This window comes from Hemiscyllium ocellatum, chromosome 24, assembly GCF_020745735.1.
Source record: "Hemiscyllium ocellatum isolate sHemOce1 chromosome 24, sHemOce1.pat.X.cur, whole genome shotgun sequence".
In the NCBI taxonomy this organism is placed as follows: Eukaryota; Metazoa; Chordata; class Chondrichthyes; order Orectolobiformes; family Hemiscylliidae; genus Hemiscyllium; species Hemiscyllium ocellatum.
The window spans coordinates 56806717-56917505 of NC_083424.1; the positions used below are offsets into that span (position 1 = coordinate 56806717).

A 110789-nucleotide genomic window follows, 5' to 3' on the forward strand; every position below is an offset into this window, starting at 1 on the left:
TTTGGCTATTTTCCCTGAAGCATTGGATGCTGAGGGGTGACCTTATAGAAGTTTATAAAACTATGAGAGGCATGGACAGGGTGAATAGGGAAGAAGGTGGGGGAGTCTAAAAGTAGAGGGCATTGGTTTAAGGTGAGAGGGGAAAGTTCTAAAAGGAACCTAATGGGTAACTTTTTCATGCAGAATGTGGAGCATTTATGGAATGAGCTGCCAGAGAAAGTGGTGGGGTGTGGCACAATTACAACATTTAAAAAGCATCTGGTTGGGTATATGTATCGGAGAGTTTAGAGGGATATGGGCCAAGTGCTGACAAATGGGACTATATTTATTTAGAAAATCTGGTCGGTGTGGACGAGTTGGATCAAAGGGTATGTTTCCATGTGCGTAACTCTATGACTCTATTAGCCCGAGAGAAAAATAATCTCTTGATGCCTTTTCCATCAAATTGTTGCAACATTTTAAACATCTCCATCAGATCATCCCTCAGTCTTTTGTGTACAAGGAAATATAATGTCCGTTCATGCATCATTTCTTCATCAATTAACCTATAGGACCAAGAGTCATATTGGAATAAGGTAAAGCATGGACTCTCAATCTGCATCAGTTGTCTGCCTAAGCTCACCAGCAACAGAGAACCTCAAAATTTAAAGCCCACTTTAGGAACCTGATTAGAAGTAATTCTGGGTTTACTGACCATCATCGTGTCACAAATAATGTATGACTTTGTAGACCAATGGCATGATAATCTCTTCTGTAAGGATTTGACCTAACTCTTCTCTCCTTGATCAGGTGCACAGAAGATGTATGAATTTCCCATACTGTGAACCTGGCCTCTAAAATATTGCTACCTCGAAATCAAATTTTCTGTCTGGGGGATGTGGGTTGGATTATAAATCAAGGCAAGCAACTGTTGAACACCTTAAAGGTTACCAAGTGTAAAGCTGGGCCTTAACGATCTGGCATTGAGTCCAAAATCTGAAAATAAATACAAAAATATGTGATATTCCTTCAAGTTTCATCCCTCTGCTCCCTATACTGCATCAATGCCAACCCATGTCACATCTTTCCTTGTCTCCACTCACACACCCTTCATATCAGCCTATGTCTCCCTTCTCACTATTCAACCCCCCTCCCCCATAGTCCTTTATTGCTCTTGTGTAAACTTAGTGCTAATTCATGAAATTCCAGCCTCTCCATCCCAAGTCCTTTGCCCTGATTTATCCGGGAGTCACCAAGGGCAGATCTCTGAACCCAGATCTAAGCTGTATTAAATATTCTAAGTGCCTATTAAAAAAAAACTCCTTCATAAAAATGCATTTACCACAATTACATTCCTTCAAATAAACAAAGCTGTATAAAAATAAACATTTAATTTCAGTGTGGAATCCCTTATATCAACATGTGATGCATTTATAGTCCCATATCAAGAATCTATAACCACTTGTAGTTGTCAATCATACTGTGCAATATGGCATCTGTCTATGATAACGATACGGTTGTAGAATCAGTCATGCAGCAGTAATTTTATAATGGAACTCCTGAAACCTATGTCAACAGACATAATGAAAGAGCAAACAATTTTAATTGCAAAATAGCAGAAAGGTTTTTAATACTTTAGGCATTTTCTACATAGATTTTAAAAGCAAAAATTTTAAATGCCTTGACAGCTTAACAACATCCTCTGTTAGTTCCTCTTGAAAGACTTCCAGTTTAATTTTGACATATCTATTGGCAATTCCAATTGACTTGATAGTAATATGTTTATGTACTTCATATGCACACATTTATGCCCGCTATTACAAAAATGCAATGAGTACAGCTCTTACAAAACTCAAGAAGCCCCACACCTTCCAGAAAAAAGCAACTAATTCAACTGGCACCCAATCCATAATCTTAAACATTCATTCCCTCAATCAGTAGCATATAGTGCCAAAGGTGTGTTCTATCAACAAGATACAACAGAGCAACTTAGATTCTTTCAGCAGTAACGTTGAAATCTAGACACTTTAACGTCTTGAAGGAAAAGGACAAGGACAGAAGACTCGTGGGAACATCATCAGCTACACATTCCCCTTAGGTCCCTCACCATCCTGTCTTCAAAACATCACTTTCAGTGAGTCTAAAATCTGGAATTTATAACCTAATCACATTGTAGGAGTAGCTGTACCAGATTAATTCAAGATGGAAATCCTGAGAGAAGACTTAGCAAAGAAAGACTTTAATAAGGTGTAAAAAGAAATATTCTGATTGCCATTAAAATAGACAGAGGCATCTTTAAGGGAAATTTGATAAATATTTTAAACAGAGGAAGACAAAGAACTTATGGACATTGTGTTGTTAGTTTATATTTGCTATGATTGCAAAAAACTGGGAGAGAAATGATGCACTGAATGACCATATTTCCAGTATGATTGAAAGGTTCTACCTCAATATCTGTGCAAGATTCTTGAGACGAGGAGCCACATTGATTGCTTCTTTCGGCTGTAACCATTCTATGTTCCATTTCTGTGAAACATGAGATGGTTGGGTTTGGATGTGCAGGTGAACTGGGGGAGAGAGGTGAGTAATGGAAAAACATAACAGATGCTATGAAAAACTAATCTTTTCAGGTATACATGCATAAAACACTTACAACAACTTCCTCTATCGCTTCCTCCACATGAGTCAGACTGGGGAAGAGTTGATTGTGAAACCTCGGTTCAGTGACAGCTCTCTTAACATTATAATTAAACCACAACACATTCATTATCGCCTAGAAATAAAGAACAGCAAATTAACCAAATAATAAAGATATGCTTCTGAAACATGTGAGTGGGAATGGTCCCATAATTCCCCAGTGTGTGACTGGGAACGGTCCCATAACTCACCAGTGTGTGACTGGGAACAGCCCCATAACCCCCCAGCATGTGACTGGGAATGGCCCCAGCATGTGACTGGGAACGGTCCCATAACTCACCAGTGTGTGTGACTGGGAATGGACCCATAATTCCCCAGGGTGTGACTGGGAATGGCCCCATAATTCCCCAGCATGTGACTGGGAACAACCCCATGACTCTCCATCTTGTGACTGGGCACGGTCCCATAACTCCCCAGGGTGTGACTGGGAATGACCCCATAACCCCCCAGCGTGTGACTGAGAATGGTCCCATAACCCCCCCCCCCCCCAGTGTGTGACTGGGAATGGCCCCATAACGCCCCAGAGTGTGACTGGGAATGGTCCCATAACCCCCCAGAGTGTGACTGGGAACGGTCCCATAACTCTCCCAGCATGCGACTGGGAATAGCCCCATAACTACCCAGCGTGAGACTGGGAATGGTCCCATAACCCTTCCAGCGTGTGACTGGGAACGGTCCCATAACTCCCCCAGCGTGTGACTGGGAATGGTCCCATAACTCCCCCAGCGTGTGACTGGGAACGGTCCCATAACTCCCCCAGTGTGTGACTGGAAATGATCCCACTGCACCCCAGTGTGAAACTAGGAATGGCCCCACAATTCCCCAGCATGTGACTGGGAAGGAAGGTCATTGATGGAACAGCTAAAGATGGTTGGGCCAAGGACACTACACTGAGGAACCCCTGCAGAGATACCATGGAGCTGAGATGACTGATCTCCCAACAACCATCTTCCTATGTGTCAGGTATGACTCCACCCACAGAGAATTTACCCCTGATACCCACTGATTCCAGTTTTGCTAGGGCTATTGATGCCACACTCAATTGATGAAGTGTTATGTCAAGGACTATCACTCTCACCTCATCTCTAGAATTCAGCTTTTTTATCCATGTTTGAACTAAGGCTGTAATGAGATTAGGAGCTGAGTGGCCCTTGCAGAAACCAAACTGGACATCACTGAGCAGGTTATTGCTAAGCAGATGCTGCTTGATAGCACTGTTGATGACATCTTCCATTCCTTTATCAATTATTGAGTGTAGACTGAGTGGGCAACAAATGGCTGAGTTGGATTTCTCCTGCTTTTTATCTACAGGACATACTGGACAATTTTCCACATTGCTGTGTAGATGCCAGTGTTATAACTCTACTGAAAGAGCTTTGCTTGGGGAGCAGCAATTTGTGGCACACAAGTCTTCAGTACTATTGCCAGAATGTTGTCAGGGTCTGTAGACTTTGCAGTACCCAGCATCTCCAACTGTTTATTGGAGTGAAATGAATGGCTAAAGAATGGTACCTGAAACACTGGGGACCACTGGAGGGGTCCAGTTCTATACACGCACCACACTCTGTGAAAATGTTGCTCCTCAGTCCTTTTGAAATATTTCCCCTCTCAACTTAAAACTTAATCTTCTAGTTTTGGATTTCCCCCATCCTTGACTATGCATCCCATCCATGTCCCTCAAGATTTTATGAACCTCTATAAGGTCACCATTCAGCTTCCAATGCTCCAGGAAAAAAAGCACCAACCTATTCAATCTCAAATCCTCCAGTCCCAGCAACATCCTTATAAATCTTTTCTGCATACTTGGAGGTTTAACAACATTCTACCCTATAGAAGGACAACCAGAATTGTACACAGTATTCTAAAAGTGACTTCACTAATGTCCTCTACAGCCACAACATGGCATCCCAACTCCTACACTTAATGTTCTGACAAATGAAGGCAAGTGCACCAAACACCTTCACCACCCTGTCGACCTGCAACTCCACTTTCAAGGAACTAAGCACCTGCACCTTTCGGTTTCTTTGTTTAGCAACACTCTCCAGGGCCCTGCCATTAACTGTCTAATCCTTGCCCTTGTTCGTCTTACCAAAATGCAACACCTTACATTTATCCAAATTGAACTCCATATGTCAGTTCTCTGCCCATTGGCATATCTGTTCAATGTTCCGTTGTACTTTGTGATAACCTTCTTCAATGTCCACTATGCACTTATTTTGGTGTCATCTGCATACTTACTAACCATATATCTTATATTCACTTTCAAATCATTTATATAAATGAGAAAACCAGCACTGATCCTTGTGGCACTCTGCTGGTCATAGGCCATCAGACTGAAAAACAATCCTCTACCACCATCCTCTGTCTCCAACCTTCAAACCAATTTGGTATCCAATTGGCTTGCTCCTCCTGGATTCCATGTGATCTAAGCTTGATAAACCATGCAGAATCTTGTCAAATGCTTTGCTGATGTCCATATACACAACGTCTACCACTCTGTCTTCAACAATCTTTTTTGTTACACCTTCAAAAAATTCAGAAAATGCATGATTTCTCAAGCAGAAAGCCATGTTGACTATCTCTAATAAATCCACGCCTTTCCAAATGCTTGTAAATCCTGTTCCTCAGGATCTCCTACAAGAACTTTTGGAGGCCAGTTGTGTCTGCCCCTGGGTAACAATGCAGGTATCTTCCAGGTAACTATCCTGGATCCAACTGCTTTCTCAATGATAAGCTGCTTCATCAATGAAATTGAATAATTGAACATTGTTTCACACAATCTACATCTCCTCAGATACTGAAACAGTGGTTGCCTTTATTCAGCAAGACCAAGACACAATTCAGCTGAATCTACTATCATCAACATTCTGGGAGTTACCACTGACCAGAAACTGACCAGTAATAAAAATAGTGTATCAACAAAAGCCATTCAGCAGCTAGGAATACTGTGAAAAATAACTCACCTTCTAGCTCCCCAATTTCTGTTTACTCTCTACAAAAGGCAAAAGTCAGGAGTGTGATGGCATACTCCTCACTTACCTGGAATTCTGCAGTGAATTAAGCACCTCGGATGTAACTACACTGGGGGAGTCCTGGTTGAAGGATGAGTATGGATCCAGCACAGGACTTGGCATCAGCAACTTGTCAGCAAGGTGGGCCCAGTGACAGAAAATGTCACTGGAAAAGTGATGACTCCAACATTGGTGGGTCTGGTGCAGGTGGCAGAGAGGTGGTGGCACAGATGTCATTAGTGATCTTGTTCAGGTCTCATGGCGAAGGTAGAAGAATGAAGGGGACTCTCTTTTAGCCAAAACTTTTTAGTCTTAAACTATTCAATATTGTGCCAGATTGTGGCAATAGTTGAAGCTTTTCACTGTATTTTACACATTCCTGATGAATGTCAATTCTCCTGCTCCTCAAATCTGCCTGACTTGCTGTGCTTTTCCAACACCACACATTTTGATAATCTAGTTTACTGTGTTGTTCATTGCAGAGTGTAAGTGACAATAAATCATCAGTCATTTATTCACCTTGTGGATTACACCTCGTGGTTCATTAAAACAACTCACCACCATCTCCTCAAGGACTGTTGGAGATAAACAATAAGCATTGGCCTTACAACAAAGTGCACACCCCATGGACAAATATTTTTAACACACTTTCAGATAATTAGTACATACCAGAGTAGTTGCCGTGGTGATCATTGTTCCTCCTGAGGCTTCCACCACCATTCTCACTGACTTGTTTTTATCAAGTATAATGACAGGGCACATAGAGGATAGGGGTGTTTTACCTATTGAGAAAAGAATATTTTTTAAATGACTCATATTCTGACAGTATAAGAATTCGTTCATCAAGTGTGGTATAAAACACTGGAACATTTGTTAGATCGATCTCAGTTGAATTACAATGAGGGTTTTATTTTCGAGAAATTACTTCATGGCATATAAGACCATAAGACGGCATGGGGGCACAGTGGTTAGCACTGTTGCCTCACAGCGCCAGAGACCCAGGTTCAATTCCCGACTCAGGCTGTGTGGAGTTTGCACATTCTCCCCGTGTCTGCGTGGGTTTCCTCTTGGTGCTCCGGTTTCCTCCCAAAGTCCAAAAATGTGCAGGTTAGGTGAATTGGCCATGCTAAATTGCCCATAGTGTTAGGTGAAGGGGTAAAGGTAGGGGTATGGGTGGGTTGCACTTCGGCGGGTTGGTGTGGACTTGTTGGGCCGAAGGGCCTGTTTTCACACTGTAAGTAATCTAATCTAATCTAAAAAGGACAAAGAAATAGAAATTAGACCATTCAGCCTATCGAGTCTGCTCTGCCATTCAATCGTGGCTGATAAGTTTCTCAACACCATTCTCCTGTTTTCTCCCCTTCACCCTTGATACTCAAGTTTTATCTATCTCAGTCTTAAATATACTCAAAGATCTGGGCTCCACAGCCTTCTATGGCAATGAATTCAATAAATTCATCATTCTCTGGCTGAAGAAGTTTTTCCTTATCTCTATTTTAAAAGATCTTGCCTTCACTCTAAGGCAGTGCCCTCAGGTCCTAGTCGCTCCTACCAATGGAAAACATCTTTCCAACATCCACTCTGTCTCGGCCGTTCAGTATTTTGTAAGTTTCAACAACCTAGTTTATAAACTCCATCAAGTATAAACTCAGAGTCCTCAAGTTCCTCATATGTTCAGCTTTTCATTCCTGGGACCATTGTAGTGAATATTCTCTAAACACGCACCAGGGCCAATACACCCTTCCAGGGATATGGGGCCCAAAACTATGCACAACACTCCAAATGTGGTCTGACCAGAACCTTACAGAGCCTCAGAAGTACATCCCTGTTTTTATATTCAAGTTATCTCAAAATAAATGCCATAATTCCATTTGCCTTCCTAACTACTGACTCAACCTGCAAGTTTACCTTGACAGAGGTAAACTCCCAAGTCCCTTTGCACTTCTGACTTCTGAAATTTCTTTGCCCACTCTCTTAATCTGTCCAAATCAATCTGCAGCCTTCCTATCTCATCTTGGTATAATTTGCAAACTTAACCAGAAAGCCCTTAGCTCCTTCATCTAGATCGATAATGTATAAACTGAAACGTTGTGGTCTGAACACTAAACCTTATGGAACACCATATGGCTGTCATCCTGAGAAGGACCCTTTTATCCCAACTTTCTGCTTTCTGTCAGACAGCCAGGCTTCTATCCATGCCAAAACCTTGCCTCTAACACCATAGACCCTTATCTAACTTAATAGCCACCTGAGTGGCAAAGACATTCTTGATGGCTAGGAAGGTAACATCCATGGGCTCTCCTTGGTCTAACCTTTTTACTTAGAATGTAGAACATTTCAGCACAGTACAGGCTCTTCAGCCTTCATGTTGCGCTGGCTTTCTATCCTACTCTAAGATCAGACTAACCTACATACCCTTCATTGTACTAACTTCCATGTGCCTATCCAAGAGTCGCTTAATTAAATGTTCTGAATGCACCTGACTCTACTACCACTGATGGCAATGCATTCCATGCACCCAGCACTCTCTGAGTAAAATACCTCCCTCTGACATCTCCCCTGAACTTTCTTCCAATTACCTTAAAATTATGCTCCCTCGTGATTTCCACCCTGGGAAAAAGTCTCTGGATATCCACTCTATCAATGCCTCTATCTTGTACATCTCTATCAAGTTACCTCTCATCCTTCTTCACTCCAATGAGAAAAGCCCTAGGTCCCTCAACCTTTCTTCATAAGACATGTCCTCCAGTCCAGGCAACATCCTGGTAGATCACCTATGCACCCTCTCTAAAGCATCCACATCTTTCCAATAATGAAGCAACCAGAACTTAACACAATATTCCAAGTGTGGTCTAACCAGGACTCTATGGAGCTGCAGCATAACTTCACAGCTCTTAAACTCAATCCCCTGCTAATGAAGCCAATACAGCTTACGCCTTCTTAACAACTCTATTAATCTGAGTAGCAACTTGGAAGGATCTATGGACATGAACTCCAAGATCCCCCTGTTCCTCCACACTGCCAAGAATTCTGTCTTTAACCCTGTATTCTGCATTCAAATTCATCCTTCCAAAGAAAATCACTTCACACTTTTCCAGGTTGAACTCCACCTGCCACTTCTCAGCCCAGCTCTGCATCCTGTCAATGTCCTGTTGCAACCTCTACAACTGCCCTCCACGCTTTCCACAGCTCCAAACTTTGTGTCATCAGCAAACTTACTAAACCCATCCTTTCACTTCCTCATCCAAGTCATTTATAAAAATCACAAAGAGCAGAGGTCCCAGAACCAATGTTTGCAGAACAAAGAATCTTCGCAGATTTGCCAGGTATGACTTTCCCTTGATGGAACCATGCTGACCTTGCCCTATTTTGTCATACACTTCCAAGTATTCAGAAATCTCATCCTTCACAAGGGATTACAGGATCTTACCCACAACCAAGGTTAGAGTAATCAGTCTACTTGCCTCACCAGCAAGACTAACATTTAATACCTATCCCCAATTGTGATTGAGAAGATGCTTGTGGGAAACATTCATAAACAGCCACATCCTGTCCAATGCTGTTCGGAAAACAATTAGAAGACTTTAATCCAGTGACAGGGAAGAAACAATAACACATTTCCAAGACGTAGGAACGTCCATTCCTGATTAGGTGTCTCATAGGATTGGGTATGTGAATTAAGAGGGAGGAATATAGTGACCATGTTGTATGTGATTGTTAACAGAAAGTGTATAAAAATACTGTTTTTTATTGTAAATTCAGAATGTGTCATGGATTTCCCTTCCAAGGCTGGCCTCAGGGGAGGATCCTTTGGCCATCTCCGTGAATTAACCAGTTTCTGCATGAATAAACCTCAGCTTGCCTGAGTTCTGTCTGCCTCCTGAGTCTTCATTTCCTGTCAGGGAGAAAAAAAACACACATACACTCGGCATCCTCAGGATGGAGCAGGTCATTTGATTGGCACCCCATCCAACACATGAGCTTCCATTCCCTTCACCAGTGACACACAGTAGCAGCTCTATTAGGTCTCCAAGGTTTTTTGACAGCACCTTCTCATCTACAAACTTGACCATCCAGAAGAAGAAGAGCAAAGTCTGGGTTGCAATGTCACCACTTGCAAATTGCCTATCAAGACTTTCACCATTCTGGCTTGGAACTATATCACTATTCATTCACTGATCCTTAGTTGAAGTCTTAGAATTCCACACAACATGGACTGCAATGGTTGAAGAAGATGGCTCTCCATCGCTTCCTCAATGCAAATACAATAAATGCTAAGCCAGCTAGTGACATTCACATTCTATGAGTGAATTAAAAATAATTTTAAAAGTGGATTCTTTGTCTTTTGTTTTATATCATGTAGATACACATTAGAAAAAAAATTATTACCAGGATAAAGAGCAAGTGAGTCAAACTAATTAGGTAGCTCTATCAAAAGCTGGCACAAGCATGAATGGTCACAGAGCCTTCTTCTATGCATTAAGAGTAAAAAATGAGGTCTGCAGATGCTGGAGATCACAGCTGCAAATGTGTTGCTGGTCAAAGCACAGCAGGTTAGGCAGCATCTCAGGAATAGAGAATTCGACGTTTCGAGCATAAGCCCTTCATCAGGAATAGGAATCTAGTTTTCTAAAAAGGCACCATCCCCATAGTTTGAAGTATGCATGTCACAATCTCCATTAAAGTGGGATCATAGTTTAGTAGTACTAACTTTAATTTCTATTGGTTGAGTCTACTCATTGTGACAGCATAAACCTCACAACTTTAATTTCGTGATTGAAAGAATCAGCAATAACATTTTTTGGAATAAACTGTTTATTGAGATGAAAGGTTAATGAGAAACTGTTATAAAAGGAGTTAAAACATGCAAGCCAACCATCCTGGGAAGAAAGCATACAAATAAATTATTTCCTGGGAGAGAAGAGATAACAATTGTTTGATAATCTACTACAAATGAACAATTAAGATCTGCCTGCCAGAAGTAATGCCTGAAGTAAAGGATTTAATCGCAGGAAAAGCTGCGTTTTAAAAACAGACAGCTAATCCCATATGTAACAAGGAACAAAGGAGGTACTTCTATAAGAGGGCAAGCTACAGACTTGAAGTCTCGCAAAGTGTAATCAATGTTGGAGATGAAAGAATCTATTAAATTAAGAATAATGTCAAACTACAAACTTGATAAAGAGAAAATTGAGAATCTAACACTAGAAGAACTCAACAGCAGAATTTTGAAGAACAACACTGAACAAGGATTAAAACCTGGACGCTTCCAGAGACAGACCATTACTGTCAGTTCTGCTATAAAACTGAAGTTCCATTCTCAACGCAATCCCACATTATAAGAAAATCATGTAATAGCAGCACCATTTAAACTAATGGGACCAGAATCACTTTATAACCAATACACACTTTAAAAGTTTGCGCTTTAGAAATAGTGTCCTCAATTTGCCAATCGCATTATAGCAAACTCGCATTATAGAAACATGTGTTATAGCAGAACGATCTGTATTGGTTGAAATCCTGGCCAGATTCCGCCATTAATTGGGTAATAGCTAAGATGGGTGGTGAGGCTTATATGACTTGCTTGAGAGGTTTTATTTTGGTTGCTACATGCAATAAAAATTGAATTACTATCATAGAATCCCTACATTGTGGAAACAGGCCATTTGGCCCAACAAGTCCACATCACTCCTCTGCAGACTATCCCACCCAGACCCATTTCCATTACTTTACATTTCCCCTGATTAATGCTCCTAACCTACACATCCCTAAACACGATGGGCAATTTAGCATGGCCAATTCACCTAACCTACATAACTTTGTGACTGTGGGAGGAAACCGGAGCGCATGGAGGAAACCCACACAAACAAAGAGAGAATATGCAAACTCCATACAGACAGTGTCCCGAGGTTGGAATCGAACTGGGTTCCTGGCACTGTGAGGCAGCAGTACTAACCACTGAGCCACCATGCTACCCAATACAGGGTGGCAATGATCTAGTGGTATCGCTAGACTGTTAATCCAGAATTATTGTTCAGCATTTGACTATGAGATTCCTTAATTAGTAGCCAACACTACAACACCATTAAAACAGAGCCAGACCTGGAAGTATGAAGTTGGCTGGGGAAGGTGGACTATCAAACCCATTCAGAATGCCTGGTGAAGAAAAGTCATCCATTTCATTATTGAAAATGATTCCACTTGTCCTGGACCTCATCTTCGACCCAAAGCTGCAAAACAACAAAATGCATACTTATATCATACTTCACCAATACATGCTTCATTTCACCCAGCCTTTAATAGGGAAGGACTGGCCTTTTTAAACTTGAAGGTGTTTGAGACTCACATGGTGACAGATTGGTACTAAAGATGACTCATAACTTTCAAACATTTGAAACTTTTCAAATCCACAAACTATCCCAAATTCTGATCAATTGTGCACAGTTCAAAAGCTGATTTTATTTTTGACATTTTTTTCTATTGACAGAATTTTAATGGACAGCTGTACTTACTAAGTAATCCATTGGAGAAAGTGAGGACTGCAGATGCTGGAGAGTCAGAGTTGAAATGTGTGGTACCAGAAAAGCACAGCCAGTCAGGCAGCATCTAAGGAGCAGAAGTGTCAATGTTTTGAGCATAAGCTCTTCATCAGAAAGAGCTTATGCTTGAAACGTTGACTCTCCTGCTCCTCAGATGCTGCCTGACCAGCTGTGCTTTTCCAGCACCACACTTTTCAACTAAGTAATCCATTGGGCAGGCATGGAAATTGTGCATCCACAAGTGCTACTGGCTAACAAGGCATAAGTCCCAGGGTGGATTCTTCAAAACTGGTACTTTATAGACTTACTGCAATAATGACAGTTCAGCCAAAACATTCTCAATGATATACTAGGTAGAAAGTAACAGCTTAGAATCAGGCCATGTGGCCCAGTTGGTCCATTATAGTTAACATCCTCCTCTGATCTCTACTTCATTCTGGACATATGTCCCTCCATTCTCTCACATGTACTTGACCAACTTTCCTTTTCACATTTCATCCAATTCATGTGGAATAAGTTCTACATTCCAACAATTTTCTGGGTAAAATAGTATCTCCTGATTTCTTTATGATATTTCTCAGTAACTGTCTTCTATTTATGGAATTTACTTTCCAAATCCATCTACAATTGGAGTTCTCTGCATTTTCTGATTAAACCTTTTCAGAATTGTGAAGGCTTTTATTAAGATGAACTTTCTCATTCCTGGAGAAAAAAAGGTGCTACCTGTTCAGCTTTTCCTGACAATTCTAATCTTCACAGCAGTGGCATTTTTCTTGGCAAATTTTCTCTGCGTTTTCTGCAATACCTATATTTTCTTTCTAGCCCATTACCTTTGATTTACAGTCACTGTTATAGTAAAGGCAATGATAAAAGTAAAGTTATGATTACTGACAAGTGTAGGGAATCATCATTCTCTTTCCTTCATTCTTATGTGGGATTATTTCTCTATTTTCCCTTATTACAGCTCCTGTTGTGGCTAAAAAGAGCTATGGAAAAGCTCATATACCAAATTGTTCACCCCATTACTCTTTCATGCCCAACTTTAGCAGGACCAAGAAGAAACATCAAGGGGAAAGACGCAAATAGAGATGTTATTACCGTGAATGAATATCTTAAGACCAGTAATCTCTTACTATAAATTAATGATTTGGAGATGCCAGTGTTGGACTGGGGTGTACAAAGTTAAAAATTACACAACACCAGGTTATAATCCAACAGGTTTAATTTGAAGCACACTAGCTTTCCAGTTGTGTGATTTTTAACTGTATAAATTAATGGTGCTGGTTACTGACACAGCGCTGCCATCCTCTGCTACAAGGGACAAATGGGATGTCCCATGATCATCGGTGGTGTAGAACTCAGGCTCATAGTATCCTATAGGATGTGTTGTATTGTCTGTGATTTTACTCCACAGCTTTGTCGTGAAATATTCTGAAGTCATATTGGAAATAAGCTGTTAGTGAAAAGAATTCACAGAATAAAATTATTAGTATAGAAAAGTGGATCTCTCGCTTCAGAGATCAGGCTTTAAATGCCGTCTAGGCTGAATGGATAAAAGTCTCTCTATCTTCCAAATGTACAAAAGTGCAAAAACACAAGCCAATTTCAAATGGTCAGTCTCATTCATAGAGGACATAGGACAGTTGATGTTAGAAATGTGGTTTCACACAGGATAGTCAGATATGCTTCTCTGACAGTAACCTGAGACATGTCATTAAGGCAGTGTTCAGTTTGTCAGCAAGTTCCAGCAACTGGCACACATCATTTCAGAAACTCAGCTGCTTCTTCAGAGAATCATAATGATTCTATGATTGTTTCTAAACAAAGACACAGGCTAATGCCTTTTGGTCCATCATATTCATGTTAGATTATTGAATGGTCTGTCCAATTAGTCCAACTCCCCACTCTTTTGACAGTATCCTTGCACATTTTCCTTTTTGTAGAATTAATCTAATTCCGCTTTGGTTATTATTGAATGTGCTTCCACAGTCAGGCAGCGTATTTCAGATCCTAGCAAATCTTGTGGTGGGATGAGAGTGACTACTGTTGAAGGTCAGGCTGAATTTTACAATTCTGGTCCCCAAACCACTAGAAGGGAAGTTGGTAACTACCTTATTGATGTCATGACTCACTAGGTTAATGTGCTAAAAATCAAGACTCACCATTGTGACAAGATTTTGTTAAGCAATCCAAATTCCCCCAATTTAACTGACTGATGAGTTCAGGTTTAAAGAAAGCAGTACCCAAGTTTCTATACTTACCATGATAATTGTCTTGTTTTTAACTTGTGGCAATATGAATTGTTCACGTACAACTGTACAAGAGGATTTGAGTATAGGAGTAGAGATGTTTTGCTGCAGTTATGTGAGGCCTTGATGAAGCCATTCCTTGAGTATTATGTGTAGTTTTGGTCTCCTAGTCTGAGAAAAGACATTCTTGCTATTGAGGGAATCCAGAGATGGCAGGACTGGCAATATAATGAAAGAATGGATTGACTAGGCTTTTGCTTACTGACATTTAAAAGAATGAGGTGTATCTCATAGAAACATATAATAACCTGATGGGACTGGACAAGCTAACAAGTGAGAAGAATATTCCCGATGTTAGAGAATTCCAGAAGGAGGGGTCACGGTCTAACAATAAGGGGTAAGCCATTCATGACTGAAATGAAGAAATATTTCTTCACTCAGATGTGAACCTGTGCAATTCCTTCCCACAGAAAGATATATTCAAGGGGGAGCTGGATGTGGCTCTTCTGGATAAATGGATCAAGGGGTATGGAGAGAAAGTAGGAGAGGATACTGAAATTGCATGATTAGCCATGATCATATTGAATGGTAGTGCAGTTTTGAAGGGCTGGACGACCTTTAAAACTTCTGTAAAGTCCTCCTTCTCAAACAGATGACAGATAAAGACAGACATTAAGAGTAGAAAGGGGAAAACATGTTAGAGAAGCCAGCTTGAAAGCACTCGTCTGGGTCACAGAATTCAATGAGCTGCTTTCTTTCTCTTCCTTTCAATTCTTTTGTTGTTCTTTGCTGTTGACACAAGGTTGCTTGCACACCAATGGTGTCTTTCATTCACTATCACACAGTCACAGGGCTGTACAGCATAAAAACAGAGATTTCAGTCCAACTCATCGATGCCATCCAGATATCGTAAATAAGTCTAGTCCCCTTTGCCTGCTATTGGCCCATTTCCCTCTAAATCCTTCCTTTTAATATAGCCATGCACATGCCTTTTAAATGTTGTAATTGTACCAGCCTCTACTACTAATTCCTTTTCAGCTCATTTCATACATGCACTACCATCTGCATGAAAACATTGCCCCCTTAGGTCCCTTTTAAATCTTTGCCCTCTCACCTTAAACCTATGCCCTCCCCACCTTGGAGAAAAGACCTTGTCTATTTACCCTATCTATGCTCATGATTTTATAAATCTCTATAAGGTCACCCCTCAGCCTCCAATGCTGCAGGAAAATAGTTCCAGCCTGTTTCAGCCTCTCCCTATAACTCGAACCCTTCAACCTTGGCAACATCCTTATCTGAATCCTTTGAAGTTTCATAAAATTCTTCCTATGTAGCAGGGAGACTAGATTTGCACACAATATTCCAAAAGTGGCTTAACTAATGTCCTGTACAGCTGCAATACGACCTCCCAACTCCTCTACACAATGCAAGAAAGATAAGCATACCAAATGCCTTCTTCACTATTCTGTCAACCTTGGACTTCACTTATGAACTTGCACTCCAAGGTGTCTTTATTCAGCAACACTCTCCAGGACCCCACCAGTAAGCGTATAAGTCCTGCCCTGATTTGCCTTTCCAGAATCACTATCTCACATTTATCTAAATTGTTGAAAAGTGATCATTTTACTGAGTTTAAAGGGATTTGATTCCTGCTTCAGTTGGGGACTTGCGGAGAATGGTGTCTGTTACTGGAGACTTTCTGATGCCTACATACAAGAGAAAGGCAGACAGAGATGCCGGTGTTGGATGGGGTGTACAAAGTTAAAAGTCACAGACCACTAGGTTATAGTCCAACAGGTTTAATTGGAAGCACTAGCGTTTGGAGCATCGCTCCTTCATCAGGTGGTTGTGAAGGACACAATTGTAAGACACAGGATTTATAGTAAAAGTTTACAGTGTGATGTAACTGAAATTATACATTGAAAAATACCTCAATTGTCTGTTGAGTCTCTCTGGGTACTGATCCTTTTGCCTGTGGAAACAGTTTCTCCTTCCTAAAGAAGATAATACTTCCTACTGTTACAACACCCATATTAACTGCCTATAACAATATGCTGTTCCAATAAGACACTTATTAAAATTACATCAGCTTAATTTCAAAACCACACAGCAGCTGTCATCTTCAGTGTCAATCTTCTTCTGGCTGAAGATCTCCCTGGGTCATCTTCTTTCTTTTTACTGCGAGTATGTTTCATATGAAAAGGTACCTTTGATGAGAGTGTTCCTAATTTCTTGGATCTGTTTCAATGGCAGTTGCTCTCTCTTTCTCTTTAGTTTTTAAAATGTCTGCATTTTTATATACTCAATATCAGATCATCTCATTGAATTTATTATTTTGCCAACATTGAACTGTTCTGGGGAAAATCATCAGCCTCAGAGTCAGAGTTGGGGTTCAACGACAGAGTTTATTGTACAAGGAAATACTGGAATTCCAGGGAGGGAAAGACACCAACAGCACAGTGGTCAGCTGCAAGTCTTCTCTCCACCCAGAGCGCATGTCAAGATGCTTTTATGCATTTTATAATACAATAGGTCAGCGTTGCTAGTTTCGATGGTAATTATCAGTTCCAGTGCAGACTTGTCCAAGACATTGGTTTGGCCACATTTAGAATACTATGTACAGTTCTGGTCACTGCCTTACCAAAAGGATGTGGAGAGGGTGCAGAGAAGGTTTGCAAGGATGTTGCCTGGTTTGGAAGGTGCTAGCTATGAAGAGAGGGTGAGCATTGTTTTCATTAGAAAAAAGGAGATTGAGGGGGAACCTGATTGAGGTCTACAAAATCATGAAGGTATAGACAGGGTGGATAGGGATAAGCTTTTTCCCAGGGTGAAGGATTCAATAATGAGAGGTCACACTTTCAAGGTGAGAGGTGAAAAGAGGCTACATGTGGCAAGTACTTTACACAGAGTGTGGTAGGTGCCTGGAACATGTTGCCAGCAGAGGTAGTAGAGGCAGGCACAGTAGATTCATTTAAGATGCGTCTGGACAAATGCATGAGCAGGTGGGGAGCAGAGGGATACAGATGCTTAGGAATTGTGTGACAGGTTTAGACAGTGGATTTGGATCGACTCAGATTTGAAGGGCCAAAGGGCCTCTTCCTGGGCTATAAATTTTTTTGTTCTTTGTTAATTTCAGCGCGGTCATTGTCAATTTCAATACCGACATTGTCAAATTCAACGTCTGCGCAGAAGTCCATTGCTGTAGTAATGGTTGCTAATCACTCTTCCTTGCAAGGACAATTACTGCGGCCCTGGCTATTAGCTCTTTGTATGGAATCCGAATCAGACTGTTAGCATTTCTATTAAAGGTATTGTCTGGACCAGTGGGCAGTATAAGCTACTCATGTGTATTCTGTTCTTCATCTGCCATGAACTAATCAACTAGATTGTGAATGTATTGTGCTGGCATCCAGGTGGCCCCAGGCAGTATCTGTGTTTGCTCTGCTGTCTCTGTTCATGTTGTGGTACAGCAGCCATCTTGTTTGTCAAGTGGCCAATTTATGGCTCAGCAGCCATCTTGTGCGTACACGTGCCTAGTGTCACCTTGCCCCGTGCCATCTCTCACTGCAGAACCAAATTTGATTGGGTTTTATTATCCTGGAGCATATTTGAAACTGATTGGTTAAATTTGAATTGTTGTCAAAACAGCAACCAAAATCAAGTATCCATTTCATAGCTAAATGTTACATATTTTCAATTTTCCAATACATTGTGGCACTGCCATCTAGTCATATAAACAGGTGCTTGCAAGCTCTCAGTTCAGAATAGCATTCTCGCTCTCAAAGGTAAAGCACCCACCTTCAACTTCATAACACTACATTTGAATACATTTACTAATCTTTCCTTTATAAAGGAGCAATCCCAGTTCGTCTTTCCTCTGCACATGACTGAGGTCCATCATTTGCATTGTACCTCATTTCATATGTCAGCAGTTTTATCATTTTGAAACTTCATGTCTCAAACTTGAGATTTATTCCAAGCCCTACTGCCTCACTTCTGGGTAGATCCAAAACCTAAACTACAAGATCTATGAAAACAGCATTCCAATAAATGGGAGCAATCATTACAATGGTTGAGGGACCTGGCATTGTTACGCAGCAACGTGAAGACAAATTTCCAATCAACAATACATTCAATATTTTCTGATAGAACTTTATTCCTTTTCATGAAAGATTTAATATCGCAGGTGGAGATCTGACTGTGGTCATTTTGCTGTGAAATTGGGGAGAGTAATTGTAAATTGGGAGACAGGAAGTTTGAATTTGGTATTTGTAAAATGCTCATGGGGAAAAGCATTGTGTGTTCCTTGAAAATATGGTGCCTTTTCTGTGCTTAGAGATTAAAATGGATATCTATGAACAGCAACTTGAGATTGCAATCAAAAAGCCCAAACTGAAACATTTGTATTGAAAGCTGTACAGTTAGTAGGTCAAGCAGCAGTTTTTGCCAAGACAATAGACTTCTGCATTTAGCCAAATTGAACTAGATATCTAGATGTCAAAAACCTATTAACTTTAAATATGATGGCTTTGACAACATAGGACAAATCCATTTTATGAAATATTGAAATGTCATCATGGGTGTAAAAGAAGGGGACAAGAGCTTGCTGCCATCTGCCATAGCTAACAGCTCTCAGCTCTCGAGAGAGAATCACTGCCTCTCATGACCTCGTCTATGTCTTATAGAAAGCACCATCTAAATAACAATGGTACCAACAACGGTGAAGGCTTCCTGTCAGAAAAATCAATGAAGAAGGCGTTCCTGACAGAAGAATCAACACAGATGGCACAGAACATTCCAAAACACATAACTTGGCTATGATTTCAAGAGTCTAAATTCTGCTTTTCTTTCTTTATGAGTGGGATTTATATTAAAAGTATACCATTAGAATCTTGTTTTATTTGGAAACAATTAGTAGTTAGAAGGGATTTATTCGGTTTGTTAATTGTTTAGTTAATTTGCTCAGTGTTAGAGTCAAAAAGTGTGGTGCTGGAAAAGCACCGCAGGTCAGGCAATGTCTGAGGAACAGGAGAGTTGACGTTTCAGGCATAAGCCCTTCATCAGTTCACTGTTAGAGTTAGATAAATTGTTACTTGCTGAGTGCCAGGAATTTATTTAACCACAAGAAGTTACTGGGAAGCAGGTTACACCACTTTTCACACTCTTTTTACAGATTATAGGGTGGAGGTGCTCCTGTTTGGGTATTTCAGTTTTAGTTCCCAGAGGGGCGTCAACCTCTGTTTCCCCTGTGGCTTCCCATGTGGCTGAATCATAAAAACATTCGCAGTCTCAGTAAACAGCTTATTATCAATGAACTTGGTTTGCCAATCAATCTTCCAAACCCATAACATCGCTCCAGAAAATTACAGAAGGAACCTCTGCACTTTTCCAGTGTCACATGCATACAAATACCTAGACGGCCTAACTCTCACTCATGGACAATAAAAGTAGAACAAGAACTAATGACAAGAGGTTTATAAAATCATGAGGGGTATGGATAAGGTGAATGGCAGATGTCTTTTCCCTAGGATGGAAGATTCTAAGACTAGGGATCATAATTTTAAGGTGAGGAGAAAGATTTAAAAAAGATATTTTACGTGTGGAATCAACTTCTAGAGAAAGTGGTGGATACAGGTACAGACACAATGTTTAAAAGATATTTGGATAGTTACTGCAATATGAAATGTTGCTAAGTGTAGGCAGGTGAGACTAGTTTGTTTTGGGATTATGGTCAGTATTCACTGGTTAGAATGAAAGGTAAATTTCCATGCTGTATGACTCGATGACAGTTCACTCGACATGCAGTGTGACTGGACAAGGTGAAGTCATTTCAATTACCTGAACAACATTGGACTTATAATTTACCTCAGTCATATTGACAAATAATGGGTCTTCCATCATATTTCTCTTTTCATATGCAAACTTCAAGGCTTCAACTATTCGATGATACGTCAAGGCCCTCTGTTCTGGGGAGGAAATGCTATCTGAAGTAAAACTTTAACCTGGAAATAAAAAGGAAACTAAGAGAAAACATGGCAATTAAATGATCTAATTAATTCACAATTAATCTATGGTATTTATGATATGTTTCATTCCTCAGAGAGTGGTTAGTATCTGGACATTGTTATTGAAAGGTGTGGCTGGTAAGAATAGCACTGATGCATTTAAGGAGAAGTTAGCTCAGTATACGTAGGTTAAATGAATAGAAGATCCCAAAGACGGTTTGAAGGACCAATGGATACCCATTGGGCAGAACGTCCTGTTCCTGTGTTGTAAATTCTACATTGTAATTTTATATATCTATTGGATCCAATGGTTTAGAGTACCATTAGTATTAATCATTGCTCTAACATATGTGATTCCAGACCCAGAATAATGTAGTTCATTATCAATGTCTGGTCAAAGATCAGCCCTAGTTTGATGAAGAATGTAGGAGAACATATCAGATACAGAAGAGGTGCCGACCTGATAACACCAAAAGATATGATGACATTTGTGTTAAATTGTGAAAGAAAAAGGTTATAGATACGACTAACCAATATGAATGGCGGTGTAAATTAATTATTAACAGCAGAAGGAAGCTCCTTGGTTGTCCATCCCCAGTGATGCCAAAACCATATATCATCTTGATGGAATCTTGAGTCAGTGAATATTGTTTTGTAAAGTTACTGACAGTAATTATAGATTGGGAAGCAGGAAGTTAGAACTTCGTGTGTGTAAAATGTAAATGGGAAAGCATTGTGTGGTCCCTTTAAAATATGGTGTTTCTCAGTTCTTAAGAGTTAAAACGGATGTTTGCGAGCAACTTGAATATTTGTTCATACACCATGAGCCCGAGCTAAAACATTTGTATTGAAAGGCCATACAGTAAGCAGGACAAGCAGTAATTTTTATGAAGCCAATAGGCTTTTGAATTTATCCAATCAAAAGGGTTCAGAAAAGATTTACAAGGATGTTGCCAGGGTTGGAGGGTTTGAGCTAAAGGGAGAGGCTGAACAGGCTGGGGCTGTTTTCCCTGGACCGTCGGAGGCTGAGGGGTGACCTTATAGAAGTTTATAAAATCATGAGAGGCATGGATAGGGTAAATAGACAAGGCCTTTTCCCTGGAGTGGGGGAGTCCAGAACTAGAGGGCATAGGTTTAGGGTGAGAGGAGAAAGATATAAATCGCACCTAAGGGGCAACTTTTTCACGCAGAGGGTGGTACATGTATGGAATGAGGTGGTACAATTGGAACATTTAAAAGTCATCTGGATGGGTATATGAATAGGAAGGGTTTAGAGGGATATGGGCCAAGTGCTGGCAAATGGGACTAGATTAGGTTGGGATATCTGGTTGGCATGGAGAAGTTGGACAGAAGCATCTGTTTGCGTGCTGTACATCTCTATGACTCTAAGTTGAACCAGGCACTGAGATACCAAAAATCTATTAAATTTAAATGTGATGTTTTTGACAATGAGAGACCAATGCTATTGTAAGAAATATTGATATGTCATCATGGGTATAAAAGAAGGGGCAGTTGAACAAAGACTCCAGAGCTAACAGCCTTCATACCTATCTATCTCTCCCGAGAGAGAGAGAGACACACATAGACAGACAGAAATTGTACCATTAGAATCTTGCTTTATTCAGGAGTAGTTAGCAGTTAGAAAAAATTTATTTGATTTGTTAATAGTTTAATTAATTTGTTCATTGTTAGAGTTGAATAAATGAATAGTTACTTGTTGATTTTAAAGTGTGTCAGGGATTTATTTTGTTTAATCACTAAAAGTTTCTAAAGAAACAGGTTACATCACTTTTCACACCCTTTTTATAGATTATCGGGCAAAGTGCTCCTCTTTGGGTGTTTCAGTTTTAGTTCTCAGAGGTCAACTTCCGCGTTATACCAATTGGATATTTTTTCAACAGAAATAATGTGCAAGGGTATGGAGAAAAAGCAAGAGATTGCCATTTGATGATGGTGCTGTTTTGAAAAGCCAGTATATACTCAATGGGCCAAATGGCCCCCTTCTACACTGTAACAATTCTATGATCAAGGTTTGTGCGAAGATTTGTAGCTCAGGTGCTCGTTGTTGTGGTTCTGTTCGCCGAGCTGGAAGTTTTTGTTGCAAACGTTTCGTCCCCTGGCTAGGCAACATCATCAGTGCTCTGGAGCCTCCTGCGAAGCGCTTCTTTGATGTTTCTTCCGGTATTTATAGTGGTCTGTCCTTGCCGCTTCCGGGTGTCAGTTTCAGCTGTCCGCTGTAGTGGTAGGTATATTGGGTCCAGGTCGATGTGTTTGTTGATGGAGTTTGTGGATGAATGCCATGTCTCTAGGAATTCCCTGGCTGTTCTCTGTCTGGCTTGCCCTATGATAGTAGTGTTTTCCCAGTCGAATTCATGTTGCTTGTTGTCTGAGTGTGTGGCTACTAGGGATAGCTGATCGTGTCGTTTCGTGGCTAGTTGATGTTCATGTATGCGGATTGTTAGCTGTCTTCCTGGTTGTCCTATATAGTGTTTTGTGCAGTCCTTGCATGGTATTTTGTAAACTACATTAGTTTTGCTCGTGTTGGGTATCGGGTCCTTTGTTCTAGTAAGTTGTTGTCTGAGCGTGGCTGTTGATTTGTGTGCCGTTATGAGTCCTAAGGGTCGCAGTAGTCTGGCTGTCAGTTCTGAAACGCTCCTGATGTATGGTAGTGTGGCTAGTCCTTTTTGGTTGTGGCATGTCCTCGTTCCATGGTCTGTCTCTTAGACATCTGTTGCTAAAGTTGTGCGGGTATCCGTTTTTGGCGAATACCTTGTATAGGTGTTCCTCTTCCTCTTTTGGCAGTTCTGGTGTACTGCAGTGTGTTGTGGCTCTTTTGAATAGTGTCCTGATGCAGCTTCGTTTGTGTGTGTTGGGGTGGTTACTTTCATAGTTTAGGACTTGGTCTGTGTGTGTTGTTTTCCTGTGTACCCTTGTGGTGAATTCTCCGTTCGGTGTTCTCTGTACTATCACGTCTAGGAATGGAAGTTGGCTATCCTTTTCTTCTTCTCTCGTGAATCGGATTCCTGTGAGTGTGGCGTTGATGATCTGGTGTGTTTTTTACTATTTCTGTGTTTTTGATGATTACAAACGTGTCATCAACATATCTGACCCAGAGTTTGGGTTGAATTTGTGGTAGGGCTGTTTGTTCTAACCTTTGCATAACTGCCTCTGCTATGAGTCCTGAGATTGGTGATCCCATGGGTGTTCCGTTGATTTGTTCGTATATCTAATTGTTGAATGTAAAGTGTGTAGTGAGGCACAAGTCCAGTAGTTTAAGTATGCCGTCTTTGTTGATAGGTTCCGCCTCCTGTTTTCTGTTCTGTATGTCCAGTAGGTTGGCTATTGTTTCTCTGGCTAGGGTTATGTCAATTGAAGTGAACAGTGCCGTCACGTCGAATGAGATCATGGTTTCTTCTTTGTCTATGTGTGTATTCCTGATGACGTCCAAGAATTCCTGTGTTGATTGTATGGAGTGTTTGGATTCGCTGACCAGGTGTTTCAGTTTCTGTTGTAGTTCTTTGGCCAGTTTGTATGCTGGTGTCCCTGGTAGTGATACTATGGGTCTGAGTAGGATGTCTGGTTTGTGTACTTTGGGTAGTCCATAGAATCTGGGGGTGTTGTTGCTTTCCGGTTTCATTCTTTGCAGGTCAGCTTTGGTTATCTGTTCATTTTTTTCTAGATTCCTTAGTGTGTTATCTATTGGTGAGTTGTGTTGGTATCTGCAAGTAGTTGTTGTGCTTTTATGATGTAATCTGATTTATCTAGGATGACCGTCATTCTGCTTTTATCTGCTGGTAGTATGATTATGTTCTTATCGTTTCTTAGTGCTTTCAGTGCTTCCCTCTCCTTGGTGTTGAGGTTATGTGTTTGTCTTACGGAACACCCATGGGATCACCAATCTCGGGACTCATAGCAGAGGCAGTTATGCAAAGGTTAGAACAAACAGCCCTACCACAAATTCAACCCAAACTCTGGGTCAGATATGTTGATGACACGTTTGTAATCATCAAAAACACGGAAATAGAAAAAACACACCGGATCATCAACGCCACACTCACAGGAATCCGATTCACGAGAGAAGAAGAAAAGGATAGCCAACTCCCATTCCTAGACGTGATAGTACAGAGAACACTGAATGGAGAATTCACCACAAGGGTACACAGGAAAACAACACACACAGACCAAGTCCTAAACTATGAAAGTAACCACCCCAACACACACAGACGAAGCTGCATCAGGACACTATTCAAAAGAGCCACAACACACTGCAGTACACCAGAACTGCCAAAAGAGGAAGAGGAACACCTATACAAGGTATTCGCCAAAAACGGATACCCGTGCAACTTTATCAACAGATGCCTAAGAGACAGACCATGGAACGAGGACATGCCACAACCAAAAAGGACTAGCCACACTACCATACATCAGGAGCGTTTCAGAACTGACAGCCAGACTACTGCGACCCTTAGGACTCATAATGGCACACAAATCAACAGCCACGCTCAGACAACAACTTACTAGAACAAAGGACCCGATACCCAACACGAGCAAAACTAATGTAGTTTACAAAATACCATGCAAGGACTGCACAAAACACTATATAGGACAAACAGGAAGACAGCTAACAATCCGCATACATGAACATCAACTAGCTACGAAACGACACGACCAGCTATCCCGAGTAGTCACACACTCAGACAACAAGCAACATGAATTCGACTGGGAAAACATTACTATCATAGGGCAAGCCAGACAGAGAACAGCCAGGGAATTCCTAGAGACATGGCATTCATCCACAAACTCCATCAACAAACACATTGACCTGGACCCAATATACCAACCACTACAGCGGACAGCTGAAACTGACACCCGGAAGCGGCAGGGACAGGCCACTATAAATACCGGAAGAAACATCAAAGAAGCGCTTCACAGGAGGCTCCAGAGCACTGATGATGTCGCCTAGCCAGGGGACGAAACGTTTGCAACAAAAACTTCCAGCTCGGCGAACAGAACCACAACAACAATTCTATGATTCCAAGGTGACCATGAGTTGGTAGAAAAGGATGGGAGTCTAAATTAGATGGGAAATCAAAACTCAAATTGCCAACAGTGGATTAAAGTTTTGGTTTCTTGTTAGAAGGCAGCTTTGGAAGAAATAGCCTTCTTAACAGGAGTTCCTGATGAAGGGCTTATGCCCGAAACGTCAAATTTCCTGTTCCTTGGATGCTGCCTGACCTGCTGCGCTTTTCCAGCAACACATTTTCAGCATTTCCCCTGACTAACCTACATATCTCTGAACACTATGGGCAATGTAACTTTGGCTAATTCACCTGACCTACACATCTTTGGACTGTCGGAGGAAACCAGAACACCTGGAGGAAACCCACATAAACACAGGGAGAATGTGCAAAGTTTACAGTCACCAGAGGCTGGAATCGACCCCAGGTCCTTGGCGCTGAGTCACTGTGCCACCCACAATCCTGTTAGAATTTTCCATGAGATCTCCGTCATTCATTAAACTCCAGTCAATACATTCCTAACCAATCCAGGTTCTCATCATACAGCAGTCCTGCCATCCCAGGAATTAGTCTGGTAAATATTTGTTGCACTGCCTCCACTGCCAGGACATTTTACCTCAGATGAGGAGACGAAAACTGCACACAATACTTCAGGTATGGTCTCACCAAGGCCCTGTACGTCTGCAGCAAGACATGCCTGCTCCTGAATTTGGAAGAAAGACGTATGGATACCTTTGGAGAAAGTGAGGACTGCAGATGCTGGAGATCAGAGCTTAAAAATGTGTTGCTGGAAAAGCGCAGCAGGTCAGACAGCATCAAAGGAACAGGAGAATCGACATTTCGGGCATAAGCCCTTCTTCAGGAAAGCAAAACAAAATACAAAAAACACATTAAAGCATTAACTACGTGCTTGTGAAATACAAATTACTTTAGATGAACAATTGACGACACTCAGTGCGAAGACGAACTGTGGCTAAGAGGCATTCTCATGCTGTAGGGAGTCTTTCATTCTAACATTTAGAGTTGAGGCTTCTTTGTTTGGCATTCAATTAAAGATTTTTAGAGACATAGATCCAATGACCTCTAACACTCAGTTTCTGGCTCAGACCATTAGTCAGGAATTATGGGAGTGTATTCCTCAAACCATACATTTCTGGTGCAAGGTGGTAGCAGAGTTACAGGATTGTGGCAGCCCATCTGCTCCCGTTTGCTTTGCTGTTTGGTTTTACTTTTGCTCCTGCTCTTTTCTTTCACTTTATTTTCCTTTTCATTGGCTGTTTCCTTCTTTTCTGTGGCATTTATTGGCAGCAACGCTGCGGTAGTGTGATGCAGGCGAACTAGCAGGTGTGGCCTCTCTTGGCAATAGGAGGTGGCAGCAGTGAGGACGTTCTCCCCATGTTCAGAGCCAGAGGCATCAATAGCAAGGTAAGGGTGACAGCAAAGCTTCTTCAGCGAGCAGGTGTGGCAATGCCAGCAGCAGTGTTCTCTTCAAAATAGCAGCACCGGCAAGGTAACATCTGAGGCTGAAATGGGACTCGTGGCCTGGCGACAGCCTGGCCTTGTAGCAGAGACAAGGGACTCTTGGTTGCGGGATAGTGTGGGTTCAGTGATAAAGACATGGTGCTTAAAATGGGGTGACTTCTGCATCGATGGTTCTAGTGTAGACAGAGACGAGGCAGTGGAGGTGTCTCTTGTGGCTAGAGGCCTGCATGGACTAGTTTGGAAAGACCTTTATTCTGAACTTTTTACTTCCTTATTTTTCTAATTTATTCCTATGACCTATAATGCTGGACAATTTATTTCTTTACTTTTCTAATTCGTTTTGTTTCCTAAGAGTATCTGTACTTCGATACCTTTGTATCAAAGATGGCGCTATAATGTGGTGACAGTAAACTTTTCACCAAACTGATTTGAGTACATGACAATAAAGCTAATTCATTCAAATTCAATGTGCAAAGGGCAATCATCTATTGAATAAACTTGAGGAGGTACACAATTCAGTACGCAGTGACACCACACAGATCACACATGCTGTTGAAGTTAATGCAGTTTTTCCACAAGGTCATGTTCCTTACAGGGAGGGCACACCAGAGCTTGGTAGTGAATATTCTTGCAGCCAGGTTCTCTTATACCATTTATAGTTACTGACCTCTGCAGCTATTTCAGTCCAGTCTGGCTTTAGTTAAAAAATTACACAACACCAGGTTATAGTCCAACAGGTTTATTTGGAAGCACTAGCTTTCAGAGGACTGCTCCTTCATCAGGTGGTTGAAAGCTAGTGCTTCCACATAAACCTGTTGGAGCATAATCCAGTGTGTGAGATTTTTAACTTTGTCCACCCGAGTCCAACACCAGCTCCTCCACATCAGTCTGACATTGTCGGTTGGGAGAATCTCCTGTTGCCATCCCTAAGAAACAGAATGTCCTCTCTGTCCCTGACAGCTTGAAGGAGAACCTTTACCATCACTGGCATTACTGAACCATGTGGCCACTTTTCTGTGCGGTCACTGATATCTCCACAGGTGAGTGGGGTGGCCAATACAGGTTGGTGATGCTCCTGGTTTGCAGAGGGTGAAATTCTATCCAAGTGTTTTTTTGAATATGGTATCTAGAGGTTGGAAGTCCTGGTGGTGATGAGACCATCCTTCCCAATGAAATTCAGCCTTCTACTGAAGAAAACAAAATCAAGAAACATGAATCTGATCAACCCTCAAGCAGAAGAAATGCGTGCTTTTATGATCAATACAAAACTTTGAAGATTCTGTCCAAAGCTGAAAGAGTTTTCAGCCCGGAGTGCTCAATGGACAGTCCTGAGCCTCCCAGTATCACAGATGCCAGTCTTCAACCAACTTGATTCAATCCTCATTTGCAATCATTAGCAACAGAGTCTGCCCACAGACACTCGGCTTCAGTTTTACCCTCAACTCAACATTTCAGCCATAAGCCCTTTATCAGGAACGTCAAGTCTCTTGCTCCTCGGATACTGCCTGACCTGCTGTGCCTTTCCAGTGCCACCCTTTTCAACTCTGATTCTCTAGCATCCATATACTCACTTTTTACAAAAAACACCTAACAGACTTGACTAAACATGACAACAGCAGAGCTTGAGAGGAGAGGTGATTGCTCTTGATGCGAGTGCAAGTGGTCTTTTCGGAACGCTGATAGGGGAGGGGAGGGAAATATATCCCTGGTGGTGGGGTCCATTTGGAGGTGGCGGAAATGACGACGGATGATACGATGTATATGGAGGTTGGTGGGATGGTAGGTGAGGACCAGTGGGGTTCTGTCCTGGTGGCGATTGGAGGGCGGGGCTCAAGGATGGAGGAGCAGGAAGTGGAGGAGGTGCGGTGGAGGGCATCGTCAACCACGTCTGGGGGGAAATTGCGGTCTTTGAAGAAAGAGGCCATCTGGGTTGTTCGGTATTGGAACTGGTCCTCCTGGGAGCAGATGTGGCGGAGATGAAGGAATTAGGAACATGGGATGGCGTTTTTACAGGGGACAGGGTGGGAGGTGGTGTAGTCTAGGTAGCTGTGGGAGACGGTCAGTTTATAGTAAATGTTCGTGTTGAGTTGGTTGCCCGAGATAGAAATGGAAAGGTCTAGGAAGGGGAGGGAGGAGTCTGAGACGGTCCAGGTAAATTTGAGGTCGGGGTGGAAGGTGTTAGTAAAGTGGATGAACTGTTCAATCTCCTCGTGGGAGCACGAGGCAGCGCTGATACAGTCATCGATATAGCGGAGGAAAAGGTGGGGGATGGTGCCAGTGTAGCTGCGGAAGATGGACTGTTCCACATATCCTACGAAGAGGCAGGCATAGCTGGGGCCCATGCAGGTGCCCATGAATACTCCAACGGTTTGGAGGAAGTGGGAAGATTGGAAAGAGAAGTTGTTCGGAGTGAGGACCAGTTCAGTCAGTCGGAGGAGGGCGTCAGTGGAAGGGTACTGGTTGGTACGGCAGGAAAGGAAGAAGCGGAGGGCTTTGAGGCCTTTGTGATGGGGGATGGAGGTGGACAGGGACTGGATGTCCATGGCGAAGATAAGGCGTTGGGGACCGGGGAAGCGAAAATCATGGAGGAGGTGAAGGGCGTGGGTGGTGTCACAAACATAGGTGAGGAGCTCTTGGACCAAGGCGGACAGGACCGTGTTGAGGTATGCGGAGATGAGTTCGGTGAGGCAGGAACAGGCTGAGACAATAGGTCGGTTGGGGCAGTCAGGTTTTGGAACCTTCTTTGCAACCTCTCCAAAGCCTCTGTACCTTTCCTATAGTAGGGTGACTAAAACTGGACACAATATATCAAATGTGGTCTCACCAGGGACTTGTAGAGCTGTAGCAAAACCTCACGGATCTTAACTCAATCCCCCTGTTAATGAAAGCCAAAACACCATACGCTTTCTTAACAATCCTATCCACTTTGTGTGCAGTATAGATCCCTCAAAGTTGCCACCCCAGATCCCTCTGTTCCTCCACACTGCCAAGAATCCTGTCTTTAATCATTAGCATTCAAGTTCGACCTCCCAATGGGCTAAGGAGTGGCAGATGGGAGTTAATTCAGATAAATGGAAAGGCAAATCAGAGCAGGGCTTATACACTTAGTGGTAAGGTTCTGGGGAGTGTTGCTGAACAAAGAGACCTTGGAGTGCAGGTTCATAGTTCCTTGACGGTAGAATTGCAGTCAGACAGGATAGTGAAGACAGCGTTTTGTATGCCTTTCTTTATTGGACAGAGCATTGATTTGGATTTTCATGTTCCAGCTATATAGAACTTTGATTAGGCCACTTTTGGAATATTGTTTGCAATTCTGGTCTCCCTCCTTTCAGAACCACTGTAGCTCAGTGATTAGCACTGCTGCCTCCCAGTAGCAGGGTCCTGGGTTTGATTCCAGCCTGTGTGTGAATTTTGCATGTCTGCATGGGTTTCCTCCGGGTGCTCTGGTTTCCTCCCACAGTCCAAAAATGTGCAGGTTAGGTAAATTGCCCATTGTGTTAGGTGTTGGGGGACATTTAGGGGAATGGGTCTGGGTGGGTTGTTCTTCGGTGTGGACTTGTTGGGCCGAAGGGCCTGTTTCCCCACTGTAATTAATCTAAATCTAATCTAAACTTGAAAGTGTTCAGAAAAGATTTACAAGGGTATTGCCATGGTTGGAGGATTTGAGCTCAAGGGAGAGGCTGGGTTGCTTTGCCTGGAACATTGGAGGCTGAGAGGTGACGTTATAGAAGTTTATAACTTCATGAGGGGTGTGGATACAGTAAACAGACAAGGTCTTTTCCCAGGGGTGGGTGAGTCCAGAATGAGAGGGCATAGCTTTAGAGTGAGAGAGTAACAATTTAAAAGGGACCTAAGGAACAACTTTTCAAGCAGAGGGTGGTACGTGTATGGAATGAGCTGCCAGAGGAAGTGGTGGAGGCTGGTATAATTACAACATATAAAAGGCATCTGGATGGGTATATGAATAGGAAGGGTTTAGAGGGATATGGGCCAAGTACTGGCAAATGGGACTAGGTTAGGATATCCGGTTGGTATGGATGAGTTGGACTGAAGGGTCTGTTTCTATGCTGTACATTTCTAGGACTCTATGATTCTACATTTAAATATATAAATTGCAGTTTGAAGTCGTGCAAGAGTATAGCACATTAAAAGAATTGAGTTTATTGCTCTATTGTGTACATCTGTGTCCTCTTTGTTGGGAATGTGTACATAAAATAAATACAATAATGACAACCTCCCACTGGACAGATCTAAATGCATGGGGTAAACAATTTTCTGCTGTGGATTCTGTAATACCCCAAACTCATTTTCTTCCTGACTTTCACTTTACCGGGATATATCCTGGTATATTAGGAAGAGGTAGCTACATATCATTTTTAGTGAATCTTCCAAGGTCCCTGAGATTCTGGAAATGTCCCACAGGACTGGAAAAATCACCAGCTGTCTTTATTTGAAAACAGGAAGGAGGCAAAAATACAATACCTACAACCCTGTTGCATTAATATTTGTAATTAGGAAAATATGAGTCTACAATAGCAGAGCATTTAGAAATACATCATATGAATGAGCAGTCAGAATGGCTTTGCAAAGGGAAAAGCCTCATAAATTCACTCGAGTTCTTGAAAATGTAACAGGCAATGTAGATGAGAGAGAAATAGTGGATGAAATAGAACCCCCCACTTCATAAATCATATAAAACTAGCATACAAGTTCATCAAGTAATAGCAAGAGCAAATAGACCACTGGACACTATTCCAAAGGAAATGGAATATAAAAATAAAAGTAAGCAATTCTTGCTAAGACTATATAATAGAGTCACAGAGTCATACAGCATAGAGACAGGCCCTTCAACCCAAACTGGTCCATGCTGACCAAAATGTCTATCCACGCTAACCTCATTTCCCTGCACTTGGCCCATTACCTTCTGAACCTTTCCTATTCATGTATTTGTCCAAATGCCTTTTAAAATGTTGTTAATGTACCCACCTCAACCACTTTCACTGACAGCTCATCACATATGCATACCACCTCCTGGTGTAAAAAAAGTTGCTCCTCAGGAATGCAGACTGAGTGCATTCACCCTGTCCATGCCTCTTATGGTCGTATAAACCTCTATAAGATCTCCCCTCAGTCTCCTGCGCTCTGAACAAAAAAGTCCCAGCTTGGCCAACTTCTCTTGAAACTCAGACCATTGAGTCGTGGAAATTTCCTTGTAAATTTCTTCTGCACGCTTTACAGTTTAATAACATCCGTCCTAGAGCACGACAACCAAATCGGAACACAATAGTCCAAATGCGGCCTCACCAAAATAACTTCCCAACTTCTATGCTTAGTGTCTTGACTGATGAAGGCCAGTGTGTAAAAAGCCCTGCCTATCTGTGACTCCACTTTCAAGAACTGTTCATCTGAACTCCAAGGTCTGTCTGCTCCACTACACTCCTTTAAGGCCTATCTTAATTTAATTTTCCAAAGAATACAAGACCTCAGACTTATCTATATTAAACTCCATTTGCCATTTCTTGGCCCAATGATCAAGATCCTCATCAGACCACAGTGAGTACTGTGAATAGGTTTGGTCTCCTTATCTCTGGAAAGATATACGAGAGATAAATGAACCTTCTCTGCACTAGGCTGATCCTGCCGCCTACTTGCGGAACATTTCAGAGAACACCTCTAGGACATCCGCACCAACCAACCCAACCACCCAGTGGCTGAACACTAACTCCCCCTCCCACTCTGCCAAGGACATACAGGTCCTTGGCCTCCTCCATCACCAGACCATGGCAACACGACACCTGGAGGAAGAGTGCCTCATCTTCCACTTAGGAACCCTCCAACCACAAGGGATGAATACAGATTTCTCCACCTTCCTCATTTCCCCTCCCCCCACTTTTTCTCAGTCCCAACCCTCAGACTCAGCACCGCCTTTATGACCTGCAATCTTCTTCCAGACCTCTCCACCCCCAACGCCTCTCCAGCCTATAATCCTCACCTTAACCTCCTTCCACCTATCGCATTCCCAACACCCCTCCCCTAAGCCTCTCCTCCCTACTTTTATCTTAGCCTACTTGGCACACCCTCCTCATTCCTGAAAAAAAAAAAGGGCTTATGCCCGAAATATCGATTCTCCTGCTCCTTTGATGCTGCCTGACCTGCTGCGCTTTTCCAGCAACACATTTTTCAGCTCTGATCCTGGTTATGTCCAGATTACCCTATGTGAGAAGGTTGATTAACTTGGGCCTGTACTCTTTGGAGTTAAGGTTGAGAGGTGCCCTTATTGAAATATGTAAGATTTTTAGGGGACTTCAATGAGTCAATGCAAAAGGGTTGTTTCCTCTTGTGGGAGAGTCTGGGACCAGAATCTCAGAAAATAATTTAAAACAGAGCCGAGGAGGAATTTCTTCTGAGGGTAGTGAATCTGTGGAATTCTTTACAAATCTGTTAATCTCAGCCTTGAACACAGTCACCAATCCAGCCTCTACAGTAATCAGAAAGGAAATCAAGAGTTGTGGGAAAAGGCAGGAAACTGGACTGGAGAATGATCAAATCAGCCATGATCTCATTGAATGGTGGAGTGGACTCAATAGCCTGAATGGCATAATTCTTCTCCGATATCTTGTGGGCATGGATTGCTGGAAGAATTTGGATGATTTGAGATTTTCTCCTCAAACAAACATTCATTATCATTTCTGATACTGCTAACCAAATATCACTGCTCTGATAGATCACCCTACAGAATGTTCAATATTAATGTGAGCACAAGCCCACTGGAAAGTGCACTGGGCACAAACAATGTGTAGTCACCAATTGACACGTTTACCACATCTTCAGACAATCGAGCTCTGTAATCTCTCAGGACCTCAAGTGTTATAATCCCACCTGGAGAGGAGGAAAAGAAATTTAAGATTCTCCTGACTTGACACGACACTGCTGCGCATTCTGTTCAGGACCTTCCCGTTCTAGTTATTACTGGTGTCACTCTGTTGGAGTGAAGTACAATCAGGAGAAGGCGGGGCACTTTACATCAGATGTCTTTGGATCATCAGCCGCCATCTGAGCTCAAAGGCCCAGTCTTTGAATATTAATGAAAAGAGGAGCAGGATGGGTATATTAACATAGTGAGTGAGTGGTTAGGTAAATATGGGAGAAGTGTAGGGTGGTTAAGATAGGTAGGTGGGTGAGTGGGTGGTGGATACGTGGATAGAATAATCATAGATTCCAGTCTTAGAGTCGTACAGCATGTAAACAGACCCTTGGTCCAACCAGTCCATGCCAAACGTAATCGCAAACTAAAACTAGTCCCACCTGCCTGCTTTTGGCCCATATCCTTCCAAACTCTTCTTATTCATTTACATACCTAAGTGTCTTTTAAATGTTGTAACTGCCTACATCCACCACTTTCTTAGGAAGTTCATTCCACGTGTGTGTTTAAAAAAAATTGCCTCAGTGTCTTTTTAAATCTTTATCCTCTCACCTTAAAAATATGCTCCCTCGGGAAAAGTCACCTGCTATTAACCCTTTCCATACCCCTCTTTATAAACCTCTTTAAAAGGTCACCTCTCTCCCTCCTATGCTCTGGTGAAAGAAATTTATAACTGGAGCTAAACTGGTGCATAACTGGAGCTAAACTGGTTTAGGGATTAGCCAATTTATCGAGAGATTATTCTACCCCCTAGGGAAGAGTTTGATTGTGTGGGATAATGGAGTTGGGTAAGGGGCTGGTCGGATAATGTGGGGAGTCAGGCAATCCGGTGGAGGCTCAAAGATATGATGGGAATTGTTTTCATTATGGAGTTACCCAAGTAGACAAAGTTTTACAAAAAAAAAGTCTCAAACTCCAATATAGAGTTGAAAGAACTCATAGGGTTTGGGACATTGGGTGTGTGTAGATCAGAGATTTGAGCATCCTTTGTAATTCACATTTAGGTTCATATTTTAAGATATCTATTGGGTTCCAACTCACATCTTCAGATGTATATCTGGTCTCTAACAATACTGAAACCAAAAGATTTGGATTGTTATTATAACTGCAGCCAATTCCCAACCCCAGCGTAGTATTTTGATCAAGCCATTCAGGAATATGTCCAACTTGAAATGATGTGTAAGTTGGAGGGAAATTTGGAGGTGATGCTGTTCCTTTTTGCATGTTGCCATTGTCTTTCTAGGTGATAGAAATCCTCTCACTCAAAACTTCAAACTTTAGTTTCCATTTGAGAATTATTAAGAAACAACATATCAAGTCAAACCAATAGTACTCATCAAAACTAGGGAAAAATTCAAGATGAGAAAAGGCCATTTAGCCTGTGATTCCCATTGTTCGAGCATCACAAATTATTTGCCTTAGTATCCAACCACATTTTGAATGTCACTGATGTCCTTATTACAAAGATATTTGGAAGGTTTATCCAACACACTTTTCTCTCCATATGATGAGCTTCTTCCAAACATGTTTTGATTACTTACCACTGGTTTTAGTGTAGACTCCCTCCACATGTATTTCAAATTACCATGAAATTTTATATTCCATGCTTTTCCTTGTTAGTCCCTTAATATCTATGATTAGTTATTATTGCTATTTGCATACAAAGATGGACTAGGCCAGTTCTGTGATGTACCTGATAATTGTCCAGCAAGGATTGTGACAATGATGGAAACATTGGATTATTGCATCAGGTCTCCTGTTAATGGAAGGGATGCATTCCAGCATCATTGCTATTACTACTTTTAAATGTGCTGTGCAAATGCTAGTTGAAGATCCTCCTATTGAATAGGATAGAATGTTATGCAAAGAGGTGCAGCATAATCAATGTTATTTCAAGAATTGTGGGATATCAAACTGTTTTTCTGACCTCATGGTCTGGCATCTCCATTACTCTGCTTTTACCATCAAGCTGCTTCACAGAAAACTGCAGGAGGCTATGCTAGAAGTGGTATCAGGCAAACCAAAAATAAAGTGTCATCCTGTTAAAACTACAAGGTGCCTTAACAGTTGCTGCAGTGTAGGATAGAGAGTAAATCAAGAAACAATCAGGGCATGTTAAAAAGATCGGATATTAATCATGAGAGACTTTGGTCAAGAAAATAAAATTGGCAGAGGGAAACATTCATAGGATAAGTTCAGAGCATTTCCTAGATTAATATGTTGTGGATCAAAACAGGGATTAGAATATTTTTGATTTGTTCATACGTAATGAGGCAAGTTTAATAAATGATCTCAGAGTAAAAGATCACCTAGGAAACAGTCACCATAGTATGACAAAATTCAGTTTGACAGTGAGAAATGTAGGTTGGAAACAACTGTGCTAAATTTAAATGAAGGGTAATTAAAAAAGAATGTGAAAGAGTGAGCTGGATTGGACCAAGAAAGGAGCTTAGCAGAAGAGATGGTTGAGGAATAACATCAAACGCTTAAGAAAATAGCTCATGATTCAAGACAAAGACAAAGACAAAGACAAAGACAAAGACAAAGACAAAGACAAAGACAAAGACAAAGACAAAGACAAAGACAAAGACAAAGACAAAGACAAAGACAAAGACAAAGACAAAGACAGTCTCCTAGTAAGGGGGAAGAATTCTAGGAAAATGTTAAACTGATCATTGTTAACGAATGAAGTTAAGGACAGTTTTAAGTTGAAAGAAGAAATATCTAGTGTGACAAGGATGAGTGGCAAATCAGAGGTTTGGGAAAGTTTGATAAACCAACAAAAAGAGACCATAAAACAATAAAGAGGCAGAAAATAAAATGAGGGCAAACTAACAAATGCAGAAAAATGGACAATAAGAGTTTACTTAAGTAATAGATGTCAAAGTCAAATAATACTGGGAATTAGGAAATAGCACAGGAATTGAATAAACATTTGCATCAGTCTTCATGAATGAAGACACTAATAGCATTTGAAACATAATAGTATTCCAAACAATACCTACTACTAGAAAAGTTACTAATAAAAGTAAAATGGGGCTAAAGACCAGTAAGTCCCTAAGATCTGATTAAATGAATCCTGGTATACTGAAGGGAGTAGCTACAAAAGTTGTGCATGCATTGGGAGTAATTTTCAGAGAATTGGTATAGACTCAAATGGGCAAAATAGAATCCCTGCAGTGCAGATGGAGGCTATGATTATATGGATGGAGAATGGACTGCCTAATAGAAGGCAGAAAGTAAGGATAAAGGGAGCATTTTCAGCACATGTAATTGCTGGACCATTGTTTATTTCCAATATAGTAGCTTGGCTGAGGGAATTAAAGTTTACTGTCAAGTCTGTAGATGACAAAAATATATGGGAGGGTAAATATTGAATTAATAGAGTGATATAGACAGGTTAGGGGAGGGGACAAAAATTTGGCAGGTAGAATACAATGTGAGTAAATCTAAATATATAAACTTTAGCAGGAAGATTATTATGTTATTGGTGGAAAGATCACACTTAGAAAAAAAACTCAAAGCCCCACATTTGTGGGCGTACTTGCCCACCTCATTGGTATTGGGATGGCAATCCCCAGGTGCTTGGCTGCTGCTCCTCTTCTCTGTAAACATCATCTCCCTTACCCTTGAATGGATGACACACCTGCAAGGCCTCCCAGACTCTCTTGTGTATCCAGTGAAAGAATGCATCCAAGACTCAAGTGATTGAGTGAAGGTCGCTGCACGTACCTGCCAAGTACCGAGTGTTCTGCTGGACTTGGCCATTCACAGTAACCACATGTTCCCATTCTGGAATCACAGCATCTGATGTTGGTCTGTTAATGATCTCCTGCACCTCTGCTGGACATTTCCTGCTTGCTGAGAATAAAGTGCTTGATGTACAGCTCACTACTTGGAGACTTTAGAATCCCTATATTGCAGAGAGGCTACTTAGCCCATTGAGTCTGTACTGACCCTCTGAAGAGTACCCCACACAGACCCAGCACCCCACTCTCCCCATGATATCCCGGTAACCCTGCATTTACCATGGCCAGCCAATGTAGCCTACACATCACTGGGCACAATAGGCAATTTTAGCATGGTCAATCAACCTGACCTGCACAGCTTTGGACTGTGGGAGGAAACTGCAGCATCCAGAGGAAATGCATGCAGACATAGGAAGAATCTGCAAAGTGCACAGAGAGTTGAATTGAACCCTGATGCTGCGAGGATGTAGTGCTAACCATTCAGCCACAATGTCACCCTCATTCTGGAGGTCAAGTCATCAGCACTAAACGAGTCCATAGACTTCACACCATGCTGAATCTAACCTCTAGATTCTCCCATAAGAGAAAACATCCTTTCCACTTCCACTTTGTCAAGACCTTTAGGATCTTATATGTTTCAATGAAGTTGCCTCTTACTCTTTTCAACTCCAGTGGATACAAGCATAATTTATCCAAACTTTCCTTGAACATTCCAGTTATTAGTTTAGCAAATCTTCTCCGAACTGATTCATTAAACAGCATGACCAACTCGGTACATAGTGCTCCTCTATAACTGATGTCTAACCTCCCTCCTTTTGCATTCAATTCCTCTTGTAATGAATAACAGTACTTACTGTACCTGAATTCTAGTCTTTTGTGATTCATGTATGCATTCACCCAGATTCCTCTATATTTCAGACCTTTGCAATCTCTCACCATTGAGATAATATACATTTTTTTCTCTTCTCTGGCCAAAATGGACAATTTCACATTTTCCCACATGATAATCCATCATCAGATGTTTGCCCAATTGATCAAGTGGAAAAAAGTAAATCAGGAGATCTGTTGAGTAGTGAGAGGAAGCTCCATAATATCCTCACTGGTGATGCTGGCAGGCCTAGCACACCACTGCAAAGGACAAGGAAGATGCATTTACAAACATCTTCAGTCATAAGTGTCAAGTGAGTCATGAGTTCATGAAATGCCCTGTCAGTAGCAGTGGTGGACTCTCCCTCTTTATGGGCATTTAAACAGGCATTGGATAGGCATATGGAGGATAGTGGGCTAGTGTAGGTTAGGTGGGCTTGGGTCGGCGCAACATCAAGGGCCAAAGGGCCTGTACTGCGCTGTATTTTTCTATGTTCTATGTTAAATGTTAAGCTTACTGGTCTACTGTGCCCTGACTTTTTGTTGCATCCCTTCTTAAATAATGGCACATTTGCTGCCATCCAGTCTTGCCTGACTGCACCCATGGCTAACAATGATGCAAAAATATCAGCCAGGGCCCCTGCAATTTCTTCTCTGGCCTCTTGCAGTGTTCTTGGATATATGTGGTCAGGACCAGGAGACTTATCCAACTTCGTACATTCTAATACATCCAACATTTCCTCTATTGTGATATGGACTGTCCCCAAGATATCAACACTAACTTCCCCAAGTTCCCAACTCTTCATGTCTTTCTCTATGGTAAACACAGAGGAGAAATATTCATTGAGAACCTCATCCATCTCCTGCGGTTCTAAATATACATGTCCACTTTGGTCTTTGTGGGGTCCTATTTTCTCTATAGTTATTCTTTTCACTTTAATATACTTAAGTCAGTCTTTGGATTCACCTTAATCTTCTTAGCCAAGGCTATTTTGTGCCTGTTTTTTTCACACTCTGATTATCTTCATCGGTGAACTCCTGCATCCCCTTTAGACCTCCAGGGATTCCCATGATCTCAGCTGCCTGTGCCCGAGCCATACCTCCTTTTTCCTGGTCAAAGCCTCAATATTTCGTCATCCAGGGTTCTCTATTCCTGCCAACCCTGCCCTTCACCCCTTACAGGAACATATAGACCTTGAACTATCTCACTTTTAAAGGCCTCTCACTCACCAAAGATCCCTTTGCCTGCAAACAAACTACTCCAATCAATCCCTGCAATTTCCTAATTCCATCAAAATTCGCCTTGCCCCAATTTCGAACTTGAAACTGTGAACCTGTTTTGTCCCTTCCCATAACTATCTTAAAATTAACAGAACAATGGTCATTGGTTCCAAAGTGCTCTCCCACCATCACCTCCGTCACCTGTCCTACCCTATTTCTCGAGTAGAGCCCTTGACATATTGTTTAAGGAAATTTTCCTGAACACACAAATTCCACCCCATCTGAACCCTTAACGCTCTGGCAGTCCAGTCTATATTAGAAAAATCAAAATCAAAATCCCCTATGACCACCACATTGCTCGTGCAAGTTTCCTTGGCTTCCCTGAATATTTGTTCCTCAAATTCCCAATGACAATTTGGGAGCCAATAGTACAACTTCAATAATGTCACCATCCCCTTCTTATTTCTTAGATCCACACACATTGGATGATCCTGGTTATTTCATCTCTGATTTCTGTGGTGATACCTGCCTTAATCAAAAATGCAAATCTCCCTCCCCTCCTTCCACCATCTCTGTCCTGCCAAAAGCACATTAAGCTGCCAGCCCTGCCCCTTCCTTAGCCATATTTCTGTAATGGCTATAATATCCCAGTCCCACATACCTTTCCATGCCCTGAGCTCAATGTCAGCCTTTCATTCAACTAGCATACCTTGTTCCCTGTTATGTTCCAGTCTGACTTGCCTTTTCAACTTACTATTTCTGAATACTGTATGTCCTTCAAGCTTTGCACTTGTTCTCTGCTGTTAAGGTTCCAGCCCCCTACCAATCTAGTTTAAACCCTCCCTTACAGCACTAGCAAATCTGGCCACCAAGATATTGGTTCCCCCTCCAGTTCCTCTTGAACAGGTCATCTTTGCCCCAGAAAAGATTCCAATAATCTAAGAATCTGAATTCTTGCGCCAATTCTTTAGCCACACATTCATTTGCCATATCCTTCTGTCCTTACCCTCACAGGTATGTGGCACTGGAAGTAATCTGGAGATTATCACCAGTGAGCTCCTGGTTTTTAAACTTTTTCCCTAGCTCTCTATAATCACTCTACAGGACATCATCTCTATTTCTACCTAGGTCATTTGTGCCAAGGTGCACAATGACTTCTGGCAGTTGGACCTATTCCAGAAAGAAAACGTTTATGGTTGTTGGAGGCCAATCATTTCAACCTCCACCCTAAAACCTGTCAACCGAGAGTAGCATGAAATATTTGCTGAGATGAGTACAGTTCTAACACAAGAAATTGATCACCATTCAGGGAAAAGAAAGCCGCTGGATTAGTACTCCCTTCCACCACTAGCACAACATGCACTGCAAATGCCATCGCCAAGGCGCACTGCAACATCTCGCCAAGGATTTATTGACAACTAAAAGACCTGCGGATGCTGTAAATCTGAAATGAAAACAGAGGTTGCTGGAAAAGCTCATCATCCACGAAGAGACCCTTTATCAGGAAGGGTCACCAGACCTGAAACGTTAGTTTTGCTGAGCTTTTCCAGCAATCCTTGTTTTGGTTTTCAAATTAGTTGTCAATAAGCATGACTCCACCATGCTGAAGAACAAGGGCAGGCACACAGGAACACCATTACCTGAAAGCCCCCTCCCTGTCAAGCACAGTCCTGACTTGGAAATATATCAGTTTGCCTTAATTGCTGGAGTACCAAAACGCTATACACTTTAGTTAACTTCACTATCGATACAACAAAGGCACATGGTCTGCAGCAGTTCAAGGTAAATCAATCCTTTAATAACTTATTGCGTGAATAGGTAGAGCGCATGCTGAGCTGACAAAACTGCTGACTAAGTAAGGAAATATATTTGGGTGGTTGCTTTACCCAAAATACTTCTTAGGTAGTGTCTCCGACCCATCCTCCTCCTCTAACCAAAAGAAAATGATTCTGTGCGCTGATTTGGTAAGGTTACTAGATTTTTCAATAGTCTCTTTGGGGAATTCAGAACAGTGGGAATGGATGTTAGAGCAGTTGCATGCATTTCCTGGAGGATGTGGGAGGTTAGTGTCCCCACTGACTTCATCTGCAGGAACTGCACCCAACTCCAGCTCCTCAGAAACCACGTTAGGAACTAGAACTGGAGCTGGAGGAGTGTTGGATCATTCAGGAGGAGGAGGAGGAGGGGGTAATAGAGAGGAGATACAGGGAGGTAATCTCAACTCAGGTACAGGAAAAAGGTAGATGGGCTACAGTCAGGGGATGGAAAGGGAACAGGCAGACAGTGTAGGGATCCCCTGTGGGAATGGATGTTAGGGCAGTTGCCCTCAATAATAAATAATAAATTTTGGATACTGTTGTGGAGAATGACCTACTAGGGAAAAGCCATAGTGGTTAGGTCTCTGGCACGGAACCTGGCTCAGTGGCTTAGAAGGGTAAGAACAGACAGAAGATTCTACGGTCGCAAACAGAACTCCTGGAAGGAGTGTTGCTTCCCAGGTGCCAGGGTCCGGGATGTCTCTGATCAAGTCTACAAGATCCTGAAGGGGGCAGGTGAGCAGTAAAAAAATTGTGGTGCAAATAGAACCAATGACATAGCTAGGGAAAGGGATGAGGATCTAAAAAAGCGATTTCAGAGAGTTAGGTTGGAAGCTAAAAGGCAGGACGAGCAGAGTAGTAATGTCAGGATTACTACCGGTGCCACGTGCTAGTGAGAGGGGAACAGGGAGTGAGTGCAGCCAAACACATGGCTACAGGACTGGTTCAGGAGGGAGGGCTTCAGATACGTAGATCATTGGGGAAGGTGGGACCTGTACATGAAGGACGGGTTGCACTTAAACTGGAGGGGCACCATGTCCTGGGCAGAAGATATGCTGGAGCACTTCGGGAAGGTTTAAACTAGTTTTATAGGGGAATGGGAACCAGAGCTACAGATCAGAGGAAAGTTGAACGGGAAGAATTAGAATGCAGAGAGTCTGTCAGGAAGGATACAGAGTTGATAGGGAAAAACGATGAGTTAAAGTGCGTCTGTTTCGATGCAAAGAGTGTCAGGAATAAGAGTGATGAACTCAGCGCATGGATCAGAACTTGGAACTACGATGTTGTGGCCACAGAGACATGGATTTCACAGGAGCAGGAATGGTTGCTGGATGTTCCAAGGTTTAGATCTTTTAAAAAGAACAGGTTGGGGGAGTGTGGTGGGGGTAAAAGAGGAGGAGAAGGAGTAGCATTGTTAATTGCAGAGTGCATCATTGCTGCACAAAAGTAGGTTGTTGAGGAAGGTTTGTCTACTGAGTCAGTATCCCAGGATTTATGCATGAAAGAACTGAAACCAACATGGTAATTTAAAAGATGAGAGTCACAAACAATCCATATAATTTTCAACATATAATTTCAGGTGCATCGCACTGTAAACTTTTGCTATAAATTTGTGTCTTACGACCTTATACTCCAAAACTACCTGATGAAAGAATAGTGCTCCGAAAGCTAGTGCTTCTAAATAAACCTGGTGTTGCATGATTTTTAAACTTGAGAAATATAATTTGATTATAGATAGTCAGCATTGCTTTCTGAGGAGCAGGGCATGCCTCACAAGCCTTATTGAATTCTTTGATGTGACAAGACAAGCTGATGAAGGTTGAGCAGTGGATGTGGTGTATATAGATTTCAGTAAGGCATTTGAAAAGGCTCCCCGATGTTAGGCTCATTCAGAAAATTAGGAGATATTGGATACAGGGAAATTTGGCTATCCGGACACAGAATTGGCCAGTCGAAAGGAGACTGTGTGGGAGTGGATGGAAAGCATTCTGCCTGGAGGTCAATGACCAGTAGTGTTCCGCAGGGCCTCTGCTCTTTGTAGTTTTATAAATGACTTGGATGAAGAAGTGGAAGGGGCGGTTAGTAAGTTTGCTGAAGACACAAAGGTCGGTGTTGAGGGCTGTTGCAAACTACAAGACATTGGCATGATGCAGATCTGGGCTGAGAAGTGGCAGATGGAGTTCAACATGGATAAATGCGAGTGAGTAATTTTCGAAGGTCAATTTTGAATGCTGAATACAGGGTTAAAGGCAGGATGCTTGGCAGTGTGGAGGAACAGTGGGATCATGGCGATCATGTATATAGATTCCTCAAAAGTCACCACCCAAGTTGACAGGATTGTTAAGTGTATAGTGTTTTGGCTTTCATTAACAAGGGATTGAGTTCAAGAGCTGTGAGGTTTTGCTGCAGCTCTATAAAACCCTGGTTAGAACACACTTGAAATATTGTGTCCAGTTCCAGTCACCTCATTATAGGAAGAATGAAGATGCTTTAGAGGGGGTGCACAGGAGATTTACCAGGATGCTGCCTGGATCTGAGGGCATGTCTTATGAAGACAGGTTGAGTGAGCTAGGGCTTTTCACACTGGAGAGGAGGAGGAAAAGAGATGACTTGATAGAGGTGTGTAAGGTAATGAGAGACATAGATAGAGTTGACAGCCAAGGACTTTTCCCAGGGCAGAAATGACTGTCACAAGAGCTGATCATTTTAAGGTGTTTGGAGGAAGGTATAGGGGAGATGTCAGAGGTAGATTCTTTACACAGAGTGGTGGGTGCATGGAATGCACTGCCAGCAGAGACAATGGGGACATTTAAGCAACTGACGGACAAGCACATGGACGGTAGTAAATTGAGGGGTGTGTAGGTTAGGTTGATCTTAGATTAAAATAAATGGCCCACAATTTAGAACAGTTTTATGTTCTCAACATGCCCTCCCAATGAGGTTCAAAGTTAGTCAATGAATTTATAAAGAGCCTGCCCCACCTTATATCAGTCACTATCTGTTCGAGAGAGATCCGTTGTAAACTGCATCAGCTCTTTCATCTGCCATAACCTGATAAGTTGCAGCTAATCTTGGAAATTTGATTATTTCGTTTTCCTGGAGTATTTTGCCATTGGCATTGCAAAATATTTCACTGTTGAGAGACAGACCAGTAGCACTGTTATAACTGCAATCTTAATAATGTTCATGCTTTACATCTTAATTAAAAAAAAGGAACCAGTTTACTGCTTTTCTGTTTTCAGCAGATTTGTAAGCAGACTAAGTGGGGAAAATATTTCCAACCCCTGAATGACATGAGAAGATACACTTAGAAGATACAGCAAGATCAGAAAGAATGAGATTGTGATGGTCAAAGAAAGGTCAGATTTTCCACCCAAAGTATTCATTAGTGAGTGTCAAGGGGCCTATTTTTATGAATTAACATCTCACTATTGTATGTGCTGAACACATTTTATGCAATTTGCTATTGTCCCAAGCAGTGCAGAAATGAGACGGTGACAATTTCCTACAGTGTTATGACATGGAGACAGCCAACCAAATCAAATCAACCTTCCTGTCCCTGTACTCTTAAGTCAGGGTCACCATTGGTGTCCCTGCTGACATTATCTGTGGGAGGTGCACCAAATTCCTCACAAACCATGTTAGGGAACTGGAGCTGGATGAACTTCAGATCATTCAGGAGACTGAGGGGGTAATAGAGAGTTATGGGGAGGTCGTCATACCTAAGTTACAGGGTAAAGGTAGCTGGCTGACCATCAGGAGAGGAAAATGGAATATGCTGACAGTGCAGGGAACATTCCCAATCCCCGTCCCACCGTGGCTGTTCTCCTCAATAACAATCATACTGTTTGGATATTGTTGGTGGGGACAACCTACCGGGGAAAGCCACAGCAGCCAGATCTCTGGCACGGAGCCTGGCTCTGTGGCTCAGAAAGGAAAGGAGAAGAATAGGAGAGGGATAGTGATAGGAGACTCACCATTGAGGGGAACAGACCGCAGAGAGTGGCGCGAGCTGGGTGGAAGCGAGGTTGGAGCGCAGAGCTGGTCGGGTATCAGAAATAAGGTGGGTGAACTTATGGCGTGGATCGGTACCTGGGACTATGATGTTGTGGCCATCACGGAAACGTGGATAGATGAGGGACAGGAATGGTTGTTGGAGGTTCCTGGTTATAGTTGTTTCAGTAAGATTAGGGAGGGTGGTAAAAAAGGAGGGGGGGTGGCATTGCTAATTAGAAATGTTATAACGGCTGCAGAAAGGAAGTTTGAGGGGGATCTGCCTTTGGAGGTAGTATGGGCTGAAGTCAGAAATAGGAAAGGTGCAGTCACCTTGTTGGGTGTTTACTATAGGCCCCTCAATAGCAGCAGAGATGTGGAGAAACAGATTGGGAAACAGATTTTGGAAAGGTGCAGAAGCCACAGGGTCGTAGTCATGGGCGACTTCAACTTCCCAAATATTGATTGGAAGCTCTTTAGATCAAGTAGATTGGATGGGGCGGTGTTTGTGCAGTGTGTCCAGGAAGCTTTTCTAACTCAGTATGTAAATTGTCCAACCAGAGGGGAGGCCATATTGGATTTGGTACTCTAATGAACCGGGACAAGTGATGTGCTCGTTAGTGGGTGAACATTTTGGTGATGGTGACCACAATTCTGTGACTTTCACCTTGGTTATGGAGAGAGATAGGTGCGCACAACAGGGTAGATTTTACAATTGGGGGAAGGGAAATTACGATGCTGTAAGACAGGATTTGAGGAGCATAAGTTGGGAGCATAGGCTGTCAGGGAAGGATGTAGTGGAAATGTGGAACTTTTTCAAGGAGCAGATACGACGTGTCCTTGATATGTATGTACCTACCAGGCAGGAAAGGAATGGTCGTGTGAGGGAGCCTTGCTGACGAGGGAGGTTGAATGTCTAGTAAAGAGGAAGAAGGAGGCTTACGTAAGGTTGAGGAAACAGGGTTCAGACAGAGCAGTGGAGGGATACAGGATAGCCAGAAGGGACCTGAAGAAAGGGATTAGGAGAGCCAAGAGAGGGCATGAAAAAATCCTTGGCGGATAGGATCAAGGATAACCCCAAGGCATTTTATGCGTTTGTGAGAAACATGAGAATGACGAGAACGAGGGTAGGTCCGATCAAGGACAGTAGCGGGAGTTTGTGCATTGAGTCGGAAGAGATAGGAGAGGTCTTGAATGAGCACTTTTCTTCAGGATTTATGAACGAGAGGGACCTTATTGTTGAAGAGGAGAGTGTGAAACGGACTGGTAAGCTAGAAGAGATACTTGTTAGGAAGGAAGAGGAGAACATTTTGGACAACTTGAGGATAGACAAGTCCCCCGGGCCAGACGGGATCTCTCCTAGGATTATGTGGGAAGCAAGAGAGGAAATTGCAGTACCGTTGGCAATGATCTTTTCGTCTTCACTGTCAATGGGGGTGGTACCAGGGGATTGGAGAGTAGCGAATGTTGTGCCCCTGTTCAAAAAAGGGAATAGGGATAACCCTGGGAATTACAGGCCAGTTAGTCTTGCTTCTGTGGTAGGCAAAGTAATGGAAAGGGTACTGAGGGATAGGATTTATGAGTATCTGGAAAGACACTGCTTGATTAGGGACAGCCAACACGGATTTGTGAAGGGTAGGTCTTGCCTTACAAGTCTTATTGAATTCTTTGAGGAGGTGACCAAGCATGTGGATGAGGGTAGAGCAATGGATGTAGTGTACATGGATTTTAGTAAGGCATTTGATAAGGTTCCCCATGGTAGGCTTATGCGGAAAGTCAGGGGGCATGGGATAGAGGAAAATTTGGCCAATTGGATAGAAAACTGGCTAACCGGTCGAAGTCAGAGAGTGGTGGTAGATGGTAAATATTCAGCCTGGAGCCCAGTTACAAGTGGAGTTCCGTAGGGATCAGTTCTGGGTCCTCTGTTTGTAATTTTTATTAATGACTTGGATGAGGGAGTCGAAGGGTGGGTCAGTAAATTTGCAGATGATACGAAGAGTGGTGGAGTTGTAGACAGTGAGGAGGGCTGTTGTCGGCTGCAAAGGGACTTAGATGTGATGCAGAGCTGGGCTGAGGAGTGGCAAATGGAGTTCAACCCTGCCTAGTGTGAAGTTGATCATTTTGGAAGAACAAATAAGAATGCGGAATACTGGGTTAACAGTAGGGTTCTTAGTCAGGTGGAGGAACAGAGGGATCTTGGGGTCTATGTACATAGATCTTTGAAAGTTGCCACTCAGGTGGATAGAGCTTGTAAGAAGGCCTATGGTGTATTAGCGTTCATTAGCAGAGGGATTGAATTCAAGAGTCGTGAAGTGATGTTGCAGCTGTACAGGACTTTGGTTAGGCCACATTTGGAGTACTGTGTGCAGTTCTGGTCGCCTCACTTTAGGAAAGATGTGGAAGCTTTGGAGAGGGTGCAGAGAAGATTTACCAGGATGTTGCCTGGAATGGAGAATAGGTCGTACGAGGACAGGTTGAGAGTTCTCGGCCTTTTCTCGTTGGAACGGTCAAGGTGACTTGATAGACGTTTATAAGATGATCAGAGGAATAGATAGAGTAGACAGACAGAAACATTTTCCCCGGGTATAACAGAGTGTTACAAGGGGACATAAATTTAAGGTATAGGGGAGATGTCAGGGGTGGGTTCTTTACCCAGAGAGTGGTGGGGGCATGGAATGCGCTGCCCATGGGAGTGGTAGAGTCAGAATCACTGGCAACCTTTAAGCGGCAATTGGATAGGTACATGGATGGGTGCTTAATTTAGGATAGATGTTCGGCACAACATTGTGGGCCAAAGGGCCTGTTCTGTGCTGTATTGTTCTATGTTCTATGTTCTAGACCAGAGATTCAGTGTTCGCAAGCGAGACTCCCAGGTGGAAAGTTGCCTCCCAGCTGCCAGGGTCAGGGATGTCTCGGATCAAATCTACAGGATTCTTAAGGGGGAGGGGGAGCAGCCAGATGTCTTGGTACACATCCATACCAATGATATAGATAGGGAAAGGGAGGAGGACCCGAAAAGAGAATATAGGGTGTTAGGTTATCTTGAGAATGTGACTTAAAAGAAGTTCTGGGATTTACATATTAATAGACCGAAACCTGCAACCCATTCTAAAAGATGAAAGACTTAACAGCAATCTAGGTTTGTTCAATATGTCGTTTTAGTTGCATGACACTAATCTTTGCTATAAATTCTATGTTTTATGATTCTGTTCCACAGCTACTTGATGAAGGAGCAGCACTCCAAAAGCTAATGCTTCCAAATAAACCTGGTGTGTGATTTTTAACTTTGTCCACTCCAGTCCAACACCAGCACCTCCTCTTTAGAAAGCTATGCTGACTCCTCCTAACAGTGGTTAGCACTGCTGCCTCACAGCGCCTGAGACCCGGGTTCAATTCCCGACTCAGGCGACTGTCTGTGTGGAGTTTGCACATTCTCCCCGTGTCTGCGTGGGTTTCCTCCGGGTGCTCCGGTTTCCTCCCACAGTCCAAAGATGTGCGGGTCAGGTGAATTGGCCATGCTAAATTGCCCGTAGTGTTAGCTAAGGGGTAAATGTAGAGGTGTGGGTGGGTTGCGCTTCGGCGGGTCGGTGTGGACTTGTTGGGCCGAAGGGCCTGTTTCCACACTAAGTAATCTAATCTAAAAAAAAACCAACCTACCTATTTCCACGTGACTATTGATTCGATCCTAAATAACTGCTTCTAGAAGTTAAATTAACTGGACTATAATTGCTGGGATTATCCTTGCTACCTTTCTTGAACAAGGCCATTTATATTTACAATTGTCCAATCTTTTGGAACCTACTCAGGGCACAGGGAAAACTGAAAGATTGTGGCTAGTACCCCCTCAACTTCTACTCTCTCTTCCATCACATCTGTGGATGCAACTCATTCAGTCCTTGTGCCTTATAAACACTAAACATTCTTAATCAGGCAGACCTAGACCCAACTTTGTAATTTATTTTGGTAAGTGTACAGTGAAAATTACCTGAAGTTAGCTAGGTCGACTACTAGATTTTAAAACAGACCAAAATTTATTCACAAAATTACACTATGAAACAAAGAACAAAATAAAGAACCCCTACAGAAAACAGCCCATCCGACTAGACTTAGTTATGCTGTTCCAAATACACACAACAGTTCCAATAAGCAAACTCCCTTTAAAAACCAGTATAATTGGAACATATGCTTACAGGTTGAATCGGAAGAGCAGAAAAAAAAAAGAGAGTTTCCACACAGCTCCCTGTTGAGCTTCCCAGTTCAAAACTGAACTAAAACTGCTCAGTACAGCTAGGTCGACCGCTCTCTTTATACAGGTCACTTCTAAAGCATGACCACTTTGGACTGAAGTCTCATCTGTTTACATATAAACAAAAGGCCTCTCAAAATCCTTCTCCTCTCTGTACTAAACCAAACTGATCAGAGTCCGGCCCAGTTTATTGCCTGTCTGAAAAACATCAAGCCAGGCGGCATCTGAGGAGCAGGAGAATTGATGTTTCGGGCATTTTGCTCAAAATGCACACAACCTGCAAGCAGTCAATCCATGTAACATTTTATAAATTCCTACTGTGGAAATAAAACCAGTCTAACTCAAGGTTGGGATACAGACAGACTCTAACCTCACACCTTTAATGCATTGTCTGAGCTGAGATATTACTTTTTTTTAATAAAACTTTAAGTTATTTCAAGAATGTGAATTGAAAGAAGTTCTGGGATTTACATATTAATGAACCTAAACCTGCAACCCATTCTAAAAGAGGAAAGACTTATCTAAGTTTGTTCAACATATCATATCAGTTGCATGACCCTGCAATCTTTTGCTATATATTCTGTGTCTTATCCTGCTCCATGGCTACCTGATGAAGGGGCAGTGCTCTGAAAGCTAGTACTTCCAAATAACCTGTTGGACTGTGGAGTGGGTGGATAGATGGCAAATGAGGTTCAGTGCAGAGAAGTGTGCAGGTGATGTGCTTTAGCTGGAAGAACACTGACAGTCAATGTAAAAGGGAAGCAGAGGGACATGGGTATATCTGCAAACAAAATATGGTAGAATCATTGGCAACAGCAGTTAACAATACAGAGTATTTTTGGCTTTATTAATACAGTTATAAAACACAAGGGCAAGGAGCTGATGCTGAACTTGTAGAAGACACTTGCTAGACATCAGCTGGAGTATTGTCTATAGTTATGGATGTAACGTTATAGAAAAATGGAAATGCATTGGAGAGAGTTCAGAAGCACTTTACAAATGGTCAGGAAGGAAGCCAAGAAAAGACATAAGCAGAAGGAATCAAAATTTCAAAAGATACTCACCAACCAATAGCAATGTTTAGTTACCAATTAAGAAGTGTTATCAAATAATTGCAAATATATATTTTAAATTATTTTGGTCACTATCTTGCATTCTGAATTTTAAAAATATAGCATTAAAAAGCTGGTGACTGGATATTACAGATAGCCATTAGTAACAAGGTGATCAAACTAACCCGTACTATTAGGGACACTGCTAAGTTTCAAATAAATCTCTCTCTCCATATTCTCATCACCTATCTATAAAGAGATTGAAATTTAAATATTTCTTTCGTCACAGTGCATTATTTGCCCACTCCCTGTTTGTGGGATTTGGCATCATAAGGACCTCATCAAAGCTGTTCTAAAGTTAAACCAGAAGCAGGATTAATTTCACACACTCTTTGGAGCATCTCAACACTAAGTAATCTACTCTAATCTAATCTATTTAAAGAAAAAAAAATCAAATCTATCCTTTCACTCTAAAAAAGTGAACATTATACAACAACTATTTACAACTCTAAGCCTCCTTTCTCTTAACTGCCTCCAGCTCCAACAATATAACTGTTCCAATACCCATCCATATTAAAATTACATCAACTTAATTTCAAAAACAGATAGCAGCTGTCACCAGTGATGTCCTGCTCCTTTCAGCAGAAGACTTGAGTCGTCTATCTTTTACTGCAAAGATGTTTCTTATGAAAAAAGGTACCTTTGAATGGCAGTTTCTCTCTCGATGGCAATTGTTCACTGGCTAACTCTCAAAATGTCTCAAAACATCAGATTTTCTCATTGGTTTGATGATGGCAAAACAGTAAATTCTAGTTTTAGCATCCTGGGCATAATTTAAATTGACTTAAATTTGAATGGTTGAATATAGTAACCAAAACTCAGGCATTTGTTTCACAGCCAAATGTTACGCAGTTTCAATTTTCCAGTACAGACTGAGACTGCTCATCAGTCACATGGCAGGTGCCTGCAAGCTCTTAGTGCAAATCGGCTTCCACTCACTCTTAAAAGGTACAGTACACACCTTCAACTTCATAACACAAAATGTAAAAATAAAATAGTGCATCTGCAAGAAAATATATAGACTAAACAACAATGGCAGTAAGAAAAATAATGCTATCCTTACTAAAGGACAAAACAGAAAATACATCAATAGGGTCAATAGGAGTTTCAAAAGTCAACAAATTGCTGCACCAACCTCATTGAATTCTTTGGAAGAGAGAGTAGACAAGGACAACTCAACAAATGTAATTTATGTACATTTCCAAACTATCTTCGACAAGTTACCATGTAATAAATTAAAGAAATAAAAGGTGAGAACAGTACCTTTGGGGAACAAGTAGTATATAGTGAGCATGATGTACAATTCTGGTCATTATTAAAAATATATACAGATATGCTAAAGGAGGTGACAAAAGATCTACAAGATGCCAGAAATTTATAATTTTTCCAAAAAGGATATTCAGATTTCTCACTCTTGAATGAGAAGATGGAGGAACACCTAATTGAGGTCTTCTGAATTTTGAAAAGATTTGATACGAGTAGAGGGAGACAGCTTGTAGGGAAAAAGGTGAACAATATAAAGACAGTCATCAGGAAAATAAATAATAGATTGACAGGGAACTTTATTACCTAGAGAGATTGTGAGAATAAGACCATAGGATATGGGACCAGAAATTAGGCCATTTGGCCCATCAAGTCTGCTCCACCATTCAACCATGGTTGTTAGGTTTCTCAGCCTCATTTCCACACTTTCCTCCTTTAGCTCTTGATCCCCTTAGCAATCAAGAACTTATTTATCTCGGTTTTAAATATACTCCATGACCTGGCCTCCAAAGCCTTCTGTGGCAATGAATTCCGCATATTCACCACTCTCTGGCTAAAGAAGCTTCTCATTATCTCTGTTATTCCCCTTACTCTAAGGCTGTGCCCTCTTGTACTCACCTCCCCTGCCAATGGAAACATCTCCCCAATGTCCACACTGTCCAGTTCGCTCAGTATTCTGAAAGTTTCAATTTGATCACCCCTTATCCTTCTAAACTCCACTGAGTATAGTTCCAGAGTCCTCAAATGTTCCTCTCATGTTAAGCCTTCCATTCCTGGGGTCAATTTTGTGATCCTCCTCTGGACCTGCTCCAAAGTCAATACAACTTTCTGGAGGTAATAGGGCCCATACGTGCTCACAATCCTCCAAATATGGCTCTGGTCAGACCATATGAAGCCTCAGAAGTACATCTCTGCTTTTATATCCTAGACCCCTTGAGATGAATGACAATATTGTATTTGCCTTCCTAACTACTGACTCAACCTGCAAGTTTACCTTAAGAGAAACCTGGACTAGGGCTCCCAAGTCCCTTTACACTTCAGATTTCAGAATTTTCTCCCCATTTAGAAAATAGTTCATGCTTCTATTCTTCCTACCGAAGTGCATGACCTCACACATTCATATTATACACCATATGCCACTTCTTTGCCCATCTCCTAACTTGTCTAAATCTTTCTGCAGCTTTCCCACCTCCTCAACAGCATCAGCCTCTTTACCTATCTTTGTATCATCTGCAAATTTAGCCAGAATGCCCTCAGTTCCTTCATGAAGATCATTGATGCATAAAGTGAAAAGTTGTGGTCCCAACACTGACCCTTGTGGAACACCACTTGTCATCGGCTTCCATCCTGAGAAGGACCCTTTTATGCCTGTTCCCTGCCTTCAGCCAGACAGCTAATCTAATATTCATGCAAGTACCTGGACACTAACACCGTGGGCCTTTATCTTACTCAGCGGCTTCCTGGGTGACACCTGATCAAAGGCCTTCTGAAAGTCCAGATAGATATTATCCATTGGCTCTCCTTGGTCTAACCTACTCATTACCTCCTCAAAGAATTCTAACAGATTTGTCAGGCACAACCTTCGCTTTATGAAACCATGCTGACTTTGCCCTCCCATACACTTCCAAGAAATCAGAAATCTCAAATTCACAATGCAGGAATGTGCAAGTTGCTCTAATGGAGAGTGCTTGAGACAAACTGGGTGCCTCGAAGTGGCGGATCAGAGCCTGTTGGAGAAAGGTATGTAGGGCTTTTCTGATAATTAGATGAGGAAAGATAGGAGTAGACTCAACTGAAGTATAACCACTAGCATGGACTGGTGAGGCTGAATGGCTTGTAGATTCAGCATAACCGGATATAAAGTGATCTTCTGAATTATTAAATATTGTCCAAAAATATTCATCAGACAGACAATTTCAATGATAGTCTGGTTTTACAATTACCTTCAACACCCAATATGCTGACAGTCACGTTGCTTTATCTTACCACAAAGACTGGTCATCCTCAATGAAATAAAAACAATGACTGCAGATGCTGGAAACCAGATTATGGATTAGTGTGCTAGAAGAGCACAGCAGTTCAGGCAGTATCTAAGGAGCAGTAAAATTGACATTTCGGGCAAAAGCCCTTCATCAGGAATAAAGGCAGAGAGCCTGAAGCGTGGAGAGATAAGTGAGAGGAGGGTGGGGGTGGGGAGAAAGTAGTATAGAGTACAATAGGTGTGTGGGGGAGGGGAAGAAGGTGATAGGTCAGGAAGGAGGATGGAGTGGATAGGTGGAAAAGAAGATAGGCAGGTAGGACAAGTCATGGGGACAGTGCTGAGCTGGAAGTTTGGAACTAGGGTGAGGTGGGGGAAGGGGAAAATGAGGAAACTGTTGAAGTCCACATTGATGCTGTGGGGTTGAAGTGTTCCGAGACGGAAGAGGAGGCGTTCTTCCTCCAGGTGTCTGGTGGTGAGGGAGCAGCGTTGAAGGAGGCCCAGGATCTCCATGTCCTCGACAGAGTGGGAGGAAGAGTTGAAATGTTGGGCCACAGGGCAGTGTGGTTGATTGGTGCAGGTGTCCCGGAGATGTTCCCTAAAAACGCTCTGCTGGGAGGCATCCAGTCTCCCCAATGTACAGGAGACCACATCGGGAGCAACGGATACAATAAATGATATTAGTGGGTGTGCAGGTAAAAAAACTTTCTTGGATGTGGAAGGCTCCTTGTCTTCCTTACATTCCTCGAAGGCATTTGCAAAAGCCCGACTAATGGAGAATCCTTCTTTCGCTAGTTTGATGCTTGGTTCAAATAAACATTTCCATGGTAACCGTCCATGTCTTTGATGTGCTAATTGGTATCCTCGGATTTCACCAGGAACTGCTATGGACAATCCTCCTGTCATTAGGTCCAAAATTAAACAAACAAGTTAAACGTGGGCGGCACGGTGGCACAGTGGTTAGCACTGCTGCCTCACAGCACTAGAGACCCGGGTTCAATTCCCGACTCAGGCGACTGACTGTGTGGAGTTTGCACATTCTCCCCGTGTCTGCGTGGGTTTCCTCCGGGTGCTCCGGTTTCCTCCCACAGTCCAAAGATGTGCGGGTCAGGTGAATTGGCCATGCTAAATTGCCCGTAGTGTTAGGTAGGGGGTAAATGTAGGGGTATGGGTGGGTTGCGCTTCGGCGGGTCGGTGTGGACTTGTTGGGCCAAAGGGCCTGTTTCCACACTAAGTAATCTAACCTAAAAAAAAAAGATATACTTCCAATTCAGTGTATTGATTTACAAGTTGATTGGTCATGCCTATCTCAGAGTAATGATTAGACTGAAAGAAGAACTCAATTATTTTCAATTGTTAAGATACTCCAAATAAACAAAGGCTTTCACTTTGGCACCAATGTTTGCTACTTTAACCAAATAATGGAAACAAAGTTCCTTTCAGCTTCCTCTCTTTCCCATTTGTAATGCACTTGTGCAAAATCCTCTGAACTATAGGGACCACAGTGTGGTCAGTTGAAGATGAGTACTTTAGGTAGCAAGATTTGACGGGTCATGTGGAATTTTGTTTGAATTTATTCTGGAGAGCTAAGGGAACCCTTTCTCAAGAGATAAAATGGCTCAAATGCATCATATATCAGCTGTGGAAGGAAGCTGTTGAATGGCCTTAAATTTATGTAAATGTATAGGAGATGGCCAGCTCATGCATTTATTTTAAACTTTGGGCACTGTCAGGATGATTGAGCCCCGTATGATACAGGAAGATCGTAGCAGTATGAGGAAGCTTCGGAGAGTCACTCCTGGATTTCCTTCAACTGACTATGCGCTGCTATTGTGTGAATAATCACTTCCATATTGACCAAATATCCATCAAGGTAGCTCAGAAACTGGAGCACATTGGTGAGTGGACCTGACAAGCTATTTTAAACTTTTACTCCTGGTCCCACATCCAATACCATATTCACGTTTGAGCTTGAAATTCACTAATTGAAAAGGAGGGAAACGAAATGTACTGCTTACAATCCTTGTGTTTATCTTTACAAGACAACCCAACGGGCTTATTGACAAACATATCCCTTGATGTACTGCCTGGGGCTACTTTTCTGGAATTAATCCTTTCAAATTTTCCTAAATGGTAAAGGGAAAAATGTGCTGTTCAAAATAATGTGGTTCACAGGACAAGAATACTTCTTAATCATTCATAGCAAAGGTTAGTGTGCAACATGAAAAAAAATTGAGTCTCATCTTTCCACCTGCATGAAAGGCAGTGAAGGTGATTTTAATCTTAACTGCCCAAGTGAAAAATGAGCTGCACAAAATTGCCTTGGGTTTCTTTATACAGACATCTGGATAGCAAAGCACGGTCTTTCCTTCATAAGAAGAGCTGAGTGGGAGCTGGGAAAGTAAGTGTTTGATTCGGAGGGTTTCGAATGAGGGGGGAACTGAAAGGTGATGTCACAGGAGGGCCATAATTGGATTAGGTAATAAGGGATCTGCTTATTTGAATCGGAGTTAAATTGAATCTGGTTAATAAATTGGGTTACAACTCATAAGCAGAGTTACAAAAAAAGTTTTTTTTTTAAAAAACTCCAAACTAATTAAATTAGGATGGAGGGACAGGTAATGTGCTGTTTCTGCATGATGTGGTTCTCAGTGACCATGTTTGTAGTAAATGTTGGTTGCTGGAAGACCTCCAGCTAAGAGTCAGTGAGCTGGACTCTCATCTTCAAATATTGCGACACATGAAGGAGAGGGAGAGTTACCTGGATGCTGTGTTTCAACAGAGAGTCACACCCCTTAGACCAGCTAATTCAAATTCAGCCAGTGGTTATGGACAGGAGGATATGGCTGTGAGTAAGGCAGCTTTAGGGATCCAGGAAGTCGAGTTGGAGAAGCCTTCGCCCCCGTCCACACCCAAAAGGTTCAAGAATTTTGCTGCCTGTAAGAACGGTAATGGAGAATGCAGGGAGGGTGAGATAACTGACCACAGCACCATGATGCAGGGAGCCATTCAAGTGGAGGAGAGAAAAAATATATGTTGTTGTAATTGGGGATAATATAGTTAGACGCTTAGACAATGTTCTTGGAGACCAGGATCGAGAGTCCTGAAGGTTGCCTGCCTGCTGCTCAGGTTTGGGATATCTCATCTGGGCTGCAGAGGAACTTGGGGTGGGAGGGTAAAGATTCAGTAGTCGTGGTCGACGTAGGCACCAACAACATAGATAAAAGTAGGGCAGAGGTTCTGCTAAGGGAGTATGAACAGCTAGGAGATAAATTAAATTAAAAAAAGGCAGAACCAAAAAGGTGGTAATCTCTGGATTACTACCTGAGCCACATGCCAACTGGCACAGGATCAATAAGATTAAGCAGGTAAATGCATGGCTGAAAAGATTAGCGTGGGAGAAATGGGTTTGAACTCATGGGGCACTAGCACCAGTACTGGGGAAAAAAGTACCTGTTCCAATGGGACGGTCTTCATGTGAACCGTGCTGGGACCAGAAGCCCAGCAAATCACACTACTAGGGCTGTAGACAGGGCTTTAAACTAAATGGGTGGTTAGGGGGAGTTCAGTTATAGGGGAGATTAGAAAGCTCAAAATTAAAGGAGGAGGTAAGATTTCAGAACTTGGGAGAGGTTTTCAAAATCTCCAGCACAGACACAAATAGGACAGGGTTTATACAAAGGATCGACAGCTGAATATTCAAGGATATACATCCTATTGAAACGTTAGGCAGGTAGGCAGAAACAAAGTAGGGACAGATGGTGTAGAATCTGTGTGGGTAGAATTGAGGAACCGCAAAAAGGTAAAAACAAACTCAGTTGGAATTATGTACAGGCATCCAAACAGTAGTCAGGAGCTGGGGCGCAAGGTACATCTGGAGATAGAAAAGATGTGGGCGGCACAGTGGCACTATGGTTAGCACTGCTGCCTCACAGCGCCAGAGACCCAGGTTCAATTCCCGACTCAGGCGACTGACTGTGTGGAGTTTGCACATTCTCCCTGTGTCTGTGTGGGTTTCCTCCCACAGTCCAAAGATGTGCAGGTCAGGTGAATTGGCCATGCTAAATTGCCCGTAGTGTTAGTTAAGGGGTAAATGTAGGGGTATGGGTGGGTTGTGCTTCGGCAGGTCGGTGTGGACTTGTTGGCCCGAAGGGCCTGTTTTCCCACACTGAGTAATCTAATCTCTCCAATCTATCTATCTATCTATCTATATTCTGCTGTATTCTGACAGGCCCCTTCACTCTCTGCTACTCCACCAATCTTAGTGTCATCTGCAATCTTGCTAATGAGGCAGCCTACACCTTCCTTGTTTGACTATCACAAACAACAGCATGAATTCCTGTGGGACACCACAGGTCACAGATGTCCATTTTGAGAAGCTCCCTTCCACTACTACGATCTCCTGTTGCCTAACCAGTTCTCTATCCATTTAGTTAGAACACCTTGGACCCCATGTGACTCCACCTTCTTCATCAGCTTACTAAACACCTTACTAAAGTCCATGTATATGACATCTACATCCCTTTTGTCATCAATCAACTTTGTCATCTCTTCAAAGAATTCTATTTGGCTCATAAGACATGACCATCCCTGCACAAAACCATGCTGCCTATCACTGATAAGCTCATTTTCTTCTAAATGGGTATATATCCTGTTGTGGTTCTGTTCGCTGAGCTGGGAGTTTGTGTTGCAAACGTTTCATCCCCTTTCTAGGTGACATCCTCAGTGCTTGGGAGCCTCCTGTGAAGCGCTTCTGTGATGTTTCCTCTGGCATTTATAGTGGCTTGTCTCTGCCGCTTCCGTTCAGCAGACAGCAGTTCTTGCTGTCCGCTGCAGTGGCCAGTATAATCGGGTCCAGGTCGATGTGTTTGTTTATAGAATCTGTGGATGAGTGCCATGCCTCTAGGAATTCCCTGGCTGTTCTGTTTGGCTTGCCCTATAATAGGGGTGTTGTCCCAGTCGAATTCATGTTGCTTGTCATCTGCGTGTGTGGCTACTAAGGATAGCTGGTCGTGTCGTTTCGTGGCTAGTTGGTGTTCATGGATGCGGGTCGTTAGCTGTCTTCCTGTTTGTCCTATGTAGTGTTTTGCGCAGTCCTTACATGGGATTTTGTACACTACATTGGTTTTGTTCATGCTGGGTATCGGTCCTTTGTCCTGGTGAGTTGTTGTCTGAGAGTGGCTGTTGGTTTGTGTGCTGTTATGAGTCCTAGTGGTCGCAGCAGTCTGGCTGTCAGTTCGGAAATGCTCCTGACGTATGGTAGTGTGGCTAGTCCTTTGGGTTGCAGCATGTCCTCGTTCTGTTGACAACGGACCATACATCAGGAGTATTTCCGAACTGACAGCCAGACTGCTGCGACCACTAGGACTCATAACAGCACACAAACCAACAGCCACTCTCAGACAACAACTCAAAGGACAAGGACCGATACCCAGCATCAACAAAACCAAATGTAGTGTACAAAATCCCATGCAAGGACTGCACAAAAACACTACATAGGACAAACAGGAAGACAGCTAACGACCCGCATCCATGAACACCAACTAGCCACGAAATGACACGACCAGCTATCCTTAGTAGCCACACACGCAGATGACAAGCAACATGAATTCGACTGGGACAACACTACTATTATAGGGCAAGCCAAACAGAGAACAGCCAGGGAATTCCTAGAGGCATGGCGCTCATCCACAGATTCTATCAACAAACACATCGACCTGGACCCGATATACTGGCCACTGCAGCGGACAGCAAGAACTGCTGTCTGCTGAATGGAAGCGGCAGAGATAAGCCACTATAAATGCCGGAGGAAACATCACAGAAGCGCTTCACAGGAGGCTCCCAAGCACCGAGGATGTCACCTAGAAAGGGGATGAAACGTTTGCAACACAAACTCCCAGCTCGGCGAACAGAACCACAACAACGAGCACCCGAGCTACAAATCTTCTCCCAAACTTTGGGTATATATCCTATCCATTAGTAACTTCTCCAATAGCTTCCCTACCACTGACATCAGGTTCACAGGTCTGTGATTACCTGGATTATCCCTGCTACATTTCTTAAACAAGGTGACATTAGCAATTCTCCAGTCCTCTGGCACCTCTCCCGTGTTCAAAGATGCTGCAAAGATATCTGTTCAGGCTGCAGTTATTTCCTCTCTCGCTTCCCTCAGTTACCTGGGATAGATCCTATCCAGATCGAGGGACTCGTCCAACTTAATGCCTTTTAGAATACACAACACTTCCTCCCTCCTTATGCTGACTTGACCTACAACAATCAAAGATCTATCCCTAACCCCTACACGTCCCTCTCCTTGGTGAATACTGATGCAAAGTATTCAGTAAGAATCTCATCCATTTTCTGACACTACCCATATCTTTCCTTCTTTGTCCTTGAGTGGGCCAACCCTTTCCCTCGTTACCTTTTGCTCCTTATATATAAATGAAAGGCTTTGGAGTTTGCCTTAATCTTGCTCGCTAAGGATATCTCATGACCTCTTTTAGCTCTCTTAATTCCTCATTTCAGATTGGAAGAATATCGGAATGTAGGACCAAAGCTTAGTCTGTCTTCAGTCACTTCTAACTGCATCCTTTTTCGTCTTAGCTAGTCTCACAATTTCACCGGTCTTCCATTGTTCCTTAAATCTTGCCATTTCAACCACTCATTTCACAGGAACATATCTCTCCTGAACTCTAATCAACCTCTCTTTAAAAGCCTCCCATATATCAAATGCGGATTTCCCTTCAAACAGCTGCTCCCAGTTCACATTCCCGAGCTCCTGCTCAATTTTGCTACAGTAGGCCTTTCCCCAATTTAGCACTCTTTCTTTAGGACAGGTCTCGCTTTTGCCCATAGTATTCTAAAACTTATGGAATTGTGATCACTATTCCTAAAGTAATCCCCTACTACTTCAACTACCTAGCCAGGCTTATTTCCCAACACCAGGTCCATTAGTGAGTTTTGAGAAGATTTGTAGCCAGAATCAGATCCATTATGGCCCCTTCCCATGTTGGACTATTTACATACTGTTCTAGGAAACCTTCCTGGATGCTCCTTACAAGTCCTGCTTCATCCAGACCTCTAACTTTAAGTGCATCTCAGTCAATGTTGGGAAAATTAAAATCTCCTATCACCACCACTGTGTTGCTCCTACATATTTCTATCATCTCTCCACATATTTGTACCTCTATCTCACACTCGCTGTTGGGAGGCTTGTAGTATAGTCCCAACTTTGTTACCGCACCCTTCCTGTTTTTGAGCTCTGCCCAAATGGTCAACTCCTATGGGCAATTCACTTAACCTGCATATCTTTAGATTGTGGGAAGAAAGTGGAGTATCCGAGGAAACTCACTAAGACACGGGGAGAACGTGCAAGCTCATAGACATAGTCAGGAACGGCTTCTGCCTGAAATGCTCATTTTCCCTGCTCCTCGGATGCTGCCTGACCTGATGTGCTTTTCCAGCATCACTCTCGTCTTGACTTTAATCACCAGCACCTGCAGTACCCCCTAATGACTTTACAGGAATGGCTTTAAGGCCTAAACAGGTAGCTTGTTTTCTTTCCTCTTGACCTTATACAGAACAGTCGAAGCCTCCTGCTCCAGATGCCTTTCTCCCTTCTCTATCTCCTAAAACTTCAAGCCTACCTGTCCTTGACTAAGATCAAAGATTCACTTTTTCGAGGTACTGTTTTAGTGAGCAACGGAAAGCCAGGACACCCTGACCACTGTTTATCCCTGAGCCAAAGATTCTTGGATAAGAATGGTGAACCTTCTAATAGTGACTGCAGGAAGGAGAAATGAACTGACCATGGTACAAGGAGCCATTCAAATGGGGAGTGGGTGGGGGTTAAGATATGTAGTTGTAGTAAGGAGCAGTGTAACTAGAGAGATAGATACCACTCTCTGCACCCATGAATGGGAGTCCCAAATACTGTGTTGCCTGCCCAGTACCAGGATTAAAGGACAGCACCCCAGGACTGGGAAAAAAAAAATGGAGGAATTGGGGATGGAGGCTGGAGTAAATGCATGCTCCTTTGCAGGGTGTGGGAGTTAAGAGTCACCACTAGTGACCTCATTAACAAAAAGACCATTTTGGATACTGTTGGGGTGGGGCATACTACAAGGGAAAGCCATAGCAGCCAGGCCTCTGGCACTGATTTCGGTGCTGTGGCTCGAAAGGAAAGGAGAAGGGGTGAAGAAGAGGAGAGCAATAGTGATAGGGTTAGTGAGTTTTGAGAAGATTTGCAGCTCAGGTGGATGTTCGTTTGCTCGCTGAGTTAGAAGGTTCGTCACCATCCTGAGTAACATCATCAGTGAGCCTCTGGATGAAACACTGGTAGCATGACCTGCTTTCTATTTATGTTTAGGTTTCCTTGGGTTGGTGACACCATTTCCTGTTTTTTTTTTGGTGGGGGGGGGGGGGGGGTAGCGGTAAATGGAATCCAAGTCAATGTGTTTGTTGATAGAGTTCCAGTTGGAATGCCATGCTTCTAGGAATTCTCATGCATGTCTCTGTTTAACTTGTCCTAGGATGGATGTGTTGCCCCAGTCGAAGTGGCGTCCTTCCTCATCTGTTTGTAAGGATACTAGTGACAGTGGATCATGTCTTTTGTGGCTAATTGATGTTCATGGTGGCTAGTTTTCTGCCCGTTTGTCGCAGTTCTTGCAAGGTATTTTATAAATGACATTAGTTTTGCATATTGTCTATATAGGGTCTTTCAAGTTCACTAGCTGCTGTTTTAGTGTGTTGGTGGGCTTTTGGTGAAAGATTACAGCAGGCTGTTGTGCAGAGGCATTTAAGAGTGCTCGTACATGAATCACTAAAAGTTGATTTGCAGGTGCAACAGGTAATCAGGAAGGCAAACGGAATGTTGGATTTCGTTGCCAGTGGGATTGAACTTAAGAGCAGGTAGATTCTGCTGCAATTGTACGAGGTTATGGTGAGGCTGTACCTGGAGTTTGGTGCACAATTCTGGTCTCCTTACTTGAGGAAGGTTATCCTGGCTTTGGAGGCAGTACAGAGAAGGTTCATCAGATTGATTCCAGAGATGAAGGGGTTATCCTATGAGGAGAGGTTGAGCCACCTGGCACTGTACTTCCTAGAATTTACAAGGTTGAAAGGGAATCTTATTGAAATATATAAAATTTTGAAAGGGATAGATAAGATGGATGCAGGCAAAATGTTTCCACTGGTGGGTGAGACTAGGACCAGGGGACATGGCCTCAAGATTAAGGGGAGTAGATTTAGGACAGGGATAAGAAGGAACTGCTTTTTCCCAGAGAATTTTCTGTCCCAGGAAACAGTAGTGGCAGCTTTATTAAATATATTCAAGACTCAGTTAGATGGGTTTTTGCATGATAGGGGAATTAGGGATTATGGGGATGATGTAGGTAGGAGGAGCCTAGATGTTGAATAGATCGGCCATAATCTTAATGAATCGTGGAGCAGACTTGATGGGCCAAATGATCTACTCCTGCTATTACTATGAAACTATAAGACCCAATTGTTGTCATTTACATTAATATCAGCAACATTGATAGGACTAAAGAGAAGGTTCTGCTCCAGGATTTTGAATATTTGTGAGTTAAAATTAAAAAGAACATCCAAGATAATAATCTCTGGATTTACCTGGACAATGGGCAACTGGCATAGGGCTTATAAAGTCATGGAGTTAAATGCATGGCACAGACATTAATGTGGGTGGAATTAGTTTCAGTTCAGGGGGCACTGGCATTAGTACTGGGCTAGAAAGGGATGGTTCCAGTGGAATGGCCTTCACTTGTCCTGTGCTAAGACCAGTATACTGGCAAAATGAATAACAATGGCTTTAGACTAATTACAGGGAGGGGTCTTGGAATGGGGAAACATACACTTACAAAAGCAAGAGATATAGCAGCATCACTGGGCAGCCATTTGGATAACAAACCCAGAATGAAACAGAAAAGGAGAGAGCATAGATGTATAGAAAAATCAATAGTTAGTAGGCTCAAAATGTTAAAGACAAAAATGAATGATTGATTATAAGTGTGCATAATGAATTAATAGCAAAAAAAAAGGAGTTTAATGAATATGTCCTACAGCCAATACGGAGACATGGTAACAAGGAGATCAAAGCTGGGACCTAAAACATTGAGAGGAACGTGATTTATTTTAAAAATACAGACAGGAAGGAAAGGGTTGTGGAACAGCTTTGCTAGTGTGAGATGGAATAAGTATTATAGCAAGAAATGATCTTGGAGCAGAAGATGCAGAATCAATATGGATGGAGGCGCAAAATAAGGAGGGAAGACAACACTGGTGGAGCAGTCTACAGTACCCCGAAAGTAGCCATACTGTAAGACAGAATAAATCAGCACATGTAAAAAAAAATCATGTGAGTAGACAGAGAAAATCAAATTGGCAGAGGTAGCCATGAGGAAGATTTCATGGAGTATATATGGCACAGTATCTGGGAATGATACGTTATGGATCCAACCAGGGATCAGGTTATTTTGGATCCAGTAGTGTATAATGAAGCAGGTGTAATGAAATGATTTTAGAGTAAAAGATTTTGAGGAAACAGTAGACGAACATGGGAGAATTTAGTATTTAGTTTGAGATGGATAAATTTAGGTCAGAAGCAACTGTGCTAACTTAAGTGCAATTACAAAGGAATGAGGACATATTTAACTGAACTGGACTCAGAAAAGACTAACCGCAAAAGGTGAAAAGTTATGCTGGAGAACAGAGGTAGCTGGGTAACAGTTAGAGGTGGGAAGGGGAAGAAGCAGGCAGTGCAGGATCCCCTGCGGTCGTTCCCCTAAACAATAAGTATACAGCTTTGGAAACTGATGGGTGGGGGACAGCCTTGCAGGTGTAAGCTGCAGTGACAGGGTCTGTGGCGGGAGGTCTGGCTCTGAGACTCAGAAGGGAAAGAGGGAGAGGAGGAGAGCGTTAGTTATAGGAGACTCTCTTGTTAGAGGGACGGACAGGCGGTTCTGTGGACATGGGCGAGACTCGGATGGTTTGTTGCTTCCCGGGTGCCAGGGTCCGAGACGTCTCGGACCGTCTCTTCAGAATCCTTAAGGGGGAGGGTGTGCAGCCAGAAGTCGTGGTACACATTGGCACCAACGACATAGATAGGAAGAGGGGTGGGGAGGTCATTCAGGAGCTCAGGGAGTTAGGCTGGAAGCTAAAAGCTAGGACAGACAGAGTCGTCATCTCTGGGTTGTTGCCGGTGCCACGTGACAGTGAGGCAAGGAATAGGGAGAGAGTGCAGTTGAACACGTGGCTGCAACGATGGTGTAGGAGGGAGGGCTTCAGGTATTTGGACAATTGGACTGCATTCTGGGGAAGGTGGGACCTGTACAAACAGGACGGGTTGCACCTGAACCAGAAGGGCACCAATATCCTGGGGGGGTAGGTTTGCTAGCACTCTTCGGGGGGGTTTAAACTAATTTGGCAGGGGGATGGGATCTGGACTTGTAGTCCAGCAAGTAAGCTAGCTGTTTGTCAGGATGTCCAAGAATGTAGGGAGGCTGTGGAGAAGGTAGCACTGACAGGGAATACTTGCGGATACAGATGGGCTCAAGTGTGTATACTTCAACGCAAGGAGTATCAGAAATAAGGTGGGTGAACTTATGGCATGGATTGGTACCTGGGACTACGATGTTGTGGCCATCACGGAAACGTGGATAGATGAGGGACAGGAATGGTTGTTGGAGGTTCCTGGTTACAGATGTTTCAGTAAGATTAGGGAGGGTGGTAAAAAAAGGAAGAGGGGGTGGCATTGCTAATTAGGAATGTTATAACGGCTGCAGAAAGAAAGTTTGAGGGGGATCTGCCTTTGGAGGTAGTATGGGCTGAAGTCAGAAATAGGAAAGGTGCAGTCACCTTGTTGGGTGTTTACTATAGGCCGCCCAATAGCAGCAGAGATGTGGAGAAACAGATTGGGAAACAGATTTTGGAAAGGTGCAGAAGCCACAGGGTCGTAGTCATGGGCGACTTCAACTTCCCAAATATTGATTGGAAGCTCTTTAGATCAAGTAGATTGGATGGGGTGGTGTTTGTGCAGTGTGTCCAGGAAGCTTTTCTAACTCAGTATGTAGATTGTCCAACCAGAGGGGAGGCCATATTGGATTTAGTACTCGGTAATGAACCGGGACAAGTGATGGGCTTGTTAGTGGGTGAACATTTTGGTGATGGTGACCATGATGGAGAGAGATAGGTGCGCACAAGATGCTAGTTTTTACAATTGGGGCGGGGGGGGGGGGGGTGGGTGTAGAGGAAAAAAAAAGGGAAATTACGATGCTGTAAGACAGGATTTGAGGAGCATAAGTTGGGAGCATAGGCTGTCAGGGAAGGATGTGATGGAAATGTGGAACTTTTTCAAGGAGCAGATACGACATGTCCTTGATATGTATGTACCTACCAGGCAGGAAAGAAATGGTCATGTGAGGGAGCCTTGGTTGACGAGGGAGGTTGAATGTCTAGTAAAGAGGAAGAAGGAGGCTTACATAAGGTTGAGGAAACAGGGTTCAGACAGAGCAGTGGAGGGATACAGGATAGCCAGAAGGGACCTGAAGAAAGGGATTAGGAGAGCCAAGAGAGGGCATGAAAAAAATCCTTGGTGGATAGGATCAAGCATAACCCCAAGGCATTTTATGCGTATGTGAGAAACATGAGAATGACGAGAACGAGGGTAGGTCCGATCAAGGACAGTAGCGGGAGTTTGTGCATTGAGTCGGAAGAGATAGGAGAGGTCTTGAATGAGTACTTTTCTTCAGGATTTACGAAGAAGAGGGACCATATTGTTGAAGAGGAGAGTATGAAACAGACTGGTAAGCTAGAAGAGATACTTGTTAGGAAGGAAGAGGAGTTGGACATTTTGAGCAACTTGAGGATAGACAAGTTCCCCCGGGCCTGACGGGATATCTCCTAGGATTATGCGGGAAGCAAGAGAGGAAATTGCAGTACCGTTGGCAATGATCTTTTCATCTTCACTGTCAACGGGGGTGGTACCAGGGGACTGGAGAGTAGCGAATGTTGTGCCCCTGTTCAAAAAAGGGAATAGGGATAACCCCAGGAATTACAGGCCAGTTAGTCTTACTTCTATGGTAGGCAAAGTAATGGAAAGGGTACTGAGGGATAGGATTTATGAGTATCTGGAAAGATACTGTTTGATTAGGGACAGCCAGCACGGATTTGTGAAGGGTAGGTCTTGCCTTACAAGTCTTATTGAATTCTTTGAGGAGGTGACCAAGCAAGTGGAGGAGGGTAGAGCAGTGGATGTAGTGTACATGGATTTTAGTATACATGGATTTTAGTAAGGCATTTGATAAGGTTCCCCATGGTAGGCTTATGCGGAAAGTCAGGAGGCATGGGATAGAGGGAAATTTGGCCAATTGGATAGAAAACTGGCTAACCGGTCGAAGTCAGAGTGGTGGTAGATGGTAAATACTCAGCCTGGAACCCAGTTACAAGTGGAGTTCCGCAGGGATCAGTTCTGGGTCCTCTGCTGTTTGTAATTTTTATTAATGACTTGGATGAGGGAGTCGAAGGGTGGGTCAGTAAATTTGCAGATGATACGAAGATTGGTGGAGTTGTGGACAGTGAGGAGGGCTGTTGTCGGCTGCAAAGGGACTTAGATATGATGCAGAGCTGGGCTGAGGAGTGGCAGATGGAGTTCAACCCTGCCAAGTGTGAGGTTGATCATTTTGGAAGAACAAATAAGAATGCGGAATACTGGGTTAACGGTAGGGTTCTTAGTCAGGTGGAGGAACAGAGGGATCTTGGGGTCTATGTACATAGATCTTTGAAAGTTGCCACTCAGGTGGATAGAGCTTGTAAGAAGGCCTATGGTGTATTAGCGTTCATTAGCAGAGGGATTGAATTCAAGAGTCGTGAAGTGATGTTGCAGCTGTACAGGACTTTGGTTAGGCCACATTTGGAGTACTGTGTGCAGTTGTGGTCGCCTCACTTTAGGAAAGATGTGGAAGCTTTGGAGAGGGCACAGAGAAGATTTACCAGGATGTTGCCTGGAATGGAGAATAGGTCGTACGAGGACAGGTTGAGAGTTCTCGGCCTTTTCTCGTTGGAACGGTGAAGGATGAGGGGTGACTTGATAGAGGTTTATAAGATGATCAGAGGAATAGATAGAGTAGACAGTCAGAAACTTTTTCCCCGGGTACAACAGAGTGTTACAAGGGGACATAAATTTAAGGTGAAGGGTGGAAGGTATAGGGGAGATGTCAGGGGTGGGTCCTTTACCAAGAGTGGTGGGGGCGTGGAATGCGCTGCCCATGGGAGTGGTAGAGTCAGAATCATTGGCGACCTTTAAGCAGCATGGATGGGTGCTTAATCTAGGATAGATGTTCGGCACAACATCGTGGGCCGAAGGACCTGTTCTGTGCTGTATTGTTCTATGTTCTAACTAGAATGTCAGGGCAGATGCTGGACAACTACTTGTACAGTCATGACTGCCTCCCTCCATCCATGAGGCAGGCTAATATCTCTCTCATCCTCAAGAAAGGGAAGAGCCCGGAGGGCTGTGCTTTGTATAGGCCCATTTCCCTTCAAAATTCAGACTTTAAAGTTTTGTCCAAGACTCTTGTGCTAAGATTAGAGAAGGTATTGCCCTCTATTAAGGAGGACCAGATGGATTTACGGTCCACAAATCCTCCAACATTAGGAGATGACTGACTATGGTCCAAGCGTGTCAGCAGTGATTAATCCAGGCATTAATGATCTCTTTAGACGCAGAAAAAGGCATTTGACCAGGTGAAATGGCCCTATCTTTTTAACACTCTGGAATGGTTTGGTCTAGGGGAGGTCTTTATCAGGTGGGTAGGGGTCCTGTATAGTGATACTGTGGCTATGATTCCCATCAATGATGTAAGATACAGTCATTTCAGTATTTGTAGGGGCAGTTGGCAAAGGTGCCCCCTCTTACCTCTACTTTTTAGAGTAGGTGATTGAGCCGTTGGCAGGTGCTATCCATGGGGACCCTAATATAACTGCTCCATAAGTGGAATCAAAGGCACACAAGATCACATTATATGCGGATGATGTTCTCCTCTTCTTATCAAACCTGGCAGTTTCTGTAATCCATTTAACACTACACATTTGGCCTTTTCTTTTTGTGATAAGATAAGTTTTGCAAATTCTGAGGCTATGCCCATGGGGGCTCTTAGGGGAATACCAGACATCGAGCATAAATCACAGTTTCCTTTTACATGGTCATGGCGGGTGGGGGGCACGGTTTCACTACTTTGGTATTTTTGTTACTCCCACCTTTGATCAGTTATTCAAGGCTAAATTTTTTTTCCCACTTTCTTGACAAAATTAAACAAGATCTTTAAAGATGGGAGGCCCTTCCAATATCCTGGTTAGGTCGAATAGCCCTTATTAAAATGAATATCCTTCCTCATTGGTCATATCCCATGCAAATGTTCCCTCTGATGTTTCCCCAAGAAAACATTGCGGAGACTTACTGACTGGTTTAGTTCTGTTATTTAGCACTTCAGACAACCCCTCATTAAGTTCACCAAATTGCAACCCCCAAGGGCTGCTGGGAGTAGACTTTCCAGATATTAAGAGATACCAACTGAGCACCCTCCTGTTTTTTGAGAGTGACTGGGCTTGTGAGGACCCAAAGTCAAAGTCAATATAGTTGGATATTGAGGCCTCCCAGGCAAAGTGCCCTCCAACTGACCTGTTGTTTATGAATAAGATGAGAACAGTTGTGGAATACTGTAGGAATCCAATCATTATTAATACTGCCAAAGCATGAAGGGCAATATATCCAAAACCTCGTCTCACCCCTATAGCTGGTGTGCTGGGATTCCGGCCAGGGATAATGGACCCTGGGTATAAACTGTGGACAACTAGGAGTGTCGCCTGTCTGGGTGACTTGTTTGATGGTGAGATCATGATGTCCTTTGACCAAATAAGCCGGCAAGTATGGGTTATCTAGCAGAGATCTTTTCGTTTTTTTCCAGGTAAGGAACTTTATCTAAAAAAGTTTGCTTTTGACCAACCCCTACAGATCCAACACAGAAGAGGGTGCTTCATGCCAACAGCACCCTCTCAGTTAGTACTCTCTATTGTCTACTGGGAGACAATTCCTCAGATGATATTGATGTGAGGTCTTGAAGAAGGAGTTAGGAGTTGAGATCTTCAAGTCATGGGAGGGCATATGTGAGAAAGATAGTGATCTGTAGTAGGACACATGCCATGCTGTTGAAGATTCTTCATAGGGCCCACCTGGCCCCAGATCATCTTTCAAAATTTAAGGTGGGAGCATCCTCAAGCTGCAAGGAAGAAGTGAGGACTGCAGCTACTGGAGATGAGAGTCAAGTGTTCATCAGGAATGAGGCTTGTGGGCCAGTAGGGCTGAGAGATAACTGGGAGGGGGTTAGGAGTGGTGAGGAAGGTAGCTGGGAATGAGAGAGGCAGATCAAGTAGGATGGGGGGGGGGGGGGGGGGTAAATGATAGATCAGAGGAGGGCGGATAGGTGGGAAGGAGGATGGACAGTCAAGAGGGCAGTGCTGAATTGGATCCTTAGGCTTCTCGAAGTGTTAAATAAACACTGGTGCTCTTATGCACTATGGTCCTACCACGGGTTTTGTAAGTACTGGAGTGCTGTGGCCAAACTGACAGAGGTGGTCTTGGGGACCGAAGTAAAGATGGACCCCTCTTCTTCTGGGCTGATCCAACTTACCCACTCTTGACACTCATGGGAAAAAGCTTTTTGATATCCTCACTGTGTGTGAGGAAAAATATTCTGATGTGGTGGATATTTGAAAACCCCTGGGGGGTTGGCATAAAAGTTAGTTATTGAACACATGCCCCTGAACGTTTTTACAAAATATGGTGCACCAAAATAGGAAACATTTTATAAAACATGGCAGCTCTTTCTGGCTTACTTAGATGCAGACGCATCTGCCATGTTAAATTAGGGCTTTTTCCGCTAAATCCAGCTAGGCCTGGTGCTCCCCAAGCGGAAGAATTTCAAAAAAAATATGGGTGTAATATTGAATGCTCTCAAAGGTTAGGAGCTATTGTCTCATTGCGGTGAATGGTTTATCTATTTATTCATTCATTCATTATTTTCACTGAATTGCTTATCTCAAACGAGTACAGTTTTGTTTTGTTTGTATTGTAGTTTTTTATCTTTGTAAGAGTAGTATAGGCATTAGTTTATTGTTATTTTATAAAAGCAATTTTTTTGTCAATAAAAATATTATTGAAACAAAAAAGAGTGCCCCTCTAGGGAAAAGCCAACTACCATTATCAAAAACCCTCATTATTTTATAAAGTTAAACTTCTATAAGACCTTAGTTAATCTGAACTCCATTCACAGCCAACTCTGCCTTAAAGCATCCCTGCAATTCATTGTGAAGTTTATACTCCGGTTTTCATTCTGCTTAAAAAAGGCCTCTGGGACTTGTTCCCAGTTAGTAAAGTGATCTGGTCTACCAGCCCTTACTCCTGGCAGCTCCTCAACCTTTCCCACGAACACCCCATGCCCATCTATGCGAATTCATACCTCCCTCATTCCCATGGACCATCATATTGTGTACCAATCCACATCTCCACCTTCCATGGCCACTCACAGCACACATGCCAATTCAGCAACAATGCATGCCTGTCCATGCACTTTTACAACCTGATATCAATTTATTCCAACAGTTTACCCACTCACTCAATGGCACTGTTTAATCCCTGGGCCAACCTATGGCCAACTCATACCAACACCTGACCTTCCACACACTTCTAAGCTCCCTACATGAATTTAATGCCAATTGGTGTGCCTCCATCACACAATGCTTTATCCTTGCACCACCCCTTACCCATGCCAACATATCTAGTATTCATCCTCAGGAACCATGCTGAGATTAAATAACAGAGCTAGGTATCATTGGAGACTTTACTATCAATGTGCTACATTTTAATATAAAAATGAATTCAATTCCCTCAAGAGCTCCTTCTCTCACAAAGGGAACCAATCCTTCATAAGCTCTTGCAGATGTTAATGAAGAGGTGAATTTACAATCCCTCTTGCCCTCCTCACTGTAATAATGATAAGTTGTGAAAGCAGTCTAACAGCAATAGCATTACAAAGCTAACCCTCCACTCTATTGATATTAATTTGTGCTTTCAACATTAAATTTAAAATAAAATGTATGTAACCTAAAGAGCAGGAATTCAAATATCTTTTTAGCTTGATAGTTCTAGCTACTAGATCCACTTATGATTAAATATTACAGGTAGTTCTTCTATAAACGTGTGTTTTATCAATGAGAATAGCTATAACGTGATTAATGAATTGTTGACACTGTTAGCATAGTGCAAACCTTCTGCTGAACAGGTATAGCGTATTGTCCATTTGCATGACCTTCTACACAGTGTGATGCCTGCAGCAATTTCCCCATTGCCCAAGGTTGCACAGGGACACAACTGTATATGTTAAAAACTGGAAAATGGACCACATTTCAGCAAAAAGTGTTTGAACTTTGCGCTGAGAAAAAAGTTCAGATTGTCTTATTTGAATTACATCCCACCCCCGACCTTCTCCAACCCATCAATAATAGGACTGGTCAGAAATGTGGCAGGACTCTTAGATCCAGGATTCCACCATCATTTTGTCTAAGGCACAGAATTTTCACAAGTCAGTAAAATCTTAGCCCTCATCGTGGTCCAGCTTCAAGCCCACCTGAAAACCGATCTACAGGAAATTAGACTAATTAAAAATCCTAATTTTTACAAGATCATTAATGAAAGGATTAACTCAAGGAAACTACTGGCATGAAAGGGATTTACAGAATCTACATGGACTTATGTACAAAGATTACATATAAATTGATTCTTACAATGAGGCCAAGCAAACTTTCTAGGAGAAAGTGAGGACTGCAGATGCTGGAGATCAGAGCTGAAAATGTGTTGCTGGAAAAGCGCAGGTCAGGCAGCATCCAAGGAGGAGAATCGACATTTCGGGCATGAGCCCTTCTTCATGTCATTCCTGACCTGCTGCGCTTTTCCAGCAACACATTTTCAGCTCAAACTTTCTCTCAATTTCTTACCAAGTCCTCACTGCAAGAATCACACCTGATTGCAGCCCCATTTTCCCCATGCACCATTCCCAAAGCAACTCACCGCTTGTATCCCTGGCACCTGTGCCATTGTTAAAAAAGCTGTTGTGCACCTGTATAGGCAGTGTCAATATGGAGATGCCCAGTGCAGTTCCTAAACTTTGCCCCATTCCTCATCGACATAGAACATAGAACATAGAAGGATACAGCGCAGTACAGGCCCTTCGGCCCTCGATGTTGCGCCGACCGAGTCCTACCTAACCTATACTAGCCCAATAACTTCCAAATGCCTATCCAATGCCCGCTTAAATGACCATAAAGAAGGAGAGTTCACCACTGATACGGGCAGGGCATTCCATGAACTCACAACCCGCTGTGTGAAGAATCTACCCCTAACATCTGTCCTATACCTACCACCCCTTAATTTAAAGCTATGTCCCCTAGTAACACCTGACTCCATTAGCAGTAAAAGGTTCTTAGTATCTACCCTATCTAAACCCCTAATCATCTTATATACTTCTATCAGATCTCCCCTAAACCTTCTCTTCTCCAATGAGAACAGCCCCAAGTGCCTCAGCCTTTCCTCATAAGATTTTCCTACATGATCATGGAGGACAAGGAGCAAGAGTTGAGAGCACAACACCAGAGTAGGTCAGCCTGGTCCCAGTTTGCCATCTATGTGGAAGCACTCAGACATCTGGACGAATGTGGGATCCACCAACACAAGTGCTTTCACCTTCTCTCTGGTACCTCACAGTAACTATCTTTGCTACCGCACCCACCTCCCACCAAGGTTCATGTTCTACCATTCTCTACAAGCTCTCTGCAGTGCCCAGTCACAGGATATGTTCCCACTTGCAGCAGTTGTGCTACCCACTTCATCTTCCACAATACTGGCTTCTCTAATTCCAGGAGGGATAGAGCAGAAACAAGAGGAATAGTGTGATGTTCATCAATTCATCAAATTAGCTCCTCATCCCTTATCAGGATAGAACTTGCCTGACTACTCCAGTGGGGCCTGGACTGATAAAGACATAACTTGACTTAATGTGTCAGCAACACAAGAAGAATGGAAACAATATGCCCACATTTTTCTAAAAATTGAAACATCGCTGATATCTTTTTTGCTTCAGGAGGTTTTTCTTCCAGATATGTTTCTTCTAATGATTTCAGAAACTCAGGGACAGAGTCAGAGGAATGAGACTAACATCAACAGTATGTGGTTTGAACATAACTGGCACATTTCTGTGCTTCTTCAGCAGTAATAAAAATAAGTCACTGAACTTTGCTATACTTCAGTAAACACCCAAGTTTAGACAGAGAATTCAAGAAATTGAGTTACTCAACGCCTTCCAGGAACTTGACCAGAAAAATGGAGGCACAATGGTTGCCAGCAGATATGGAAAGACTCCAAATCAATGAATCAAACACTCATTTAATGTTTTTGGGGGAGGGGGTGGGCACATATCTACCTATAAGGGAGTTGAAGTGGCCTCTTGTGCAATACAAGAGATCAAGGATACTTCCTCATTGCCTTGGAGATAGGTACTTGCTTGATGCTCGACAACAATACTCAATTAGTATTTAATGATATTCCTGATCTTTCTATGAGCTGTTTACATTTTTATAAGTTGAACCAAGCCTACATAAACTTGATCTCCAATTTTTTTTAAAAAACAAATTCCATTGACCTCATATCCATAAAGATAGCAGCAACTACGTGCAACATATTCACATTTGTTTAATTTAAAAGAGGCATTAAAACACTGGGTATTGGTGAAAATAAGCACATTTTGTTCATCTTACACTCATTAGGACAATTCAAAAGAAAATACTCGTGAATTGGTATTCCCAATATTTGTCCTGCAGGTCAACAAAAGCATTTAGAGTAAGAATCACAGATGTACAGCTCGGAAACAGACCCTTCGGTTCATGCCAGCCAGATATCCTAACCTAATCTAGTCCTGCCTGACAGCACTTGACACATATCTCACAAACCCTTCCTATTTATATAGGAAGGGGGGCGGGGCCCAAGCACCAACAGACCTGGGGTTTCTTTGTGAACGCCCCCAAATCGACACCCAATGTGTGTCTGCTTCTCCGGTAAGATTTTTAAAAATGTCACCATTAAACTGTCACATTCTGAAAACCAAAAAATTTTGAATTCCGAGAAACAGCTGGTCCCGCGCATTTCAGATAAAGGATCTTCTACCTGTATTCCAAAAGTGACCTAACCAATGTCCTGTACAGCTGAAACATGACCTCCCAACTCCTGTACTCAATACACTGACCAATAAAGGAAAGCATACCAAATGTCTTCTTCACTATCCTATCTACCTGCATCCCCACTTTCAAGGAACTATGAACTTGCACTCCAAGGGCTCTTTGTTCAGTAACCCTCCCCAGGACCTTCCCATTAAGTGCTGCTGTAATTTGTTTTTCCAGCTAAATTAAACTCCATCTGCCTCTCCTCAGCCCATTGGCCCATCTGATCAATATCCTATTATACTCTGAGATAACCTTTTTCACTGTCCACTATACATCGAATTTTGGTGTCATCTATACAACTGTACCTATTATGCTCACACCCAAAATCATTTATATAAAATGACAAGTAGCAGACCCAGCACCGATCATTGTGGCACTCTACTGGTCACAGGTCTCCAGTATGAGACTTTCAGCAATACCCAGTGTACAGGGACAAGATAAAATTATAAATTGTTTGAATGAGCAGTGATTAACAGAGGTTGGTGCTTGATATATAAAGGGTTTGGTGCACTGAATCATGCTATTTGGATGGACTCCTAGGTTTTTGAGTCAGCCATAGTGAAGGAAAAAGTGATTTAAAGTCAGGATGATGTGTGGCTTTGACAAGAAACTTGCAAGTGGTGATGGTCCTACATATCTGCTGCCTTTGCCCTTCGAGTAAATACTAGTAGAGGACATAGGTTTTCTGTCAAAGAGCCTTGATGAGTTGCTGGCTGTGCATCTCTCAGATAGTACACACTGCTGTTGTATTGGTGTGATCGGCCAGAGGAACTGTGGATAGAAACCTTGCTCCAACTTCTCCTGCCCAACTCCTGCATTGAAACTCTGATCACTAAACCTGGAGGAGAAAGGGAGGACCGGAGATGCTGGAGGTCAAAGTCGAACAGTGTGGTGTTGGAAAAGCACAGCTGGTCAAGCAGTATCGGAGGAGCAGGAGAGTTGATGTTTCGAGCATAAGCTCTTCATCATGAAGAGGGGCTGGGAATGCGATAGAAACATGACGTTGGGGTCAAAGGTGATAGGTCAGAGAAGAGGTTGGAGCAGAAAAGTGGGAAGGAAGATGGATGGGTAGGACAATTCAAGAGGACAGTGCAGAATAGGAAGGTTGGATCTGGGATAAGGTTAGGGGGTGGGAAAAAAAGGGGAAATCCACATTGATTGCATATGGTTGGAGGGTCCAAAGGTGGATGCGTTCTTCTTTCAAAAGTCAGATGGCGGAGGCAGCCCAGGACTTCCATGTCCTTTGTGGATTGGGAGGGGGAAGTTAGAGGTCAGTCATATGGCAGTGGGGTTGCATAGTGCGTGTTTCCGAGAGATGTTCTCTGAAACATTCTGCAAGCTGGTGTCCTGTTTCCAGTAAATCTGGAGTCTGATTTTTGCCAATTAGATAATCTTCATTCTGTAGGTCAGAAACTCCAGTACTCTGTATGATTATGGTGCTTTCTTTAAAAAAAAAGTAGTTTATGTTGTACAGCTGAGCTTATGGTGAGAGGCCTTGGAGGGACAGAAATAAGGTCTCATGAGTCAAACCCAAGACTAAAATCCTCCCAACTGTCCTTGCCGTAATGTGAAGCCTTTGCTTATAACCAGTATGTATTTGTAGATTTATAATTAGTGTACACACACAGATCTGGAGATTTAATTTAGCAGCATCAGTCTCAATGAGAAACGATTTTGCATCCCCGAGGACTTGATGAAAACAGATACAGGTAGGATATCTTTTACCTCCACATCCAAAAAATGAAAAGGTCTAAAAACTGAATGAGTAATTTAGAGATAAAGTTGGCTAGAAGGTAGGAGACAAGAAAAAAAAGGTAAGAGGGAAGCTTTTTGGCCAGACCAGCAGTGTGTCACAACAATGGGTGCTGGGTCCACTGTTTTTTGTCATTTAGATCAAAGATTTGGATGTGCAAGTTTTCATACATCACCAAAATCAGTAGTGTAAAGAACAGTGAAGGCTACCTCAGGGTACAACAGGATCTTGATCAGTTGGGCTGAGGAGTGGTAGATGGAGTTTAATCTGGATAAAAGTTGGACCAAGGGTCTGTTTCCAGGCTATGCAATTCTATGAAAGCATACTCAAAATAATACCACTGGCCATTGCCTCCCCTAGTTGGCTAATGGGAATGAAGTAAAAGCTAAGGAGTTCTTTTTCAGGTTGACAACCTGTGATCTGTGGGGTTGCACAGGGATCAGAGCTCGGGCTGCAACTGTTTACAATATATGTTAGTAACTTGAACAAAGGGAGGGAATATACTGAAGACAAAATTTGCAGACAACAAGAATAGGTGGAAAGGCAGGTTGAGAGAGGGATGCAGAGAGCTTATAGAGATATTGAAAAGGTGAAATAAGTGGGCAAGAAGTTGACAAATGGATTATAAAGTGGGAAAATGTGAAGTTGTTTACTTTAGACGGGAGAATAAAAGGATAGAGTATTAATAAAATAGAGAGTACAGAAAGCTGGGACTTGGGGAACTTGTGCATGAAACACAAAACAAGCACACAGGTACAGCAGGTAATCAGTTGTTGGGGAGAATAGCCCCTAGATTGCCTAAGAGTGGGGCTAGGGAGGGTAGCACTATTGCTACACCAGACATTACCAGCTCCAGTCCCTAAACAGTTAATTGCAGCCATGGGGAAGAACCCTGGCAACTGCAGGGCTACCTGTCTGATGTAACATTCCTCGCTGATTAGATCATGTCAGCCAGTATCAGACTGCCCCATTGAGAACTCATGACTAATAAAGGAACCGGTAACTGTCGAACGGTGTGAATTGCACTGTCGGAGTACATGATTACTAAAGCACCTGTTAATGTACACAGAATAGATTCCCATCGAAACCCATGATAAATGATAATGTTTGTTAATTCACTTGCGGAAGACCATTGACTCTGTCAGACGCATAGTAATGAGATCGATACTCGGAACAATGGACCATTGATTACAGGATCGGAACTGCCGACCCCAGGATGGCTGTACCATTGTCTGGCACAGCAGGAGCTGGACAGGCACCTCGATACGGCCAATGGAGGCGCAGACCCCCTCACTCTCAGGTGTACCAACCAATGAGGGGGACGAATGAGGGAGAACTGACCGGGAACTCCGGTCGGCGCCAAGTATAATTGAGCCAGGTCCGAAGGGGAAGATAGAACGCCTTCTCCAGCGAATTGCACGCTGTAGAATTCGTTGTATAGTTTGCCAGTCGTGATTCTGTAAAATAAACAGTGCTCTGCCTCAAACTAAAGAAGCTGGTGTGGTCTCTCCTTCCAAAGAACCCGCAAAGACTGGAATCCCGAGATTCCGGCCTAACATCAGGAAGGCTAATACAATATTAGCCCTTATTTCAAGAGGGTTGGAGTATAAGAGTGGGTGCTGGTGAGACCACATCTGGAGTACTGTGAGCAGTTTGGGTCTGCTTATTTATGGGAAGATTATTTCATTGGAGGTAGTTCAGAGAAGGTTCACGAGTATAATTCCTGCTATGAAGGATGGTCTAATGAGGATAGGCTAAACAGGTTGGGACTCCACAATCATTGGAGTTTGGAAGGATGAGAGGTAATCTCATTGAAACACAGGATTATCGAGGCACCTGACAAGGTAAGTATTGAGAGGATATTTCCTCTCATGGGAGAGTCTAGGACCATAGGGCACAATTGCAGAATTAAGGGAGAGTTGAAGAGGAATTTAATCTCAGATTATATTAGATACCCTACAGCATGGAAAACAGGGCCTTTGGCCCAACAGGTCCACACTGACCCATTCCCCTACCTTATAGATACTCCTGACTAATGCACCTAACAATGGACAATTTAGTATGGCCAATTCACCTGGTCTGCACATCTTTGGATTGTGGGAGAAAATTGGAGCGCCCGGGAGGAAACCCATACAGACACATGGAGAATGCGCAAACTACACACAGGTAGTTGCCAGAATCGAACCTGGGTGCCTGGTGCTGAGAGGCAGCAGTGCTAATCACTGAGCCACCATGCCACCTATAGAGTGGAGTGTCTTTAGAATTCTCTCATAACTCTGTTGCAAGGCAGAGTTCGTGTATTTTAAAAAGGCTGAAATGGATAGATTCTTGATTAGTTGGGGAATTGAGAGTTATGGGGAAAGGGCAGGAAAGTCACAGAGGAATGCCAAATTAGCTGTGATCCTATTGAATGATAAGCAGGCTCAAGAGGCTGAATGGCTTATTCCTTTTTTGTTATCTTAATTTACTTATGAATGTTATATGCATTATGTCAAGCTCCAGATGTGTTGTCAGGTGGATCTTCTAGTATCCTGATCCCACAGGATCAGTTAATGGTAGTGTGCATCCTGAAACCAGGAATTCCTCATGAGTAGTCTTTACTGGCTTCATTGGCAATACAGTAGATCAGTCTAGGGAGGGAGTCAAGCTGTACCTCATCAGAAGTGGAGAGCTTGGAGGTGGGAGGTAATTCACCATGGGTGAAGGAGAGTGGGGTCCTGAGAATTTGGGGGATTACAAACTGTGTGGGTGGTGGGTAAGGGTGGGTTCTGTGCAGGCCTGATGGTGGGCTGTGGATTGCAAGTCTGGTGAATTTCTTGGGATCTGGGATATGGAGGTTAGAAGATTGGTGTTAAGATTGGGATCTCTGGTGGACAGCTGGGTGGGGATAGGGGAGATGACGACAAGGGAAAAATTGGGAGGCTGCTGAATGTGACTTAAAATGTGAGAGTGTGGGATTCAGTAAGTATGTAGACCCTTACCTCAAGAAACCTGACCAACAGCAGTTAAACTTTAAAACCCAAATGACAGTAAAGCATGTCACCTCATTATCATATTTAAAATTCCACATTGTTGGATTGGATTCTTCACTTATCTACCTTCTGACCTCAGATTTGTTCAAGGTCATTGTGACTTCAACTATCTTGTCCCAGGGATGATTTTAAATTTTAATTAGTTTTGATTGTTCAGACACGACAGCATGTCTGTGGCAGGTAGGACTGGAACCCAGTAAATACACCAACACTAACAAGTATTATTTGTTTTCAAAGCCAATTTTTTAAAAAACTAAACTTTAGATGAAGAAAGGCACAAGGCTGGATTTCAGTCATGAAATCATACTGCACAGAAACAGATCCTTCGGTCCAAACAGTTCATGTCAAACATAATCCCAAATGAAACTCGTCCCAGCTGCCTGCTCCTCGTCAATATGCCTGCGAACCTTTCCTACTAGTGTACTTGTCAAAGGATCTTCTAAATGCTGCGACTGTGCACGCATCCAAGAATTTCCTGAGGAAGTGATTTCAGTTAGAAACCACTAAAAAAAAAAATTTGCCCTTCATGTCTCTTAAATCTCTCACCTCAAATGTCTTGAATTCCACATCCTAGGGAAAAGACACCCCCATCCATATCCCTGATGATTTTATAAACCTCTTTAAAAAAAAAAGTCATATCTCAACCCCTATAGTCCAGCATAAAAAGTCCCAGGCTTATAGGGGTTGAGATATGACCTTTTTTTTTTAAAAAAAAAAGAGGTTTATAAAATCATCAGGGATATGGATGGGGGTGTCTTTTCCCTAGGATGTGGAATTCAAGACATTTGAGGTGAGAGATTTAAGAGACATGAAGGGCAAACTTTTTTTTTTTACACAGTGGTTTCTAACTGAAATCACTTCCTCAGGAAATTCTTGGATGCGTGCACAGTCGCAGCATTTAGAAGACCCTTTGACAAGTACACTAGTAGGAAAGGTTCGCAGGCATATTGACGAGGAGCAGGCAGCTGGGACGAGTTTCATTTGGGATTATGTTTGACATGAACTGTTTGGACCGAAGGATCTGTTTCTGTGCAGTATGATTTCATGACTGAAATCTAGCCTTGTGCCTTTCTTCATCTAAGGTTTAGTTTTTAAAAAATATTTGGCTTTGAAAACAAGTGATACTTGTTAGTGTTGGTGTATTTACTGGGTTGTAATAAGTCATGAAATTATAGTTTTCTCCTGCATTGCATATACATTTACAATCTGAATATGGGTGCTAGAATACATTGAAATGTTTTTTTTCATTATGGCAGGCAATTTTTACATTCATTGAAGCATATTTATGTTAAGGCAGCGGCTTAAAAATGTCAACATTGGTTCCTGTAGTGAAATCAGATATGAATAAGGACTTAAGTAAATTGGAAATATTAGTCTGGTTTACATTATTGCTGTAAGTTTTCATGAAAGCCCCAATAAAAAAAAAGAGGTAAATTTACAAAAAAGACTGATTAAATTTAAATAGGATCCTATAGTTATCAAGCACAGAGTGTCAACAGTTAACCTTTGCAACTTTGTTAAAAATAGCTGTAACTAATTGTCCATAGTAACAGGACTTGCTGCACTCATTTTCACTTATTGAACATAAAGTGCATAAAACATAAAAACCAAAAAAAAAGTTTGTGTATTACATCCAACTATAGCTGCCAGCTAATAACTAGAGTTCTGCTGCTAAAAAGATAGTATCTTTCATGGTAGAAAGTTAAAAACCAAAACACCAGGTTGTAGTCCAACAGGTCTATTTAGACAGATTCACACAGGGCAGGTCACACCTTCAATACAATACCTGGGCCAACATGACACCAATTATTAAAATTCACTTGAGAATATAGCTTTTAAAAAAAAAGTTTTGCAGGGCAACATTTAAGAGGCACTTGGATGGGTATATGAATAGGAAGTGTTTGGAGGGATTTGGGCCAAGTGCTGGTAGGTGGGACTAGATTGGGCTGGGATATCTGGTCAACATGGACAGGTTGGACCAAAGGGTCTGTTTCCATACCGTGCATCTCAATGACTTTATGACATATGAAAGAACAGAAACCAACATGGTCATTCTAAAAAGATAAAGAGACTTAAAACAAACAAAAGGTCTTTTTCAATAGATAATATTTCAGTTACATTACACCATAAACTTTTGCCATAAATTCTGTTTTACAATCTTATACTCCACAACCACCCGACAAAGAAACAACACTCGAAGCTAATGCTTTTGAATAAATTTGTTGGATTACCTGGTATGGTGCAATTTTTGACTTTGTACATCTTACTGAAGTCCATATAGGTCACATCCATCATTCTACCCTCATCAATCTTCTTTGTTACTTCAAAAAATTCCATCATTAATAAGACAAGATTTCCCACGCACAAAGCCATACTAACTATTCCTGATCAGTGATTGCCTTTCCAAATACAAAGAAATACTGCCTGCAGGATTCCTCCAACAACTTACTCATCACCAATGTATAATTCCTTGACTTATCCTTTCCACCTTTCTGAAATAGTGGTATAAGTTAACCAACCTCTAGTCTAACAGTACCTCACCTGTGACTATCAATGATTCAGAAATCTCTGCAATTGCTTCACACAGAGTTCTGATTTGCCCAGGTTAACAACCCCAAACATGAATTTCATAGGCAACAAGGTCCAGCTGGTCCCAATCACTCCAGCCTGACACCAATAAGCACTAAAGGAAGAATAATTACTGAGGAAGTAGCACTGGACCTGAAATGTTAACTCTGATTTTGCTCCACAGATGCTGCTAGATGTGCTGAGCTTTTCTAACAATCTGTTTTTTTTTTGATTTACATTTACAGTTTTTATCATTCACTCCTTTTTTTAGTTAAGAATCCAAGTTGGTGTTAAAAACGTTCAACAACCTTGCTGCTATTGCTGCCTGGAGAAACGTTTTCTAAAGTCTTGTGACCTAAAAGAAGAAAATATCATCTTACCTTTGTCTCCAATGGGAGTCCTATTATTTTGAAACTGTGTCCTTTAGTTTCTCCTACCAAGCTTGTCCTTTATCACCCTTTATATCAGAATATAGTTGATTACATTCTATTCATTCCCCAAAATGTCTTCTTCATGGTACATCCATTTTCACAACTGCTGTGCTACCAATTCTATTCCCAGGTCTGGCTGGTGTCACGGTTTCCCTCCTTAGGCTTCCTAAATCCTACAATAACTATCACCAATCCACAACTCACAAAGCTCCAGTCTGCATTCTGTCATTTCAGACCACTCTTCAAATAAGGTCCTTTCACATTTTCTCCAGATCCCTGAAACCTGTCAATCTGTTCTTATTCTTCAAATGTACAAAACAGTATAAAAGGCAGTCAGACCCCCATGATTGCATCCTTGCTCATCTTGGATTTATGACTCGAATCCTCCTTTAATTTCAGTGTGTCAGAATCCTGAAACTCTCTTTCCTAACAAGACTGTGGTGATGGTTACACCATGTGACTGCAGCAGTTCAAAAAGGCAGCTCACCACCACCTTCCCAGGGCAATGAGTGTTGGGTCATAATACTGGGCTAGCCAACAACCCAAAAACCATGCATATGAATTATAAAGTAAGTTGGGAATGCTCACAGTTAGTGGGTGGCACAGCGGTTAGCACTGCTGCCTTACAGTGCCAGAGACCTGGGTTCAATTCCCGACTGAGGCGACTGACTGTGCGGAGTTTGCACATTCTCCCTGTGTCTGCTTGGGTTTCCTCTAGGTCCCCACCTATGTTCGGCACACCACCCACGCCCTCCACCTCCTCCATGATTTTCGCTTCCCCGGTCCCCAACGCCTTATCTTCACGATGGACATCCAGTCTCTGTACACCTCCATCCCCCATCACGAAGGACTCAAAGCCCTCCGCTTCTTCCTTTCCCGCCGCACCAACCAGTACCCTTCCACTGACACCCTCCTTCGACTGACTGAACTGGTCCTCACCCTGAATAACTTCTCTTTCCAATCCTCCCACTTCTTCCAAACTAAAGGAGTTGACATGGGCACCTGCATGGGCCCCAGCTATGCCTGTCTCTTCGTAGGATATGTGGAACAGTCCTTCTTCCGCAACTACACTGGCACCACCCCCCACCTTTTCCTCCGCTACATCAATGACTGTATCGGCGCTGCCTCGTGCTCCCACGAGGAGGTTGAACAGTTCATCAACTTTACCAACACCTTCCATCCCGACCTCAAATTCACCTGGACTGTCTCAGACTCCTCCCTCCCCTTCCTAGACCTTTCCATTTCTATCTCGGGCGACCAACTCAACACAGACATCTATTATAAACCGACTGACTCCCACCCTGCCCCCTGTAAAACTCCATCCCATATTCCCAATTCCTTCGTCTCCGCCGCATCTGCTCCCAGGAGGACCAGATGCCTTCCTTCTTCAAGGACCGCAGATGCCCCCCAGACGTGATCGACGATGCCCTCCACCACATCTCCTCCACTTCCTGCTCCTCTGCCCTTGAGCCCCGCCCCTCCAACCGCCACCAAGACAGAACCCCACTGGTTCTCACCTACCACCCCACCAACCTCCGTATACAGCGTATCATCCACCGTAATTTCCGCCACCTCCAAACGGACCCCACCACCAGGGATATATTTCCCTCCCCTCCCCTATCAGCGTTCCACAAAGACCACTCCCTTCGTGACTCCCTCGTCAGGTCCACACCCCCCATCAACCCAACCTCCGCTCCCGGCACCTTCCCCTGCAACTGCAGGAAATGCAAAACTTGCGCCCACACCTCCTCCCTTACTTCTCTGCAAGGCCCCAAGGGATCCTTCCATATCCACCACAAATTCACCTGCACCTCCATACACATCATCTATTGCATCCGCTGCACCCGATGTGGCCTCCTCTATATTGGGGAGACGGGCCACCTACTTGCAGAAAGCTTCAGGGAACACCTCTGGGACGCCCGGACCAACTAACCCAACCACCCCGTTGCTCAACACTTTAACTCTCCCTCCCACTCCACCGAGGACATGCAGGTCCTTGGACTCCTCCATCGCCAGAACATAACAACACGACGGTTGGAGGAAGAGCGCCTCATCTTCCGCCTGGGAACCCTCCAACCACAAGGGATGAACTCAGATTTCTCCAGTTTCCTCATTTCCCCTCCCCCCACCTTGTCTCAGTCGATTCCCTCGAACTCAGCACCACCCTCCTAACCTGCAATCTTCTTCCTGACCTCTCCGTCCCCACCCCACTCCGGCCTATCACCCTCACCTTGACCTCCTTCCACCTATCACATCTCCATCGCCCCTCCCCCAAGTCCCTCCTCCCTACCTTTTATCTTAGCCTGCCTGGCACACTCTCCTCATTCCTGATGAAGGGCTCTGGCCTGAAACGTCGAATTTCCTGTTCCTTGGATGCTGCCTGACCTGCTGTGCTTTAACCAGCAACACATTTTTAGCTCTTTCCTCTAGGTACTCCGGTTTCCTCCCACAGTCCAAAGATGTGCAGGTCAGGTGAATTGGCCATGCCAAATTGCCCGTAGATAAGGGGTAAATGTAGGGGTATGGGTGGGTTGTGCTTCGGCGGGTTGGTGTGGACTTGTTGAGTCGAAGGGCCTGTTTCCACACTGTAAGTAATCTAATCTAATCTGTACACAGATGACATCCAGCTCCACTTCACCTCTCTCAAACTCCTCACTGTTAGAATCCCTACAGTGTGGAAGTAGGCCATTTGGCCCATCAAGTCCACACCAACCTTCCAAAGAAGGTTTTCAGACATACTCCCCAACCCTATCATAGTCAATCCACCTGTACATCTTTGGACTGTGAAGGAAACAGGGAGAATACTGAATGGTTTGGACAGGGTGGATGTTGGGAAGATGTTTCCATTCGTAGAAGAGACTAGGACCTGAGGGTACGGCCTTAGAGTGGAGATAAGGAGAAACTCCTTTAGACAGGGAGTGGTGAATCTATGGAATTCATTGCACAGAAGGCTGTGGAGTTCAGATCATTGAATATATTTAGGACTGAGATAGATAGGTTCTTGAATATCAAGGGAATCAAAGGTTATGGGGAGAAAGTGGAAGAATGGCACTGATAAACTTATCAGCCATGATTGAATGACAGAGAAGACCCAATGGACTGAAAGGCCTAATTTCTGCTCCTATGTCTTATGGAAACCAAAGCACCCGCAGGAAACCCGCAAACTCCACACAGACACCCTTGAGAGTCGAATTGAACCTGGATCCCTGGTGCTGTCAGACATGCATAGCATAGTATACTTCTGCCAAGTTAACATAAGCTAAAGATTTAGATTAGCTAAATTGTCACCTTGAAGCCAATTTTAATGACAAAATAAAAACTGCAAAAGGCAGGTTGCTACAATATAGAAATATCTGCATTCAATGGCAGTGTTTTCTGCCAAAATTAGGGGAAGTTTCTTATGTTCTGTTATTCAAACAATTCAAAGATTTATTGAGATACTTGAGTTCAGAACTTCACCTGAGAGCCAAAAAAGCTGCAATTTTAAAAGGGGCTGCCAAGATGCTGATTGAAGGAGGGTACATTCCTTTTGCCTTCTGTGAGGTAATTTTGGAGTGAAACCCAGTGAAGGTGGGGATTGCCCCAAACCTGCCTGTGGATGGGGTTGACCTGGTGGTGGAGTAGGATTTCTGAGCTTGAGGCTTATTCGCTCTGTCTGCTGTTTTTTTTGTTTCTTTCCTTTTTTTGTCTTTTTTTCCTTTTTATTCTACTTACTTCTTGTTGATGAGCTCGGTTGCAGCAATAGCATCGGCAGTGGCTACATCAGTAAGATAGGCTGCAACTGTACTCATGGCAGTGGTAGAGTCGAGTTTGGATCAGTGCAGTTCTTGCCAGCGTCGGTGAGGTCCAGGAAGGATTCACAGTGGTGTCAGTGGAGGTGTAGGTGAAGGTGAGATGGTGCCAAAGAATAGCGTCTTTCATTCCAGCAGCGGTGGTACAGCAAAAGGAACTTGTGCCCAGCCATCAGGTCCATGGGCCATGATGGAACACTTCACAAGAAGAACTGCAAACTTGAACACTTTTTCTTTATTTCTTTATCCTTCTATCTTCATATTCTATGTTTTGGTTTTTTTTTGTATTTTCATATAACATTGGAGAGTGGCAACACAGTACAACACTTCTCTGTATTTTGTAATAAAATGCATGTGACAATAAATATATTAAATTTAAAAAAACATGGACTAGAGCAGGATAGTAGGACTGAACATCCTCATGTGGATCAACCTGGCAGTAATGTAATGTTACAGTCAAATCGTCACTCCAAATGCCGCAATATTCAACCATTTGCTGTTAAAGAACAGTTCAGGGACTGAGCTATGTATCTTTTTAGATTTTTTTAAAATCCACCGCTTATTTTTAATTTGTATGAAGGTGTGTTACATTAGTATTTCTTCTCATATGCAGTAACTCACTCCTTTTGTCACTTCAAGAAAGCCTGGTCTCCGTTTAAAACAGAAGTACATTTGGGTCCAGGAAAGAGGTATCTGCAAGGGCAGGGATCCCTTCAATTTTTAAAAATGTTCCTTTCTATTTTTGAAACATTTCCTTCTAGATCAGAGGAAATTATAGCAATATTGAGGATTTGAAAACAAGGATGATAATTTTTACATCAAGACTCTGTTAACGGAGAGCCAATATATGGGGTGACAGGTGAATAGTGTTGTAGTATATTTTATTAGAAAGCACAGGTAGCAATGCAACAAGTGATTCATATTTGAGCTCAGTCTGCTTAGAGAAAGCAACCAGAAAGAAAGTTCTTCTCTGTGTAATATTCTTATCAATTTCAGTAAGACCTTTGACAAGGTTCCACATAGTAGGCTGCTCTGGAAGGTAAGGTCACATAGAAGGTCACATTCCTAATGAAGGAGTTATGTCCGAAATGTTGATTCTCCTGCTCCTCGGATGCTGCCTGAACTGCTGTGCTTTTCCAGCACTATGCTCTTGACCTAGGTCACATGGAATCCTAGCAAATTGGATACACAGTTGGATTGAGAGGGTAATAGTGGAAGGATGTTGTCGGACTGGAGGCCTTTGACTAATGGACTACCCCGGGGTTGGGGCCAGGCGCATTGCTGTTTGTTATCTATATCAGTGACTTGGATAAGAATGGATAAGGCATGATTAGTAAGTTTGTGGGTAACACTAAGATATGCAGTATTGTGGAGAGTGAGGAAGATTATCAGAAATTGCATTAGGACCTTGATCAGCAGGAGAAGTGGGATGAGAAATGGCAAATGGAATTTAATATAGATACATGTGAGGTCTTGCATTTTGGAAAGTAAAATCAAGGTAGGAGTGAGAACATAGACCAGTACAGCACAGTACAGGCCATTTGGCCCTTGATGTTGTGCCGACCTTTTATCTTAGTCTAAGATCAAACTAACCCATGTATCCTTCATTTATACTATCATCCATGCACAAATCCAAGAGTCAATTAAATGTCCCCGATGTATCTGACTCCATTACCACTGTTGGCAGTGAATTCCACACACCCACTACTCTCTGTGTAAACAACCGACCTCTGACATCTCTTCTAAACCTTCCTTCATTCACCTTAAAATTAATCCCCCCGTGATAGCCATTTCTGCCCTGAGAAAAAGTCTCTGACTATTCACTGTACCTATGCCTCTGATCATCTTGTACACCTCTATCAAGTTACCTCTCATCCTTCTTCACTCCAATGAGAAAAGCCCTAGCTCCCTCAATCTTTCTTCATAAGACATGCCCTCCAGTCCAGGCAACATCCTGGTAAATCTCCTCTGCACCCTCTCCAAAGCTTCCACATCTTTCCTATAATGAGGCGACCAAAACTGAACACAATATTCCAACATGGTATAACCAGGGCTCTATACAACTACAATATAACCTTGTGGCTCTTAAACCAATTCCCCTGCTTTATGAAAGCCAACATACCATATGCCTTCTTAACAACCCTATCAACTTGGGGACTTTGAGGGATCTATGTACACAGACCCCAAGATCCTTCTGCTCCTCCACGCTGTCAAGAATCCTGCCTTTAACTATGTATGCTGCACTTATTTTCAAACTTTCCAAATGAAAGACTTGATACTTTTCCAGGTTGAACTACTTCTCAGCCCAGTTCTGCATCTTGTCAATGTCCTGTTGCAACCTACAACAGCCCTCCACACTATCCACAACTCCACCAAACTTACCTACCCTTCCACATCCTCATCCAAGTCACTTATAAAAATCATAAAGAGCAGAGGTTCCAGAACAGACCCCTGTGCAATGCCACTGGTCACCGACCTCCAAGCTGAATACTTCCCACCTATTACCACCCTCTGTCTTCTAAGAGCCAACCAGTTCTGTATTCAGACAGACAAATTTCCCTGTATCCATACCTCCTTACCTTCTGAATGAGCCTACCATAAGCAACCTTATCAAATGCCTTGTTCAATCAATGTACACTACATCTACTGCTCTCCCTTCATCAATGTGTTTTATCACCATTCTCAAATTCAATAAGGCTTTGTGAGGCATGAATGGCCTCTCACAAAGCCATGCTGACTATTCATCATCAAACTAGGCTTTTCCAAATAATCATAAATCCTGTCTCGCAGTATGCTCTCCAATAATTTGTCCTCCTCTGATGTAAGACTGACTGGGCTATAATTTCCAGGATTATCTCTATTTCCTTTTTTGAACAAGGAGATAACATTTGACACCCTCCAATCATCTGGTACTACTCCAGTGGACAGTGAGGATGTAAAGATTATCGCCAAAGGTGCAGCAATCTCTTTCCTTGCTTCCTGTAGTAAAGCTTGAGTATATCCTGTCTGACTCAGGGGACTTTGGGTCAAGGTTAGAGTGGTGCTGAAAAAGCACAGCAGCATCTGAGGAGCAGGAAACTCAATGTTTTGGGCAAAAGCCCTTCGTCAGGAATCAGGGGACCTAGTGGACTTATCTACCCTCAAGTTTTTGAAAATTTCCAGCACAAGCTTCTTCTTAACATCAATCTAATTGAGCATATCAGCCTGTTTCATGCTGTCCTCACAAACGAGAAGGTCCCTCTCACTCATGAATACTGAGGCACTATATTCATTAAGGGTGTCCCCTCCCTCCTCTGACTTAAGGTACAAGTTCCCTCCATTATTCCTTATTGGCCCTACCACTCTGGCCATCCTCTTATTTTGCTAGACATGTTGCAGATAAAACTCACTGATATTCCTGAAGGTCAGTGGTGGAGGGAGTGGCTATTTTTTTTTAGATTAGACTTACAGTGTGGAAACAGGCCCTTCGGCCCAACAAGTCCACACCGACCCGCCGAAGCGCAACCCACCCATACCCCTACATTTACCCCTTACCTAACACTACGGGCAATTTAGCATGGCCAATTCACCTGACCCGCACATCTTTGTGACTGTGGGAAGAAACCGGAGCACCCGGAGGAAACCCACGCAGACACGGGGAGAACGTGCAAACTCCACACAGTCAGTCGCCTGAGTCGGGAATTGAACCCGGGTCTACAGGCGCTGTGAGGCAGCAGTGCTAACCACTGTGCCACCGTGCCGCCCAAAGTAAGGTTCACCTGAGCTGGGAAGTGAACCCAGGTCTCTGGCGCTGTGAGGTAACAGTGCTAGCCACTGTGCCACCGTGCCGCCCACATTTATGGATGTGTGGCCAGTCATGTCCTGAATGGTGTCAAGCTTCTTGCGTCTTGTTGGAGTTGCACCTGTCCAGGCAAGTAGGGAATCATCCCATAACACTACTGACTTGTGCCTTCTAGATGGTGGACAGTTTTGGGAATCAGGAGATAAATTACTTACTGTACTACTCCTAACCTCTGACCTGGTCTTGTACCCACCCGTCTGCATGTGTTGAATCTAGTTGAGTGTCTGGAAACCACCTGATGAATGAGCAGCACTCTGAAAGCTAGTGCTTCCAATTAAACCTGTTGGACTATAACCTGGTGTTATGTTATTTTTAACCTGGTAATTGAAAACTGCCAGCATGTTGACAGTGGAAGATTCAGTGATGGTAACACCACTGAAGGTCAAGGAACTCTGGTTCGATTGTGTCTTATTTGAGAATGTCATTGTCTGGCATTTGCTTGGAACAAATGTTGTCACTCATCAGGCCAAGGAGAGAGTGAGGACTGCAGATCCTGGAGATCAGAGTGGAAGAGTATGGTGCTGGAAAAGCACAACCGGTCAGGCAGCACCCAAGGAGCAGGAGAGTTAATGTTTCAAGCATAAGCTCTTCATCAGGAATGTCAGGCCAAGCCTGGTTATTGTCCAAATCTTGTAGTATTTGGACATGGACTGCTTCACTATGTCTCCAAATTCTCATCTCTCCAAGAATCATTTCAGGACATTCTTTTCGTATGAAAGAAAAAAATAGAGTGACGCCTTAAAACATAAGATAGGTGCCAACTTGATAAGTGCTCAGATCTGTTATCTACTCTTGCACTAAAACTGATTAACAGGGTAAACGTCGAATTTGTTTCTACTTGTGGACGGATGCAAATAAATAGACATTAGTCATGCATGAATCAATGGTGCAATTCAGAAACAAATTCTTTGATCGAGTATAAAACAAGATGATGTTGAAAATATTTAATCTGGATGGTAACATCACTGGCTTGAGAAAAAGAGTTAATGTTTCCCTTCTGTAGACTGAGGCAGAAAAGTCATATAATATAAAGTGCAGTTCTCTGGCGACAGGTGCAGGAAATTTCTGGTTGACAGATTCCAGCACCACTAATCCAGAATCTGTTTTAGATTATCCAAACAGCGTTGAAATGTTGGAACTCATGACAAGCGTTTCAGATCTCAGTCTGCTTTGGGAGTTCATGAATTACGTTCCACGCCGGTCTGTACATATCAACACAGCTCCCACTAGAAGACTCTTCGTACTTGAGTGTGAGAACGGATTTAGTTTTCCTACCTGGCAGCATTCAGCGTTGAAAGTGCAAAAGATTTGATCAACAATGAATGTATTCTTGGCAAATCGAAATTCAAACATTCTTCGCAGGATAAGAAAATATTCTGTTCACTTTACCTATTGAGATTCCAATATGTCCACACCTCTCTGTTCTGTAGTCATTTACAGCCAGGACAAAATTATGTTAAAGGGATGGTGCACGTACTTTCACGTATTAACGGTTTCCACCATCACACATCCCGAGCTCATGCCTCTGTTCTATCAATATCCCTTGCGGATAAGGATGTGCCCGAAATACCGCAAAGCTCAGTACGCATGTGCAGTACCAGACGCGACGTAGAGCCAGAGGAAGAGGGCGACAAAAAGGTGAATAAAAGATTGAAACGAGAAAGTGAGCAATTGAGTAAGTGTGAAGTGTATGAAGTGGGCGGGGAGGCTTTATGAAGTCTCAGAGTAACTAGTCGTCGGATTGGAATATACTGATGAGTGTTTTGTCGCGAATGATCCGGGATTGCTGTTTGCTGGGCCTGGGCCTGGGTCTGGGTCTGGGTGGCGGCCGCCATCTTTGTTGGGGGTAAGTGTTCCCTGAGGTATCTGTGACTTCGCCATATTTATCCGGGGCGAAGTGCCAGCGGAGCATGCGGGTGGCGTTTAATTGTTCGGGGTTGGATGTTTTTCTTTTCTGATTTTTTTTATCCTGGATTGATCGTGATCGATTTTGCAATCTTAGAGGAAACTCAAGTATGACATAAGGATTCCCTACAGGCCCTTCGGTCCAACAAGTCCACACCGACCCTCCGAAAAGCAACCCACCCAGACCCATTTCCCTCTGTCACTACGGGCAATTTAGAACGGCCAATTCACCTGAGCTGCACATCTTTGCACTGTGAGAGGAAACCCACGCAGACGTGGAGAGATTGTGCAAACTCCACACGGAAGGCTGGAATCGAACCCAGGCTCCTGTGAGGCAGCAGTGCTAACCACTGAGCCACCCATAATAAGTATCTGAATATGTACGATTAACATTTGTGTTCTGTCTGTATCAGGAAATTAACTGAGATACACTAACTGTGGTTAAATTAGTGGTGGCTCAGTGGTTAGCACTACTGCCTCACAGTGCCAGAGACCAAGGTTTAATTTCACGCTGGGGCGACTGTCAGTGTTGAGTTTGCACATTCTCCCCATGTCTGCACGGGTTTCCTCCAACAATTCAAAGATGTGCAGGTTAGGTGAATTGTCTGTGCCAAATAGTCAGGGGTATATATAGTATAATAGGGTAAGGGAAGGTGTCTGGGTGGATTACTCTTCGGAGGGTTGGTGTGGTCTTGTTGGGCAGAAGGATCTTTTTCCACACTGTAGGGATTCTTTATGATTATATCTACGGGCTTAGTTATCAAGAAGAATCACACAAAAGAATCATAAAGTGCTAATGGAACTATAAATGCTATTCAGTCCAGGCTAGCTCTCCAGAGCAATCCAGTCAGTCATTTTCTCCTAGTCAGTCCTATTCCCTTGTTTCTATCTCTGTGCCTCTGCATATTTCTCTCAAATGCTGGTTCAGTCTCTTTTCAAATCAATCAAGATCCAATTTTCTTTGCGGACTAATTAATCTATCTTGCTAGCTTCAAATATCTATGCCTGCGAATCCCTGAGACTGTGCACACTCTTTGTATTGTACCATTGCTTCTTCGTATCCGTCCTGCTAAATTACATCACTTCACTATAGGGGAGGTATCCTTGGAAATTGAATAATAAGATGTGTGTTTGATCAAAGTTTTGGGGATATGATTGGCGACTGATAGTGGAGTGAGAGGGGAACTGTTTCTTTGGATGAGGAATCTAGGATGAGCAGTCATGGTCATCAGGTTCCAGCATATTTTCAGGTCAAGTGTTCCAGATCCTTATTACTGTCTGGTGCAGAAATTGCAGAATTCTGTATTCAGTCTGGAAGGTTGGAAAGTGTCAAATTGAAAGAAAGCTGTATGCCTTGAGCTCCCATGAGTTTCATTGGAATGGTGCAGAGGTCCTTCAGGACAGACTGGTATAAAAGATAAAGTCACAAGAGCTGGCAAGATAGATACAGAACTAGCTTAGCATAGGAGACGGAGTACAGCGGTGGAAGGATTCTTTTTGGAATGGTGGGTTGTGACTAGTTGTGTTCCACAGGAATCAGTGCTGGGACCTCTGCTGTTCATGGTCTACATAAATAGTTGGGAGGAAAACGTAGCTGGTATAATAAGTTTGCGATGACACAGAGTTGTGGAAAGTGAAGAGGAGTGGCAGATGATATAGCAGGATATAGATCAGCTGGAGGCATGGGTAGAATAATGACAGATGGCGTTTAATCTGGACAGATGTCAGGTGATGCATTTTGGAAGGTCAAATGCAGGTGGAAATTGTAATGTGAATGGCAGAAATCTGAGGAGAATTAATATGCAGAAGGATCTGGGTGTGCAATTGCTGAAGATGGTAGTGCAGGTAGATAAGGTAGTTAGAAAAAGGCTTATGGCATGCTTGCCTTTATTGGAAGGGGCATTGAGTATAAGGATGCTGTAGCATTATAGAACCTTAATTAGGCCACATTTAGAATATTGCATACAGTTCTGGTCACTACATTACCCAGAAAAATGTGGATGCTTTGGAGAGGGTACAGAAAAGGTTTACCAGGATGTTGCCTGGTATTGGGTATTTTAACTATGAGGGAAGGTTGGAAAGACTGGGTTTGTTTTCATTGGAACACAGAAGGTTGAGGGGCGACCTGATAGAAGGTTATGAGACTGTGAATGGAATGGAAAGATTGGAGTTTGTGAGACTTTTTCCCCCCCAAGGTGGAGGGATCAATTACGAGGGGACACATGTTCAAGGTGCAGAGGGGGTGTTTAAAAGAGATGTGAGGCAAGTTTTTCACGTACAGGATCGTGTGTGTCTAACATGTGTTGCCAGAGGAGGTGGTGGAAGCAGACACAATAGCAGCATTCAAGAAGCACCCCGATGAATATATGGACGCTGTAAGTGAAGACAGTTACAGTATGGAAGGGCAAAATGTGTTGGCAGAAGCTTGGTGGGCTGATGGGCCTATTCCTGTGCTATATTGTTCTTTGTTCTTGACAGAGATTTGAGAGTGGGCTAGAAAGTTAAAATGATAAATAGAACAAAGAGCAAAGAAAATTTACAGCCCAGGAACAGGTCCATGGTCCAGTTTACAGACTGTATGGATATTGTTCTGCAGGTTAATAACCCAATCTCTCCCAGTCCAAAGATGCGCAGGTTAGGTGAATTGGCTATGCTAAAATTGCCTGTACTGTTAGGTGTAGGGAAATGGGTCTGGGTGGGTTGCTGTTCGGAGGGTCACTGTGGACTTGTTGGGCCGAAGGGCCTGTTTTCACACTGTAAGTAATCTAATCTAATCTCTCTTTGCTGTTCACGGTGTGGAGCAGATCCACACTGAGGACAGTAATTAAAATGCGTAAGGTGTAAACGATTCAATTATTTTCATCTTGCAAAACCATGAAGATAGTCTGAAGAAAGATATGGTATTTGCAGGGTAGGTTATAAATACAGCAAACCATTACCAAAGTACTCCACTCTCTGCTAAAGGAAATCCTTACTGTTAGAATGAATATGATCCCCTTGTTTCTTCAGCAGATTTGAATTTTCGATCAAGTGCATTCTGACACATGGAGCAGTTTCTTCCAGTTTGAACCTGCCGCAGACGGTTCTGGAAGTGATACTTTTCCCATGCACGGCTTGATCTTGTCTTTCAGTTTGGTGAGTTTGGGAGATCCTGTCAAAACTTTAATTACATTGCTGGAAGATAAAGACCCCCTCCTCATTTTTCTTAGTTCTCCCACAGAGAACAGAGTTTTATGTAGCTCCCCTTGGGCAACAGGTTCCCTTCCTTGAAGTTTATTACTGAACCAGTTCTGTCGAGCTTTCATGGTCACATTGTTCTCTTGCCACCTTCACAAATTACCAGATTTATTCAGTCCAATTTTCAAGTACTACCTTTGTGTTTGAGAGTCACATTTCTTTCTTTCATTTTTCATTCATTTTACAGACAATTGGAACATTAGCAGTCAGTAAACTCAAACGTCACTTCAGTTTCTGATTAAAATATTGAATTCATCAGGACCTCAATATCGTCAGACTTTGATCATGGAAGCCAAAACCAGTGTTTGTGCTGAGAGACCATGGCAATGTGGGGACTGTGGGAAGGAATTCAAATATCCATCTCATCTGGAAAGTCATCGGCGTAGTCACACTGGTGAGAGACCGTTCACCTGCTCTGAGTGTGGAAAAGGATTCATTTGGTCATCCAACCTGCTGACACATCAGCAAGTTCACACAAGAGAGAGGCAGTTCATCTGCTCAGAATGTGGGAAAGGATTCACTCACTCCTCCCATCTGCTGACACACCAGCGAGTTCATACCGGGGAGAGACCTTTTAAATGTCCAGACTGTGGGAATTGCTATAAAAGTTCTGGGGAACTAATGTCCCATCAACGTGTTCACACTAATGAGAAACCATTCGGGTGCTGTCACTGTGGGACTCGGTTTAAACGATCATCTCAACTCACGATACACCAACGAGTTCACACTGGAGAGAGACCGTTCATCTGCACAGTGTGTAAGAAGGGATTCATTCATTCTTCTGACTTAGTGAAACACCAGCAAGTTCATTCTGATGAGAGACCTTTTAAATGTTCAGACTGTGGGAAATGCTATAAAAGTTCTGGAGAACTGATGTCCCATCAACGTGTTCACACTGATGAAAGACCATTCAGATGCTCTCACTGTGGGACTGGGTTTAGACGAATGTCTAACCTCACTGTACACCAGCGAATTCACACAGGGGAGAAACCATTTACTTGCTTTAAGTGTGGGAAGGGATTCACCAGATCATCTTACCTGCTGAAGCACCAGCACGTTCATTCAGACGAGAGAATTTTAAGTATTCAAAATGTGGGAACTAGTATAAAAATTCTGGATAATTAATGCCCATGAACTTGTTTGTGTTATTGAAATACCTGTAAATGCTCAGTTGTTGAAAATGCTTTAAAAATTCTCAGCTGATAATCCATCAATGTGCTCACACAAGGGAGATTGTTCCAATGCTGTCACTGTGGAACTGTGTTCAAGTGATTATTTCAACTCATTGTACACCAGCAAGTTCACACTGGGAAGAGACTGTTCATCTCTTTCAAGTATGGGAAGGAACTAGCTTGATCATCCCACTCTCTGAAACACCAGCGATTCCACAAGTAACCACAGTCATTTCATTTTGCTGTTAATCATGTTTGAGAATGAGGCTATTTCGTCAGGGTCTGTCTCTACTGATGTTAAATTGACTCTCCTTTAATCATAGGATTTTGATTTTCTGGATAAAAATGAATAAATTAGCTTTGTGTTAAACACGCAATTCGTGTTTTTTTTCAAATATCACAAACACAACTTGATTACTTTTGACCTTCTTAGCAAAGGGATTTAGGAGCAAGGATGTCCTGCTGCACTAGCTGGAGTATCGTGTACAGGTGCAGTCTCTTTATTTGTGAAGGAACGGAGGCAGTGCAGTGAAGTTTTATCGGAATGAATTCTTGGATGGCAGGGCTGACATACAAAGAGAGACTGGATCAGTTGGGACTAGTTCACGAGTTGAGAAGAGAGGGATCTCGTGGAAACCAAAAAGTTCTGACAGGACTACATAGGATAAACACAGGAAGGATGTTTTCAATAAACAGGAAGTCCAGAATCATGGGTCGCACTTTAAAGATATGGGCTAAGCCATTTAGGACTGAGAATAGTCCTTCTGGAACTTTCTGCACTTGGGGCCAAATCACTAAGTGTTTTCAAGACCGATTTAGATATAATTCTTGGGGTGAATGGGATCAAAAAGTATGCAGGAGAAAGCAGGAACAGTTGGACAATTAGCCATGATTGTGTTAAATAGTGCAGCAGGCTTGAATGATCAAACGGTCAATTAATATTTTCTTTGTCGATGGTTATTAGTTTCTCTAATACTTTTTCTCTTGTGATCATTATTATGTTTATTTCCTCCCCTCTTTGCTGCTTGACAATTTAATATTTTTCAAATGTTTGACTGAGGAAAAGTGTGTTTAACTCCAGCTTCTTCCTCACTCCCCATTGTTATCATTTACACAGCCTCATTCTCCAAGGAGCTGATGTTCACTGTTCTCTCTTTTTATTTATTGCAAGAATTAATTGATCATGATATACATTGTTCCTCTGCAAACATCTATAAGCCCCTTGTACACTAGCATTGTGGGAGAGTCTTCACCACATTAGTGTACAGCTACACTAGTTAAGTAATCATAGAGTCCTACAGCACAGTGACAGGCACTATGGTCCAAGCCTGATCAAAATGTCCGCACAAACCCTATTTCCCTGCACTTGGCTCATGTCCTCCTAATTCTTTCCTATCCATGTATTATTCAAATGCCTTTTAAATATTGATAATGTCACCACCTCAACCACTTCCACCTTCAGTAAAGAGGTTGCCCCTCAGCTTCCCTTTTATTCATTCCTCTCCACTCTTAAACTGATGCCCTTGATTCCCCAACCCTTGGAAAAAGACTGAATCCTATCCTTGCCTCTCATGGTCTTATATAACTCTATAAGGTCCCCTCTCAGTCTCGTATGCAAGCCTGTCCACCCCTATAACACAGACCATTGAGTCCAGGCAACATCTTGTAAGTTCCTTCTGCACTCTTTCCAGTTTACTAACATTACTCCAAAAACAAGGTGACCAAATCTGAAAACAATCTCCCAAGTGCAGCCTCACCAATGTCCTGTACAACTGCAACATAACTTCCCAACTTCGATAGTCATTGATGAAGTCCAGCCGCCTTCATTGCCCTGGTCTAATCTGTGACTTTACTTTCAGAGAGCTGTGAACCTGAACACGAAGATCCCTCATGTTCAGTCCACCTCCAAAGGCCCTACCATTCTCTATGAAATTCCTACCCTGATTTTACTATATGAAATGCAAGCCTTATCTATATTAAACTCCATTTGCCATTTCTCGGCCCACTTACCCACCTGATCAAAGTCCTGCTGCAGTTTCTGAGGGCCTTCCTCACTGTCCATGATACCACCAGGTTTAATGTCATCAAGAAACTTAATATTCATGTGTTGTACATTCTCATCCAAATAATTGATATAGATAACAAACAGTAATGAGTCCAGCACCAACATCTGAGGCACTCCAGTAGTTACAGGCCTCCAGTCTAACAAGCATCTTTCCACTATTACCCTCTACTTCTTACCATCAAGCCAATTTTCTATCCAGTTTGCCAGCTCGTTCTGGATTCAATGTGTTCTAACTTTCTGGAGCAGCCTACCATGTGGAACCTGATCAAAGGTCTTACTGCAATCCATATAGACTATGCCTACCGCCCTGCCCTCGTCAACCTTCCTGGTCTTTTCATCAAAGAACTCAAAGAAATATGTGAAGCATAATCTCCCATGCACAAAGCCATGCTGACTACAATAGTGCCTCGACTTACGAACTTAATCCGTTCCGGGACCCGGTTCACCAGCCAAAAAGTTCGTGACCTGAATCAATTTTTCCCATTGTTCAGATAACGTAAGAATGCTTGGAAGGCTGTTCACAGTGCACGCGCCAAAGACAAACTGAATGAGATCACACGGGGCCCGAGAGCTTTTGCGTTCAACAAGCGTGTAGCAAAGCAGAACAATGAAACTATATGGTCGCACTCGGGCTTTTTCGTTCGTACCTTCGTTCGTACCTTGAATTTCGTATGTACGTTGAAGCCAAATTTTACGTACCATCCTGTTCATAAACCGATTTGTTCGTGAACGGGGTCATTCGTATGTCGAGGCGCTACTGTACGTCTAATCAAACCCTCTCTTTCCAAATGCATGTATATCTTGTCTCACAGAATCTTTTCAAGTAACTTACTCACCACAGATGTTAAGTTTACTGATCTATATTTCCCAGACTTTTCTTTGCAGCCCAATGGCGTAACATTAGCTACTCTCCAGTCTTCCAGGACCTCACCCGTGGCTGTTGATATTGCAAAACTTTCTGCCGGGGCCCCCAAAATCTCTAGCTTCTTGCAGTGTTCTTGGATATATCTAGTCGGGACCAGACGATTTCTCCACCTTCATACATTCTAATACATCCAACACCACCTCTACTGATATATGGACCGTCCAAGAAATTGCCACTACCTTCCCAAGTTTTCATGTCCTTCTCCATAGTAAACAGGAGAAATATACGTTGAAACCTCACCCATCTCTGTGGTTCTACACATACATGTGCACTTTGATTCTTAAGGGGCCCTATTCTTTCTCTAGTTATTCTTTGTCCTTTAATGTATGTAGAGTACCTCTTTGGATTCACCCTAATCCTCTTAGCAATAGGTATTTTGTCCCCCTCTTTTCACCCTCCTGATCTCCTCCTTCAGTGTGCATTCCCTGCATACCTGCAGGGATTCCCTTGACCACAGCTTCCTGTATCTGAGTCACGCCTCTTTTTTCTGGTCAAAGCCTCATTATCTCTTGTCATCCAGGATTCCATCATCCTGCCAACCTTGCCCTTCACCCTCACAGGAACATATAGATCTTGAACCCTAGTTATCACTCTTTTAAAGGCGTCCAACTTGCCAGAGGTGTCTTTCTGCAAACAAACTACTCCAATCAACCCTTGCAAACTCGTCTAATTCCACTTGCCTTGTCCCAATTTAGAACTTGAACCTGTGGACTAGACTTGACCCTCTCCATAACTATTTTAACATTAATAGAACTATGGTCACTGGTTCCATTGTGCTCCTCTGCTGTCATGTCTGTCACCTGTCCTGCCCTATTTCTGAGTTTTGCCCCTTCCTGAATAGGATCCTCTATATATACTAGTGAACACACTTAACAAATTCCACCCCATCAGCCTTTAATGCAATGACAGCCCCAGTTTACACTAGGAAAATTAAAATCCCCTACTATGACAACCCTATTGCTCCTGCAAGTATCCTCAGTCCCCCTGCATATTTGATCCTCTTAATTCCCAGTGACTATTTGGGGGTCTATAGTACAACAACAATAACGTCACCATCTCCTCCTTATTTCTTAGTTCCACCCAGAAAGCCTCACTGGAAGATCCTTCGGTTATTTCATCTGATTACTGCTGTGATACTTAATCAAAAGTGCAACTCACCCTCCCCCTCTTGCACCACTTCTGTCCTGCCAAAAGCACCTGTACCCTGGCACATCAAGCTGCCAGTCCTGTCCCTCCCTTCGCTATACTTCTGTAATGGCTATAATATCCAGTCCCACGTACCTATCCACAGCCTGAGTTCATTGGCCTTACCAGTCAGCCTTTAATCTAGCAGGCATTCCTATCTCCCTGTCGTGTTCCAGCCTGACTTGTCTCTTCAATCTGTTATTTCTGATTACTATATCTCCTTTGAGTCTTACACTTGCCTCTCTGCTGTTGAGGATCCCATCCTCCTGCCAATCTAGTTTAACCCCTCCCTTGTAGCAGTGGCACAGTTGTTCAGTGGTTAGCACTGCTGACTCACAGTATCAGGGACCCGGGTTTGATCCCAGACTCAGGCAACTGTTTGGAGTTTGCACATTCTCCCAGTGTCTGCGCAGCTTTTCTCCAGGTGCTCTGGTTTCCTCCCATAGTCCAAAGGTGTGCACGTAATATCAATTGCCCACAGTGTCCAAAACTATGTAGTTTCCCCTCTCACTGTCTAGTTCTGGACTTCCCCACTCCAGGGAAAGGACTTCATCTATTTATCTTATACATGCCCCTCATGATCTTGGAAACCTCTTCAAGGTCACCCCTCAGCCTCTGACACTGTAGAGAAAATAGCCCCATCCTAATTCAATCTCTCCCTACAGCTCAAAGCATCCAACCCTGGCATGCAATATTCCAAAACTGGCCCAACCAATGTACTGTGCATATGCAATATGACCTTCCAACTCCTATACTAAATACCCTGATCAATAAAGGAAAGCATACCAAACACCTTCTTCACTATCCTATCTACCTGCGGTTCTACTTTCAAGGAACTATGAAGCTGCACTCCAAGATCTCTTTGTTCAGCAACACTCCCCAGAACCTTACTATTAAGTGTAGAAGTCCTGCTGTGATTAGCTTTTCCAAATTGTAGCACCTCGCATTTATTTAAGTTAAACTCCATCTGCCACTCCTCAGCCCACTGGCCAATCTGATCAAGATTCCAAGAATAACGAAGCAGGGAGCATAGATTTAAGGTATTTTATCAGAAGCAGCAATGATAACATGAGGAGGAATGTTTTCATGTCATGTTTGTGATTATAATCTGGAATGTGCTGCTTGAGAGTGTTGTGGAGACTGTTTGAATTGAAACCTTCATGAGGGAATTGAATCATTATCAGAAAATGAAGAATGTAGAGCGTTATAGGGAGAAAACCAAACTGTTTCAAGGTTATCCGCAATTCTCCAACAAGCCGGACAACATGAGGGATCCCCTTTGGCTGAGAACCCTTAAAATGGACATTAATTTCTCCTTTTGGGCATGACTCTCAAAGGCAAGAGTGAGAGGTATTTATCCCTGCAACTCTGGGTCAGACACCTGCCCACACAAAATCCAGACCATTGCCAAGACCACTCTCAACAAGGGAAATCAAAATGTTGGAAGCAACTCAAAAACCCAGAAGGACTGTGCTAGTCACACCATGAGATGGCCCCACAGTGGGCTGTACTAACATTCTTCTTTAATTGCCTTCAGTGACTGTCACCACTTCACTTCTCTGTAGCTGCTACCCAGCCTGTTTTCTTATGGATTTCTCTTCCACTGTCCATTCCAACGCAACCTCTGTCCTCACCTCAGACTCACTCTTGCAGACCCTCCTCCCCTCCCTTATAGCATCAAAATGAATGAGGGAAATCTCTGACAAAAAGGCATAACTTCAAACTGTCAGCACACCAGTTGTAGCATGTTCCAATAAATTCTTTTTTATTCCCCACTCAGAGAAGTGGACTAGGACTGTCTCCATGGATCAGACCAATTCCTCCCTGTATTCCCTTGCTGGGCACTGGTGCTGGAATGAAGTGTGCATCATTGGGTGCGAATCTTGGAGTTGGGCTTTATGAGGGCAGCAGGTTGGATTCAATGCTGCAGGCAGGGAAGAAAAATACAGCTCCCTACAGGTTCAGGCTGGCAGGTTGAGTTTGTTGCAATGTTTGTGTCTGATGCCTGCTAATGCATATAGACCCAATCAATGTTTGTGTCTGGTGCCTACTAATATATATGGACCCAGTCAATGTTTGTGTCTGGTATCTGCTATTGCACATAGACGCAGTCAAGTATAAGTTGCCTGGAGAGACAATAGTCCTGGGAATTATCACAAAACAAACTTATTTTCCTTTCAAGGCAGGATTGTAGAATGGAGAAAGAAGAATGTATCCAGTGATAATGAGCTGATTACTAATCTTTCCGAAAACAGCAATGTCAAACTACACACTGGACAGCTTTCTACCTCATGGTAAGTACAGGACAGCATTCAATTCCGTCCCGTCCACTCACTGACACAGTCTTCCTCCTCATTACCTCCTTTTTTTCTTCCTTCACTGTCTCATTCTATTTCCTCCCCCTTTGCCTTTCTCGCAACTTTCCTTTCTCCATTTCCACTTTGTGCAATCTGTCTTCTTCTCTCCCTTTGTCTTGTTTCAAGAAACTTCAAAGAAACAGGAAATAGTAAGACATATAAAGTTGACTAAAAGCTTCCATGTAAAATGGAAAAGATTAGCATAAATAAATGTGGGCTGACTAAAAGCAGACAAGAGAAAATAACTTCCCAGAAATATTAGAGACCTAAAGAACTAGTGAGAATGGGAAACAGGAAGAATTTAATGTTAGTAAAAATATAGTACTGGAGATATGATTGCAAGTTGATACATTCTTTGGACTTAATGGGCTCCATCCCAGAATACTGAAAATGGTTGCTATGGAGATAACTAATGCTTTGATGGTCACCTTTCCCACTTCTATCGACTCTGGCACAGTTCCTGTAGAGTGAAAGACAGCAAATGTAATCTCACTATTAAAAAAAAGTGGGGAGAAAGATAATTGGGAACCACACACGTTAGTTTGATGTCAACAAGAGGGAAAGTATGAGAATTTATTATAAGTTTTCCTGTGGTAACAGGACACTTCGGAAGTAATGATTGAGCAAAGTCAAGGTGAATTTATGAAAGGAAAATCATATTTGATAAACTTGGGAGTTTTTTGAGGATGGAACTAGCAGAAAAGGTACAGAGGCACCAGCATGTTTGCTCTAATTAACTTTTCAGAATGCTGCAAATAATGACCCAAACAGGAGATTGCTAAACATGTGGGAATGGGGGTATTAAACTAACATGGATTGAGGATCAAAGCAGAGTGGAGGAATAAATGTGTAATTCTCAGGTTGGCGAGGTGTGACTGGTGAGGCATCACAAGGATCATGTACTTGGACCCTGGCTGTCCACAATCCATATCAATGTGAGAATGTGGGAATCGATTTCTAAGTTTGCAAATGATATAAAACTTGGTGGGAATGTGAATTGTACAGAGCATGCAAAAAGGTGTGAGAAGTTTGGAAAGACTGAATGAGTGGCTAAGTATAAGAATATAATGTGGACAAGTGTGATCAACAAAGGTGCAGAATATTTCCTGAATAAACAGAGTTTGGAAAGTGTTCGTATCCAAAGGTACCCAGGTGTCCTTGTTCATAAACTTACATTTAGGTACAGCAAACTATTTATGATGTAAATATATGTTGGCTTTTATCACAAGAAGATTTGTGTACAGTAGAGTCATAGAATCCTACAGCATGTGTTGTGGAAAGATCACCCAATACTCTGCACAAATTACCAGAGGACACAGAAATCTTTCACAAAGTTAAACTTATATTTGCAAATACAAGCTGTGGCAATCAGAAAATGTCTTTCCTGTCTGCCCAACCCACTCTTGAGCCTCTTCTGTTTATATTTTTCTAGTTCCCACGCTTATCTGGTAGCAATCACACAACACCAGGTTATAGTCCAACAGGTTTAATTGGAAGCACACTGTTGGACTATAACCTGGTGTTGTGTGATTTTTAACTTTGTACACCCCAGTCCAACACCGGCATCTCCAAATCTTATTTGGTAACACTAGCATAACCAATCAAACTAGCTTGCTTTGTCTTTCTAAACTAATCATCTTCTGCCACACTGATCTACTGCTTATACTTCATCTATCAGATTACACCACCATCTTCTTGAGCATTAGTTCATCTATCACGTGACTTAATTAGCCTATCATTGTGTGCTAACATTATATGTTACCTGAGCCCTGTAACACAATCCTTTGCATGCATTACACCACTAGGTTAACTACATAACTGCCAAATTAACTTGCATATGTTCCATACACGGAAACAGACCCTTTGCCCCAAACTGGTCCATGCCAACCAAAATGTCCATTAGCACCTTCCAAGCTCATAACCTCTTCTCTCTAGAAGAACAAGGGCAGTAGATATATGGGAAGATCTTCAAGTTCCCCTTCAAGTCACTCACCATCCTTATTTGGAAATATATCGCCGTTCCTTCACTGTCGCTTGGTCAAAATTGTAGAATCCCATCTTTACGGGCATTGTAAGACAGCAGCGGTTCAAGAAGTAAGCTCATCACCACCTTCTCAATGGCAACTAGGGGCAAGCAATAAATGCTGGCCAGTCAGCGAAGCCCACATCCCATGAAGGAATTTTTTAAAAAGTGCTAAACTTTGATGCTGACATTACCACAAATCAACTGTGTCAGCAACTTGCAAATCCATGGCAGAGTAACTGCCTAGAAAGGTCACAACATTCTATGCACATGACATGTGGAATCTTTAAAGACAAGAACCTTTAAAAGCTTATCACAAGTGATCACAAATGGGAGTCCTCCATTTCTGTTTTTCAGCAGCAGCAGCAACTCAAAGGATGGGAGCTTGCATCAGGGGCCTGCCGGGAGCGGTGAGTCACTGATTTGTGCTTTTAAATTTAAAGTCAGAGAGCAGAGGTTTCTGGGAAAGGAGGGACTTCTTATTTTTATTTCCATCCAGCTATATAAATCAGTGTTTTCTCAATCTGAAACCCTACCTTTGTAGGGCCTCCCACCCAACCACCTCCTCTAACCTTAAAGACCAGGTACATATCAGGTAAGCGTTTCTCCTTTTTTACTTTGTGATAAGGGGACTAGCAGGGATGGCACTGCAGGGAGAGCAATGTTCCTCCTGCATGATATTTGAGGCGAGAGTTGAGGAAGTGCACCCAACTCTCACTCCTCCAAAACCGTGTTAGGGAACAGGAGCTGGATGGACTTCGGATCATTCGGGAGGCAAAGGCTGTGATAGATGAGTTACAGGGAAGTACTTATTCCTAGGCACGAAGAAAGCTGGGTGACTGTTCGAAGGAGGAAAAAACAGTCAGTGGAGGGATTCTCTGTGGTCGTTCCCCTGAAAAACATGTTTACCATTTTGGATATTGTTGAGGGGGATGACTTAGCAGGGGTATGCAGTGGGGCCCAGGTCTCTGGCACAGAGCCTGTCCCTGTTGCACAGAAGGGAAGGAGGGAAAGGAGGAGAGTGTTAGTCAGTGGGAACTCAATAGTTAGAGGCTCAGATAGAAGGTTTGTTGGGAATGAACGAAACTTGCAGTTGGTATGTTGCCTCACAGGTGCCAGGGTCCGTGATGTCTCAAATCGTAACTTTGGGGTCCTGAAGGGAGAGGGTGACCAGCCTCAAGTTGTTGTCCATGTAGGTACCAACGACATAGATAGAAAGAGGGATAGGGATGTAAGGCAGGATTTCGTGGAGGTGGGGTGGAAGCTGAGAGCTAGAATAAACAGAGTTCTTATTGCTGGTTTGTTACCCATGCCACGTGATAGCGAGACAAGGAATAGGGAGAGATATCAGCTGAACATGTGGCTGCAAGGATGATGCAGGAGGGAGGGTTTCAGGATTTTGGATAATTGGGGCTCATTCTGTGGAAGGTGGGACTTGTACAAACAGGACTGTCTTCACTTGAACCAGAGGGGTACTAATATCCTGAATGGGAAATTTGCTGGTGCTATTCGGGTGGGTTTAAACTAGCTCAGCAGGGGAATGGGAACCAAAGGTGTAGTTGCAGTGCACAGGAGGATGAGAGTAGGGAGGACAGGGGCAGGATTTCAGGGTCACAGAAATGTGCTGGCAGACAGCAAACTGGTTTGAAGTGTGTCTACTTCAACTCCAGAAGTATCCAAAATAAGGTAGGTGAGGTACCTGGATAGGTAAGGCATGGATAGGTACCTGGCCATTTTTGAGACATGGATAGAGCAGAATGAAGAATGGATGTTGCAGGTTCCAGGGTTTAGATATTTCATTAAGAAGAGGCAAAGCGGTAAAAGAGGGGGAGGTGTGGCCTTGTTAGTCAAGGATAGTATAACGGTGACTGAGAGAATTTTTGATGAGGACTCATCTACTGAGGTAGTGTGGGCTGAGGTTAGAAACAGGACAGGAGAGGTCACACTGCTTGGATTTTTTCATAGGCCTCCGCAGAATTCCAGGGAGGTGGAAGAGAGGATTAGCAAAATTATTCTGGGTACTCTAACTCTAGTACGTCGGATGGATCAGTTTTTGTCCAATGTGTACAGGAGGGTTTCCTGACACAGTATGTCGAAGGGCCAACAAGAGGGGAGGCCACTCTGGATCTGGTGCTTGGTAATGAACCAGGCCAGGTGTTTGATTTAGTTGCAGGTGAGCACTTTGGAGAGAGTGACCATAATTCAGTTATGTTTAGTTTAGCGATGGAAAGGGATAGGTACTTGCCACAGGTCAAGAGATATCGATGGGCAAGGGCAATTATAATGCGATTAAGCAAGAATTAGGATGCATAGAATGGGGTAGCAAAATGCAGGGGATGCAGACAATTGAAATGTGGAGCTGGTTTAAGGAACAGATATTGCGTGTCCTTGATAGGTATGTCCCTGTCAGGCAGGGAGGAAGTGATTCCCTTGAATCATGGTTTATTCCAGACATTGCATCTCTTGTTAAGAAGAAGATGGAGGCTTATGTGTTGATGAGGCAAGATGGTTCAGATGAGGCGATGGAGAGTTACAGATCAGCTATGGAAGATTTAAAGAGAGAGTTAGGAATAGGAAAAAGACAACACGAGCAGTCTTTAGCAAAATAGATTAAAGGAGAACCCTAAAGTTTTCTATAGATATGTGAGGAATAAAAGGATGATTAGGGTAGGAATAAGGCCAGTCAAAGACAGAAATAGGAAGTTGAGTGTGGACCCTGTGGAGATTGGAGAGGTGCTAAACAAACATTTCTCATCGGTTTTCACTCAGAAAGGAGGGAAAGGAGAACATTGTAGAGGAGGAGAATGACGTAGGAGATATTAGACTAGAAAGGATTGAGGTTAGTTACGAAGAGATGTTATCAATTCTAGAAGAAATGAAAGTAGACAAGTCTCCTGGGCTGGATGGGATCATTCCGAGGATTCTCTGGGAAACTAGGGAGGAGATAGCAGAGCCTTTGGCTTTGACATTTGAGTCGTTATTGTCTACAGGTTTTGTACCAGAGATCTGGAAGATTGCAAATGTTGTGCTTTTTTTCAAGAAGGGCAGCAGAGATGATCCAGGTAATTATAGACCAGTGAGCCTTAGTTCTGTTGGAGGAAAGGCTTTGGAAAGGATTATAAGAGGAAAAAGTGAGGTCTGCAGATGCTGGAGATCAGAGCTGAAAATGTGTTGCTGGAAAAGTGCAGCAGGTCAGGCAGCATCTAAGGAAAGGAAATTCGACGTTTCGGGCATAAGCCCTTCCTGATGAAGGGCTTATGCCCGAAATGTCAAATTTCCTGTTCCTTAGATGTTGCCTGACCTGCTGCGCTTTTCCAGCAACACATTTTCAGAAAGGATTATAAGAGATAAGATTTATAATTATCTAGCAAGCAACAATTTGATTTCAGATAGTCAACATGGTTTTGTCACGGGCAGGTCATGTCTCACAAACTTCACTGAGTTTTTGAGAAGGTGACCAAGCATGTAGATGAGGGTAGGGCAGTTGACGTGATATACATGGACTTCAGAAAAGCCTTTGATAAAGTTCCACATTGTGGGCTGTTGGAGAAAATGCAGAGGCATGGGATTGAAGGTAATTTAGCAGTTTGGATTAGAAATTAGCTTTCTGAAAGAAGACAGTGAGTGGTGGTTGATGGAAAGTATTCAGCCTGAAGTCCAGTTATTAGTTGTGTGCCACACGGATATGTTTTGGGAGCACTGGTGTTTGTCATTTTTATAAATGACTTAGACGCAGGCATAGGTGGATGGATGAGTAAATTTGAAGATGACACTAAACTCGGTGGAGTAGTAGACAGTTTTGAAGAATGTCACAGGTTGCAGGGGACTTGGATAAACCACAGAATTGGGCTGAGAGGTGGCAAATAGAGTTCAATGCTGTTAAATGTGAGGTGATGCACTTTGGGAAGAATAACAGGAAGAAGTAGTGGGTAAATGGAAAGATTCTTGGTAGTGTGGATGTGCAGGGGGTTCTTGGAGTCCATGTACATAGATCCCTGAAAGTTGCCAGCCAGGTGGATAGTGTTGTTAAGAAGGCATATGGTGTGTTATTTTTCATTCGTGGAGGGATTGAGTTCCGGAGCCGCAATATCATGCTGCAACTATACAAAACACTAGTGCGGCCACACTTGGAATATTGTGTACAGTTCTGGTCACCATATTTTGGGAAGGATGTGGAAGCATTGGAAAAGGTGCAGAGGAGATTTACCAAGATGTTGTCTGATCTGGAGGGAAGGTCTTATGAGGAAAGGCTGAGAGACTTGTGTGTGTTCTCATTGGAAAGAAGAAGGCTAAGAAGGGATTTGATAGAGATGATCATAGGATTAGATAGGGTAGACAGTGAAGGTCTTTTTCCTGGGATGATAACGTCAACTTGTACGAGAGGACATGACTACAAATTGAGGGGTGATAGATTTAAGAGAGATGTCAGAGGCAGGTTCTTTACGCAGAGAGTGGTAAGGGCGTGGAATGCCCACCTGCTATTGTAGTCAACTCAGCCACATTAGGGAGATTTAAAAAATCCTTAGGTAAAGCACATGGATGATGTTGGAACAGTGTAGGGGAATGAGCTGAGAATAGTTCACAGGTCGGTGCAACATCGAGGGCCGAAGGGCCTGTTCTGCGCTGTATTGTTCTATGTTTTAAGGTAAGGATACAGCATAATGGACTAGCTCTGAGAAGGTAATCAGTGTTTCAATCTCTTAAGTTATTCTTATAGATAATGTCACAAAGCTAGTTCCTTTTCTTTCTAAAAGCTGTTCCTTGGCTCAAGAATACTTTGTCCTTGATTTTTTTCAGAGGGATAATAAACCAGGCCATGCTCTGATCAGTCTGCTTTGGTACAGAGATGAAAAGAATTTTGAGAGGTCTTCAGGCAAAAGTGTTCATGTTTTAAAAGTGACCTGTGTTTTGAAACTCTCTAGCTGAGCAGTTTAGTTCAATCTTGAACTTTGTGAGGAGTTCAACGATGAGCTGTATGGAAACTCTCTCTGTTACTCTCTCTCTGCTTTCAACT

At 42.8% G+C, this 110789-nt stretch overlaps 1 protein-coding gene and 1 pseudogene across 10 annotated transcripts; one reads left to right on the forward strand and one right to left on the reverse strand.

Annotated features, from left to right (window-relative positions):
- Window positions 1–948: 948 nt before the first annotated feature.
- Window positions 949–60800, reverse strand: LOC132827260 (glutathione hydrolase 1 proenzyme-like; annotated as a pseudogene).
- A 31611-nt stretch (window positions 60801–92411) lies between these two features.
- LOC132827424 (gastrula zinc finger protein XlCGF17.1-like) lies at window positions 92412–97552 on the forward strand. Of its 10 annotated transcripts, none has more exons than XM_060844103.1 (3): window positions 92476–92544; window positions 95821–95946; window positions 96236–97552. In XM_060844103.1, exon 3 carries the CDS (start codon window positions 96334–96336, stop codon window positions 97171–97173), a length of 840 nt encoding a protein of 279 aa, XP_060700086.1. In that variant the 5' UTR covers window positions 92476–92544; window positions 95821–95946; window positions 96236–96333; the 3' UTR covers window positions 97174–97552. The 10 variants fall into 10 exon arrangements, with proteins under 10 accessions (XP_060700092.1, XP_060700086.1, XP_060700088.1 ...); XM_060844105.1 differs by having other exon boundaries at window positions 92505–92544; window positions 95824–95946; XM_060844104.1 differs by having other exon boundaries at window positions 92513–92581.
- Window positions 97553–110789: the final 13237 nt, after the last annotated feature.

Bases quoted from the DNA above. Each gene is read 5' to 3' on its own strand.
- LOC132827424 (XM_060844109.1), top strand. From the start codon at position 96,334: ATGGAAGCCAAAACCAGTGTTTGTGCTGAGAGACCATGGCAATGTGGG.